The sequence below is a fragment of the Populus alba genome, chromosome 7 (genome assembly GCF_005239225.2).
Source record: "Populus alba chromosome 7, ASM523922v2, whole genome shotgun sequence".
Taxonomy (NCBI): Eukaryota; Viridiplantae; Streptophyta; class Magnoliopsida; order Malpighiales; family Salicaceae; genus Populus; species Populus alba.
The window spans coordinates 11566013-11682526 of record NC_133290.1 but is presented as its reverse complement, the minus strand read 5'-3'; the positions used below and the strand labels follow the sequence as shown (position 1 = coordinate 11682526).

Genomic DNA, 116514 nt, shown 5'->3' with positions numbered 1-116514 from the left:
TTTTACTTATAATTTTTCAACTTTGAAAACTTGTTGAAAAAACTTATGTATATAATATTTTCGTTGAAAAAAAAAAAGTACAACGCCGCGCGAGAATCACGGGTAAATTATCTGGACTATATATAAAAGGTGTCCCCGCAAAGCTACCTTCCTAGTTAGTGCCTAGTCTTTCCTCTCAATTCTCTGAATAGTTTTTGTAAATTATAGGTGTTGACGCGCCTAACAACAGGGGTGAGACCAACTCTTTGCATAATTGATTAAAATTCAAGCCCATTGTCCTCCTTCATATTTTTCTTAACAAATGTGCCATTAATGGACAGACTCCAGGACCTTCAATATGAAAGGCGATACCATTAATATCATTGTTGTCAACAATTCGATAATGGAAAATGCTGCTATCCATTTGGGCATGGAATCCGGCAGGTAGCTAAAGTCTCAAAAAAAAATAAAATCAATTTATGATGATTATATTTATAGTTGTTTTTTACTTTTTCAAGTCATGATAAATAAACTAGTTCGTCGAGTTGCATCAAAGCTAATGCCTGAAATAGAATTTAACAATTTTAGAGTTAAAAATCTATGTTTTTTTTTTTTTATATATAAACTTTGAATGTCTTACATGAAAATAATATAGAATTTGCTAGATTATATTCTGGAGAGGAAGATGAAGAAGTTGCTAACTTGTGTCTAATGGCAAGATGGAATGATAAAGGAGTGTTAGAAATTTGTTAAAACATAGTTAATGATTAGAATTGAAGCTAAATTTATTTATTTATTTATTTGAGTTAAAACTTTATAGTAATTTAATGTTTAATATAAACTCTGAGTTAAAACTTTATAGAAATTTAATTTTTGATATAAACTCTTTAATATAAAAATATTAATATGATTTAAATAAATTATGAGTGATTGAAAAATTAATCTAAAAAAATACTAGTTTGACATGTTTTAATTAAACTCAAAACCCTATAAAAAGAATTATATCCCACATAATATGTTTTTCAATGTTTAGCTAATATACAGATAAAGCTAATAATAGTAATGTATGCGTAGTTTTTTTTTTTAATAAAATATATTAAAGTTCTAATAATTTTAATTTCTTTTGGTTATAATACACGAGTGAGAGCTACCTCTCATTTTATAACTTAATACATTTTAGATCTTGGGATGAAAAACAACACTGAATTTGCTAGCTTGACGACATGACAGAGAGCGTATTATCAATTCATATTTAATATAAACTTTTTATATGAAAAAATGTAGCAGGAAAGATTTTTCTTGTAACTTAATTTTCTTATTAACCATTGATGCCATCCATGTAAGCAATTGTGCTCATTCTGAATTATATCATAAATAAATGGAATTTTAACATTTTATGTCATATATGTTTATAGAAGTATACGAAAAAGGTTTTATGTAATCATTCTAAGGACGAAATTGTTATCATGACAAGATTTAAGGACAGAAACTATATACTATTTAAGAAAGGGACTTGCATTGCAAATTTGTAATTTGAAAGAGCCGCCAGCTTAGATTAGAAACTTTGGGAGGAACATGTCTTCGTCATTGCTTTGATTCTGTTTAGCAAAATATTGTAGTTTCATTGTATTTTTTTTTTAAAATTTAAATTTTGAATTAATTTTTTTTTATTTCTTAATATTTTTAATAATGGGATAATATAAAAAATAAATATAAAAATAAAAAATATATTATTTTAATATATTTTAAATAAAAAAACATTTTAAAAATTTTGTAATTCCAAGTAGGCCCTTGATGGAACAAAGGACAGGATCTCTTTGAGGACAAAATGAAGAGAAGTTGCAAGGTAATTTCCGTCAACTTTAATTAAAGAAATCAACTTTCACGTCCCCATCAATGTTCTGCATCTTTGATTTGACTAAAAGATAATTAAGCATGTGATAGTTGACCAAAAAAGATTTGACTAAAATCAAAGAAAACGAAATAGCAATTGCAATTTGCAGGGATGCTTCCTTCGAGCTTCTATGGAAAGCTACGCGGCTTGCTTCTGCCTTCAGATTGAAAATATATTGAAAGTCCAGCATAATAAAATATTATATATATAGCGACCTAGTAAACTATTTATATATATAGCGACCTAGTAATGTTTTTAAAAAATATTTTAAAAGCATGGATATACTGTAGTGACAAAATAAGACCTAATTCATAACTTAATTAATTAAAGCATCATTTCTTGTTAAATGGAGCAAAAGAATATTATATATAACGATAACCCATCAAATGACCTAGTAAACTAGAATCAGTAAACATTTTCATCACAATTCTTTGACGTGGTAGTGGATGGATATGAACACACGAGCCTGAGATCGATGAGAAATTATTGAATATTCAAATTCAATTGCTTTTGTAGCACCTCAATAACTACACCAAGCAATCATCTATCAAGTTGCTTAAGTCTTGGTAATTGATTAATCTTCGTCAACTTTCTCGTGTTTTAATTGTTTTTTCTTCAAATTGAGCCATAAATTCCCCAGATTCAAGCTTGAAGAAACCAAAGATAATAGGGAAAACAATCAGAAGAAAATGTCCCTGTCTATAAAGGCAACGAATGAAAACAAAGGAAATTACTTAGAAGCACTTGAGGTCTTGGCCCAGCGGTTGAAGAGACTTGTTCTCTTCCTCTGCATCCTGGGTTCAAACCTCACCATGCACGCCTGTCACTCCCGCGGTACCTTACATGTTCGCTGGGTTTGCAGGATGTTCAGTGAGCCGTGGGATTAATCGTGGTGCGCGCAAGCTGGCTCGGACATTCACGTAAATCAAAAAAAGGAAATTACTTAGAAAACACGGGGCAGTTGCCCGTCACGACAAGCCAATTAATTCATAATCCCGATAAATTAGTAAAAAGAAAATCACACATTATAAAAAAATTGTTAATTTCTTATGACGTGGATGAAATTTTTAGCCTTCACTGTAAGAGATCTATAATAGATCTTAAACACACAATCATTTTTTAATTGATGCATTTAAAAAACTATTTTGCTTGCTTTTTTTTTCTTCTAAAACAATCTCTAATGTTACCAAATGTTTTAGGCTGTTTCAATAGTTATTTTTAAAGTATTTTTTATTTGAAAATTTATTAAAATAATATATTTTTAATTTTTAATTTTTTTAATATTAATAGAATGTGAAATTATAAAAAAAATCAATTTTTTTTTCTTAAAAATATTCCACTGAAAAACAAACACATCGTTATAATCTCTTATTAATTTCTTAAATAAACTTTTGAACCGTAAAGTTCTCGAAACTTAAATATGTATGTTTGGCGAAACTTGAATATATATGTTTGGCAGTGTGATAGTGGTTGTTTTTTAAATAATTTTTTGTGTTGAAATGCATGCCAATAATTTTTTTTATTTTTAAAAAATTATTTTTAACATCAGCGTATTAAAACAATCCAAAACATATAAACTATATTAAATTTTAATAAATAAAAAATTAAATTTTTTGAGAACGCGGTGCAAACCGCGTTCCCAAACAGTCTGTGATCAAAGCCCAGATAAAGATGTAAATTTTCCTTTATAAAAGACACTTTAATAGATGATACTCGTAACTGCTACGCGTTTTTCTGATTAGGTCTTTGTGAAATCCAGCTATAAAAGACAAGAACATGAACTTGCTATTCCCAGATTTATTATTTTGACTCGGACTTTTCATGCTCATCATAGAAAAAGAGAAGCCCATCTACACACACAACTATAAAAGAGTGCTTGGAGATTCCAAAGTACGACAATCACATATTCATTTCCTTCAGCTCCAAAGAGAGGGGTAACCTGCCTCAGGAACACATTTTGAATACATGAGTGGTTACCAGCTTTCAGAATCCAAAAGCATTGCCATGATGAAATTATTGGCTCTGTGTTTTTTCGCTATATCTCTGATAAGCATACCAATTGCCGAGGCTAGAATTCGTCACTACAAATGGGAGCTCAAGTATGAGTACAAATCCCCTGATTGCTATAAGAAGCTGGTCATTACAATCAATGGAAGAACTCCTGGACCCACAATCCTTGCACAGCAGAATGACACAGTTATTGTCGAGGTCAAGAACAGTTTGTTAACTGAGAACACAGCAATTCATTGGCACGGAATTCGCCAGATCGGAACACCTTGGTTTGATGGAACAGAAGGAGTCACTCAGTGTCCAATTCTGCCCGGAGACACTTTCGTATACAAGTTTGTTGTTGACAGGGTAAGTCCTCAAGTCTTGACACTCTGTAATGCTCTGCTTTTTCACATTACCTGTATGATAATAACCTCTTGCATCTTCTACACAGCCTGGGACATACTTATATCATGCCCATTATGGAATGCAAAGAGAATCGGGGCTATACGGATCGATTCGCGTAGCGCTTCCCGATGGAGAATCCGAACCCTTCGCTTATGATTATGATCGGAGCATCATCCTTAATGATTGGTTTCACAAGAGCACGTATGAACAAGCTGCGGGATTGTCTTCAATCCCCTTTCAGTGGGTTGGGGAGCCTCAGGTGCTTAATTATCTTACATATCCCTTGTTTGATATCCTTAATGTACTTTTACTGTGGTAGCTATCGGTTTCAAACGACTAAACTTGTTCCCTGCAACAAAATTGCAGTCACTTCTGATACAAGGAAAGGGAAGATTTGACTGCTCCGCTGCCAATCCTCCCATGAAAGCTGATGTCTGCAATAATACAAATCCTGAATGCTCTCTTTATTCTACGACTGTCGTCCCCGGAAAAACATATCGGCTAAGGATTAGTAGCTTGACTGCTTTATCAGCTCTTAGTTTCCAGATAGAGGTATTTTCAATCTCCTAACAATTTATATTCCACAGCTTATTAGAAAAATAAAATGATGAGGTAGTTATTAATTAACATCTTAATAATTCTTATGCAGGGTCACAACATGACTGTTGTTGAAGCTGATGGTCACTATGTTGAGCCATTTGTGGTGAAGAATTTATTCATATACTCCGGCGAGACATACTCTGTTCTAGTGAAAACTGACCAAGACCCTTCAAGAAATTATTGGGCGACTACAAATGTTGTTAGCAGAAATGCCACTACTCCACCAGGCCTAGCCATTTTCAACTACTATCCAAACCATCCCAGGAGATCCCCTCCGACGATCCCTCCGTCCGGGCCAATGTGGAACGATATTGAGCCGCGGTTTAATCAAAGCGTCGCCATTAAGGCTCGCAGAGGCCACATATACCCCCCTCCTGCAACCTCTGACAGGGTCATAGTGTTGTTGAACACACAAAATCGGGTAAATGGTAATGTCCGATGGTCAGTTAATAATGTCTCTCTGAATATTCCCCATACACCTTACTTAATTGCGCTCAAGGAGAATTTGCTTCGTACCTTCAGCCAAACCCCACCTCCTGAAGGCTATGATTTCAAAAATTATGACATTTTTCCTGTACAAAATAACACCAATGGTACTACTAGTGATGCCATCTACAGGCTTCAGCTCAATTCAACAGTGGATATTATTTTGCAAAATGCAAACACTATGAATCCCAACAATAGTGAAACACATCCATGGCATCTTCATGGACATGACTTTTGGATCCTGGGCTATGGAAAGGGCAAGTTTGATCCTATTAATGATCCAAAGAAGTACAATTTGGTCGATCCGATTATGAAGAATACGGTGCCGGTTCATCCTTTCGGCTGGACAGCTTTGAGGTTTAAGGCTGACAATCCTGGAGTTTGGGCATTCCATTGCCACATTGAGTCACATTTTTTTCTGGGCATGGGAGTGGTATTTGAAGAAGGTATAGAGAGGGTTGGAAAATTGCCCTCATCTATCATGGGCTGTGGTCAAACCAAACACTTACTCAAGCCATAGTAGATAAAAATTACATTATTTTTTGGTTGTACAAGATTTTCTGGTCATTTCTTTGTAGATAAAAAACTTTGTCATTTTCTTGTTAATTTTTTTTTATGTAATGGTTGCCTTCAATAATAAGATATATTTGACTCTTCTCTTGACATTTTATAATTTATAGATTTATTACTTAATTAATGGCTTTCATGGGTTTTAAGCCCAATAAAGAACAATCTTGTTCCCTAGAGACCTTTCTTTTTATCAGCCCATCCGATTAAATTTTTGTTTTCTAATCCACATTGAATTAAACCTAACATCAATCTTGAATTTTTGCTAAGAAGATATATTTTTTAATATTAAAACAAAAATATATTATATTTGTTAAATAATATTTATATAGTTTTATTTATTAAGGGTAGAATAGTATTTTCAGTTTAACCTGTATATATTTTATTTGCATTTAGGTTAAGACTATGCATTCATAATATACAGATTATTCAGAATTTTAACCGTCTTTTTGTGTTTAATCTTAATTCTTTTATCATGGTATCAGAGTTGGTTTTATGAAACGAAGCTTAATCTTGAACACAGCTTCGCGGATCTAGCTTCTATATTTGATATTTGCGTTCAGTTTCTGCAATTATTTTGATATTTCATCTTCCCTTTAATTTCTGCAATTTGGTAATTGCGTTTAGTTTTTGTAATTATTTTGGTATTTCTTCTTCCTTTTAGTTTCTACAATTTGGTATTTGCATTCAGTTTCTGCAATTATTTTGGTATTTTATCAAGAAGATATTTGTTTAGTTTATGCAATCTTTGTTCAGTTTCTGCAATTTGGTATTTTATTTTCTATTGTTTTTGCATTATGGTTCTCTGTGACTGTTGATTATGGCTACTAAAAGAAATGATTCGCTTCAATCTATGAGTGTGAGGTTGGATGGGAAGAACTATTCGTATTGAAGTTATGTAATGAGAAATTTTCTTAAGGGTAAGAAAATGTAGGGGTATGTTAGTGGAACTTATATAATACCTAAAAATAATGAGGGGGATGTTGTTTTGATAGATATATGAGAAACAAATAATGCAAAGATCTACTTGGATCAACAATTATGTTGAGCATTCGATAGGTACGCAGTTGGCGAAGTATGAGACATCAAAAGAGGTTTAGGATCATTTGCAAAGGTTATTCACACAATCAAATTTTACAAAACAGTATCAATTAGAGAATGACATACGAGCTATTCATCATAAGAATATGCGTATTCATGAGTTTTATTCTACTATGACAAATCTTTGGGATCAATTGGCTCTTATAGAATTGGTAGAATTAAAGGCATGTGGTGCCTATATTGAGCGTAGAGAGTAGTAACAATTGGTACAATTTTTAACAGCACTTTGTAGTGATTTCAAAGGACTTAGAGGTTCAATTCTGCATCATTCTCCATTGCCTTATGTTGACTCTATTGTTAATAAGTTATTGGCTGAAGCAATACGTCGTTAGTCTTATTCTGAAAAGGAAATTTTTTCTACTTTAAATCCTTCTATACTAGCAGTACCTTTTAAACCATTCTCTAATCATCAGAATAAGCCTTACATAAGGGTTGACTTCGATAAGTGCAGTTTTTGTAAGCAAAAAGGTCACTAGAAGGCTTAATGTCCTAAGTTGAGACAGTAGAATCAAGTTTGGAAGTCTGGCAGTCAGTCACAATCTAATACTTATATACCACCTTCGAGTTATAAACATCCACACCACAATACTGCATCAGTAGCTTCCCCAGGCTCAATTACCGATCCTAATACTTTAGCTAAGAAATTTTAGAAGTTTCTCTCCTTGTAGCCATAAGCAATGTCCGTTTTTTCTTCCATAGGTCAATTGCCTCATAGTTCCTCAAGTATGTCCCACTCTGAATGGGTCTTGTATTATGGTGCTTCCCATCATAAATCTCTAGATTCCTTATCTTTTACCTCTGTGTCCCATTTGTCCTTTATTCATGTTATGACTGCTAATGACACTTCATGCCCTTAGCAGGTGTTGGTTATGTTGTCACACTCACTTGTCTCTCTCTAATGTTTATCTTATTCCAAAACTCAAATTGAATCTTGTGTCTGTTGGTTAAATATGTGATTCTAGTGATTATTTAGTCATGGTTTTTGGTTCTTTTTATTGTATACAAGATCTGCAGTCTCAGAAGCTGATTGGGACAAGCTGTAGGGAGAATGAACTATATATTTTGGATGATTTAAAAGTGACAAATGCTACTACTGCCGCTGATTTGTCTTCCTTTCGTTTGAGTATTTCATCTTCTAATTTTTATTTATAACATTCCCATTTAGGTCATATTCGTCTTCTCGTTTGAGATTTTTGACATCCACAGGAGCTTTAGAAAATTTGAAAACTTGTGACATTTCTAATTGTAGTGGATGTAAATTGATAAAATTTTCCGCCTTACCTTCTAATAGAATTCAAACAAAAAACAAATCCTTTTTTCTGTAGGAAAAACAACGGGTTACTGCGATGTTTAATCTCATATAAGGCCATGGCCCTAAACAAGCTTAAATTTATGAAAACTGAAATCTTAAGCATCTGGATGGCCCGAATGAAGAATTGGCTATCACCTCAAAATCAGAAGAAAATAACAAACATACTTCTTGTTTGTAGAACTTTTTTTTTTCATAATGACTATGAATTTGGTTTGCATTATAAATAAATACAATTTATTTCCTGTTCGATATCGCGGGGTTCTTTTTTATGTTCAATTAGTACTCTTTTTTTAATGATTTAAACATAGAGTGAAAATATATTTATTTACTAAAAATTATGTGTTTTTTGTTTATGTATTTTCTTTATTTGACATAAACATGACTTTTCATCATTATTATGATTTTTTAATACAAATTAAAAGAAAATAGAATAGAAATTAGTAAGAATTCAAATAATTTAAATTTACGAGAAATTTGTTTTTCCTTTAGACAAACCCGTTTTTTTGTTATTCATTCATTTCTTTTAATTTTAATTAACAATTCTTTTTTATCATAAGTTTAGTTTATATATATATATAAAGATTTTATCATGAGAATGCGTGATTGGACTGTAGTTCCACTTTAAGAAAAGATTACTGGATACTTACTGCCTAATATTTCACCACGAAAAAAATTTCCAGTTAAAAAGTTGTATATATAGGCCTTTTTGACATGTCTTTGTAGTTAAAAAAAGTATAAGTAAAAATCAAAATGTTTGTGCATATATGTAATCAAATAAATCAAGAACTATGATATTAATAAATAATAACTAAAAATAAATTTAAAAAAAATCAAGAAACAAATATAGATTAATATATTTAATCTCACAAAACAAGACATTTAACCGATTATATTTGATAATTTTTATTAAAATATTTTTTTTATTTAGTCAAACAATAATAGAAATAGACACACATATTAAATTGATTGAATAAAATAAAAGAGAAAAAAATAATATGTAAGGCTACACATATTAGAAATATTATCCAGAAATAAATAATTTTTTATTTTAAAAATAAAGTTTATCTATACAAAATATTAAAAAAATTATAGATGAATCATAAAAACTTCTTTAGAAATTAAATGCATACAAAATAACTAAAAAAATAATTGTCATTTAAAAAAGTTCTCTAAACAAAATAAAATAGAGAAGGGGTATTAATCTAAATATAAATACAAAAAATAATTTTGAAAAAAAAACATATAAAAATATTAATTTTAAAAAATAAAAAAATATTTTTTTAAAAAAAAAATGTTAGGCGTTGCTGGGTTTGGCTAGCCCGTTTGACCCATTTCATTAGGGGCTTCGCGGATGGGTTAAGCATAGATCTTATTAAGATTATATCTGTTTTTCTCGTTAATTTCAATGTAAAAAACCCCTTAATATTAGCTCTTTTTATTAAAAAAAAAAAAAACAACTTGGCACAAATTTCAAATATTTTAGTGGCTGAAATTCATGCCAACATAAATTTTTTCTTTTTAAAACAGGATTCTAATGAATGCCTCACATCTCATATCTCTCCTACTAGGGTAAAAAAATAAAAAAAATAAAATTTGAGACCGAAATTGATTTTATTTTTTTAATTTGAAAACTAAAAAAACCCAATATCTATTATTTGTAAAGCCATCCATTCGCTACATGGTTTTACTTTGGTATCTTGTTTTTTAATAACACTATCTCCCAACAAATTGACAAATATATATATATATATATATAAAAAGGGTATTACAAACAGCCTGTCCGCATTGCGATGTGATGTGAGGAGATCCATAATGCATTTTGCACATTAAATCCTCAACGCATTTGAGTTTTTTTAGTTCATTAAAGACGTTAAGAGCTATACATGGCTTTGTGATTAGTGAGTGATTCAACTTAGTAAAGGTTTGGAGACCTCACATTCAATTGATATACGAATGGCATAGAGAAAGCAAATTAGAAATTTTCAACCAAAAAAAATTATAATGTCTCAATTATTCTTAATAAAACAATAATAATTCAAGTTAAATATATAATTATTTATAAAGTATTTGATAATATTAACATTAAAAATTCTTAGGTTATTCAAAAACTATGCATGATTGGATATATTTTTAAATATTATTTCAAGGCATGCATGGACCTAAAAGGATAAGCATGCATTTTTGGCTAAAATAAAAACGCCGAGACGTGCGAGCCTAAGAGGCTAGGCTCATGTTTACCCTCACACTCTGGTTTTATTTTTTTTTTTAAGTATGTGAATACATTGTCCATCTTATATAATTTTTTTAAAAAATAAAATGGACAACAAGTCATCTGATAAGGTTAATGACTTTTGTCAACTAGTTCAGTTTTTAATAACTTATTATAATTGAAAAGGTAGGATTCAACTGTTTAGACCTCTAAAATTTATTTTTATCTAAAAATATCTTAAAAATATTATGAAAACCTTAATAACATCATTTTCATCCTTAAAATACTATATGATTACCCTAAAAAATAAAATTGAATAAAAAACTTATGAATCCCGATTTATTTTTATTTTTACTTGTTTAAAGCACTAAACAACAACCATTGTCTCTAACTGTAATGAAACAATAAATTACCAAGCTTTTTAAGTATATTTTATAATTATATAAAAGGAAAATTATGATAATCATCTTATAGTTTAGTTGTTTTTATATTTATTATCATTATTTTAAAAAATTATAGTTTAAATGATTGATAAATATAAAATAAACTAAATTATAAAATAATTTAAGATGTAAACTGGAGCGTACAACAAAGTTCATAATGTAAATTATAATTTTTTTTAAATATAAAAAATAAGTATAAAAAAAACTAAACTATAAAAAAATTATAGTGATTTTCCCTTATATAAATCCAAAATAAATATCTAACAAGTTAATTGAAGACCCGACTAAGAACGGAGGAAGGAGGAAATAGCAAACAAGATTCTTTAACATTGTAGGTGATGAGATTTATATCATGATTTTATAAATTCTTATCTCACTTTCTTAATCAATGAATCTTACTTACAGGTTTTAATTCATAAAAAAAATCAATAATTGTAATTGTTGGCACTAAGATATCCAAACAAATTATTTTCAAGATACAAAATTTATCTTCTAATTTAAGAATATTAGCATAATATTCATATAGAATTCAAATATCATACAAATTTTTATTTATATGACGTGATTTGAAGTTCAAGTTGAGGGTAACCAAACCAAAAACAAAATTTATAAACCCTTGCCTCAAATTTTTTATTTTATTTTTTTTAATTTATGTAAGGTATCCAAACCAACTTATATGCATCTTAATTAATTTTTATGAGTTTTGATATTAACAAGCCGGTAAACCTCCGATAATTATCAATATTAACAACCACAAAACTTAAATTTAAAATCATAAAACTTTTACTACTAGTTAATGGTTAATGGTATTGGATTTTAATTAGACAAGTAAGGCTAGGATTTTCATTCTGATATACCTAAGATTACAACTTCAATCGCCAGGAACATGTATAGCTGATGTGAATTCGTACTTTCCATAACGTAATCCTTCTCCATCAACACGACACGATCTGTTGCGTAAGTAATGACTTAATCATGGCGATCCTTTCTTTTTATTTACGAGTGAAACAATATTATATATTAATAACCCATCAATTGACTTAGAAAACGAGAATCAGTAAACAATTTTATCATAATGTTTTTATGTGGTGGTAGACGGACATGTGTGTGTGTGTGCATGGACATATGAGACCTTGAGATCGATGAAATTAGAAGAAAAGGTCTTTGTTTATCAAGTCAATTAATAATAAGAAAGGAAATAACTATACTTCTTTTCTGATTAGACCAGAGTGACATCCATCCAAGAAGGACTAGCATATGAACTTGTTGAAACATGTATAATGATTTTATAATTTTAAAGATAAAAAATCCATAACAAATAGTTTGGTATACTTGCTGAAGCACATGGATTGTAAAAAACGATGCAGATTAAGTTATCGTAAAGGATTATATCAATTTTATTTAGATTTTAGTACTTGTCACTTGATATAAATAAATTGCTTGCAATTAATTAATTTTTTAGTATCCCAATAACATCATCTAAATTAATCACACTATTAATCAAGGTCTATGAGCCAAATAAACAAATTCAAGCCTACGCTCAAGATCTTTCCAGGGCTCAAACTGAGCTAGCATGCGTATATATTTTAAGTACAAAACCCCCTTTTCCTAGGTCCTCCTCCCTATCAAAAGCTTTAGTGTTCTATGAGCTTATTTTCAAGTGTTTAACTTCCCACTAAATAAGTTACAGGAAAATCTTATATTCTTTTAACATGGAATAAAAAATTTTGGGTTTCATAAAAATATGTCAATTAAATTATTATTTTTTTATATCATTTTATCATTTACTCATAATTTATTTTAATTATATTCATGTTTTATGTTAAAGAACTTTTCTCATAGTATAAATTTTTTTAACTTTGAACCTTTACTAGTACCAAATTTAACATAATATCTTTAACTAAATAATACTCACATAATTTTTTTCCTAAATATTTTTCTTTGGCTTTCACTATTAAATTAATTTTGATCTTAAGCAATTCCTATAAATTGCTTTAGAGAATTCAACATTTTATAAATTCTTAATGAAACAATCACATTTCTCACTCATATAAATGATCATATGTTAGAAGTATTTTGCTATACCATACTTGGTATCTAAATAAATAAAAACCACTAAGAGCACAACTCATCATTTACCAAGCTACAACTATCACCTTTTCCATCATATAAATATATATGAAATGATAATTTCTTAGTGCTATTTAGAATATTACATAACTATTTTTTTTCTTTTGAATCTAGATCTTGAGATCTCTAGTCAACTAATTAAGATTATTATCATTATATTCTTTCATTTTTAAAGGCTTTCGGCCTATTTCCCTTAATAAATTATATACAAGTTCTCTCAACAAACCTTCAGTTAGCAGATTTATAATATTTTTCTTTGACTTTATATAATCAATGGAAATAATAATATTCAATAAGAAGTGTTTAATAATATTATTTCTATAACATATATATATATATATATATATATATATATATATATATATCTAGACTTACATTGATTGAATATTACAACTTATACAAATTGCAAGCATTGATCTTGAGATCTCCAGTCTTAAAGCAACTTTAATGTTCATTTTCTAACAAGTATGTTAAAAAATCAGTATCAAACTTTTTTTTTTTTTCCTTCTACTCCTTCTTGGGTGAACTTAATTATCTTTCAATTTATGATGACTACTTAAGCTAGTTTCAATTTATTTTGTTCCCCTCTTGCTCCCAAAAGCTCTTGAAAATCATTTTAGTCCTTACATTTTAGATAACTTTTTCATATATATTGTTGCGAGATCTTGGCAAGCTAATTAGAATTGATAGAGATAAAACTAGAAAAAGAAGTTACCACCTAACTCTATATAACTAGAAAGAAAATCCTAACTAGTTTTTAGAGGTTCTAGGTAACAGACTGATTATATAATAGAAAAAGATAATAATTACCATAAAATATTCTTTCTAAAGCAAGCTGCTTTGCATTTGTTTTTAATGAAAAAATGCATCTATTATGCTTATATGCTTATAATTTATCTAAACTATGTGTGTGTTTATGGTAGAAGACTACTAAAACCTAATATAATGATTTAAGACATGAACCTAGCAATAAAACTTAACCTTAATTGTTGAAATACGAGCAATGGATCTAAGAGGATAGTAATGTTAATTATGCTTTGGTCTATTTTATTTAATGATATTAAAAAAAAAAAACTTGAAGGCCGCCACACACACATACTCACTTTGATTGTGTTGTTCCAGCCTAAATTCACTCATAAAAAAAGAGGTTTATGATCTAAACTAGAAAAACAACTAAACAAATATCCACACAAATTAAACATTAAGATTTAATAAACAATAAATATAGCCATATAAATTATACTTACAAACCAAAGTCCAAAATAATATATACGAAACTTGTATTACACATTTCAACCCACATATCCATATTCACACACACACACATATAATAAAATAATAATAATAATAATAAAAAGAATTAACAATTTTGTCTTTGAATCTACAATGAAATTTTCGCAAAAAAATGGATTGCCTCTCATCTGTATGCGACGCAAATCCCATCACAGTATCTAGTTATGGAAATTCCATGGCCAATTAGGTCCTATCCCAGAAGCTACAAGGAATATTCAAGATCTACTCTGCTGGGCAATTTGAAGATTTCTTGGCACTCGGTCTCGTAACAAAAACAACATTTTAATCAAGAGTTGCACCTCAAATTCATCAACGTCAAAATCCAAAGTAATTTATCTCTCTGTAGTGGCTTGTGCTGCAAATTGAAACGCTTTGCTCTGTTCTTGACTGCCAAGAAAACTGCTTGTCGTGAACGTTAGTCAATTCATCTTGATAAAAATTAAGTCCATATTGTTGACTTTTGAGATTTTATAATTTTCTATCTTGAACAAATTAATGGTCTTTTTCTCCGATGACAAGATATGCAAACAAAAATAATAACTAACAAAGACAGAGTAAAGTAATCTAGATGGGAACAAGTAAAATGGAATTAATCTTAAGACACCTTTTTTTTATATAATGAAACAATCAGCTTTGAAATCTGAAACTCTTAATTTAAAATAAAATCTTAATTTATTTTTTACTTGAAACACCTAAAAAATATCCTTAGATAATGTTAAATCAATTTATAACCTCTGAAAACACAAAAAACCATCCAAAAATCCATAATCAACCTGAAACAAAAAAACTTCTTAAACGAATATATGTTTTTTTAGACGCTTTTAATATATATAAAAAAACATTAATTTTTAACTCCTATTATTATATAAAAATATTTAACACAAAGATTGTTATTTTAATAATAGTAATCATTTCTAATAAAAACCCTCTCTACATTGGAATTCAACAATCCTCTCTCTCTCCACCACCAAAAAAGATTGAAAAAAAAACTTTTGGTATCAAATTGAATTTTTAAATATTAGAGGGACCGGTTACCGAAACGTTAAAAAAATAGAGGATTAAAATGAACTTTTTTTAAAAAATTCAAAGCCACCCCTTATTTTACCTTCATTTTCACTTAAGTTTTTTATCTTTCAGTTTAACCCTTCCTCTCAAAAAAATATATAATTGGATATTAATTTGGGTTCAAAGTGACTTAATTTTACAAGATATAAATTCAAGGAGCAAATTAAGAGCTTTTTTAAAATTCACTATTAAATTCCACATTGATATACGAGAGTATAAGCAATAAAATAACTACGGTAAAACCAATATCTCTTTTATATAATAATAACATAACTTGATAACTCTCTGCCAAGATTGAGGACGTCATACAATACGTTGTACATAAAACAAACAAGCTAGCTAGCGATGAATTCAACCCATTTTGTCTTTGCTTTTGTCAAAAATAAAATAAAATAGACGATGTATTCTTCTATCTACAAGGAAAAAAAAAGCATCCACAATTAGTCAGTCAATTTGCTAGCCTAAGTATAAACACGCGACCTCTGAGTCCATTCCACTGCTAAACTCATCACTTCATTTTTTTCAGTATGGAAAGCTGGTTCCTTATCCTTGTCTCCATTTCCATCTCTCTCTTCTTGAAAATTATCTTCAACAACTTCTTAACCACGAAGAAACTACCTCCAGGTCCCCTATCCTTTCCTTTCATCGGCCACTTACTATGGCTCCGCATGTCCGCCTTCAAGATAGAGCCAATCCTTCGATCCCTCCATGCCAAGTTTGGCCCCATGGTTACCCTCCGTATTGGCACTCGCCCTGCTATCTTCATTGCAGATCGCACCCTTGCTCATGAGGCTTTAATACATGGCGGCGCAGTTTTTGCGGATCGCCCACCAGCTGTTGCTACGAGAAAAATTTTAAGTAGTAATCAGCATAATATTAGTTCTTCCTTTTACGGTCCAACATGGCGACTTCTGCGGCGTAACCTCACAGCGGAAATCCTCCACCTATCGCGTGTGAAATCTTACACTCATGCACGCAACTGGGTTCTGCAAATCCTGCAGAATCGCTTCGAATCGCAAGCGAAAGCCGGTCGTCCTATTTGTGTAATGGAACATTTTCAATATGCCATGTTTTGTCTACTAGTCCTGATGTGTTTTGGAGACAAGCTTGATGAAAATCAGATAAAAAAAATTATGGAAGTTCAGCGACAAATGATAGTGAATGTTAGTAAGTTCAACATACTCAATTTCTGGCCAGGAGTGACAAAGATCGTGTTGCGCAACCGTTGGAGGGAGTTGTTTTCCCATCGAAAATGCCAAGAAGACGTCTTGATTCCATTGATAAGAGCAAGAAAGAAGGTCAAGGAAGAGAGGGTAAAAAAAAGTAAAGAGGACAAGAAAGACTATGAAGATGAGTATGTTTTGTGCTATGTTGACACCATACTGGCTTTGGAGCTTCCGGAAGAGAAAAGAAAGCTCACCGAAGAGGAAATGGTCAGTCTGTGCTCAGAGTTTCTCAACGCAGGAACAGATAGTACTTCGACAGCGTTGCAATGGATCATGGCAAATCTAGTTAAGCACCCGCAAATCCAAGAGAAGCTATTGATGGAGATTAAAGGGGTTGTGCAAGATGGTGAAGAGAATATAAAAGAAGAGGACTTGCAAAAGATGCCATATCTAAAAGCAACAATTCTAGAAGGGTTAAGGAGGCACCCGCCAGCCCATTTCGTGCTGCCACATGCGGTGACTGAAGATGCAGTGCTGGGTAAATATGTGGTACCAAAAGATGGAACTATAAATTTTATGGTGGCTGAGATGGGGTGGGATCCGGAGGTGTGGGAGGATCCTATGGCATTCAAGCCTGAAAGGTTTCTGAATAGCGGAGGGGAAACATTTGATATAACAGGAAGTAGAGAGATAAAGATGATGCCATTCGGGGCTGGGAGGAGAATATGTCCTGCTTATGGTCTAGCAATACTCCATCTGGAGTACTTTGTAGCTAATTTGATTTGGAGATTTGAGTGGAAAGCTGTGGATGGAGATGATGTTGATTTGACTGAGAAAGAAGAATTCACAGTAGTGATGAAAAATCCATTGCAGGCTCAAATATGCCCACGGTTGAAATAAATGATCAGGTTTATTATTATTATTATTATTATTATAAAAGATGAGCTTGATTTTGTTTAGTTGGACGATAGCTCTTCATGTAAGATGTAACTCTACTGGTTTATCAAGTCGGATGCTCCTATGTTTGTGTGATATTTCTCCTCTTGTTTAAATCTGATTCCATTATATCAATATTCTATAGGATGCTAATTTCCACCATAATTATTTCTGTTTATGTTATTCTTTGCTTGTAAATGTTTATTCGTTTTTCATCAGGGTTGCAGAAGCTAGGAAATTAATGGATCCCTAGTTTCTGGCAAACTTGAAGCAGTATTCTTCCTTTAAAAGTAGAATTAGTGGCCGCTTTTCTAGGCTTGTCTGGATGACTCGTCCAAGTATAGGTAGCGCTTTGAAATGTCAATGATGCAAGTCCGCAAATTACAAAGACATTAAGCTGTGAATGACAAGACGGTGGGCCCATGGATGCCACGAGGGCCAACAGCTGTGGCTGTCTGTGCTAAATTCCTAATGGAATGCGACAAGTTATAGAAAAAAATATAAAGATTGATATGATGTCGGTGCGACAATATTAACAAACAAAAAAATTTATTAAAAACAACCAAAGAAAAAAGAAAGGAAAAAAAAAGCCTAAAGACATAAAAAAACAGATAAAAAAATAAAAAAAATATATGAATTTTTTTATGTGAATTGCACTGTGCAGACCATGATAAAAGATAAATTTTTTTAGTTTTAGTTTAATTTAACTTTTTAGATTTAAATTTTATAAATTTAGAACATTAAAAATTTATATAATTATTAATTTTAAAATTTATAAAATTAATTAAAGTAATTTATATATTCATATTAATAATAATAAAAAAAATAGATGGAAGTTGTACCTAACATTTTAAAGGGCAAATGAAAATGAATGGAATGGAGACTCCTGAGTTGAGGAGAAAGAGAAAGTGAAAGTGATCTGTAAAGCCCAGCTAAGAGAGAAATTAAATATCTCTATAAAACAATTGAGCAGAAAAAACTATTATGCATCAAGCAAAATATCTCCTTTTTAATAATAAATGGCATTTTTTCTAGAGAAAATAATTTTTTTCCTAATATAGATTAATATTATATTTGTTAGTTCTATATGAATAAGTTAAATAAATAGCTGGACATTAATTTATATTAGTTACTGAACATTTTATTTCTAATAAACAGTTATTTCATCTTTGTGTAGCATGTACGCTAAAATTCAATAGATATGACTCGATAATGTTATTGAAAACATTAAACATTTTATGATGTGGTCCCTATTTACAGTACCTAGTATACCCTCTCATGTTCCTTGTCCTCTCTTTATCTCACCACGTTCTAAAGCCTTCTATCTCTTTCTCATTTTATTATTATTATTTTATTCTTCAATCTTTTTCTTTTTTCCTTAGTTATCTGGGTAAGGGGTTAGAAAACATCCTTGTAATATTTGTTAATAAAATGTTAGGCAAAATATCTTTTTTGATATCTCCTATGTAAATATCTTTACATTCAGGTATTTACACACATTATAATTGAATAAATATCAAATTTGACCGTTGAACTTGATATTCAACTAAAGCATGCTTGAGAGTGTGTTTGTGGTTGTTTTTTCAAAATACTTTTTACTTAAAAAAGTATGACAATAATTTTTTATTATTATTATTTTTTAAAAATTATTTTTGAGATCAATACATTAAAATGATTTGAAAACATCAAAAACATATTAATTTAAAGTAAAAAAAATTTAATTTTTTTTAAAGCACTTTTCAAACACAGTGTCGAACACCAAATGTGTAATGTGCCACCATTTAACTATATTAACTAAATTAGTTTTATTATTGAATATTTGTCCAACCTCCAAATTAGAACCCCTGGAAAACATCTATGACTAAGTGCCTAATTATAAAAAATAACAAATATAGACCCATAAGAATTTTCGAATTCAGGAACATGAGGTATTAGTTTATCATTAACATCATCATCAATATTTACTATCACATTCGGGACTAACATCTCATCATTTTCATTGTCACTATGATTAGAATAGTGAAATCCATGTTGATCAGTTAATGGGTTGTCAAACATAGTATCATTTATTCTTTATAGCAAATCACCTGACAATAAACTATTTTTCTCTTTGTTAATTGACTTTGAAGGATCGGTAAATTCTGATGCACTTATACATATTCGATCAAAAGTTAGGACAAACAAAGATATTGATTGACTACTCACATATAATATCATTATGTTAATCCATTTTAGATGAAAGAATCAATTATTGTCTTAAGACTTCCATCATATATAATCGGTATATGATAATATTGATGTTTACCAATTTAACACCTCAAAGTTATTTCAACATTAATATCATTATAATTTTACCCAAGTCCATGACAAATAGTTTTTTTTTTTTTTTTTTACATATGACATGCCTAAATTACTATTTAACAGTATGTGATATTATTGTTCACATCAAGAACAATAATGCCATTGTAATGACATGATATATATATATATATATATATAAGACATTATGTAAAAAAAAAAAAAAATCAAATTCCGGTAAATTGAACATAACTTTAACTAAATTGCATTACTTCATTTCTAATTTCTAAAATTCATAGCAAGTTAAAACAAATTTCCAAAATTTAATGTAACATATACTTCACCAAAATTAAACATAATTCATGATATCAATTCTAATTAATATTTTCATGCTCGATTGCATAAAATCAAATCTAAATTCATAATAAATTCAAACAATTCAAAGAAAATATTAAATTTGACAACTTATCCAGAATTCAATGCAATGTGTAATTCATCAAAACTCTACTTCATTCATACTCTATTGCATGAAACCATCAAGTGTAATTGATAGTTAATTGATTCCAACCAATTTACACAAAATTTTTAATTCAACAACTTATTCAAAATTCAATGCAACACATAATTGAAATAATTAATTTCTAATTAATTGATGTTATTTTCATGTTCAACGATTACAAATCCAACATAATTGATGGGATTCATGGCTAATTTATAATTAATTCAACAAACTCTAAATTCAACTTAAACCCTAAATAATAATTTCATTTGAACTAAACCAAACACAAATTAAATATAAAACCTATATATTTAATAAAAACGCAGTATATATGTTCTTAATTCAGTCATATTTCCATGATCAGAACACTACTCTACCTTATCTCCTGGATCAGGGAACAAGGACTTGAAAAATGCAACATTATGTGTGCGTGAAGTTCGATATCGTTCTTTGCATTAATATGGGATATAAACAAATTTGACTTGATGAAATGTGAGCAGGATATCAAGCTGGATGCTGACCGTTTTCAATTTGATGGCGTATTTCTGGTACAGTGCCACGATAATCGAGCATGTTGCTGAATTAACTGAGTGCCTTGAGGTGAAGCAACGAAGGCAGTGCCTCTGAAACTATTCCAGAATTGTGCTGTCTCATTCCGAAAAGATAGTCTTTTCAGGACTAAGCCTTTGGATTTCTTGTATTGCATTTCAAAAAATTCTCTGAATAAATGAATGCATTGCTGAGATTCAGATTTCTTATTACTTCCATGAATATGGTGATATTTTTTTCTGTTTTCAGAATCATGGTCAAATTATGTGGAAACTCACCAAAAAATAAAAAACATGGTAGGCAGAATAGTCATGGCCTGAGATCGATAGGAGAAAGACTTTATCTTGGCGAAGGGATGAGGCCCAATTGAAACACACAGACCCTCTTCTTTCACTTCAAGCAGATTTATACGAATGATCTCGATCTGTAACAAGACTGTAATTTGGAGAAAATCCTTGTTTCTAGCTTCTTTATCGAACAAATTCATTTCTCATAATATACATAAATCCTGCAATGTTCTCTTGCTGGCAAGAGAAGTTTATATGTTCTTGTTATTAAATAGCCACTAGACTACATGGTGCTTAAATATCACATAGTATTTCAACGATGCCCAAAAGGGGAGAAACCTTTACAGCAGAGAATGAGGTTGGAGGCATGAAGGCAGAGAGGAGCTCGGTTGATGACAATGACGAGAAAGCTTGGTACCAAGATGGGAAGACCTCACTGTTTGAGTTGTTGACATTGCTTCCTTCCATGTTGTTGCAATGATTTGCATTTACGTTATTAGTCGCATGAGACAATGCATCAAAGAGTGTCATGGAGGATTGGTTGCTGAAAACAAATGCCCAAAAAAAGAAAGAACAAGAAAATGTTCCATCAGGAGCATAAATCATACAAATTTCCCATTTTCCTTGTACAAGAATTTCAGGCTTTATTTACCTCACAGGAACACAAGACGATTGATCAGATCCTACGCGAACAGAGCTGGGGTTGTTTCCATTTTCAAGCAACCAACTTACAATGTCATTTTCGAAGTCTGGCATCCTCCCGTTTGTATCTAATCTAGAAAAACAACTAAACAAACATCAACACAAATTCAACATTAAGATTTAATAAACAATAAATATAGCCATATAAATTATACTTACAAACCAAAGTCCAAAATAATATATACAAAACTTCTATTACACATTTCAACCCACATATCCATACTCAAACACACACATACAATAAAAAAGAAAAAGAAAAGGAAAAAAAAGAAGTAATAATTTTTTCTTGGCACTCGGTCTCATAACAAAAACAACATTTTAATCGAGAGTTGCACCTCAAATTCATCAATGTCAAAATACAAAATAACTTATCTCTTTGTAGTGGCTTGTGCTGCAAATTGAAATGCGTTGTTTTATTTGTTTGTTTATTATTATTATTATTATTATTATTTAGATGAGGTATTGGGGCAGATTCGATTATTGTACATAACTCAACTAATATTCACAAGTTTTAAAGTTAAGAACCATATTTAACATCAATATTTAAGACTCAAACCTAGAAGCACAAGAAAACAAACCCTTTGACGTTAAACTTTTACCAACGGACTACTCGCTTGATGGTTGTGTTGTTCTGTTCTGTTCTCTTTTTTTTTTACTTATGTGGGTGTCCGGGCCAGCTTGCACGCACCATAATTAATCTCACGGCTCACTGAACATCCTGCAAATCCAGTGAGCAAGTAAGACACTGCGGGGGTGACAGGCGTGCACAATGAGGTTTGAACCCAAGATGCAGAGAAAGGGAACAAGTCCCTTCAACCGCTGGGTCAAGACCTCCAGTGAGCATGTAAGGCACCGCGGGGGTAACAGGCGTGCACGGTGAGGTTTGAACCCAGAATGCAGAGAAAGGGAACAAGTTCCTTCAACAGCTCGTGTTGTTCTGTTCTTGATTGCGGAGAAAATTGCTTGTCGTGAACGTCACGCTCCTGTTAGAATCTACTAGTCAATTCATCTTGATAAAAAATAAGTCCATACTGTTGACTTTTGAGATTTTATAATTTTATGTCTTGAACAGCTGTGTGGTCTTTTTCTCCGATGACAACATATGCAAAGAAATATAATAACTAACAAAGACACAGTAAAGTAACCTAGATTGGAACAAGTAAAATGGAATTAATCTTAAGACAATTTTTTTTTAATGAAACGATCAGCTTTGAAATCTGAAACTCTTAATTGAAAATTTCATGTGCAAATTAAAAAATGGGTGGACGGCACGTGGGTGAAGATTACTATAGCTTAGTTTGATTTAAAAAAGGATTTAAGATGAAATTCCAAAACTCATTTTTCACCTCGTATACCTAGAAAACATCCTTGTAATATTGTTAAATTAATTCATAGCTTCTAAAAACACAAAAAACCATCCTAAAATTCATAATCAACCCCAAAATAAAAAATATTTTCGAACTTAGATGTGTTTTAGGCACTTTCAGAATAAAAAAAAAAAAAACACTAATTTTTAGCTCCCTCATCTATAGAACCATTTAACATAAAAATTAATTATTTTAGTGGTCAAAATCATTCCCAACAGAAATTCTCTTTACACTAGAATTCGGCAATTACCTATCTCTCCACCACAGAAAAAAAAAAACTAAAAAAATAAGAAAAATAAAATTTAATATCAAAATTGAATTTTGAAAAATTGAAGGGACCGGTTAATTTAAAAGCTAAAAAAATAGAGGATTAGAATGAACTTTTCAAAAAAATTTAATACAACCATCTATTTTACTATTATTTTTACGCCATGTTTGTTTGCTAGAAAGTAGTTTTTTTTTTAAGTGAATTCCAGGAAAGTAAATTATTTTTTGATATTTGGTAGTGTAATGGAAAATAAGTTGGAAAACATTTTTCAGTGCTTAATTATGTTATGGAAATGAGCTGGAAAATAACTTATTAATGTTTTATTTTTTCAAGTTTATTAAAATAATGAGAAATAAATCTTATAAATTAAAAAGTTGAATGAGAATGAAATTGAAAAAAAAAATATAATTTCATAAATTATCTAAAAAATAAATAATAATTAAAATAATAGAGATCAAATCTAAAAATAAAAATAAAAATTAAAAGATCAAGAAATTAAAATAATAATAATTAACATTTCATAAATTATTTCAAATAAAATAAGTAACAATCAAAAGAATGAGGAACAAATTAGATAGATAAAACATTTCAATTAAAAAATAATAAGGAAAAAGAAAATAACAATTATAAAAATAAAAAAAAATTAATATAAAAATTAAATTCTAAGAGATGAATTTAAGCTAAAATTCAGTATATATGACTCGATAATGTTGTTGAAAACATTAGACATTTTATGATGTGGTCCCTATTTACACTACCTAATATACCCTCTCATGTTCCTTGTCTCTTTATCTCACCACATTCTAAAACCTTCTTTCTCTTTCTCATTTTATTATTATTTTATTATTCTTCAATCTCTTTCTTTTTTTCCCTTAGTTATCTGGGTAAGGGGTTAGAAAACATCCTTGTAATATTTGGTAACAAAATTTTAGGCACAATATCTTTTTTGATATCTCCTATCTAAATGTCTTTACATTAAGGTATTTGCACATATTATAATTGATTAAAAGTAAAATTTGACCGTTGAACTTAATATTCAACTAGAACGTGCTTGGAAGTGTGATTATTGTTGCTTTTCAAAGTGTTTTTCACTTAGAAAAGTATGCAATAATATTTTTTTATTAAAAAAAATATTTTTAAGATCAGCACATCAAAATAATTTGAAAACATAAAAAACATATTAATTTAAAGCAAAAAAAAATTAAATTTTTTCGAAAATGATTTTCAAACGCAGTGCCAAACGCCAAATGTGTAATGTCCAACCTCCAAATCAGAGCCCCTAGAAAACATCTATGACTAAGTGCCTAATCATGAAAAATAGCAAATATAGACTCATAAAAATTTCCAAATTCAGGAACATGAGGTGTTAGTTTATCATTAACATCATCATCAATATTTACTATCATATTCGAGACTAACATCTCATCATCTTCATTGTCACTAGAATTAGAATAGTGAATGGTTTGTCAAACATAATATCATCTATCCTTTATAACAAATCACCCGACAATAAATTATTATTTTCTCTATTAACTGACTTTGAAGGATCGGCAAATTGTGATGCACTTATACATATTCGACCAAAAGTTAGGACAAACAAAGAAATTGATTGGCTATTCACATACAATATCATTATGTTAATCCATTTTAGATGAAAGAATCAATCATTGTCTTAAGACTTCCTTCACATATAATCGATACATGATAATATTGATGTTTTTCAATTAAACACCTCCAAGTTATTTCAACATTAATATCATTATAATATTACCCAAGTCCATGACAAATAGTTTTTTTTTTTTTTTTTCACATATGACATGCCTAAATTACTATTTAACAGTATGTGATATTATTGTTCACATCAAGAACAATAATGCCACTGTAATGACATGATATAAATATATTATAAGATATTATGTAAAAAAAAAAAAATCAAATTCTGGTCAATTGAACATAACTTTAACTAAATTACATTACTTCATCTCTAATTTCTAAAATTCATAACAAGTTTTATACGAATGATCTCGATCTGTAACAAGACTGTAATTTGGAGAAAATCCTTGTTTCTAGCTTCTTTATCGAACAAATTCATTTCTCATAATATACATAAATCCTGCAATGTTCTCTTGCTGGCAAGAGAAGTTTATATGTTCTTGTTATTAAATAGCCACTAGACTACATGGTGCTTAAATATCACATAGTATTTCAACGATGCCCTAAAGGGGAGAAACCTTTACAGCAGAGAATGAGGTTGGAGGCATGAAGGCAGAGAGGAGCTCGGTTGATGACAATGACGAGAAAGCTTGGTACCAAGATGGGAAGACCTCACTGTTTCAGTTGTTGACATTGCTTCCTTCCATGTTGTTGCAATGATTTGCATTTACGTTATTAGTCGCATGAGACAATGCATCAAAACGTGTCATGGAGGATTGGTTGCTGAAAACAAATGCCCAAAAAAAGAAAGAACAAGAAATTGTTCCATCAAGAACATAAATCATACAAATTTCCCATCTTCCTTGTACAAGAATTTCAGGCTTTATTTACCTCACAGGAACACAAGACGATTGATCAGATCCTACGCGAACAGAGCTGGGGTTGCTTCCATTTTCAGGCAACCAACTTACAATGTCATTTTCGAAGTCTGGCATCCCCCCGTTTGTATCTAAGAACATCTTCAAATTCAAAGATGAAATGGAACAAGTTTCATTTCCTTAATTAGTCCTAAAATTAGTCATAAATTATTTCAAATAAAATAAGTAACAATTAAAACAATGAGAAATAAATTAGATAGATAAAACATTTCAATTAAAAAATAATAAGGGAAAAGCAAATAATAATTATAAAAATAAGAAAAAAAGTTAATATAAAAATTAAATTCTAAGGGATGAAATTGAAAAATAAATATTCAAAACAAAATATATATAGCAATCAAAAGTTTAAGGACTAAATTTAATATAATCAACAAATAATATGATATTTTTAAAATTTTTATAATTTTCAGAAAGTGTTACTTCTCTCAAAATAAAAGAAAAAAACTTTTATAGAAACCAAACTAAATTTTTCTTTGATTTAAAAGTATTTTTTGTTAACTATTTATTTTAATGATGAACAAACACAAGAAAATTTAGAAAATAATTTTTCAAAAACTATTTTCCAGAAAATAAACCAACCCTTAATTAAGTCCTTTTTATCTTTAACCATTCCTTTTTAAAAAATATATATAATTAAAGAATAAAATAGCTACGGTATATCTCTTTTATATAATAATAATAATATAATTAACATTTGATAAGTCTCTGCCACGATTGAGGACGAAATACAATACGCCGTACATGCAAACAAACAAACTAGCTAGCGATGAATTCCACCTATTTTGAGTCTTTGCTTTTTTAAAAAAAACAAAGACGATTTATTCTTCTATCTACAAGAAAAGAAAAAAGCATCCACAATTAAGGTGAAGAAATTGACACTAAAATTTCAAAGGTATAACTTAAATTAAATTTTAGATTTATTTTATAAAAATTATTAATTTAAATACCACAAATCTTAAAACCATTAAAAGGTCATTAAAAAAAATGAAAGACACAAGAAAAGAGAGTGCATCGTAACACCAAAACCGAAAAGTCAGTCAATTTGCTAGCCTATGTATAGACACGCGCACTTGAGACCATTCCACTGCTAAACTCATCACTTCATTATTTTCAGTATGGAAAGTTGGTTCCTTATCCTTGTCTCCATTTCCATCTCTCTCTTCTTGAAAATTATCTTCAAAAAATATATAATTGGATACTAATTTGGGTTCAAAATGACTTAATTTTACAAGATATAAATTCAAGGATCAAATTAAGAGCTTTTTAAAAATTCACTATTAAATTCCACATTGATATACGAGAGTATAAACAATAAAATAACTACGGTAAAACCAATATCTCTTTTATATAATAATAATATAACTTGATAACTCTCTGCCACGATTGAGGACGTCATACAATACGTTGTACATAAAACAAACAAGCTAGCTAGCGATGAATTCCACCCGTTTTGAGTCTTTGCTTTTGTCAAAAAAGAATAAAATAAAATAGACGATGTACTCTTCTATCTACAAGAAAAAAAAAATATATATTAGTCAGTCAATTTGCTAGCCTATGTATATACACGCGCCCTCTGAGTCCAGTCCACTTCTAAGCTCATCACTTCATTATTTTCAGTATGGAAAGCTGGTTCCTTATCCTTGTCTCCATTTCCATCTCTCTCTTCTTGAAAATTATCTTCAACAATTTCTTAACCACTAAAAACCTACCTCCAGGTCCCCTATCCTTTCCTTTCATCGGCCACTTACTATGGCTTCGCATGTCCGCCTTCAAGATAGAGCCAATCCTTCGATCCCTCCATGCCAAGTTTGGCCCCATGGTTACCCTCCGTATTGGCACTCGCCCTGCTATCTTCGTTGCAGATCGCACCCTTGCTCATGAGGCTTTAATACATGGCGGTGCAGTTTTTGCGGACCGCCCACCGGCTGTTGCTACGAGAAAATTTTTAACTAGTAATCAGCATAATATTAGTTCTTCCTTTTACGGTCCAACATGGCGACTTCTGCGGCGTAACCTCACAGCGGAAATCCTCCACCTATCGCGTGTGAAATCTTACAGTCATGCACGCAACTGGGTTCTGAAAATCCTCCAGAATCGCTTCGAATCGCAAGCGAAAGCCGGTCGTCCTATTTGTGTAATGGAACATTTTCAATATGCCATGTTTTGTCTACTCGTCCTGATGTGTTTTGGAGACAAGCTTGATGAAAATCAGATTAAAAAAATTATGGAAGTTCAGCGACAAATGATAGTGAATTTTAGTAAGTTCAACATACTCAATTTCTGGCCAGGAGTGACAAAGATCGTGTTGCGCAACCGTTGGAGGGAGTTGTTTTCCCATCGAAAACGCCAAGAAGATGTCTTGATTCCATTGATAAGAGCAAGAAAGAAGGTCAAGGAAGAGAGGGTGAAAAAAGGTAAAGAGGATAAGAAAGACTGTGAAGATGAGTATGTTTTGTGCTATGTTGACACCATACTGGCTTTGGAGCTTCCGGAAGAGAAAAGAAAGCTCACCGAAGGGGAAATGGTCAGTCTGTGCTCAGAGTTTCTCAACGCAGGAACAGATACTACTTCGACAGCGTTGCAATGGATCATGGCAAATCTAGTTAAGCACCCGCAAATCCAAGAGAAGCTATTGATGGAGATTAAAGGGGTTGTGCAAGATGGTGAAGAGAATATAAAAGAAGAGGACTTGCAAAAGATGCCATATCTAAAAGCAACAATTCTAGAAGGGTTAAGGAGGCACCCGCCGGCCCATTTCGTGCTGCCACATGCGGTGACTGAGGATGTAGTGCTGGGTAAATATGTGGTACCAAAAGATGGAACTATAAATTTTATGGTGGCTGAGATGGGGTGGGATCCGGAGGTGTGGGAGGATCCTATGGCATTCAAGCCTGAAAGGTTTCTGAATAGCGGAGGGGAAACATTTGATATAACAGGAAGTAGAGAGATAAAGATGATGCCATTCGGGGCTGGGAGGAGAATATGTCCTGCTTATGGTCTAGCAATACTCCATCTGGAGTACTTTGTAGCTAATTTGATTTGGAGATTTGAGTGGAAAGCTGTGGATGGAGATGATGTTGATTTGTCTGAGAAAGAAGAATTCACAGTAGTGATGAAAAATCCATTACAGGCTCAAATATGCCCACGGTTGAAATAAATGATCAGATTTATTATTATTATTATTATTGTTATTATAATAAAAGATAAGGTTGATTTTGTTGAGTTGGACGATAGCTCTTCATGTAAGATGTAACTCTACTGGTTTATCAAGCCGGATGCTCCTATGTTTGTGTGATATTTCTCCTCTTGTTTAAATCTGATTCCATTATATCAATATTCTATATGATGCTAATTTCCACCATAATTATTTCTGTTTATGTTATTCTTTGCTTGTAAATGTTTATTCGTTTTTCCTCAGGGTTGCAGAAGCTAGGAAATTAATGGATCCCTAGTTTCTGGCAAACTTGAAGCAGTATTCTTCCTTTAAAAGTAGAATTAGTGGCTGCTATTCCAGGCTTGTCTGGATGACTCGTCCAAGTATAGATAGCGCGTTGAAGTCAACGATGCAACTCCACAAATTACAAGGACATTAAGCTATGAACGACAAGACGGTGGGCCCACTGATGCCACGAGGGTCAGCAGTTGTGGCTGTCTGTGCTAAATTCCTAATGCACTATCATATAATATAAAAGGAATGCGAAAAGCTGTTAGGTTTTAAATTTATTTTTAAAAAATTAATAATTTAAATTTTATAAATTTATAACATTAAAAATTTATAAGATTAACTTATACACCTATATTAATAAATAAATAAATAAAATAGATGGAATGTGTACCTAACATTTTAAAGGGCTAAGAGGCGTAGCGTGGTGGTAAAGGACTTGAGATCTGCATAGTAGGTCTCGAGTTCGAGTCAGGACGTGCATCTTTTATAAGAACCTGAAACAGCTGGGGTTTTACTCACTCACCTGGACCTACAAAATACGCTTTTCAAGAGATGGAGTTTTCTCAAAATCCAAAAAAAAAAAATGAATGGAATGGAGACTCCTGAGTTGAGGAGAAAGTGAAAGGAAACAACATTCTTTAATGGAAATTCACTCTCAATTTTTCTATGATATGTAAAGCCCATGCTAAGAGAAAATTAAATATCTCTATAAAACAATTGAGCAGAAAAAACTATTATGCATCGAGCAAAATATCTCCTTTTTAATAATAAATGGCATTTTTTCCTAATATAGATTAATATTATATTTGTTAGTTCTATATGAATAAGTTAAATAAATAGCTGGAAATTAATTTATACTAGTTACTGAACATTTTATTTTTAATAAACGGTTATTTCTTCTTTGTATAGCATGTAAGCTAAAATTCAATAGATATGACTCGATAATGTTGTTGAAAACATTAAACATTTTATTATGTGGTCCCTATTTACAGTACCTAATATACCCTCTCATGTTCCTTGTCCTCTCTTTATCTCACCACATCCTAAAGCCTTCTATATCTTTCTTATTTTATTATTATTTTTTTATTCTTCAATCTTTTTCTTTTTTCCCTTAGTTATCTGGGTAAGGGGTTGGAAAACATCCTTGTAATATTTGTGAACAAAATGTTAGGCATAATTTCTTTTATGATATCTTCTATAACTTTACATTCAGTTATTTGCATACATTGTAATTAAATAAAAATCAAGTTTAACTGTTGAATTTGGTATTCAAATAAATATACAATGTATCACCATTTAACTTTATTAACTAAATTAGTTTTATTATTGAATATTTGTCAATCCTTCAAATCAGAGCCTCTAGAAAACATCTATGACTAAGTGTCTAATAATGAAAAATAATAAATATAGACCCATAAGAATTTCCAAATTCAAGAACATGAGGTATTAGTTTATCATTAATATCATCATCAACATTTACTATTACATTAGAGACTAACATCTCATCATCTTCATTATCACTAAGATCAGAATAGTGAAATCTATGTTGATCAGTGAATGAGTTGTCAAACATAGTATCATCTATTCTATATAGCAAATCACCTGAAAATAAATTATTTTTCTCTATGTTAACTAACTTTGAAGGACCGGCAGATTATGATGTATTTATATATATTCGACCAAAAGTTAGGACAAACAAAGAAATTGATTGACTATTCACATACAATATCATTATTTTAATCCATTTTAGATGAAAGAATCGATCATTGTCTTAAGACTTCAATCACATATAATCAATACATGATAATATTGATGTTCATCAATTTAACACTTTTAAGTTATTTCAACATTAACATCATTATAATTTTACCAAGTACATTTCTGGTTCAATGTCTGATAAGCATGAATGATGAACTTGAAGTGCAGTGCCACGATAATCGAGTATGTTGCTGAATTAACTGAGTGCCTTGAGGTGAAGCAACAAAGGCAGTGCCTCTGAAACTATTCTAGAATTTTGCTGTCTTGTTCCGAAAAAATAATCTTTTCGGGACTAAAGCCTTTGGATTTCTTGTATTGCATTTCAAAAAATTCTCTGAATAAATGAATGCATTGCTGAGATTCAGATTTCTTATTACTTTGATGAATATGGTGGTATTTTTTTTTCTGTTTTCAGAATCATGGTCAAATTATATGTGGAACTCACCAAAAAATAAAAAAACATAGTAGGCTGAATAGTACTCATGGCCTGAGATCGATAGGAGAAAGACTATATCTTGGCGAAGGGATGAGACCCAATTGAAACACACAGACCCTCTTCTTTCACTTCAAGCAGGTTTCTACGAATGATCTCGATCTGTAACAAGACTGTAATTTGGAGAAAATCCTTGTTTCTAGCTTCTTTATCGTACAAATTCATTTCTCATAATATACATAAATCCTTTCCTACATGAAGAAACAGGAAGAAAAAGAAAAAATGTATGCCCCCTCAATATTTGCACTCTTAGAAGAGACCATCATGAACCATGACCAACCTCCTATTCGATCAGCCAAGTTTCTGGTTTGCACGCTGCTATGTATCCACCAGAAGAAGTTTTTGGAGTGAAACATTATTCTACTTTAGATTGTTTTATCTGATTCTCATAATCTGAACATTGATCAGCAGTGCTAGAAGGCATTTGCAGGCAGCTTGATGTGGTCTCTGCCTGTGGCTGTTGCAACATTGATGTAAAGCTTGGACCTGCAATATTCTCTTGCTGGCAAGAGAAGTTTATATGTTCTTGTTATTAAATAGCCACTAGACTACATGGTGCTTGAATATCACATAGTATTTCAACGATGCCCAAAAGGGGAGAAACCTTTACAGCAGAGAATGAGGTTGGAGGCATGAAGGCAGAGAGGAGCTCAGTTGATGACAATGACGAGAAAGCTTGGTACCAAGATGGGAAGACCTCACTGTTTGAGTTGTTGACATTGCTTCCTTCCATGTTGTTGCAATGATTTGCATTTATGTTGTTAGTCGCATGAGACAATGCATCAAAGAGTGTCATGGAGGATTGGTTGCTGAAAAAAAATGCCCAAAAAAAGAAAGAACAAGAAATTGTTCCATCAAGAACATAAATCATACAAATTTCCCATCTTCCTTGTACAAGAATTTCAGGCTTTATTTACCTCACAGGAACACAAGACGATTGATCAGATCCTACGCGAACAGAGCTGGGGTTGCTTCCATTTTCAGGCAACCAACTTACAATATCATTTTCGAAGTCTGGCATCCCCCCGTTTGTATCTAAGAACATCTTCAAATTCAAAGATGAAATGGAACAAGTTTCATTTCCTTAATAGTCCTAAAATTAATCAGTCAACTAAAATTCAAGATTGATGCCAATTACAAATCAAAGCACAGTCGATTACCTGCATACTCGAAGGGTCATAAGTAGATACAGCCGGGTTACTCAAGATGCATTTCTGCAGCAAAGATTATAATTAAAATGGATATTATAGCTGGTGCTAGTGCATGGCATTTTGGAACATAACACTTAATCATGTAATTACAAGAGAGAAAAAGCAAGTAACCTTTCTCTCTTCAAGACGTGCCATGGTATCCAAAAGAGTCTTCTCACATGATTCAAGCTCCATCATTGATGTGATTTTTAGAGGATCAGGCTCGTATAACCTTCCAATCAGTTATCCAACCAAAAAGAAATAATTAGAGTTCTATATGACAACAAAAGTGAAAAGGTTTTGTTGTTGCAATTTTCTAACCTTAACTGCTCCTCGGCCATATAAAGTTGATGTTGCAGATTACGAGCTTCTAGCTGGATTTCCTTAATTTTCACAAAAAAAGAAAATCCATGAGTGCGCTCCATGTGTGGAAAAGGAAAAGAAAATCCCAAATCCATGACAAGATTAAGGGAAACAATAAACACGAGTAGCTGTTCTATCTACCTCCATATTAAAATTCATAGCATGATCAGGACTGCAAGACAAAACGAAATAATTAGAGAAATTTTGTATCAATTGGAACACTTTGAATTAATTAAAATTAAATTGAGAAAGAGAATCCTGCTTTGCAGCTTGAAGAGCCATATCATTCTCAGTCTTGAGCTTCCTCAGGATATTGAGCAAATACTGCAATTAGGTATGGGGATAAACAAAAGTGTAGGCTATAAGAATTTATATGCCCTATTCAACCAAGACATAAAAAAAATATTATTATAGTTTACCTCTCGATTTTGAATGCCGCAGCTGCAAATACATGGAAAAAACTGTTCATATAATGTTGCAACACAAAAAAGAAGAAAAATAAGACATACCCAAGAACAAAAACATATAATTTGGTAACAACATACCTAAAATCTCGATCATGTTCTGACATATTTATGTAACGTGCAATCACATCTTCGAGTCTATATATAAAAGAAAATTTACAAACATCAGATTCCATGTGTCCACAAAAGAAAATATGTCCATATCAAGAAATGAAAAATATGTATCATCAAGGGCAATGAAGATCACCTTCTCTTGCCAGAAAAATGACTGAGACGACCAGATGGAGAGAACATAATGAGAGCAATATCGATGTCGCAAAGAATTGCAAGCTCATAAGCTTTCTTGATGAGTCCATTTCTACGTTTGGAGAATGTAACCTGCCGGTTCGTATTGTTCTCTATTCTCTTTATCTGGAGTTTGACACGGCCCATTTTTAATTTACATAAAATATGAAAAACAAGCAAGTCCCCGATCAGCTACGTATAAAGAAGAAGGCAAGGTATATATTAACAGAAATCTGCTGATAATGCCTGTTCTCTTTTCTTCTACAGAAATGAGAATCCCACCAAGTTAGAGAGAGAGAGAGAGAGAGAGAGAGATGGAGAGGGTGTTTTCTTCTGTTAATGCATGGGCCTTGTTTGCTGGTTAAGGATGATTTTGAGCATTTGTGGTTAAAAGGGAGTGCCCGAAAATTAAGTATTGATGTGGAAGAAGGGGTCGTAGTTTATTCACCTTGAAGAGTGGAATGGTTTGTTTTCGGAATCAAAACTAAGATTTATTGTTTTCTTAGAGCAGGTTCTCTGAATGCTTCTCCAGACATAAACATAGGCAAATTGCCTTTCAATTAATACCTTTACCATCTTGTATAAATCTTTTTTTCCATATTATTATTATTCGGCATTCAAATTGTAAGAAAGATTATAAAAAAAATTATTTTTTTATTTATGCATGCATTAGTTTAATTTTCAGTGATCTTCTTAAAATTCATTTAAGAAAAAAAATTAGTTTCAGTGTATGAAAATTACCTGAATATTATATATTAAACAATAAAAGTGTTTGCAAAAAAACATATGCACAGTAGTTTTTCTTTTATATTTATGTATGTATGTGTGTAAAAGTTGGATAGCAGCTATAAGAATACTACAAATATCACATATAGGAATAGTCATTTTTATATTTTTCTCACAAGAGCAAATTGCCCCCACACACTTGTGTTAAACCAAGTCTAAATATGTGCGATTTATCACTCTGATCCAAAATTTAAAAAATTAAAAAGTAAAATGAAAAATAATAGTCATTTACTTGGTAATTAAAAAGATTAAGAATTCTAAAATAGAAATTAGTCTCACATATTCGAGTACTATGTTAATTATGCCTAAAAAAATCGATGTCACTCTCATCGCATCATTTCTAACAAAAGGTTATCTATGATATGTGTTTTTTTCTAATTTTTTTGTACATATCTTATTAATTATCTAAATTATTTCTGAACTTTTATATATATATATATAGAACATTTTTTTGTAATTTTTACAAAACTTGAACATTAATCCCTTAAAATAGAAGATTTTGTCGATTTAGAAAAATTTTGACGTTAATATCTAAAATAGAAGATTTCATCAATTTTAAAAATTTTTATGCTAATCCTTAAGAATAAGAGATTTTATTGATTTAAAAAAAAATGTTTAAAATCTAAAAATAAGAGATTTTATTGATTTATGAGAATTTTGACTTTAATCCATAAAAATATGATATTTCATCGATTTTAAGATTTAAAGAAAAATCTCTAAAAAATAGGAGATTTCATTTATTTAAAAAAAATAACTTTAATCACTAAAAATTGGAGATTATATTGATTTTAACAAAAACTTTGACATTAATCCCAAAAATTAGGAGATTTTGTTGCTTTTAAGAAATTTTGATGTTAATCCTTAAAAATAGAAGATTTTATTGATTTAGAAGAATTTTGATGTTATACCTAAAAATAGGATATTTACTTTGATATAATCCCTAAACATAGAAATTTTCATCGATTTAGAAAAATCTTGACATTGATCCCTAAACATAGGGAAATTCATTGATTTAGGAAAGTCTCGATGTCAATCCCTAAAAATAAAATATTTCATCCATATAGAAAAACTTTGAGATCTTAAGAATAAGAGAGTTCATCGGTTTTCATTCAAGTTCTGTTTATTTATATGTTAAGTATAAAACTAAACAGTGTGGTGTTTTCACTACACAAGAATTTACTATTCACCCTCATATATTTTATTATAAATTTCAATAATGCTATTTTTCAAAATTTTCAATTTGATCCTCAAACTATTTTTAGCATAATTTAGCCCTTTTCAATCCAAATTAGAAGCTAATTGCATTTTTTTTTTTGGAGGGGTGACAGTTGGATTGAAAGACAAGAGATTGAAGTGCAAAACATGAGTAACGTAGATGGCGTGTGCAAATTTATTTGTGAAGTATATTTTTATTCCCGATGTTTTTTTGCAATAAGGTGATTGGTCTTTTGAAGTTTGCAAAATTTTATTTTGGTATTAAACTTTATTTTCATTATTTTTCAGTCCTTGGTGGATGAGAGGAGAGAGAGGAAATTGTTAAAATCTAGCTTAGAAAGAAAGATGTCATTTCAACGATTCTAGCCACCAAAACATTAGTTTTTTGTTCCAAGTGATTCCATATTATGAAGGAAGTTTGACTTGGGTGTTTTTTTTTTCTTAAAAGTGCCTAAAAATTCCAGATTTAAAATCAGGAGAAATTTGGTTTTTGGGTTAACTCTTGGTTTTAGACCGGTATTTTGCGCTTTTGGAGCTTAAAGACTGGTTTCACAGGTTATTAAGTTTTTTTTCTAAATGTTTTGAGTTGAAAATGGGTGGAAAACAAGTTTTTAGAGCAAAAAAACCATGTACCCTGATTTTTTACTAGACGACGCATCATTTGTTACTAAAAATATGCCAAAAGTCCCCTCTCAAATTAGCCAGAAACCAAGAAACTTAGGTTGATGAAGGTACTAAATGACACATCATTTCTTCCCTTTATTTAATTAGTATTTGCGATTAAATTAAACGATGTTGTTTTAGACTTTTTACTTTTGACCGGCGATCGGAGTTGGTTGCAGGTCACGAAGGGAAAAAGGTACAGAGGAGAGAGAAATGTCGGAAAGAGAAGAAAGAGAGGGTTGTGGTAGCTGCTTGGTGGTTGTGCTGGCTTCTTATGGTGGAGCTGGTGTTCGTGGTGGTGTATAAGCTAGGTTTGTTAGCATTGTAGCCGGAGAAGGCAGCTGTGGAAGGGGTGGAGAGAGTTGCAAAAGGCTGACGAGGAAATAAGGAAAATGGAAACAGGGGGGAAGGCTGGTTTTTTTGCGATATTTGGACCAAATTTCATCCTCCTCCAGACCATCAAATCCGCCTCTATTTATAGGTGGTGGAAGAGGGCAATCTTGTCTACACTAGGGGGAAAATTCAGCCCTTGATTCGGTTTGGAAGGATCCCAACCGTTGGCTCAAAGTTTGAATCATGAGTTGTTCAATTTGTAGAAAAAGGCTGAGCGAGTTAGCCTGTTTAGACCGGCGCTGGCGCCGTCTCATTGCTGTTTAGACTAAAATTTTCAGTTGGGGTTGTAAAGCAACTGCAGAGGATCATTTTCGTGCAACTTTGGTTAACTTTTATGGACGTTAGGTGAATTAAATACACCTACAAAGTAGGTGACCGGACCAGCTTTAACAAGGTAAAACAAGAAGACAATGAGCAATGACCAGACAACACGTTGTTTGATCCTTTTATATATATATATATATGCAAAACGACGTCGTTTTGAGTTTGAATTAGGGATTTAAATTGATTTTCAATTCAGTCCTCCAGCTTTTAATTTCTTGCAATTGAACCCCTAATGACCATAAACTTTTGATTAATGCAATTAAGCTCCTGATGAACTTCAATTGGAAAACCAAAGTTACACGCCTTTTACAATATAGTCATTGGTCTCGGAATTATGCAATTTAACCCCTAAGTGACCATTAAACTTTTAATTTCTTTAATTTTGCCCCCTATTTTTTGTCAATTAAGCCCTTATAATTTGGCGCCTTTTGCAGATTGGTCCTTGGCTGTGAATTTTGTCAATTTAACCCCTAATTGACCCTAAAACTTTAATTTTCTTGCAATTTAGCCCCTAATTTCAATCAATTACCTTGGTAAAAAATAAATTTGGTCTCTTAAAATTCCAATATTCTCAATTAAGTCCAAATTAGGCTTCCAAACTTAATTTTTCACCAATTAAGCCCCAAATAAAATTAATTTGACCCATTTAAAGTATAATTAAGTCCTTGCACTTAATTAAATCCTTTAATTGGACCCAAATTAATTCTTAAACATAATTAAAATTGAATTTGACTCATAATTAAATCAAATTGGCATATTAAAAATTTAATTATGTCATTGGACTTAATGTTTATGCAAATCCGTCCAATAATCATTTAATTTGACCTTGAATTTTAATTTTGTTTCTCCATTTTTGGGAACAATGGGTTATAATTAGGCCTTGAATTTCTTCTAAAAATTATAGCTTGTTTTCTCTATGTTGCCAGCCTTTATTTTAATTTATTGATTTTTATTTTGAAAAAAAAAAATTGATTTTTAGTGAATAACCCAGAATTGGATTATGACGGCATCAACAACCTTTTCTTTTATTTTCTTGTTTTCTCTCTCCTCCTTGATTTTCATATCAAACTCTCTAATTTTTCAAAGAAGCACTTCAATTTGTTTTTTCTTTGAATTTGGTCCTTATTCTTTTGATTATTATTTGTTTGTTTTTTTTATCATTTTCTTGATTCATTTTGTATTTTAATTTTATCCCTTATTGTTTTATTTCAAATGATTTTTATACTAGATTTTGTCCTTATTTTTTTTTATGCTTTTTATTTTATGGATGATTGAGAATTTTACTTCGTGATTTTGTTGGGTTTACCTTCACTGGGGTATGTAACAGCCTCAAAGGTTAAATTAGTTTATCCATTTAACTTCCACGTAAAGGATAAATAAAGCATAATTTTTATTTTTATTCTACATTGAGTTCAGCAAAATTTCTAACAAAATTTCGGGAGAGTCTCCCCTATACTGGGAGGTCCCAAGTTATCAATAATTTACCCTGCATGCATTTATAATCATCCCATCATAAACACATCCACAATGGGTCCAATTCAATCATTTAATTCATTCAAGAATATACTCGGGACAAAACTTTATACTCAATCTCCATCTCATATCACATGCATAAATTAGTAATTAAGAGAACCATCTAAACGTTGAAATTCCATATATAAACACAACATAGTTTAGCTTTCTAAACATAAACTAGTACATTATAATATCTACAAGCATATGTTGATACATTTAATATTTCAAACACAAAATTAATACAAGGATTGTACTATTATATTCAGGTTACATGTTTACTACATAATAAAATTATGTGGATAATCCCTAAGTTCCTAACTTATACAAAAAAGGATCAAAGAACCTAAATTCCACTTCTAACATGAATGGGAAGGACCTTCAACATCAAAATAAGAGAATAATTATATTAAATAAATAAAATACAACCAAATAATGGAGTGTCACTACTACATGTATCTACGCATACAAGTACCCATTCAATAGGGCATAATCATAGTTGATCTGCAAAAGAAGAACCTTTGCTACATCTAACGCCTATCCTTCCATAACCTCCTTATGGTTTTCTTTTTTATTATCACACATTATTTTTTGTTTGATTTACCTTTTTTCTTATCCACCCTAAATTCTGAGGTGGTCACTTCAAACACTAATAACTCCTATTAGTTTCATTATTCACCCTTATCTGGATCGACTAATTAATTCCTTGACAGTGCTTATACCAACTTAACTAGTCGATGCCATTGAGCTATTTCCAACCCGAAATAGTCAATCAATTGCTCTTCATCATACTTGGAGATGTTTCTGGTAATGCCGATGCCAAGTTCTCGTGACATCATTAACTTCCTCCGTAGGAAGCTAATAAAGTTATTGTGGGCCTGTCGATACTAACATTATTAATTAGTATCATTAACTATTCTTGATGTGAATAGTTAATCAAGTTCAATATTCATTATATTTCCATCAAGGTCATACCGATGTTAACAATATTTGTTAACATCATTAGTTGTCCCTATTCAAGGTCAGCTAATCAAGTCTATAGGCGATTGTTTTCTTTCTTCTTTTCTTTTTTTTTTATACACAATATAGACCCATATCCAAACTCCAAATTCTGGAGTCTACGACCAAAATTCAGATTTCAAATCCTTGTCTGTTTCACCATATCTTTCCTTTCTTTAGTCATATTCATGAATATGATTTCTAGCATGAATTTGAGTACGAAGTTTATTATCAACCAAGGAGAATATAGGCATGGGACACCTATCTACCACCGATGCTTGATTTGTTTTCTCTTGTTGTTGTTGTACTCCTTTTGTGGTTTCTCCTGAATTCACAAATACACTACATTAGTTCATGGTCGATTTTTATTTCGCAAATAGCAAGACAACAACAATAACATTTACTCTTTACATTTCTTTGTTTTAAATCATTATGCAAATCATCAACTTCACTTTTCAAATGTAATTTATCCCCTACTAGTATTAAGGTTCAATGTTACAAGAATTTTGGTGGGAAGAAACAGTTGTCTGCCCCTATCATAACTAAATCCCATGTTTTGTTAATTCCCATCAGATCTACCAACAGGAGTGGTAGTTTGACCTTTCCTTATATTTTTACCTATATCTAGAGCTCTAGAGCTCTAAATTGAGCGATGTTGGATTCGTTGGAAAGCTAACATCTTATGCTACAATTTCTATAAGAGATGATTCCTAAATTTTATCTTTTGAGGCCAGAAATCCCTTAAAATAAAGGTGATGAATCTGTCCAGAATTCATCAGTGATTCCTAAGTGAGCTTTTTACTATATTTGGTTCCTGTATAAACACACATAATACACCAAAATTCTTTTTTTTCTTTATTTGGCTCTTAACCAATCTTAGTCTAAGGGAACTAAAGATCCCCCTCTTTCTTTTCTTTTCTTTTTTTCTAGCTGATTTTTCTTACCACACACACTCATTGTCCACATACTACACACGCTATAAGTGCTCATCAACCCCAAATTTCATAATCCCTTTCTTCCCCCTTTCCATTACATAGCTAACCACTCTAGTTTGGAATCAATTATTTCTTTGTTTAACATTTTTTTTGTGTTTCTTTCAAGTTCAGCGCATCTTATTTAGCTTAACTAACCTCATTTCAATCAATTTCTTCATTTCCCTCAATCTTCCTTCAAGAACCCTAATTTATAAAATCTAAAATTTATGTATAATTCCTACTTAATTGTTAACTTGTTTTATACAATCAAGTCTAGTGTCCATACCTTTAGAAATTTCAGAATTTCAGCTCATGTAAATTGAATATTTTGGTCCTCTTCTCAAGCATGCAGCCAGCCCCTTCTTCCTCTTTTTCTTCAATTTTGCACTTGTTTTATCCTTGTTATTGGTTGTCCTCTCTATTTGGAGTTTCTAGGTTTGTATTCCTAAGTGATTTAGTGTTTTCCCTTCTCTTTTGAAGAATAAAATTTGCACTCTTCCCCCCTTGTTTTCTTTTGTTTCCAATCGGCCATGAAAGAGGGATGAATGGGGTATTTATAGCCCACATTCTTTCTAATTATACATTGGCCCCTATTCTTTCCTTTTCTTTACAATTTGAATCACATTCTTTATGTCTTTATATTTTCCTATTTAATTTCTTAATTATTACTTTTATTTATCATGTATATAACAAAAAAAAAAATTCTCGGGATTTTACAAGGTAACCCAGTCTCATGATCCAAGTCATGGGTTTTAAAAATTAGCTCATATCGACTTTAGTCTTTGTTTTAGGTTTTTTTTTAAATTGATTTTTTTTTTCAATTTTATCTTTCAACATTAGATTATTGGATCTTCAGCCTTGTGATTTTCTTCACTTTCCTTCCTATATAGTTATCCTGATCTCATTCCTGAGTGATGGGTTAGTTGAGATAACTTGAGTTGACTAAGCTTTTTTGTTTTTTTTAATTGTTGTCTCTTTAGTTTTGACTTTCATCATTCAGTTTTCTTGAGAGTTAGCCTTCATTGTTTTATTCAATTTTTTTTGTACAAAGTTATCTCGACCTCACAACCGGGCCACAAGTTTGGTATGTTGAGTGGAGTCAGGTTTTTGTCCTTTTTTAAATTTGAAGTTTTTTTTAATTCATCCTTCATCGTGTAAATTGTTATTGATTGTTCTTTAATTTCTTTTATTTTTCTCTTTATGATGTTATCTTGTTTTCATTTAATCTTTTTTTTTTGGTGTTATCAAATAAGATTATTGAGATATTTTAATAATATTTAATGATTTTTTTTATAATGTTGGCAAACATTTATTTTTCTCAATTAGTTATTGTCTTTTTCTTGTTTTTATTGTTGTTGGTTTTTTTATAATATTATTATTAAATTAATTGAGTTTATTAAATCTATTTGAATCAATGACCAGGTTTCCAAGTTTTTTTTTTCTCTTTTAAAAGCGTTATCATTGTCTAAGAATAATTTTTTTATGTTAGAAAGAAATTAACCTGATATGTGACGTAATGCGGACCACCTATCTAATTAACTCTAAATGTCAATTTTTTTATTCAATTAAACCCTTGATTGAATTAATAAAACCTTCAAATTGTACCATTTCTTTTTAGTCTTTGATCTTCTAATTCATGCAAATTCATCCAATTTTAACCATTTTCTTCAATGTTTTTAATCAAACCCCTAATTGTCCCTCAAATTATTCTTGACCTTTTGTTTCTGCTTTGGCTCCATCCTAGCTTTTTTAAAATTTATTATTTGTTTGATTATTATCCTAATTGTTTTTTTTTAATTGTTTTTAACGGCTTTCTTTTTTTCAAAAAGATGTCCAATTTCATCCGCAAAAATGTTTTGATGCGGAATTTTTGTTTTTAAAATGGATAAGAATTAGGGTATAACAATTAAAATAAAACCAAGCACAAAACTTGAGAGGAAAATAGTAGATATGATATAAAAAATTGATGAGAATAGAAAAAAGTTATTAAATTGAGGTTGATCAAAGATTATTTAATTGTGTTAATATTACAGATATCAATTAATTAGTTTTGCTAAACAGATAATTAAGTTATAATTAACTCAAAAAATCATATAGGCAAGAACATTTCTGAAAACAAACATGAATTTTTAAGTCCAGGCCTTCCAATCTCTAGCCCGTCAATAACAGAATCAGTGAGGGCTCCTATCCATATCCAACGATCAAAATTCCTCCCCTCCAAAAAGATTTCTACCCTCCTAACTTTAACCACTTTTTGAAAAACCATAACAGACTACATTACACACTGACCAAAGCATGGCAGCACTCTCTGCTATAACATTCTTGTCTTTCTTGTTTGTCACATGATATGATGCGGACCTCTGGTCCTCATCACGATAAAGAAACAAATCTGTCTTTGAAGTCAGTTTCTAAGACAAAGAAGTGCATTCTTGATGTGGGTTTGGGGCTTTTAGCTGCTTCTGTTCTTGCTTTCCCACCATTGGATGCTGAAGCAACCAGAATTGAGTATTATGCTACTGTAGCAGACCCACCATATGAACTTAACTTTGTTCCCTCTGCCCTTGGTTATTGTGATGTTCTGTAGGGTCAGGTGTGGTGGATGCCCAATATAATGAGCTCATCAATGTAAGTTTAACGATTCAGGAATTCTGCCAATTTCCTATCTTGGTTTTTTGTTTCCCTGAATTTTGCTTTATTGAAGTAAATATACCAAGCTTTAATTTCAAATGGACTAATTAATGATAGTTATTCAATATTTGTCTAGATCTGAGTAAGTTTTTATCTGTTCTTGATTGGTTCTTTTATGTTTTTCTGGGCAATGATGATTGGAGAATTGGTTTTTTTTTTTTGTAATTTTGAGTCTTTCATATTGAAGAAACTGTGAATTAAGTTAGATAAAGGACTAGACTTTATTGGAGTAATGAATTAACTTTATCCTCTAAAGTGCAAGTTTGTTTGATTCATGATCTTCTTCAATTTCTCAAAAAAAAAAAATTATGTTAGTCAGAAACAGCTATTTTTAAATGTGTCTGACAAAGGTTTCTGAGATCAGGAATCTTTGTCAGTCTCTTAACTTCTAACTTGTCATTATGATTAATGCTTGTTCTGTTGTAATGGATCTCTATTATGTGTATTCTGGTCATGAAATGTTCCTTAAAAATTCAACTTGTTTTAGTACAAAATTGGAATATCTTTTTTTCTGTTAGCAAGGAGCTATCAATGATCTCACCGGAAAAACAACTTTTAATAGATAGATGCCAAATACCATGAAGCGTCACAATCTTTGTTTTTCTTCCTCCCCCTCGATGCAGGTCCGTGACACTGCAAGAGTTGCTGATGGGATAGTCTTTGACAGAAAGGGCGGCAGACCTCTCGCCATGTGCATTGGTGTTGGAAAGGTGTGAAACTATTAGGTAGAATTATTAGTTTGGTTCAGTTTTCTTCTTAAACATACAGGTGGGAAGATTTTCTGTTGAACTCCTGATTTACAGCCTGTCATGTTAGACGCTTCTAAGACTAGGATCTAAACTACTTGCTACCATGTATTATTTGAGTCACAACTCAAAGTGCTCTGTAGAGATTTTGTATTACTTTTACTGCTCTTGTGTCTTCGTTAACAGGTTACACTATCTGCTTTCTATGTTTGTTACTTATTATTCTTTGATTGGATTGGTGATGATTTATTCCTTCTCAATCTAATCACGATTGTGGGCAGATCACCATTTTCCATAACGTCCTCATGTAAGGATAGATTAGAGTTTTCATGTGCACTGCTTAACAAAATATTTGATACTTCTCTGTCCTGGCATTTTCTGTGAATCCTTCTGTTGTAAATTGTAATGATTAAGGATATTGAAGAGCTAAATTGACTCTTCCATTAGGAGATCAATAATTATAAGAAATCTACAGCACCACCAATTGAAACTTGTGACTCTTGTGATTTGTGATCTTTCCTTCATGAAGCAGTTCTACCATTCTTCACAGAAACAATAAAGAGCATATGGCATAGTAATTGATGCTGTGTATAATTTCCTCACATATATCTACACTGGTCAACTTTATTTTACATGGTTATTTATTTGTTCAGGTCATTGGGGGATTGGATCAGGGAATTCTAGGTGGTGAAGTGGTGCTCTCAATGCAAGAAGGTAAGATTTTGAAAACAACAGAAGTTCTATTGGTTTTTGTGTTGTGTATTCGTTCTTGTTTGACTGAAAGATTTGTCAAGCTGCTGATTTTTCCCAGGTGGAAAACATAAGCTTCATATTCCTCCCCTGTTAGCATATGGACCAGAACCTGCAGGATGCTTCTCAGGTGATGTTCCCATTTGAACAAAAAGAAACAACTTACAGTTTTTCTGAGGCCTGACTATCTGAAGTAAAACCTGTAGCGTGCATCAAATAGCTTGGAGTAGTTTAAATGTTCAAAGATATGGAATGCATCCTCTTGCCTTTGAGCTCATGTGTGTATTGAATTTGCAGTGTCGTTGTATGGATTCTTTGTTTTATTATTTTCGATCCAATGACTGATACTGTTGGTCATTATTGCCAACATCTTTTCTCACTTAGACTTTATTAAGCCCATTAATCCTGTACTGCATGTGTGATCTTGCTCGTTATGCATCGTCGTCGTGATTTTATATGCTAACTACAATGACTGTTTCTGTATAGCTAAATTTTTCAAATCAAAGCACTAGTGCCTTCAGTCAATCTTTGCACATGTTACTTGGATACTAACAGCCGTGATATTGTGTACGCAGATGATTGCAATATCCCTGGCAATTCAACTCTTCTATATGATATCAATTTTGTTCGAGTCTAGTGTGGGAATAGGAGGAACAAATAGATGAAAGTCAAGTGTAGTTCATCAAGTGAGTCTCCTCTTGTTATCTTGGAAATGATATCATTACACATTGTTGGATCAATGCTGGGATTGGAATCCTGTAACTACTTGGACTTCCAGAAGCAGCTCTTTCTGTGTACAGACTCACGATTATGAGATCAAGAGCCTCATAGACTGGCCATGGCTGCTCATGTACGGAAATTTACTTTTTGAAAGTGCATAGTAGAGCATATTCTTCCCAGCTCCACCTCGGCATATCATGATCTCTCCAATCTTGATAAACCCTTCTTTTTGGGATTTAGCAAAAACATGAAAAAGAGGATTATTCCCTGTTTGAGTGCCACAAAGTACTCAAATGTGGGGGACAATGGTTTGTGCACATAAAGTGATCAATTTTAAGAAATTAATGGTGCTCATTTACTCTTCCATTTTTCATTAAGAAGTTAAAGCTCTCTTTGAAATCTTAGAAGACTGGTGGGGATGAGGTCACTTATGCTTCTGAAATACTATTTTCTGCTAGACAAAGCATGCTTAAGTTGCAGGGGAAGATAACAAGATTGAATTCACTTGCTAGTTGCAGATGTTGGCTGCATAAGATATATACTAATGATGGCTCAAAAGTCTAATCAGAACTTGCTGCAAAACCATTAAGATCACTAGGAAGTAAATAGCTCAAGTGAATTTCAGCTCTACTCCTGTTGTAATGATATCCTTTCTTTCCAATGAATTTACCAGAAGGAGTGGTTAGAGAGATGAAGAGCGAACTTCTGAGTACAAGTTATTGACATTACTTATATTCACCTTTACTCAAAACATAAGCAGTGTTTTCTTCTAACTTACTCAACCGCGCTTGCTCTTGAAGGTGGGAATTATTCTGTTACTCACAGGGTGGAATTGAGCATCCTGATTGTTATGTAGCAACAAAAAACATAAATTTAATAAGTTATTTTGGTTGTTATCTTTTGATTTTGAATTGTCTACGGTTGGTCTGTCAAGTTTCTGTGTCTTGTTTCTTACTATTAGCTACAAGTATTTCATTCCTGTTAGGTTTTTCTCTCATCACTTCATAATCTGCTGCATTTCGGCAGCCATAATCTGCTATAGATACTAATTTGTTCAATCAAGTTAGCCTCATCTGAAAAACCACATCAATTTACCAGCATGCATGCTTTTATATGTGCTTTGACTTGGTCTGCTTTCAAAATCCCAAGGCAAAAATAATGGAGGAGTGGACTAAACATAAAATATATGTATGAAATGGGTGGAAGTTGCTTCTTTTTGCTTTTTCCTTCTGTTGCGAAGTGCTTTATCTTGAAATGGAATTGAGCGTGAGGGTGGTTTTCTGAAGCTGTGTGGGAAACTGTATTGCACATGAATCTCTATTTATATGACTGATTTATGTCTTTACGCTTCTTTGAAACAGAGAAAGGTTGAAAGTAGAAAAGAGGGATTCTTTTTCTCAAATTTGGGTTTGAGTGGAAGTGCTTTTTTCTGGGAACTTCTTTTCTTGCCTTTTACCGGAACCAAATGGATTCGAAATCCTCGTGTTTTTAAATATTAGCGCCAATGTCTTTTTCCCAAACCTTGGAGTTGGAGTTCTTGCTAGTTCAGCCAAATGGTGTCCTGGCCTAGACTAAATATGATTCTAGCTGAATGCCTAAAACTCACAAATTTAGCATTTATATAAACCACTTTAGGCATGGGATTGCTCAGTAGGCAAATGACAGCTACTTCAACTTGAGCTCTAGTCACCTAAGATCTCCAAGCATCCTTACTATGTCATGTGTATTGTAACTTTCTCAGATTCATCGCCATGCACCCTCATAGGAACAGCAACATCCTTGCATCATCTGCATCTTCACCCAGCATGCTGACTGCAGCTGTTATTATTTCAGTCACAAAATGGAAAAAACCATAACATCACGAGCAAGAAAGTGAAATAAAGTGAGCTATTACTGCTCAGAGGTGCCTCACAACTACCCAAAGTCTAGGCCCATCGAAAGAACTCACTGCAAAACTACAAAACATTGTTTGGGACCATTCAAAAGGTCCAAAAAGGGTGATACTCAGCCACTCATTCTTATTACTGCATAATATGAAAATCCCCCAAGAACAGATGAAAATTGAGATAAAACTCTACATGGGAATTTTGCAGTGGTGTTTAAACCCCTGAGAAGGAGAAGCGGGTCGATGGGACATTTGGTAGACGTCTTAATTTCGGTTACATTACATGATAGAGCAAGCATTTGGGTTGTCGTCGCTGAAGATGGAGGTGTAGGGGTCCTCATATCTAGTCACAGTGCCTATGGCGGCAGTGTTCTCTACTTTCCTGACATAACCAGGAGGTGCTCTCTTGTCATAAGCCTGGGTAGCGAAAGGTTGAGCCACTAAACTGTAAGGAACATATGGCCAAATCTCTGCCCTTTTCCCCGTTGACTTTGCCTTCTTCAAGACCTTATTTGAATCAACATATCCTGAAACAGTCACCCTTTGTTGTTTTCTGTTTATCTCCACCTTTTTTACTCCTGCATAAATGACAAGGTAGCAATTAATATAGTCTGAAATGTACGTATATCAGTTTCTTTTCAACAGCAAATTGTTAAAAAAATAATAATAATAATAAGAACGCAGCGGAGAAGAAACTGAGAGAGGTGGAAAGGCAGGCAGGCACATACCACTCATTGAAGAAAGGGCATTCTTGACCTTAAGTTCACAGCCATCACAGTCCATCCTGACCTTGAGCTCTACAGTCTGCAACTGCTTCCTTTTGTGTTTATGGCCACCACTTCCCACCAAGTCAGATAAAAACTCCAAAGTGCCACTAACTCCCATCTTTTCAAGATATCTATGGTTTATTAATGGTTCTAAAAAAGAACTTCTCAAGAAGTACAAAAGTCCAGAAGTCCAAAAGCAAGTTCTTGAGAGCTTGACAAAACGCAACAAATCCCCAGAAAGCTGAATATTTCTATAAGAAACAAAGGTGAGGATGGAAATTAGAAAAGAAAAAAGAGTTGTGTTTCTTGAAAGAAAGAAGTGATGTTTATTTAAACTAGCACCAAAAGCATTTGAAGCGAGAGCTACACAAGAAGTTACAAGGAACTTCCTCGCAAACAATGGATTCTTTTCTTGCCTTCTAGCAAGCAAAGAAAAGGGGTTTTAAGGCTGTTCTCCTTCTTTACTTCCCTTGAGATTACACAGGCCTCCTTCTTATATAGGCCTTTTCCTGATCTGATTCGAACAGAGGAAAAAAGGTCGTGGCCCCTCGTACAATAGTAAACAAATGTAAATAGAATCAATTTAATTTAAAATTTAAAATTTTTAGATAAATTTTAAAAAATTAATTTATATTATTTTCTAATTCACTTATTTATGTGAAAGCTTTTAAATTTAAAACTTAAATAAATTCATATTATATTAATTTTTATTAAATAAATAAAAATTATAAAATTCAACTTCATGATGATCTAGTTATCAAAATTCTAAAATTATATCAACACACTAATTCAATATAAAATCTTAAACTTTTAAATAAAATTCTAAAATATAATTTATATATTTTATATCAACATACACTTTAACAAGTTCTCTTAGGCCTTGTTTGTCTGCTGGAAAGTAGTTTTTTTTTTTTAAAGTGAATTCCGAGAAAGTATTTTTCTATATTTGGTAGTGTAATGGAAAATAAGTTGGAAAACATTTTCCAGTGTTTGGTTATGTCATGAAAAATAAGCTGGAAAATAATTTATTAATATTTTATTTTTCTAAAGTTTATTAAAATAATGAGGAATAAATCTTACAAATTAAATAAGAATGAAATTGAAAAAAAAATATAATTTCATAAATTATCTCAAATAAAATAAATAATAATCAAAATAATAGCGATCAAATCTAAAAAAATTAAAAAAAAATGAAAGATGAAGAAATTAAAATAATAATAATCAACATTTCATAAATTATTTCAAATAAAATAAGTAACAATCAAAAGAATGAGGACCAAATTTGATAGATAAAACATTTCAATAAAAAAATGATAAGGAAAAAGCAAATAACAATTATAAAAATAAGGACCAAAGTTAATATAAAAATAAAATTTTAAGAGATGAAATTGAAAAATAAATATTCAAAACAAAATATATATAGCAATTAAAAGTTTGAGGATCAAATTTGATATAATCAGCAAATAATGACATTTCTAAATTTTTCACAACTTCCGGAAAGTGTTTTCCGCCCAAATTTTCCAGGAAAACACTTTCCTGAAAACCAAGCCAAATTTTTCTTTTATTGAAAAGTGTTTTCCATTCACCAACTTTTCTAATGGCAAATAAATACAAGAAAGTTTGGAAAGTTATTTCTCAAAAATCATTTTCCGGAAAACAAACACAACTTAAGGAAAACACTTTCTTGAAAACCAAGTCAAATTTTTCTTTGACTGAAATATTTTTCGTTGATCAGAAAGTGTTTTCCGATTGACAAGAAAGTATTTTTTTGTTGATCAAAAAGTGTTTTTCATTAATCAACTTTGTTAATAGTAAACAAACACAAAAAAATTTTAAAAATAATTTTTCAAAAACTAATTGTCAGGAAATAAACATGGCTTAATGACATTATATCCTTCAAGAGACCGCAAGAAAGAAAATGACAAGATTTTGCGGCTTTGCCCTTGCATTTGTCAGTTATATCTATATATTTGCTGTAAAGTGTCTACTGCCTGCCTTGTAAATTACTGTTACTTGCTACTTCTACTGTTACTTGCTCCTTCTCTCTTCCAATCTTGGAATTTGTATATAAAAACATTTATTCTGACTAAATATATGATGAAAGAATGCACCTTTAAAATTGTTCAAAAATAAAAGCAAGTTCTGGTTGGTTAAGTAAGCAATTTTTTGAAAATATATCAAAATTATATATTTTTTAAATTTTTTAAATTTATATTTTACATCAACTTACCAAAATGATCCAAAAAAACAAAAAGAAAAATAATTTACAGGAAAAAAAAAAATTAAAATTTGACAAAACGGTGGGCACAGACATACACTAAAACTAAACCAAATATATACATATATATATATATATACACACACACAAGAATAGGGATGGCAGTGAAAGAATCAAGATGTCATAGGGACTTGAATGCAAGAACTCCTAAGAGCAATAAAGATGGTGTAAACTACACATGGGGTTGTGACCTAGTAGTTGAAGAGACTTGTTTTCTTTTTTCACACCAGGATTTAAGCTCCACTTGTGTACGCCTGTCACCCCCGCAGTGCTTTACATGTTCATTAGGCTTGTAGGATGTTCAGTGAGCCCGGGGATTAGTTGTGGTGCGCGCAAGCTGGCCCGAACACCCCAGGTTGCCAAAAAAAAAGAAAAAAGAAAGATGGTGTAAACAGCAGGGCTTGAAAGCTATATGTTGTGAAAAGTAACCTTCTAAAAAAATCCCTAACACGACCCACTGCTTGCAGATTATATTCTTGACAAAAAAAAAATCACTGATTCGTTAAGGCAGTGCCTGTAATAGTGATAAAGTTTGCTGTTTTAATATATTTTTTATTTAGAAATATATTAAAATTATATTTTTTTATTTTTAACATTTATATGTATTAAAAAAATTCAAAAACACTAAAAATAAAAATAATTTAAAACAAAAAAAATAATTTTAAAAAAAAAAATCACTACGGAGCGCCAAAAACCATCGATAAATGGCGTATAAAAAACAATAATAAATTAATAATAATAACATATATATATCTAATCAAAATGAAAGTGAAAGCAGCTGGCACGTAGAATGGGGACAGCACCACACGTTTGAAAAGCAGACCAGAGGGTCCGTGTGGTCTACACGTGGACGGTCGAGATGTAAAGGAAGGAGCGGGCTCCCTCTAAAGTAAAGTGCGGGGCTTGCTGTCTCTTCGTTTGTTGCCTCTTTAGTGAGTTTTTTTTTTTTTTTTTTTTTGTTAATTTGGATTGGTTGGCTGGTTTTGATTGGTCAGAAGGCGCGTTAGAACAAACTTTTTTTTAAATAATAATAAAACTAAGTTTAAAAAAAAAAATGGACGATGATGTTGATATTTGACATGCGTAGGATCAATGGAAAAATGCTCCAAAGAAAAAGGCGTAGAGAAGACAAACCATTCAAGAATATCAAATTCCAGGAGGCAGGCAGTCGTTGAATTGCTTTGGCTTAAATGGGCACGATTATTGTTATTCACGGTCAATCAAAAGTTGCAGAACCACCGACCTCTTTGGTGGCTGCGCCTACAGCTGGAAAAACATGCCTAACCTAAAGCATCTCAACGGTATCAAATTTCAAAAATGTTACGAAGCTTCTTGCCATGCTCCAGCAGTGCCTTAGCTTTTAAGTTTTAGAGAGAGAGAGAGAGAGAGAGAGAGAGAGCTTCGTTTAGCATATACATAGAGGTCGGAAGGTGGGATGCTACTGTACATAGCTTCCTGCGAATGTGTGTTGTCTCCCAACAACCGGGATTTTGGTGGCCTTGGATTCGTAAAGAGTCCTTGTGTGAAGAATATTTGTGAGCAGTTCTAAATTTTTTATTATTATTATTAATAATGTATATATTCAGCAATTACTAATACCTCAATTAATTTTATAAATTTTAAGATTAATAATCATATAAATCTGCAATAATATGATGTTTATGAGATTCAAACTAGTAATTTGTATAAAACAATTCTAAAACTTAATTAGTTGAGACCTCATGAAATTCTAAATTCTATACACAGGAAAATTGTTCATATACTTTGCTATAATTATATTCAAACCAATCTGTTCATCAAATTCTACCTGCCTTTTTCTACACCATTTAGTGTTTTCCATAAAGAAGAGAACCTGAGACGTTAAAAATGGAACAAAATTGTGTTACTTCCGAAATACGTACTGATGTTCAAAGAAAGAAAAAAAGGCCTTGAGTAACTGTGTAGGGCAAACAGGGCGCCAGGATACCTGCTCCTGGGCGACCAAGCGTTGGTTCCTGGGCTTGGTCCAACGACCAGTACAAATTTTTTTCTTTTTTTTCCTTTTTCTCTTACGTTTATCTTTATTGGTAGTAACAATTTAATGTGCAGCACACAAAAAATTACTTGTAAAATTAACCTTGGTCCATTTTTTTATTTTGGATTTTTTTCTATAAAAAACAAATATTCTATGCATTCTTAATTATCAAGAAATGTCTAAGATTTTTATGCAATCACTTGTTCCAAAAGTTAATGTTAAGCACATTATTGTTCGATACCTGAACAATGTAATCTAGAGAACCTTTCAAATATTATTGCTCGATAATAATGAAAACACAGCTGATAGGATGAACCATATACAAAGATGGATTATATCTCTTTCACAATAATTAAACAACGAAGCAGAAACATGGCTAAAAAGACGATTAATATCTGAAACCAGAACCATGATTATTATTTTCCTCAGGTTGGCAAGCACAATAATATGGGTACAAGGAGAAAACTTGAAGAAACTAGGGTTGCAAAAGAATACATTTGAACAAATTGCTATCTTACGGCTTTTGGCAAACAGCTACAAAAATCAAATTCTTCTGGCAAACTATTTACAACTGAAAAGAGGAGGATGATAAATAAACCAGACTGGAGAAGAAACAAGGAAGAGAAAGAATTATGTGTTGATGGGAGGCATGTTATCTCCCTAAAATCTCAATTTGGGCCGAATGGTTGCTACGTCAATAACATTTGTTACTTACTTGTTTGACCACTGAAATTCAATCTCCAAATTCCTTGAGGGTCCACTCTTGCTTTGTGGCAACAGAGTGTATTCCCCAGCTACTGCTCCAAGCATTACAACCCGATCAATCTGGATTGTTACTTTGCCGAAAGAACTCTGTTGTTTGATCAAAAGAGATAGGTTACGTGACAATATGAAGGGGGGAAGATATCTCTGATAAAACGTGGAAGCATCTAAATTACTTTTTTGGGTTTTTTTCTCACAAAAACAAAATCGAAAATCATTGCATTTACCTTCCCCATTTTACTCTTATTTTTGCAAGAGATGTGAAGCTTCTGGCCTTTTGGAGGACTCTCGAAGGACCATGAAAAGCTCTCCTCAAACTCCGGATTGGGACCAGTTGATACGACCTGAAAAACTCACAAATATTTTTCATTTTGAGAAGTTGATATGGCAATTTCTAGAGAAAAAAAATAGGGAGAGAATTTTTTTTTACATGAAAAATAGTGAGTTGGGAGCGCCAAAAGATGGCCAGAATCAGTGGTGAGCAAACAGTTTGTTCGGTCGGTTTTTGCTTTATTTGGTTCAGCTTTCGAAAAAACAGAACCGAACCGAACCAAACTGGATTTATGAAATACGAATTGAACTGAAAACTTTCAGTCCAATTTTTTTGTTTTACAATTATTTTTTAAATAGAATTTTCTAGTTTGAAATTTGAATTTTTTTTATTTCAAGGTTTGAAAGAAAGAAAAATAAATTCAGTTTGTTCGGTTTTCAAACTGACCCAAAATGAAAAACGAGTTATCAAACCAAACAAACCAAATTATGACGATTCAGCTCGGTTTTTCAGTTTGAACTGAACAGAGCACACCCCTAGTCCGAATAAATGAATTGGATAATCCAATTATGTAAACTACCTGTTATTTTATTTTATTTTCATTGAAAAAAACTGAAAATTGGAGAAATAAACATGTCAAAACAATAAACAAGATGTTTGATTCATCTTACCTTTGTTTGCCTTGGTGGTGTACTTCCAAGTGTAATCTTGCAATAAACACTAGGGTTCCCAACGGACTGCTTCATGTTGTTTCCACGCTTGATAATAACCACGAGTGTCCCTGGCAAACACTGCAGCAGAAATTCAGCCTTCTCCTGAAATCGAGGTGGGCCAGACTGGATCAAGTATTGCAACAAGGGGATTGCATCGGCAGCAGCAATAGATTGAGCTCTTGAAACTTCAGCTGGGCATGCTGACCAAGCTTGCCTAAGAAGAAAAAGAGCATCCAAGGCAGCTTCTTGAGTTGCTTCTGATCCTGTCTTGAGAGATGTAACCAGATGGGGTATGCTGAGTGTTGCAGGCTCGGTGGCTCTCAACCTTGGGAAGTTGCTAAAAAGGGCATTTAGAGCTTTGAGATACTCCTCATTCACGGTCCCAGTGGCCCACAAATCCTTTTCAATAGCAGCTGCAAGACCGAACAGAAAGTTGTTTAGGTAAAAGTAAAAATAAAATAACATCCCTGCAGGAAAATTCACCCCAGTAGCAATTGACAGGAAAAGGATGATACACCCAATCCTAAAGCCAATAGGTAAAGCTAATTTCCGAATACTGATGAACCTAGCCGCTGGCCAGGATTGCTCCACCACTCAACTGCTTATCACATCTTTCAAGAAAAGAACAATAAATGGCCATGTTGCTTGAATAAAGAAATGGTTACTACATAAGGAAATATTTTCACTAACGTGCAGAAGTTAATGTTCATCTCCTCTGGTTCAACATGGCTTTAGGTAACAATCAGAATGTTTCTATTATTGCTGAATAAATTATAAATTAGTCTCTCTAGTTCTGCAAAATGAATTACATAGTCTCTAGTTTCGGAAACTAATTAATTAGCCCCTTGACCAATGTACACCATACTAAATTTAATATTACTTTGTTTCAAAAAATATTTTCTATTCTCATCAATCTTTCCCTATTATCTACTTCCTTTTTTTTCTTTTTCTAAAAAAAAAAAGGAAAAGAAAATGAAATGGACAAAAAAGATTAAGTTACAAATAGATATAAAACATACTGATTGATTACTTTTTGAAACTAGAGGGACTAATTTATAATTTACGCTTATTTTGCTTAATGATATAGAGAATAGTAAGCAGCTACACAATCTGATTCAACATTACATGTGATCTATCAACTGTTACTGTGAGAGTTTGATAAGTTAGCTCACATTTAGATGTCTGCTCTGTTTCACCAGTCAAAATATGAACTAGAAAGTAAATTCATTTGACCCAATTAGATCCTATACCGCTTCTATTCAAATTCTGCATCTGCTTTTACTTTACTGAGAAGATCTATTCGATTTTTGTTTACTTAAATTAAGCTCCAAACTTGGCCTGAAGGAAGTCATATAAGAGCTTTATCAGAGAATATGGTACCTGATTGTTAGAATAAAATTCCAAACTATAAACCACAGAGTAATACTAGAAAGAAAAATTGTCATTACAAAATCAATAGATATGTTCCCCTCGTATCTGCCAAAACTAGACAAACTGCACAGGGAGAAGAGAAACTTACCAGTTATGGCTCTGACTGTTTCACTGGACGCATACTCTTGAATGGTGTGATTGGAGAAGAGGAGCTTAACAAACATTGCAGCCTGGACAGATGTATCGGGATCACTTGAACCAATTACATCCAATACAACTTGAACACCGCCAGCCTCTGCAACAGCTCTTTTATTGGATCGGCTATACATGACCAGGTTTTGCAAAGCACATATTGCTACTACTTTCATTTCTTCTGTAGGTTGCTCTTCAAGCACATTGACTAGAGCACGACAAGCTGACACAGCATCAGTACTTCGAGCCAGGCCCTCATTCTGGAATAGATCACCAAGTGCCAAAGTTGCCAATAATCTTGCCTGTTGTGCTTGAGTTTGGGGATCCAAGAGGTATTGTGATAATGGCAAGATTGCAGATTTAGTAACTTTTGATTCTCTGATTTTCACATTGTTAAGTAGTACTTCAAGCAACCTTGCAGCTGTTTCCTCACACTGATGGCTTCTGAGAAGTTCCAAAAGAGCCTCTATGGCACCGCTTTCAGCCATAGCTTCAGCACTAGTTCCATCATCACTTTCTAACACCAAAAGAGCATTCAATGCGCCAACCACAGTGCTTTCTAAGCCAGAACGGAGCAACCTTACCAAGACAGCTACAGGAACTTCCAAATAAAATTCAGAACTAAACTGTAAAATGCTAGCCAATACAGAAGCAGCAGATTCCCACAAGGCATGGGGAAGAGAAGGATCAGCTTGCAATATAACTTTGGACAACTCACTCACACCACCCTCTTTTGCAATTTCATTTGGCCATATTAGTGCAATGCTAACAAGAGCCTTTACAGCTCTCTGCTGCAAGATGTGTATGCCAGAACCAAGTACCCGTATAAGGGGACCAATTACTTGCTGTGTCACTGGATCCTTCTGAAGATGTTCTTCCATGAGCAGATGAGAGAGGAGCTCAGCAGCCAGCTGTTGCACTGCCGGAGCTGGAGAATCAAGCAAGGGGATAAGTGGCTCGATAGTTTGGCGAGAGGTGAGGGTATAATCTGCACGGCACTGTGGATGTTCCAGAATATTAACTAGAACCTGTAAAGCACTATGTTGTCCATCAGGCCCAAATTCTGGTCTCGTCAGCTGCAGGAAAAGGGGCTCAACCACTTTTGCAGCAGAAGGCCCCTTGGCAATGCTAGCATTGTTGGTCAATATTCTGAGCAATTCTGCAAATGCTGCACCGAGAAAATCTGGTGCTTCATGGAGGATATCAAGTATGCTTTCAATTACTCCAGCTTTCACCATTTCCATTTTACAAGCGGGCCTGTCTTTCCCCAACTTCACAAGTGCTCTGGAGATAGCCTCATGAAGCATGTAGTTCCTACCATAGAGAAGGCCAACAAGAGGAATAACAGCTCCATGTGCAGCAACTAGTTCTGCCAGTTGTTCATCATCAACGAGTTTATCCAATGCACAGACAACTGAATGCTGAGCAGGACTGAACTCAGTTACAAGGAGAGAGACCAAAGGCTCAACACAGCGAGCTGCAGCCATTGTAGACCTGATTCTTGTATTTCCAAACAAAACACCGCACAACTCCGCAGCATCCCCCTTCAGCTCCATTGAGCAATTTGACGAGAGGATCCTGCAAAGTACATCCACTGCATTCATTTCAACATCAGCAACTGCAAGGGCTCTTGATGGGTTTTCACTCAATAGCCTAACCAATGCAGCTATAGCAGCATGCTGCTCTTTCTCTAGACCAGTATTAAGAATTTCCACCAAGGGTTGGACAGCTTGTCGGGCAGTGTCTGCATTCCTGATGTGATCAGCAGAAAACAAGCTTTCCAATGCTTTAGCAGCACTATACCTTGCAGCTCTTCCACCCAGGCGCAGGACAGCAACAAGTTGACTGACAGCACCAAAAGCAGCTTCATGTCTCCGAATCTCAGCACTATTAAATAGGATCCCTAACAGATCAGTTGCAGCTTCCTCGGTTGCATCTTGTGGACCAAGTGAAAGATACTTAGTCAGGGCCTCCAAAACCCCTGATTCAACCATAACAGTCTTATTTGGTGGACAGTCTTTTGCAAGCTGATTTAGAAGCCCTAATGCTAGAAAAGGTGCCCCAGGACGATCTGGAATTGGTTTGAGTAGATCAACAAGAGCAGGTATTGCTTTGCGAGATGTAGCACCAACTCTAATGTCTTCAACTCTGAATAACCTCTCTAGGGCAACTTGGTCCGGATAACGCACCAAAGCAAACACCTCAGACAATTCCAGAAGATCAGATATATCACCATCAGCACAGCCAAGTAAGGAGATAAGACCACCTGCTGCCCCAGAATTTGCAACAGACAGAAGAGTTCCCCTACTGCCATTACACACTAGGCTGGCTATTGCCTGTGCAGCAAAATATCTGTTTGCAGATTCCTCTGACTTCAACAAATTTGCAAGTACTGGTATAGATTTCATGGTTGCATGTGCACGTATGATGTCTCTATCTTGAAACAGAATAGCTAGCAGTAGAGCACAAATCCATATGCTGCTGTCTTCACTAAAATCACTCTGCACAGGTGAACATAGAGAAGCAACAAAGGTTAACAACAATCAAGATGCACAACAGATTTCTCTGCTGCGTGACATGTGAAATATGATAAGTTTTTTCTTTCTTTTATGTAAACCTCATAATTCTTCTATGTCCAAAGTCCAGACTAGGGATGCAAATGAGCAAAGCCTCTTGAAGCTTAGCTTGTTATAGGCTCGTTCAAGCTCATTTGTTAAAATTAACAAGTCAAGCTCGAGGTTATTTTGAAACTCATGTTAATACAGCCACATTTGATTTAGATCAAGCTCAGCTTGTTCAAGATCATGATATAAAGCTTATGGGGCCACATCATCCAAAGGCTTGCATGCAGATTCATTAAAATTCATAAACAAGCATGTATTTAATAAGCAAATCTTAGTTCAGCTAAATAATTAACGTATATAAAATATGAATTATTATATTATCAAATCTAATCAAACTTATTTCTGACATGAGATACACGAGTTTGGGTTTCTTTAAAAAAAAAAACATGTTCACTTCTTTATTGAATGATTTTTCATGGTGAATCCAAGGTCAAGGTAAGTTTGTTTACTTGCTTATTTATCAATCTACTATGTCAAGCTCATACCAACCCAAGGAGAGAAGCTTGAGCTTCAAGTCTTAGGCTCACCACAAGCACAAGCCAAGCCTGAACTTTGCTAAAATTAGATGAACTCTAAATATATCAAAGTTTGGCTAGGCTCATTTGCAGCGTTACTCTTAAGACAAATCAAAATTTTCATTGATATTGAGAACTTATGGCACAAGACACTGGAATACCTTCAGTTTACGGTGGGCAAAAAGTTTTACCTGACTGTAGTGTGAAAAACAACTGGAGATTCTGTTGGTGAGGACTTCAACTGCTCCGGCCTCCATTATAACAATTTTACTTTTCTCATCATGGCAGGCAAGAACCGAAAGTAGCCAAACAGCCAAGTTATAACCATAAATTACTGCTGTTCCTTTATGAGATTCACCATTCTCACCTTCTTTAGCATATCTGTGGATGCTAATGACCTCCTTGTCATCATCAACCAGGTCTTCTGAAGGAGAAGCATCTGCAGAACAAAGCATTGTGACAAGTGATTGAATAAGATGACCACATGAATTTGATTGGTTAAGATCTTCCACCAGTCTTTGATGACTAACTTTCGCAGCACAAATAAGAAGTGCAGCTCCTCCAATTTTGACCTTTGGGTTTGTGGAATTGATCACCCTTCTAGCCACTGAAGGTATACATCCAGAGGCACAAGCAACCGCCTCTCCTAAAACAAAAGGCTGATCTCGGCAAAGTCTTGATAATATTTCAATAGCCTTGTCCTGCAACAAGGGTGTTGCATCTGCAATCGACAAAACTATTGGGGTTATGTGTTTTGGAAATTCAGCTAAAACTGCCCACGCTGGTTTGATGTGTCCGCTAGTCCCTTCTGACCTTGACAGAATAGCAAGTGCAGCTAGGGCCTCTGATGTGGGAACAGATCCACCACTTGCAGATTCTAGAAAAGAAACTAATGCAAGTACTGTTCCTGCACGATTGACACAATCAGTTATGGAATTATCAATTCTACGAGAATGAAGGAGACGAGCAATTGCTGCTGCTGCATGGGTCTTCCCAGAAATTGTTCCTTCACGCAAAACCCTAGTCGCCGGCACAATAATTTCATCTGGAATTGCTTTTTCTGAAACTTCACCATCCAAAATAAGATTTGCAAGAGCACACGTTGCCTGTTCAGCTACTTCCAAAGTCAATGAGTTAGCAAGTGCAATTAAAGGAGACAATGCATCACGACCAACAGCAGCCACTTCCCGGTTCTCTTTAATTGAAAGAAATACTGAAGCAAGACAATGAGATGACTCTGCTAAGATGTTTTCCGATTCAACATTTAGCAACTTCATCACTGACCAAAGTGTTTTAACAGCAATGCTGCTTTCACGTAAATCCTTTCTGGTTTCAAAAATTCCAGCCAAAGCAGAGGCAGACTTGGCCTGAGTCTCCTCTTTAGTAGAGCTCAATATCTTAATCATTGTCTCAATCGCGTCATTTGCAGCACTGCCCTCCCGTAGTACATCACTCAAGGGAACCTCAGAAAGCATACTTCTTAGAGCATCCAGGACATACACTTTTGATTCAGGTAGATCACTGGTTAACAATGCAGTGAGCTGACTAATAGTTGCTGTATCAGATTTATGGATCAAATGATTTAAAGTCTTTGCTGCAATTTCTTTCCCATTGGGACTCCCATTCTTCAGTAGCCATAATAATGCAGGAACAGCATCAGCACTTTCAACACATGCACGAATATCTTCACTGTGATTGCATAAGTTCCTAAGGATTGTAGCAGAATCTTCCTTGGCTTTTGCAGATCCTGTCTCTAGAATTTGGACAAGGGGAGGTATACCACCAGCAGCAGTGATGGCCCACTTGCTTTCATCGTTTTCATTAGATAGAAGGCAAAGCAATGCCACTGCACATTCCTGCTGCTGTTCCGATGAAAGGCCAAGAAGAGATATCAATAGCTGGACCCCTTCACGTCCTTGAAGTGCACGCCATAGACTGCCTTCATTATTGCAAAGCGTGAGAAGAGCTCTTACAAGCTCATCCTGAACTTCGTTGATAGCCATCGTAATCAAACCAACAAGCAATCGTTTTGCTTCAGAATTCACAAGGTTAACTGAGAGGATGGCATTCCCATACAAACTAGCTAATGCTTCTATGGTACGTTCTTGCACAAGAAAGGGTAAACGAGGCTTGAACTGATTAACTAAAGTCTGTTCAATAGCCATAGGATCGGATGCCCTAGTGGATTCAGCTTTACTATCATATATCATCAGAGCTGAAGCCAAAGCTCCTAAAGTGTCAGCAGCCTGGGCAGGTGAAGAGCATGATTCAAGGCTTTGACCAAGGCTTGAGATGACAAATGACAAGCCACCAGAAATATTTGCAAGAGCACACATTGCATTTTCCTGTAGTGCTTGGGCATACTCCCCCTGCATGAATTCTTTTGAAGGAGCTATTGTAGCATTTATCAGAGCAGGAATGCCGTTAGATTTAGCTATCTCTTGTCTTGCATCTTTGCACTGTGCAGAAAGAGACTTAAGGGCACCTGCAGCTTCTGCTCTAACAGAGGCTTCATTGCCAGGTCCTAACAGCTTGAGCAGCTGTTTAGTAGCCTCTGCAGCCAATACCTTGAAACAAATAGATGCATCTTGCATCATCATGCATGCAAGAAGAAAGCAAACATTTGCTTGTGTGTCTGACTGTCCTGTTGTAAGCAACTTCACTAGTATATCCACTCCTCCAGCTTGTATTGTTGCAGACCAAAATCCCTCAGTGCTGCTGGAGAGATTTTTTAAAGCTCCAGTCAACAAGTTATCAACTAAGTTGCCCGTCTTGAGCCCATTTCGAAGCAACTCCCAGAGTGCAGGCACGACTCCTTCAGTTGAAAAAATTTTTGAGCCAACATGATCCTTAGCACCACCCTGGGAAACAGCATATATTGTCTTTGCCGCTGCAATTTGCCCTTCTGCAGAGCTGGACTTGAGGAGACCAAGCAATGGTGGGATGCATCCTCCAAGTAAGACTTTTACCCTTAGTTCATTCTCCTTGCAGAGAGAACCTAGGACAGTAGCAGCCTGTATCTTCACTCCCAGTGATCCTGACCGGAGAAGAGAAACAAGCACTGGAACTGCTTGAGAGTGAGATCCCACAGCACTGAATGCATTTTCACGTGTCTCAACAAGTTCTCGCAACTGTCTCAATGCATACTCTTTCTCTTGTACAGACGAGGAACTCTGACGTAGCAGCTCAATGCATTGTGCAACACTTGCTAGTGTGCCATCTGGATCCTCCATGCTACTAGTACGGTCTCTGAAAATAATTTAGGAAAGAAAAGTGAGCGACAATTTTCATTGCTATTAGGCTTTGTGAGAAACTTCCTCCTTGTTGACCTCATTTTCAGGGAAACAGAAATAACTTGCGGAAACTTATAAGAAAAAAACAGTTGTTAATATATCCAGAAGAGAGAACCGGCACAATCAAACTGAAAAAGGATATTTCAAGTTGAAAGTGCTAGAAAAGTCAAACATGGAGGAAAATAGAAATCTGGAATAAGATGACATGAAATAAAACATGTTGAACAACAATTTAAGCAAAGATAGAGCATCGGTTAGAGAAGTCATTCTTATAGAAGGAGCACAAAGCTCTATTCCTGTTCATTACATCCAGTAATTGCAAAAGAAGAACTTCCCTTTGCTTCTGAATTAGAAAAGAGCATCTGGAAACCAGAATTATTAACAGCATCCATCTTAAAAAATAAAAATAAAAATCTACCCACATTATATATGCCATTTTTTCCAGTTTAAAGGAAGTATGTCCAAAATCAATCTAGGAACAGTGGAAACAGGTCTAGAATTGTATAGTTCACCTAAGTGGAAATCAATTCAGAAATTAAGTGCTAGAAGGTTATTGATTATTAAAACTCAAAGCAAAGCATGTGTATTCAACAAGCAGGTCCTCAGTTCCTTTTAAGACATTTTGGGAAAACATACCCTCAAATCTCTGATCTACACAAAAGTATTAGCATCAGTACAAAGCTTAAGAAAGAGGCGCCTATAGTGGTACTCAATACAGCACAAAAACTATTCACCAAAGGATAGCATATGTCCACGGTAGATATTAAAAGCATTAGAAAAAGAAACTGCCCTTCGAAGAACTATACAGGTAATCACAAGAGGATATCAACCTTGTCAGCTGTATGAATAAATCCTGAACTCACCTTACACCCATCTTCATAACTGAATGGGGAGTTGGTGGCTCTGAATCTTGAATTTTTAGATCGCCATTTTTTTCCTGCAATTGTGAAATGAGAGTGTTAATTAATATTTAACCAAACACACACATATAAACTAAAAATATAGCCAGTATATTTTGAGATTCGAAACCAGAGGCGGGAAGGGGGCACTCGTCAAAGAAATATTAACAGTTCATATCTTAGAGGAGCAAGTGTACTTGCAGATAATAGTATAGCAATACACATAAAAAAAATTAAAAATCGTTAAAGTAACTGGCATTTCTAAAACGAAAACCGAAAACACCATAGCATACATTTAAACCTCAATTAACAGAACCAAACACAAAACATACGTATCATGTGGAGTATGAATGAGATCCAGAGGCTCGCGCACTACATTCGATAAAAATTTACATGAAATATCTCATAATTTTAATATAATGAATCAATCGATTACCAGATCAGCAGTGGCAAGGCTGCTGCCATTGGTAGCAGATAACCTCCAAGCAAGTGTAGCCGCCATCTTTTTCTTCTTTTTTTTCCTTATTCCACTTGAAAAAATTAGCGAAAGAATGAATCTCTCTCCAGATCTTGCTTGTTTACACAATCAATGCATCAAACTCCCCTGCAAAATATCAATCAATCAGAACAGTCAGTAAGCCAGTCAGCGTAATTAATGCTGCTGCTAATTACACAAAATCAAACTGATTTTTAATTTTAATTAAACTTGACTGACTTAAGTTGCTTCATTAACTTGAATTCAATTCTAACAGTAGATCAATTTTAACTCCGCTTTCAACTGAAAACGCCGTTGTAAACGACACAAAACAAAATTATGAATTTGACTGATTTTCTTCCATCAGTAACCAAAAAGAATGGATTTTCAGTGAAAATGAAATGGAAGTAAGGATAGATCAAGCAGCAGCACCTCTAGTATCTAAGAGATTTTTTCAAAGGAACGAAAATGCGGTGACAAATAAAGAATTCAATCGCTCACTCGTGAGTCATGACCCACCCACCTCTAGAGAGCAAGAGAGAGAGAGAGAGCGAGGAAAAGGAAGAGGAGCATCTAAAGATATCGTAGAAGAGAAGGGAAGATAATAAAAAGGCATTTCATTTCATTGCATTGCATTTTGATTGCCAGAGAGAGAAAATAAAGTATTTTCAGTTAAATTTTTTAAGAGAAAAAATAAATGATTTTTAGTTTTTTACAGAGAGAGAGAGAGAGAGAGAGAGAGGTTTCCAGTTGTTGGCTTCTGTCTCTGTGTGTGTGTGTGTGAGAGAGAGAGAGAGAGAGAGAGAGAGAGAGAGAGAGAGAGAGAGAGAGAGATTTCAGTTAGGTTGAGAGGGAGTGACCACCGACAGGCTCAAGCCTACCTGGATTGATTTTTACTATTTGCTTTGCGGCTTGGCTCAGCTTATATTTCGGATTTTCTTCTTCTTATTATTATTTTTTATTTAATTTTTTAATTTTTTTTTTTTTTTGGGGTGGGGTGGGGGGGGGGGGGGGGCTAGCGTTCATTAGGTTGTCTGGTGTGGAACAGTTTTTTCTTTTACCTTGTGCTATAAGACAAGGGAACAAGGTGCTACGAAATAATGAGTCAATCTGTTAGGAGGTGATTTGGGTTATTTATTATTGTTTTCATTTTCTATTTTTGTTGTTTTCATTTTATGGAAAAAGAAAAAATATTTTTTTTTAATTTTTCTTTTAATTTAAAATCTGTGAAGTCATATTTAGAAGACATGTTATTAGTGAAATTAAAGGCTCTAGTTTTGAAAACAAAATTAAAATATTTATTAGTTTTTGAATTTCATTACTGGCATCAATGCAGTGCTGAATTAAGAATTTTTTCTTTTATGTAATAAGAACTTGAATCAATTTATTTGAATTGATTAAATTGAATTATTATTTATTAATTAATGTTGATTATGTTTGTCATAACTTAATTTTGAACCCTCCATATTTGTTTTTGTAAAATGTTTATATTTTTTTATTAAAAATTCAAAATATTTTCGGGACACGAAATGATAAGTTTTTAAGCTATAAGAATAGCTAGATCATGATATTTTGACAAGATGGGATAAAGGAAGAAAAACAAATTGAGGTTGAAATCCAAACTTGATCAAAATTAGAAAAATTAATTAAATCTAAAGACTCAATTAAATTTCTAAGAGGTTTAATCGACTTATTTAAAGATTTAATTGAAAAAAAAATAAGTTTGAAAGTCAATCGGGCAAAAAATAAAAGAATTAATTAAGTTCAAGGACTTAATTAAACTTATAATGGGTTGGGAGGATTCAATCAATGACTTAATTGAAGATAAATTAATTTTAGAAGTCTAATTTGGGTTTAATTGAGAAGTTTGAAATTGTGAAGGACTAAATATATTTTTTACAAGCTTAATTGAATGTAATCAGGAGTTTAATTGCAAGAAATATATGAAGTTTGAAGGCTAATTAAAGACTAAATTTAAAAAATTCAAGACCAATTACCTATATGCAAAAAGTGCGCAACAGCAAGGACTATGCCAAACCTTTCCAAGAACTAGATTGAATAAAATCAAAATTTAAAACTCAATTTAAAACTAAATTAAGTAAATTATAAACCAAAAACTATCGTATAAAGAGTGCCAGATTATTGAATTTTAAAAGAGGTCCATTGTATTAAATTAATCTGTTTTGTCTCAATTAAATATACATGAACTCAAATTAAAACAACAAGGTTATTTATAAAATAATTTATATCCTCGTATGCATGAAAGGAATACGATAACAAATCTAGACTAAATTTTTTATATATGAGAACAAAAACACGAGGTTGAGAAAAATAGCTAGTGTCTATTTAGAAGTGTTGTAAATATTATTTTTTAAAGTATTTGTTTTTTTGAAATGCATCAAAATAATATATTATTTTAATTTTTTAAAATTTATTTTTGATAGTAGTATATCAAAACTATTAAAAATAATAATTTAAAAGCTAAAAAAAATTAAAAACATGGTGGGACTGCACTAGTAATGCCCTGTTTGTTTTTGCATTTCGAAAATATTTTTAAAAAAATTTATAATTTTATAAATTTTTTTCTTTGTTTAAATCAATAAAAAAAAATTATATTTTCAGATCATTTTAATAAGCTGATATTAAAAATAATTTTTTAAAAATTATTATTTTAATATATTTTAAAATAAAAAATATTTTAAACAATCATAATTATACTCTCAATCTAATATAAATATAAAGATAAAAATTTCCTGCTTACACCTGTATTTCAGTGTTCAATGATGAATCCATCATGGTCATTTCCATAACACGAAAATGATTGCCAGCAATTGCAGGTCTTCAATTCTTCCATTTAAATGTTCTTGACTTTTATTAAATTGAAAAAAAAATAAAGGGTAAAAGAAAATGACAAGAAAAGCAACCTTAGCCTAGCCTAGCATAGCCAAGCCAAGCCAAAACTGGAAAACAATCAAAATCAGACTACCTCCTTCTCTCTCTTTCTCTCTCTTAGTTGGCATAAAATAATGTTGAATATTAAAAAAAAAATGGGTGGAAGGCAATGAAACATCCCGGACAGAAGGATACTCCTAATGAGGATGATTTTGTAATTTAACAATTCCTGTTAGCTCTAAGCCTCTAACTATAAAACCATCAGTTGTTTCTAGTCCTTGTAAAATGACCTTAGTGCCCTCTGCAAACGTTAGAACTCTTGCTAACCAACTTGATTTTTCTTTCTTTCTTTCTTTATATATTTTTAGTTTTCTGTAGGGAAATTTGAATATAAATAACTCTTCAATTCACCATTGCCAATCATGACTTTAAGAAAATTAAATTATTTTTTCAGTAAACCAATATCTCGTTAGCAAAATATATTTAATTGGTTGGTCCATAATCCTCAATGATAAACCAAATTCACTTAATAATCTTTTTTATTCAATATTATTTTTTGTTTTATATTTTTTTTTTAACAAAAAATTGATGTATTTGAATAATTAATATTTAGGATTGATTAATACGATTTGTCTAAAAAGGAAAAGATAAAGCTAATTCATTTTATTTAAAGATAAAATTGATGCAATATTTAGTTTTTTTTTTTTTTTTTCATTTCATGTGAAGGAAATGATTTGGACTCAACACCAGCCACCAAAGACTTTGATTTTTAAATTGTTTCAACATGAAAATAGCTGCAATTTGTTGTTTTGTAGACCAGCCACCAGAACCATGTAGTGTTTATCTTTGTGTTTAAAAAAATAATTTAAATTTTTTTTATCTTTTTAATTAAATTATTTGTTTATACTCTTAAATTTTTTTGATGTATTGATATTAAAAATAAATTTTAAAAAATAAAAATATATATATTTTAATATATTTACGCTGAAAATAAAAATCATTTCATTATAATGTGGAAGCTGATTTCTCACCAGTTATGATGGGGACTAACAGCCCTCAGGAAAATAAAAGGGACCAAGATCGGAACAACAACATGATAATAATTATAATTATAATTATAATCATAATTATTATCATGACGACGACGACGACTTAGCTGTATTTGTGACTGATTAAAGGGTCCTGTTAGTTAGCAGGGCATGTTTCTTCATGTGCAATCCTCATAAAATGTGAGGAGGCGAGCATTCAAGCTGTCGCCCTATTTTTAGAAAATAAAAAAATGAAATGATAAACAACAAAGACAGATCTACTTCCACGTTCCAAATTTAGAACAGCCCATTAGAATCATTTGCAAGCTGTGACTTCCCTTGCCGGATATTTTATCAGGCAATACAAGCTGGCCTTTTTCTTTATTTTACTATTTTTCATTTCTGTTCTTGTCACCACGGTGCCATACTTTTACATAGGTGTTTAGAAATATAATAGTAATTATTTATTAAATTATTTTTTATTTAAAAATATATTAAAATAATATTTTTTTTATTTTTTTAAAATTTATTTTTAACATTAACACATTAAATTAAAATAATTTAAAATTATCTATAAAAAATAAAAAAAAATATATATTTTAAACGTAGACTACAAAAAGGATGATAACATACTCAAAATTATATAATTTGAGTTCAACAATAAGTCATTGAAACATATGGTTTCGATGATAGCATACTCAAAAATTATATAATTTGAGTTCAACAATAAGTCATTGAAACATATGGTTTTGATGATGAGAAAAAGATTTAAGTGGATTTAATTGTTTTAATTTTTTTTATTATTATTATAGGTTTTTGGGTTAATTTATGGGTATCTTAACTAATTTCATGGATTTTAAAGTTAATTATCATATAAAACTCTAACAGAATTAAAATTTATAAAACTTAAATTAATAATTTTTAAAAAACAAATCTTAAACCTGACCGTAAATTTCAAGATTAGATTTTTTTTATTTATTTGTACAAGGAGGATAGCAATGGCTCAACTACTTCAAATCAGGAACCGTTTCTAAACCCATTCACAAGAGTCCGAAATGTGTCCGCATAGTGATGCCGACAGATCAATTCCCACGATATAATACAGATAAATGTTGACGGGGGTTGATTTTTAAGGTATTTTTATTTAAAAATATATTAAATAAGTATTTTTAATACAAGCATCTCATACTAAAAAAATTAAAAAAATATAAGAATTGCATTACCTTAAACTACCACTGAAGAATGAAATCTAACCTAACCTGACGGATTACACGCCGTAAAACAAAGAAACGATAGAGAAAACTGCAATAACAGAAAATTTGAGACATCAGATTTTAGTTTCTTTGGAAACACATGTCAGAATCTTTCAAGCACACGGACAAGGAGGAGAATAATACATTAAAAAAACATGTCGTAATTCAAAAGAAGAAGAAGAAAGTCCCCTCGCCATCAAACAACTAACAAAATGTTACTGTATTTTACTATTTTATACTCAAGAATGAAAAGGAGTAAAATGCACTTTTGTTTTGTACTTCGGGAGCACATTTTTCGAAGAATCAGCTAAAACTATAATCAAGCGCAACAGCCACATGGGTAAAACATCCAGCTCTTGTCGGTTTTTTTTTTTTTTTTTTTTTGAGTTTGTAATAAATTTTTAATTTTTAAAATTTATTTTTAATATTAACATATGAAAATAATAAAAAAAAACATAAAAAATTAATTTTAAACAAACAAATAAATAAATTTTAGCCATCCATCCCAGACAGAGGCTGACGGAGGCTTAGTCGGGTTCTTATATCCCTTACAAACTGTTTATTACTGCTACATAGTAGCAGTAAACACACCATGTTAGAAAACCAACAGTGTTCAAGCGGGAAAGAAACAAAATTTTAATCATGTGGGGATATGGATCTACACATTTTTGGGTCTCGCTCGCAACCCTTGTAAGGCTCTTCTAAATTTAAGCTGCTGAAGAGGACAATCATTCTCTCTTCTCTTTTGTGCGTAAAGATTGGAAAAGACAAAAACATCATTGAGTAAGGCCGATGCATGTAGCATACGACTGGAGTACAGTTAGGGCTTGCTCTGTGATAGCTCTGTTCCTTGCTCGCCTCACCCAATCACCAGCTATCTCTTCTGCCTGGCTGCCTTGGACACCTTTTTGGAGAGCATCTGCTGCTTCAGCAAGCTTTCCCTCAGCAAGGAAACCCTCAACTCTACTAATAAGAGATTCAATACCGTCACCAGAGGGTTCGACTTCTTTGAACTGTACCAAAGACAAATCAGGATAGTTTAGTTCCAAGGTAGTTGGATTAAAAGAGACAGTTCACGAACAGTAGTAGCAAGTGGCGAATACAAAAAGTTTCTCAGATAGATCTCGTATTTGCCTACCCTCAACCAGGATGCAACATGTGCCAAAGCGTGAGCCAAGATGCCACCACCACCAGGTGGGATCAAAATATAATGTCTCAGATTCCCTTTCATGACATTGAACTGTAAGAAAATGAAGATCGATAAATGATCTTGTAAAAAAAAACAGAAACACTTCAGATTTTGTTAGTTGCCAGATTCAGTGACATTAGGGCTTTCTATAGAATAATAGCAAAGACATTCAAGCATTATCATTATACCAGTGGAAGTTAGAATTCATATTGGACTCCATATTAACACTTCAATAAAAATGAATTTATTATAAGCAGAATGGCATGCAATTTGTAATCTGCCAAAGATAATACTCGTAAACCTAAGTTCAATAAGAGATCATGAAATGACATCGTTCAATCTGCACAACTGGATTACACCATTTACTAGCACATGCGAACAAATGGACCCAACATGTGACTTGCCTTCTGATTCAATTCCAATAGAGTATCAGGACCATGGTGCTTTGTTTCTTCAGGAAGGTTTGATAGAACCAGAAGTAAAAGTGAGTCCTTATCAATGGCCTCAAGATAGGTGTTTAAAGCATCTAGCTCTTGCTGAATCGGTAGTCCTCTGTAAAGTGCATCTTCTAATGCAAGCGCTCCCTGTAACATGCGGATGTAGTACATCAGTTTGCTGACTAGGTAAACATTGATATCAGAAATGCACAAGTATAACACAAGCACCCACACACAAGAGAGAGTGAACGTTAGTATCCTGAAAAAAAAAATAGAAAGGAAGAGAAGAACAAGAAATCCTTACAAGAGCAAGCTTGTGAACAGAGTGAATTTGACGAGCCTCTTCAGATCGTGCATAGAATGCCATGCACAAGGCATTTATCTGTAAAAACAAGAAGAATTATCACCAAACAATTTGCATAATAGAAACTTCCATGGTGTAAAATGCCAACAAGTGAAAGATGTTAACACATGCTAATTGCTGTGAAATACTAGTGAACAAGCATACACACTCTACTTGTGGAAACATTTAGCCATAATGGTATAGGCTTAAGATTCACAATTTAACTTTTCCAAACAACTAAAGAAGTTTAAAGACTTCTGGTGGGCAAAAAATATGATTTTGTTCAGCTACTGTCTAAATTACACGAAGCCTTGAGAGGAAATACAGTTCATCTTTGTAGACATGGATTTTACAAGTGCTAAGCATAATTATCCTGAAACTCTCATGGCAGAGGAATACCCAGTTGCAGAATTGTGCCAACAACACTGGTGTTAATAATCTGTACACCATCTTAGTTAAGGGAAGTAAGGGACCATCTTAGTTAAGGGAAGTAGGGGGTAGCTTGCACTGCTTGCCATCTGCTTGTGCTGGGGGTATGGTGATGGCCACTGCCGAGACAAGGAAGTAAAATCTCAGGAAGGTCATGCCTGCTGTCATTGAGGCAGATCATGAATCCTCAGGGAGAAATGAAAGGCTTGGCAATAACCAGTCAAGTTGGAAAGTAGTGTGCTGATCTGGGGACCAGGATTGCAAGTGCAATCAATGCCATAACTTAACAGGTTTAGTTCATCTGTTCCTTTGCATTCTGAAAGGCAAGTTTTTGTCCTTATTAAATACATATTTTGGTAGGGTTTGAAGCGTGACTGAATTTTGTTTGTAGCTTTACATGTACTTATTAAACGCATGGAATTTCTTCAGGAACATGGATGATATAATTTTAGTCTTGGTGTCAAAAAGATAAACACACACATATAAAGAACAAAACATGAAAACCTAATTTTCAACCTGTGGTTACTAGAGAAAATAACTAGTTTGAATACCATCTCCAGTATAATCCTCATGGTAAATGCTTTTATCTATACCTCCTATACAAGATTTAAATGGATTTGAAGTTTTATGTGCATCAGCATCCTTGTATCAAGTATATGGCACATCCTTTTATCAACAATGTTTTTCATTCTTCATCCCACTAAATATTTCCCAATTTTAAGAAAACAATACATCAGAAATGCATACCAAATATTTTTCTTCTGAACAATTGAAATTTCCATTGAAAAGGGAGAATTTTAAACCATGAACTAGCATATGATAAGTAAGATCATCAATTTCCAGGAGTTACCATACATTGAGATTTGCTTCAGTCATCTTTTCAATCTGCGCTGCCTTCTCCCGTGCACTTGCAGCCAACAATTCTGCTTTTGCGAACTCCGACAACTTTTGCAGCTTCATTTCCGCTTCATTTTCCTGCATTTAAAATGTTTGCAACTTGAGTAAAGCGTTATCAAATCCATGCATATGGTACAGAATCTTATGGAGAAAAACATATGCAAACCTTCTTTTCAAGCTCCAACCTAAGTTTTTCCTCCATTCTTTCTTGAAGTGTCTTGATTGCAGCTGCAGCTTTGGCTCTCTCTCTTTTTATTTCCTGAAATTGTAGAAGTTGTCATCTAGTCACAGGTGGCACTATATTGGAGGAAGGGGGCTGGAGAATTTGCTTAAACAGATAGCTTATCTCCAACCATAACTATAGTCTATTAACTCTCTTGCTACAATGCTACAGACATGAAAAGAAGACCATAATCTGTACAACCTTATCCAATATTGCTGCCTTTTCAACATGCATAAGTTCCCTAGCCCTTAAATCCCTCAGTTCTTTTTCATACTTCTCCTGAAAGAGAGCGAAGGATAAGTGCAAATAGATAATGAAAGAAAAGGACATGTAGTAGTCATTAATCAAGAAATACCCATGCTACAAGGTATGCAACAGCGATACCTTCAGTGCTTTTTTTTCTTCAGCAAAAGCAAGGGCATCCAAATCAGCTTGCCTCTTTTCAGCTGCATGAATTGCTTCGAGAAAATCCATAACTAACTTTCCATCTTTAGTTAGGTAACCCTCATTCAGTTCTTCTATGGCACTACCAATAGCCTGTAGTTCCAAAGAATCTCAGTTAAGCAAGTACATGCCTCAATCACAGAAATATGCACATGATAGAAATGTAGCAACCTGTTCTCCAAGGCCCTCTGTTGCAGTGTTCTTTTCAGCTTCGTCATCGAGATGGTATGAATCAAGTAGACTTGATGTTCCTCCACCTTCACCAAAGGCATCCTGCTGCAAAGAGATACCAAAACAGATTTTAAAGCTGTGCAGAACAGCACAACAAACATAGAGAACAAAGTACATTTTTAAAATTCATTTCTATGGTACATAAAACAAGTATAACAGCTAGCAACACCAGCATCACCATCATATGCATAGTGAATGCCTTTCCAATATATTACCGAGGATAAAAATAGAAATCTAACATTGGTTTTTAGCTGTCTCCCTATTGAAAGAGCCTACCTATGAAGGCTTCATAGGCTAGACAAGAAAGAAATAAAATGATTATAGCTTAACATAAAGAGCATAATATATAGACATGCATACAGTAGAAATCCTATTCTTGTTATCTTGCTCTCCTGTTTTGTATTTTAGCCTCTCTTTTTTTCCTAGAAATTGAACACAAGAGACTGCCCAAACTTAAGGTAATTAATACAGAGAGTACTAGTAAACTATCTACAGCTAAGAACTTCTACAGTATGCTTCCAGCATAGTTTACACTCCAAAGCAACATGAATTACAAATTATTAGTAGCAATTACTATCAAGAGTACCTCAGATCTGTCTTCTGAAGTAACATTCTGAGTTTGTACTGCTTTTATTTCCCTCTCTACAGGAACAGTTGCATCCTGAGGTTGTACTTCTGTAACTTGAGTTCCCTCATTTGATTCTTCAGTAGTTTTCAACTCTGGGCTTTCCACGCCAAGACTGCCTTCAGAACCTATACATTGAGAAGATTTTGGTTCATGCCTCTCCTCAACAGAGATTGTCCCATGGTCTACCTGGAACTGATTATCAGATTCTGTTTTACTTATAGTGTCAGCCTTCTGCTCGGTTTCAACATGAGGAAGATCCGAAGGAGTTTCAACCTTCTGCTCAGTTTCAACATGGGGAACATCTATACGAGTTTCAACCTTGTCCTTCTTGGTTTCAACATTAGGAAGATCTGTCTGAGTTTGAACCTTTTGCGCAGCCTCCTCTATAAAATGGCTTAATTTATTAGCCTCTTCACTCATGGCTGACACATCTTCATGATCAATGCCATCCCCACCCGAGTTAACATAACCTTGCTTCTTTTTACCAATAAATTCAATAAATGGGTCTAACCAACCTGCATAATAACATGTCCCAACAACAAGAGCTGCACCTAAGCCTTTTGCTAAAAGTGAACCCGTCCTCTCTGATTTATCATTCTGATCACCGTTTGGGGATGCATTCTTCTGGAAAGTGGTTGAGAATTCCTTCCTTGAAGAAAGGAAGGGGGGCACACGCTGAAATTACACCACAGAAAAGAACCCAATAACAGCAAACTACACATTATCTTCAGCAACAATCATTTACCAAAAATCAAGATGTTAGATGAAAATGGAAGTATATATTTACAAAATAACACTAGCTCAATAATAAAAAGAGGAAATTAAGAGGTCTGGCACAGACAAGCAAGTGAGATATTGACAAAAGAAAAATCAACATTCGAGACTTGTGGTGCCATGTCATAAGCTTAATAAATTGAATTTGTATGATATCAATAAAATTCGGAAAATAAATTCTGGGTTCAAGATAAACTCCACTCTCAAGTATTTGCTCGAATTTTGAATGAATTATCTCAAATCTAAAAACACGACTATCTAATATATAATTGCAAAATTTACAATTTGTTAGCAAAGAAACATGCCTGAGAAGTAATCTGCCTCGGTATCCTGCTTAATGATTGACGACGACTTGACAACTCCAAAAGGGACCTGCGAGACAACGCAAAAGAGAGAGAGGAGAGAAGAGAAAACAGCATTTAAGCTCGGTCACCAAATCAAAGTTTTCCAGTTATTATACAGCAAGAAGAAACCCAAAAGTGATCACAGAAATGATTTTTACAAGTAAATAGTGTAAGGTGAGTGACTAAAGCATAAAATGTGAAGGCCATACCTTCGAAGCATTGTTCTTGAGACTTATATTCTATTAGAGTGTAAGTGCTTGATAAAATGACTGTGAAAAAGATCTCAGTGGTAAAGAAAGCTTAGATTTTCAGTTGGGGCTTTGGGGTTTTAATTCATGTTAGCATTGGATTTGAAAGGAAGAAATCGTTTTGGATTGGATTGAAGGTGAAATGATCGCCTTCTTCCAATTGATGTCTCCACGAGAAAGAGCTATACTGTCTGCGACTCTGCCGGTTTTTTTTTTAAAAAAAAAAAAACCCCTACATGAGTATAATGTTTAGTGAATTAGAGGCTGTGGTACTGTATTACTATGTTTATGGTTGTAATTTAAAAAAAATTATTTTATAAAAATTATTTTTAATTGAGATTGGTTTGAAAAAATAAGTGTTTGATTAAAACTGTAATTAAAATTGAGGTTGAATAAAAAGTATTTTAATGTGTTTAATTAAGAATGCTTTTGAAATTGAGGTTATAAAATAATTTTAAAAAATATATATTAATATTGATGGTTTTAAATTTAAATATTATAAAATTAATTACTCCTATTACATCATAAAATAAATAATATTTTATATAAAATATTTTTTATTATTTTATTAAACTATTTATAATTCCATTGCGTACAAAATTCATCCGATAAGAACTACAGTTTTCATAATTTTTTGAGCGTGTAATAAAATTTGATAAAATATTATCAGATATAGAATTGATATTATTGTGCAAGTGAATTTAATTCACTCTATATTAGTTTTTCAAGAAAAAAATATTATTCACATCACAATACAAATGAATTTAATTCACTCTAAACTATTTTTTTTTTAAATGTTAATAAAATTAACAAACTGGAAAAAAAAAAAAACTATGTGAACAATGCAGTGAATTATTTTTTAAGGTGTGCATTGCGTAAAAAGCAGGATTTCATAGCTTTTCATTTACAGCGTTTTGGATGCAAAAATCACGTGGGCTCCATGCACAATAAATCAATTGTTTTCATTACCAAACGGCTGCAAACTGTGTTTTAATTAAAACGTAGCCACAACCACGTAGACAAACAGAGTCTTGCTCGATAGGGGCTGCAATGTTCCCAGCCCGCACAAATTTTTTTCAACGAGAAAAAAAAAGGCTACGAAAATGCAAGTGTTTCTATAATAAAGCTAAAACAATTTTAGATTTATCTAATTTATTTAAAAAAATTTATTAATTTAAATAATACAAATAAATAAATATAATGAAAATAAAAAACTAATAAAAAATAACAATATAAAAAAGTAAAAAAAAAAATCGACTCGGTTGTTTGAGCTAACACGTCAAATATAATAGGTAGTTATGATATTAGGGTAACCTGATAAAACACATATTGAATAAAATTATAAAGTTAAATTATCAAACAATTTAAAATTGAAAAATAAATTTAAAAAAAAATTAAGAAAAGCAACAAAGAAAAAATATGAGTCAACCCCCTAACTTTGCGATTATGGGCACATGATTGGGATGAACCTATAGAAAGAAAATTAAGAGAAAACACATGAAAATTAATTCATAATAAATCAAATATTAAATATTAAAGGATAGAATTAAAAAATAATATATATATATATATAAACAAAGTCAACTTATATTAATCTTCAAAACTAACAACCTTGATCATGAGTTTATGACTCACGCCATAGAAGATAAACCCTAGGAAATAACAAAGTAAAATTCCAAATCATGAAACATAAAGGATAAAATTAAAAAAAAATACAATTAACAAAGGATCCAAAACAAAAAAAAAATAAAAAAACAAAGATTAAATATGATATAAATATATTTAAAATTAAATATTAAGAGATTAAATAAAAAAATTAATTATAAAAATAAAATAAAGATAAGTTTAAAAAATAAAAATGAAATTGAAAAAAAATAATTAAATTACACTTACATATTTTGTCAAGAAAAAAGAGAGAGAAAAGATAGAGTATATATATAAAAAAAAATTACTGAGCTTAGCTGCCATGTATATGGACGACACCAATAAAAAAAGTACAACGAGACATTTTTAATGTTGCCTCATAAAGAGATGTTTAGACATTCGATAACGTTGTATACGCTGCCTGAAGGTGTGAATTTTTAACATTTGTCAATATATATTTATAATTTATGAAATTTTACATGCATTGATATTTTCTTTGAATTGTGAAATTTATATGTTGATGTTATTTTTAATTGAGAATTTTAATGTGTTGACATGGTTTTTAAAATCTTAGTTTTCACGTGTTATACATTTTTAAACTGTGAAATTTTTTATGTTTATGGTAAAATTGTTTTCACATATAAAAAAAATATTTGAATATAAAAAATATCATGATCTTTTTTTTATTGTCTTTATTTTTGTACTCCTATAATTTTTGTGCACTGCACTAATTTTTTTTGTTATGAGAAGATCTAGGTTGGGTTAATATGACCTCACATGGGCCCAGTAAACATAAGTGGCACCTTTTAGGACATGTTAGAGAGGAGGCCGAAGCTCATTTTTCTCCATCCACACAAGTCTAATGCTTGTTTCAGAATCCTTCAAAAATATTCTTTGCTTAAAATCATAGAAAAAATATTTTATTAGTCACAGATAATATTTGATATAATAAACTTATATTGAGTTCTTATTTTGAAGATTAGCAAGGATTAATGCATCCTTTTGATTTGTTTAACAATAATTCTTTTAGTATGATATTCATCGATAACAAAATTGAGAATATTAAATCTTTTAATCTAATATTCATTAATAACAAAAATCAAGAGTGTGAACATTAATATCATTGGATCTTACTTCCAAATAAATCGATACAAAATGAGCACTGCGTGGATATTTTAGGATTGGGATTCGAAAATCTCATTCAACAAATATTGTAAGGGGAATTTAAGTATTATAGGACAAGTAAATCTCATTAAGTCTCTATTTATGGAACTTTCCAGTTATTTAAGTTGGGCTCATCGAGTCATTAACTAATATGACTTAGGTTGTGATTTGAAGGGACTTACTCTAGATTTGTTAATTTATCAAGCAATTAGGAGTGATAAAATTGACTAAACCTTAAAATTGTTAGACTTTAAATAACAATTATGATTTAACTAATTGCAGGAGAACCATTATCATCTTGTAAATAAATCATTAGTAAATTAGGCATAACAAACTATTAAGACTTTTAAAAAGGACTAGCAATTCAACTTATCTTGGGTATTATCCTTTAAGGTAATTGTATATTTTATTTATCATAACTAGTCTCTTACCACAAATCTTTAAAGACCAATTACAATTTCTAATAACTATAATATTAGGTAATAAATATCATTTTTACAAGTTTAGATATTTTCCCAGAAGAATCATATACCCTATTTTTTTTTTCTAAAATCACTGTAATATCCACGACAAAATTAGTAAAGAATATTTAATTAAAAAGAAAAAAAAAGACATTCAAGTGAACTCAAGTTAACATGCTACATCTGCAATCTAGGTCATGCACCCCTTTAGATTTAATAAGTTTTAATGAATGGAATTATTTTTCAATTAATTAAACCACAATCATTAGTGCACAACCTTTTTTTATCAAAAATAAAAATAAAAATAAAAAAGATAGAATATGCATTTAGGATTAAAAAAACAAAAACAGACTTATTTTTTAAAAGTTAAAAAAGAAGATTCATTTTTTAAAAGTTAAATGAGAAAAAAATACCTTTAAATAACAAAGGATGAATTTTTGAAAAAAAGTTTAATAAACTAAAAATGCATTAAAAAAACAAACAAACATAGCAAGGCGCATCGGACTCGAATAACAAAAGTAGGTTGATTTTTTAAAAAGTTAAATAACAAAAAGATTTGTTTTTAAAGTTAAATAAGAAAAATAGACCTTTAAATAACAAATTATGAAATGTTTAATTTTTTTAGTTTAAAGGATAAAAAAAACATTAAATAAGAAAAAGAAAAGACAGGCTAGATGCTTGGGCCTATTAGCCAAGGCTCACACATTTAAGACTCAACAAAAAAATGTCCAATCTTATGCATAGCATGCAAATTCTGACCCTATAATATCTGTTTATGCTACCACAGGAGGTGAAATAAGTGAAAATGAAGGCACTTCTGATGATTCCCAAGAAATATGAATCATTTGAACTTTTAGGAAAGTGAGGATGAAAGCGAGTAGAGTAGAAAGAGCCATACTTACAAATCAACGAGACAACAACAATATGAACTTGAACCATGGTGGCGAAAATGGAGCAATATACAAGAAGGCCTGTGGTGTCTCGAAATTGCAGTTTCAAGATGGTCTCGTGTTTGGCTGATGGTATCCACTCTCAACATGTATCTATATTCTGTAGGATTATAAGATGACCTTTTCCCTTTTAGTGTCCTCTTTTCTGTCTTTGAGATGTAATGGTGAGCTATAGAAGAGAACTAATGGATAGGTTTTTGATCGTGGGAACTCATGTTTCATGACGAAGACACCGTTTGACATTGCGTTTGTACCCGTGTTTCATCAAATTTTGATTTTTTTTTTTTACTAAAATTGAGTGCGGTTTGTACTTTTTGGATCGTTTTGATGTGCTAATGTCAAAAATGATTTTTAAAAAATGAAAAAATATCATTTGCATGTATTTCGGTATAAAAAGCTATTTGAAAAGCAACCGCTACCACACTGCCAAACACACTCGAAATGCAACTATTTTAATTGTTACCAAGTGCTAATGGCATGCAACTGTGTTCCCAAGTATGCGGAGCAGCTCCAATTATAATGTTCTCTGTCTCTTTATATACTCACGCCGCATCTCAGAAATCGCTATCCAGGAGATGGCTTTAATATGATGGACATTCCCGGGATTCTTACTTCTGGCCAGACTCGCACAGACATAAAATGGCTTGGTTTGCTGAGTTTATTTGAATTTATTTTATTATTTTATTTTATTTATTTGAGTTATTTATGTTAGACTGTTTTGATTAATTAGTTGAGTAGATAATTGAATGTTTTAGGATTATACTATTTATATATATTTGTTTTCTATTTTGTGAGATAGTTTTTGATAAATTGAATACAAATTGTCGCATGTTTTTTTCAACCTCCATTCTTTTCTTTTCTGGTTTTTTTTTTCCATGCTTTTAATTCTTAGCTTCTTTCTCTTAAGGTTTCTTTCTTTCCTATTTTATTTTTTTTTGTTCATATGGCCATTCTCGAGTTCTCACATGTTCTTCCACCACATATACACAAAGAAACCAGAGACAGCTGTCATTGGTTGTGTTTTCTCAGGTGAGTTCGTACGGACAAGACTGAAAGAGAGTCAGAATCCAGGACCTCTAAGAAGAGGGTGGCATCATTAAATTATTATCAAGTGTTGTTTTATTCTTTGGACCCTAATATTCAAGTCATGCATCCTTCAAAATTGACTTACCAAAAACATTATTTTTCAGGATCTTGGGCTCGTGGATGATCTTCGGCTTATGCTTCTGTGGGTTTCCTACCATAACTCATTGTTGAATTTTGTGAAAAATATTAGCAAGGAAAACTGGATTGCGTATATTCGCATTATTTTACAGTTTTTGTTAATGAAAAATTATCAAGAATATCATTAACAATCCAAGTATTAATTATTATTATTAATCTTGAAGGATGTAGTCTAATTAGTCAGATTTTCGATTACTTTCTGGAGGTTATTAATTTGAGTTTTATAAATTTTAGGGCTACTGAAGACTTATTTAGTCGTAAATTTCAGGACTAATAAAATTAGTTAAGGTATGCGCAAACTGACCCGAATATCCATGTTAATAAAAGAATTATTATTATTATTATTATTATTAAAATGTATCACTTCTTGGATATACAGTAATGTTATTAAAATAATTTTTTATTTAAAAATATATTAAAATAATAATTTTATAGTTTCAGTTAATTATTGGTTGAGTGAATTTAGTAAATTTTTAGTTTCTGGCTTTGAAATTATGTTAAATTTACCGATATAATGGCCTTTTATTTTTGAAAAATTGTAGCAAAGTTGTGAGATTTTGTTCAAGTTGCCAAATGTACGTTGACTTTTGTATTTTATTCAGGATATTGAGGGCAATTCTAGTTGGAAACCTTGTCTTCACCGTATCTTGCTATAAAAAGTTATTAAAATAATATTTTTTTTATAACAGGTAAAATAATTAAAAATTAAAAAAATTATATTTAAATAAAAAATACTGGTTGAAGGCAATTCCGGTACGCAGAACTTTTCTCCCTCTTTTAATAAGGTAAATGCCAATTCGCCAGCCACATCACACACCCTCTTAGCACTTCCCGTAACTGACCACGAGCACCGCTCGTGAGACAAATAAGAATCCCCTGCTCGTTAGGGGCAAGTCCGGTATTTGACCAGCAAAATCGACGCCACTATTTCAAGTACCAAACGCTCTCTTTCTTCTCTATTATTTCTCGATAAGAAAACCAAAACCCTAAATTGCCTTCTCTCTCTCCAACGAAGAAGAAGAAAAAAAAAGAACTGTTCTTTTTCTCTGCTTTACATTTTAGAGTTCTTGTAAATTTGTTTCTTTCTCTTTTTTCATGTTTTAGTTTTCTGCCTTTTGTTTTGGTCTTTCTGTTTCAGGAGAACAAACTGAATCGCTGATAATTGCCGTCTCTTTGTTGGGTTTTGTAATCTCTAATTGTGGCTTTTGTGCTCTGAAATTTAGGGTCTTGCATATCCGTTTCTATTGCAAGTGCAGCCAAGAAATTATTTCTGTAAGGTTTCTCTCATTTTCTTCTTCTTGTTTTGGCTTTTATATTTTGTATGCACTTGTTCTTTTTATTCTATTTAGAAATTTACACATTGTGAAATTTGTAAATTTTTGTGATGCAGTGATTTTTTTTTTTTTGTGTGAGGGTTTCCTTTGTTTTGGGATTTTTTTGGAAGATGGGTTCGGGATGATGAGAGCATTTGGTTTCTGAAATGACTTTTTTAACGTGCCTTTTTTATTTTGAATTTTTTGGTTTGTGTTGTTGAATCTAGGTTTTCGGCTAATTATTGGTTGAGTGAATTTGGTAAATTTTTAGTTTCTGGCTTTGAAATTGTGTTAAATTTACTGATATGATGGCCTTTTATTTTTGAAAAATTGTAGTAAAGTTGTGAGATTTTGTTCACGTTGCAAAACGTATGTTGACTTTTGTATTTTATTCAGGATTTTGAGGGCAATTCTAGTTGGAAATCATGTCTTCACCATATCCAGTTCTTGGAACAAAACCCATAGACCAGTGGAAGGTTACTGAGTTAAAAGAAGAGCTTAAAAGGAGGAGATTGAAAACCAATGGTTTGAAGGATGACTTGATTAGACGGTTGGATGACGCACTTCGTGTTGAGATGGAAAATGATGAAGCACTTCGCACTGAGAGGGAAAGTGTGAAAGCACTACGCAGCGAGCAGAAAAATGCTGCGAAGGCTGTGGTGGATGTGGATAATGGTGTTCATTTAGAGAACCCACCTATATTAGGGGTGAAAATGGAAGAGGCAGTACCAGTTGTTGCTGAGATGGTTAAAGATGTTGTGGATGATGCCGCTAATAGAGATGAGAAGGTGGATAATGTTATGATTCAGGTTGGCACCACTGAGATTGTGAAAGCCATGGGTACAGGAGAACTTCAAGAAGAGGTCCAAATGGGTGGTATTGATTCTTCTAGTACAGATGAGGATCTCAATGTTCATGCAAGTACTGTGGAGACCAGTATTACTGTTACCGAGAGTGTGGTTTCAGAAGTAGCATTGAGTGTGAAAGCCACGGGTACAGGAGAACTTCAAGAAGAGGTACAAATGGGTGGTATTGATTCTTCTAGGAAAGAAGAGGATCTCAATGTTCATGCCACTACTGTGGAAACCAGTATTACTGTTGCCAAGAGTGTGGTGCCAGAAGTAGCATTGAGTGGGCAAGATGTGCAGAATTCTGGAACACAGGAGGCAAATGAGAACTCAAATATCCAGCTGGAGAATGAGGGTTTAAAGCCCCAGCTGGAGAATGAGAGTTTAAAGCCTCCAGATGAGGATGCCACGCTTGACTCTTCTGCTCCAGACAACCAGGTATCTGAGGTCAGCCCTAGTTTAGGGTTTCAAGTAAAATCTGATTCTATTTCTACTGATTCTGTATCAATTAATGAAAAGATTGAACTAAAGGATAATATAATTGCTGATCATGTCAAATTAGAACTAGATAATGTTAAGCCAGAGATGGTGGAACCATCATTCAGTAATGTTGTCCCAGTTGGTGGTGAATCACATCCGATGGATGTTGAAGAGCCACAAGAGAAGAGGGAATCTGTTGAAGAGAAAGATGACAGCAGTGGTGCAAATGCATATATGAGCAAGAATAATGATAGTGTTGATGTGGGGTACTCGGAAAAGTTGAATTTAGACAGGAGTTCTGGTGATGACTCCATGGAGGAAGATGTTTTAGAATGTAAGCAAATTGATTCAAAGTATAATTCTGATGAAGTGGGTGATGGGAGTGAAAAGAAAAATGAAGGGCCTGTTGTGAAGGAGGAAAATCTTGTTGGTGTTGCTGGGAAGGACTTATCTACTGATCAAAAGGAGGTCCATGTTGAGAATAAGATTCATCCAGTTGTGCCTGTGGAGAAAAGAAAATTTAACGGTAAGATTTGTTCTTTATAAAATTTTTGTTTTGACTGTCATATGTTCTGGACTTGACTGATGCTCCTTTGCATGGTATTGCCACCTGTTTTGTGATTATGATGTGTTTATGCCTTTCAATTTCAATAGTTATTAATGACCAGATGTGATTCAGAGGTCTGGTTATTTTACTTGCATATAGGATGCTTCCATGTATTAGTGTCTTTACCAATAGTTTCCTTTAAAAGACCATGTAGTTTGATAAATATTTGCATGAGTGATCTAATTTTGGAAGTAGGAAATAATTGAGATTTTATGCTTTCAATGTTATGTAATATTGCTCATTGCAATTAAGTAGATAATTTGAAATTTTCCTTACTTGGTGAAATGGATTAGGCATGCTGTCTCCAGAGTGTATGTGGAGATAAGGAAAATGTGGTTCCCTGAGATCCTTGTCACCACATAATTTTTTTGATTATGTCCAAGACATGTGAAACTGTAAATGATTTGGGTTTGCCTGTAAGACAATCCCAAATGAATTTGTGAATTCATGTCTGTAATTTCATGACTATCTATTATTTTTCAGCTCACAGCCACAAACAAATTCTCTTCCTTAAAACTATTGTGAGAAGTTATACAACTCTTTTTTTTCTTTTTTTAGTTCAATTTTTTTATTTGATCTTTTTGTATCATTTTAGATCTTCAAAAATCTTTAGTCTCTACATCTGAAGTTGCTTCCGAATTGAAAAATAAACAGAAAAAAAGGAAATTGTGAACGGATAAAAACAGCCTGCAGTTTCTCTGCTTTTCTTTACCAGTTATGTAAGTCTGGAGGAACTGGTTTTACAAGACCTTTTGGAAGCATTAACATCTGGTTTCACTAGTGTTTCTTTGAACTTATCCCCAGGCCTTGTGAAAGTTATATGTTGAGGAAGCCCTCAGATAAGTGTAGGATTTGTAAGTTCTAGTTTACACTTTCAATTTAGTATTGTTTAAGCAATGTGGAAAAAATGATACAAGTTTGGATGCTCTTCTAGGTCTCTGCTTTAGCTGAAGTACCTTGGCTTTTTTAAATATATGAGAATTGAATATGGTGTGCGGGTGCCTTTTAGTTTTGGTTTTCATATTTGCATGCAATGTCTTTGGTGAGCTTGAAGGTCCAATGATAATATTATATACCTAAAGTTTGTTTTAGGATCGAGTTTGTCACAGTTGAAGGCATATTTGTATGAGTTAAATATTTCAGCTGATGGTTATTGGAAAATGTCTTTTAATAGGAATCTAAATTAGCGTCTCTGCCTCAAATTCTTTTTGCTGGCTGTATGTCCTCCTGTTTCTAGTTTTGAAGTTTAGGTTATTTAGGTATCAATGTAACCTTGTGTTTTTATATGGTTTTATACTTTTCCTGAAGTAACTTTGTGGACAAAGGCCAGGTGTATCAATAGGAACCTGCTTAAATTACAAGGAAGTGCAACTCTCACAGAGATGGCAATTGTCTTTCTTCATGAAGCTTCTGCTTTTGTTGGCCATTGGCATGTCTACTTGATTTATTACATCACATTGCCTTGACTGCCTTGATTTTATATTTGCTGAGTGATTTTATGCATTTCATCAGATCTTCTGAAAGTTGTGTTTTGGAAATAAGTGTGGCTATTTGGCTCTGTATGATTACTGCCTCTTGAGCAGTTGTGCTTGCAAATCTGTTCTCGACTCATCATCACTTTCTGCTGTTAAGTTAATAGTTCATGAGTAAGCATGATAGCTCAGTTTCTCAATATACTTCATTTGAGGTTTTTATAGATCAAGAAATTGTTGGAAACTCGGAACCTTTGAAGCGGCAACGCAGATGGAATTCTGAGAACATCAAGGTTCCTGAACAGCAAAGCTCAAATTTGACACCCACCACCACACCTAAGGATGGGTTTCAGCCTGCTCCTTTGAGGCGCAACTTCTCCCGTTCTGAATCCTCTGTTAGTGAGGAGGCACCCAAGGAACGTGTTGGTGAGTTAATTTTCTCTTAGTTGGAATATAAGTGTTTCCAGGGACAATTCGTTTAACATCTGACACATTTCATTCTATCATTGTTATCTGGCAGTTCCACCATCACAAAAACCTGTGACCAATTCTCTCAGAATTGATCGTTTTCTACGTCCTTTTACTCTGAAAGCTGTCCAAGAACTCCTGGGCAAAACTGGGTCTGTCACAAGTTTTTGGATGGATCATATCAAAACCCATTGCTATGTTACGGTAAGATATGTCTCTGTGTCTCTCTCTCTCCTTATCTGGACTGGAAATGTTTAAATGTGGAAAACTCTTCTTTTGGACAACAGAATACATGTATTGTCTTTTTATTTTTTTAGTAGGTCTCAGCACTACTTTGAATCTACCAGGTATCTGAACACTTTTGTTTGTGCAGTATTCATCTGTGGAAGAAGCCACGGAGACACGGAATGCTGTTTATAACCTACAATGGCCACCAAATGGTGGACGCCTTTTAGTGGCTGAGTTTGTTGATCCTCAGGAAGTGAAAATGCGGGTGGATGCTCCTCCCCAGTCTCCATCTACACCTGTCACTCCTAGTGCTGCTGCACCTGCTCCTCCCACCCTGCAGCCACAACCCTCTCCTCGTCAACAGGTTTCTAGGCAGCAACTTCCACCCCCACCTTCCCTTCCACCTCCTCCACCACTAACTAACCCGCCCCATACCAGGGAACGAGTTGATCTTCCTCCACCACCTCCACTTCCTGAGAAGCATGACCCACCCATTGTCACTCTGGATGACCTCTTCCGGAAAACCAAAACAGCCCCTCGAATCTACTACTTACCATTATTGGAAGAGCAAGTTGCAGCAAAACTTGCAGAACGTGGAAAAAACACCAAGCAATAGGGACTGGGCTATTATTTACATCCCTGGCTGCTCGTAGGATCATGTTAGATAATGGTAAGATAGTATCACATAATTGCCTCTTTGCAGGTCTGCAGGTGTTGCTTGTAGGAAGGAATTGTCCAGCCAAGCAGAGGGTTGTGGTTCGGTGCTGGATTTGGTTTTCTGGAAGGCTGCTTGATGTTGAAGCTTAAGCTTTTTTTTTTTTTTTTTTTTTTTTTAGCATTAGAAACTTTTGAATTGAGAGCGCTCTGTATGAGTGGAATGATCTTCATGTGGACATATCTTGTTTTTCTTCTGAACAAGAAACTTTCCCTATCGTAAATTGGTTGGATCTACAATCCTTGCATCGATACTCTCTATCCGGTTCGTTGTGTAGGAATCTGAAGTTTTTTCTGTGTAAATGGCCTGCATGTTTGGAGAGTTGTATTTTGTAATACCATGCCAGTTGGTTAGGGTAGCAGGTTGGTTCCCAGAAATGTCTTGTGGATGCATATAAAATGAGGGAGATCAATAGGGTATGGTATGTCTTAGTATTTGTTTCCAATTGCAAGCTTGAATGTCTCAAGTGATTACCCATTTGCAAATAATGAGTCTATAATCTGTGTTAGTTTCATCATTCATGGTCTTCTTCTAGGCATGCTTCAGTGCGCAATATAGCAGTTACAAGCACAACACATTGCAGCAATGTTTCAGCGCTGGATGCTTTCCATCTGGTAACGCCTTGACCCTGGAGCGCTGACATACGGCTAGTTAACAAAAACTTCTCATCGCAAAAACCACGTAGCAATCATTGTTCACGCACTTGTTGCTACAGAGGCCTATGAGTTGAGTTGGGGGTGCGTAAACAAGTCAGAAAAACTAATTAAACTAAGGAAGATATATATAAAAAAAAATTAACTGATTAGAAAACTTAATTTTGTCGATCTAGTTTGGTTTCGATTCTAAAGCTTGAAATTGATTAAATTAAATTAGATCAGTTTCAATACCAAATCAAATCTAGGTATGAAAGTTTTTTTTTTCCTCTTCTTTGTGAAACTCTATTCTTTTTGGAGATTTAAGAGTAATATAGATTATTTTTTAAAGTGTTTTTTACTTGGAAATACATTAAAATAATTTTTTATTTTTAAAAATTTATTTTTAATATCAGCATATTAAAATAATTCAAAATATTAAAAAAATTTATATATAAAAAAAATATTAATTTTTAACAAAAAAAACAAGTTTAATCACAATACCAACTTAATTTCTTTTCCTTCCCCAATCACCCTCTCTCTTTTTCTCTTTATAGTCTACACACTTTTCTCTCAAACTCTGTGGTAGCCCTCTTCCACTTCTCTCTTCCCTCTTCTCTCTCTAGTCTTTTAGATATTGTTTGAGAATATAGTTAAAATTATGTTTTTTTTTTAAATTTAATTTTTTTTTGTTTAAAGTTAGTTTTTTTTATATTTTCAAATCGTTTTGATATATTAATAAAAAAAAATATTTTTTAAAAATAAAAAAAATTGTATTTTAATATATTTTCAAACAAAAACATTTTAAACTATAACAACTCTTACATTGCTAAACATCCTCTTAGTTTGGTGTTGTTGGAGATGGGAAAACATTTTTAATACTCTTGCTTTTCAGAATGCCATGAATTTTTTTTGTTTGATTGATATGGCAGTTCGGACCAGTTTACACGCACATCGACTTATCCTATAGGCCATGAAATTAACGACCATGTAAGTCTCCAGTAGCTTTAAGGTTTGTGAGATTCGAACTAGTGATTTATAAAAAGCAAATCTAGAATTTAACCAGTTGAGTTACACCCTCATAGTTAATATATAATAAATTTATACAAGAAATTAGAGAAGACATTCAAATTATCTTTCATGTTCTCTCCTCATGCATTGTGTACGTTATTCTATTACCTTGATTATTATTATATTTTATTTAGAGGATACAACTTAATCCAAAATTAATAAGTATCAACCCAACTTGAATGTGTAAAAATTTATTAAATTTAATAAATAATAAGTAGAATATAAATATTATTAAACTCGATTTAAAACCCATTTGAACCTAACTAAATCTAACATAACACACACACACATATATATATTTGAAGTGTGTATTTGTATAACAAGTATTTTAATATATATTTGATTTATGATAATATTAAGGTATGTATATATCATATCACACACACACACACTTATATATACTATTTAATTTTTTATTTATTAATAAAAAATATTAGATAATGGATATTCATTGGATACCCGAAAAAAACAGGGTAATTTCTCTTTATTGTTGAAATTAATAACAAATAATTAATTGAAAATCTTGATATAGTGATTAATCTAAAAATAAATAAATTAAAGAATCATCTAAAAATAAATAAATAACATGTTAGTTTCACCTTAAAGATACCTTTACACCTTACAAACATATTTTTCATTTGAATAACCATATTATTGATATTATACATCATGATGATTGGGACCCAATTTTTGCTATAGCCTCTTGTTTTTCTTAAACATAACTTCCCCCAACTGGTAAAGCTATAGGGATGTAATTGAACTAAATTTCTCTTTGAGGACTAAATAGATTGAAGCAATAATCAACACACGTGAGCTGCACATGGGTAAGCAAGCCGTTTATAAACTAAAAAACACACAAACCCTAATTCCTTCTCTCTATAACTGCCGCCAAGCTTCTAGTGTTTCTTTCTGCTTCAGATTCTCAATCGCAATAAACCCTAACCACTGTAAGCCCATTTTTACACTTTCTTAGCATTTCAAAAATTCGACCATTTTAACCAAATTTTCTATTCCAGGAAAACTAGCCAAACAACATCGAAATGGTGACGGCAAAGAAAACTGTAAATCCCTTACTCTTTTTTTTTTTTTAATTCCTTTTATTTCACGTGTTTCATTGAAAATCTTGAATATTTGTATTAATTTTTTGTTATCTGTTTTCTGCGTTTTGTTTTGTTGGTATGAATATTATAGAAGAAGACCCATGAGAGCATCAACAACAGATTGGCTTTGGTGATGAAGAGTGGAAAGTACACTCTTGGTTACAAAACTGTGCTTAAAACTCTGAGGAGCTCTAAAGGTGTTTTCTTTTTTCCTTATTACAAGTTTTTATTTCTATGTTTAAGATCTTAATGTGGATTTTTGATTTCTTTTCTGTTTAATTTGAGGTTATTTGGTGATTGGTCATGATGCAGGAAAATTGATTTTATTATCAAACAATTGCCCACCTTTGAGGAAATCTGAGATTGAGTATTATGCTATGCTTGCAAAGGTTGGGGTTCATCATTATAATGGAAGTAAGTGTTTCCTTCGATGAGTTTTATGTGTTTTAGATTCAGCATCTTCTCTAGTATCGGTCGGGTTTTGATAGAAAAGGGTTTTGGTCTAGTACTGGTAGCCATGTATGCCTTTTGTGTCTGTGTATTCCTGCAATATTTTTTTTTCCTTTAAAAAGGTTTTGCAACCTTGACCATGTTTAAAACCTTGACCACACTTTCAGCCAGTGCAGCCGTTGTAGTCTCATTGTTAGACACTTAAGAGTTCTAAGTTCTTATTGGTACATGGAACATATTGTCTTAAACTTACTACAATCTGAAGTTACATGCCTAGACAATCTATGTTAGTAACTTGCACAGATAGCTTTGAGATGACATGTTGACCAATGTAATCATCTGTAGAACTCGTTATGGGCAGTTTGCCTTTAATTTTTTGGTTTTGTTGCACAACCATGCAGTAGCTAGTTCATGCATATAGTTACCTAGGTTTTGCATATTTTTGGGAAGAACTCTAGGAGCACCCAACACTTGGTGCAGGATCCATTTAAAGTCAAGTCCATGGTCAAATTGATATGTGACACATTATAGTTTATACTGTTTTCATTTCCATTTTTCATATGTTGTTTCCATTTTGTTAAAACACTTAAATCATAATGTGATTGTCAATTTGTCTATATGGCTTCATTTAAGAGGGTTTTGTACTGAACTGTGCTTGCACCAAGAATACTGGAGTTTTCCTACATAGTTCTTGCATGGCACCTGAACTAATGATTTTGAAACTGAACTGTCTTCACCTGGCTTAATTCTTGTACTTTTTTCTTTTTACAGATAATGTCGACTTGGGAACTGCTTGCGGCAAGTATTTCCGTGTATCTTGCCTGAGCATTATTGATGCAGGTAATACATGAAAGAAATTATTATGTTTTGAACTTAATATTTTCTATTGGTTGATGCCATTGACATTTGCCTGAATGTCACTCTTTTCTTTGTGGAATAGGTGATTCTGATATTATCAAGACTGTCCCTGGTGATCATTGAGCAGACTTTTCTTCTGGTTCCGTTATTTTACAGCAGAAATATGTTTTATTTCTTTAGATTTTCCCCATCTTTTTTAGAATATTTTGGAGTCTGTAACACTCATCTTTCATCCCATCCTTCAGTTTTGGATTTTATTCCCATCTGTTGTGAACTGCTGTGTACTGAAGTGGCAAATTTTGATTCAGTTATTGATACAGCAAGCTTTTTATTATGAAGTATTAGTTTTCTGAAACTACCCATCTAGATATACCTCTTATCAAACACGATTTTAGTGCAACAGTTAAAAAACGAAAAACTTCGTTGATTCTCATTTCCATTCTATTAACAGCTCTGTGGGTTCAATTTAGTATCGCATTTCTTCGGTAGCTTTTGGTTAGACATGTGCATGGTGAACTAGCAATGGTCAACCCAATGGCTGCAGTCTTTATGTGTTGGCTTTCCTGGTAAAGCAATCTGGTACATGAGAAAGTTTGACCAGCATTATCAAGGCTCTTGCGCTTCTAGAGAGGGGTTTGTACGAGTAGAATTATTTTCCGGCGCATAATCATCTGTTGACGATCTTCCCCCATTATTATGATATTTGGCGATTCCATCTGTGATGCATGTTGCCTCATTTCGGTTTTTGGATGAATGTGTTAATTTTACAGAAATCACATTTTAGTCGAAAAGTAGGCGATGATAGGATTAACAAACACTAATTGTTTATTATGATATTCCTGATTTTTATATCCTATCCCATAATGATGTACGTGAATGTAATGTCATGCTAAAATTACCCTGCATTTTACTCCATTTTAACCCCGACTTCTCCGACAAAGATTAGGGTTTTTTTATGGTAGTTATGGCTGTCCTTCAAATATGTCATCAATTGCATGATTCTAGAAGCTCATTTACCCATAGTTTTGAAACCCGACCCGGTTATTGACCCGGTCAAGTGATCGGGTCACGGGTCAGGTGGGTTGACCCGGGTTAACCCGGGTCAACCCAAAAAAACTATATAATAAAAAAAAACAATTAGTATTTGCTTAAAAAACATTATCTTCATAAGAATGAATCCATTTCCCAACATCAACAGAACCCGAACGAGCACAAATAGGCAGAACAGAAACTACGGTTGCCTCATCCGGCTTAAATCCCCAATCCCGCATATCATGAAAAAGTCCTAAAGCTTCACTATCCCGCAGACTTTGTGCTAGGCAAGAAATCATGATATTCCACGAAACAACACTCCACTTTCTCATCTGTGTAAACAAACACAACCCCATGTCATCATCCCCTCTCTTACAAAACCCACGAATCATCAAATTCCAAACAATCACATCTCTTTGATACATTTCATCAAACACTTTCTCAGCATCTTCCATTACCCCACAAGAACTATACAACTCTATAACCCCAATTCTTATTGAGCTAAAACCCTCGAACCCAACAACAAGAACCTCCTTGTGTATACATTTCCCAAGTTGAAGCACACCAAGACTTGAACACGCCTTAAGCAAAGGCGCGAGCGTGTACTCATCCGGCCAAATACCTCAATTTTTCATTGAAGAAAACAAACGGAAAGACTCTTCAAAGGGTCCATTTAAAGAATACCCTTTAATCATTGCATTGAATAGGATTATAGTGGGGTTCTGGGTTTGCTTAAAAATTCAATTCGCATAGGCCATTTTGTGCGGAATCTTCTCCTGGCATCACCAATCTAAGCTCGATGATTGCACTATATGCCAATGATGTTCTTTGTCGGGTTGCGCTGGGAAGGGATTTCTCTGGAGGAGGAGAGTATGATCGGCACGGGTTCCAAAAGATGCTTGACAATTTTCAAGCATTGCTTGGAGGATTCAGTCTTGGAGACTATTTTCCTTCGATGGAGTTTGTGCACAGTCTAACTGGAATGAAATTGAAACTCCAGTACATAATAAATTGACCGGGTCTCACCCGGGTTTGGCCGGGTTGACCGGGTCCCGGGTTGACCCACCGGGTCAACCGGGTTTGACCGGGCCAATTCCCAAGCGGGTTTTGGCCTCCACCCGGACCGGTCCCGTGCCCGGGTCGGCCGGGTCCCGGGTCGACCCGCCGGACCGGTCCGGGTTTTAAAACTATGCATTTACCGTTACACTAACTAGTTGTTAGCCTTGGAAGATAGTGGAGTCAAATGTACCGTTACACTGACAATTGTGTTTTTTATTTTTTATGCAAATGGTCTAGTTGAAGTGAGTTTGTAACATGTCCTTATAGTTTATTTTCTATCTTATGGCCTCTTCCTTTTTCTTTGGTGACTTCGAGATTGTTTATTTTTGTGTTTTAAAAATATTTTTGAAAATTTTGATTTTTTTTTTTAAAATTAATATTATTTTTTATATTTTTATATTATTTTAATGTACTATCGTTAAAAATAAATTTTAAAAAATAAAAAAATATTATTTTGATTTATTTTTAAATAAAAAACATTTTAAAAAATAATTGTTATTACAATATCAAATAACCTCTTAATCTTCTTAATCTTTCATCCAGGTTGTAATTTTTTTTTCATAACATTGAGTCTCATGCACAATTGATTTTGTTAATTTAAATGGAAAAAAAAATATTAAAATAAGGATAAATAGAAATTCAATTATTTTATAATGATAAAATGGATATGATAAATTGAAAACCCATCATATTAGGAATTTAAACCAATTGGCATCAACTTACCAACTAAACTTTTTGTTTTTTATGAAATTCATTTGTTATTATTATATTATTGGTGATGAATCAGTTTTTTCACATTTTAAATAAACAATGTAATGACTTGTATGCCCTTAAGAGTAAAAAGAATTAAAACTAGGGTTAAGAGCTTTTTGCTAATTGAATACACAATAAAATAACCACATTACCTATAAAAATATAAATAAAACTTACGGTTAGGGGCACTTAGATCTTTTCTATATGGTTTTTTTGTAATTATCTATTTTGAATACGGAGTGATTTAATATTTAAATAAATATAAAAATAATTAAAAAAAATATTGAATGGTGTGTTTGTAACACGTCACAAAGTGAAGAACCCATGCTTTTTAGGCGACACATAACCATACCCAAACACTGCTATCCACAATGCGTTGGAAGCAGAGCATCGTTATTTTCATGGTAGTGAGATGCATGTTCATGATGGAAGCGCAGTTTATGATTTTTTTTTTTTAATTTTGCTCTCTTTTTGCCCAAAAATTCTTGCTAGCCCTTTCAAAAATTAATTGTTTTTCAATTTATATTTATATTAAATTTAGTCTTCGGACTTATTTGATATTGTGGTCAAAACACTATTTGCCTAAAATTTGAATTTTTTTTAATTAAGATTATATTTTTTAGTATTTTTGAATTATTTTAATATACCAATATCAAAAATAAATTTTACAAAATAAAAAATTATTTTAAATATATTTTTAGCAAAAAAACATTTTAAAACAGAACTTCTAACACACTCCAAACATATACTTCATTCTTTTAATTACTTTTTTTTTCTTCATTTTTGTTCCTAGCATTTTATTTGATTACTGAGTTTGGGAAAGTGCTTCCTGCGGAGCTAAAAACTGTAGTTGAGAAGGTGATGACTGTTGGCAAGATTGCAGTCTCTAGATTGGTAAGATGTTAGTTGAGCATTGACAGAGGTATAAGATGCCATTGATATGCTTAATGGTGTTGTGTCTTTTAAGAAAGTTGGATCGATGATTAGGATTATTAAACTCGTGTTTGCACAATAACCAGGTGAATTATACAAGAAGAAAGGAAAGTATTTGGGTCACGTTCCCGGAGCTTCAAAGAGGTAATTCTTGGAGAAGATGCTCCTCCACCCTGGGATTTCAGCAAAAAACGTTCACGCTCCGTCAAAATTACAAAACGAGATTCACGATCCACTAGAGCGGTCAGACCAAGGAACTAGAGGACGAAGAGAATCTTTCGAAACAAAGCATTGGGAAACTTAGATCACTTGAAGTAGAGTGGTGCTTTTGTCTCTGTTTAAAGAAGCTCTACACGAACAGGTATCTGATTGTATCATCACCTTAAGTAGCTGTGTAATGTGAATTATCAACTTATGCATAATTTGCCATCATATGGAGTGTTTGGGTAGAGAGGAACTCTAGAGAATCTGTGATAAAATTGTTATTTGGCCATTTTATAGAGCAAAGTTGCAGGGGCTTCTAATGGAGTTTCTCCGGCAGATGTTCAGCGTGATTGAAATGCTCTTCTAGTATTCTTCTATGGATTTTTCCAGCGTGTTTGTGAATGAACGAAAGCACATGTTTATGCAATTCTATTCGCTTAAATCTTGACTTATTTATGTTAGCCGTTTTGAATGCTATGTGCCTTTGCAGTGATCTGATTATACATGCTTGACTGCTGACATCTCTTGACCCTGAACATGCTATTACTAATCTCTTGGCATGCCTATAAGAGAATGCATATCCTCGCTTGTAATGCTCAAGGAAATGACCATTCTTTCTTGGCATATCCATGACCAATATTTCTTGGATTTAATTTTAAGAAAGGACTCAGTTTTCATGGGTTTAATCACATTTAACGTCTTGGATTCTAATCTCTCTACACCTTTTAGATGTATAAAAATCCTCCAAAGAACCCACTATATTCGTATCAAATATTAATATAGATGTAAGAGATATTTATCCCTCATTAAATGCAATTAGGGTAAGATTACATCTTTTAAGTGTATAAAAGTTTTTTAAGGATCCATCATATTCTCATCAAACATTAATATAGATATAAGAGATTGCTATCAGGATAAAATTACACATTAGACCCTTCTTTTCACAAAAAAAAAAAAAAAAACTCATAAGCTATGAATACATCATGAGACCTCAAAACAAAGATTCATAATTTTCATTCTCTATTAAATATATATTTTCAGAGCATTTTTCTTTAGAATATTATTGCATTTTTTCTCTCTAAAAAGATATTTATTTCAGTATCAGAGAGTCTCCATCTCCACGAAAGAAGGCTTTTTGCATGTATTAGTTAGATGCCGTCTTTGCCTGCCAAGAACAACGCATATGCTAAAAAACACCTTGATTAAGGATAATAAATAAAATTATTAGAATCAATTGATTAACAAATTATCCAACTTGAGAATTATATTTCTAAACTACTTGGATATTCTGGGACTTCATCACTGGTGAAACTGTTTACTTGATTCCTTCCTTGGCAGTCTTATGATTTTCTGGAAATAATAATGTATGAGACTGATCAATCTATATCATAAATACTAGCCTATGAGCTTGTGGAGTTACGCTGAACTTTCATCAACAATAGCTGAAAGGCGTCTATAACTCTTAGTCAAAAGTTCGTATCTTCTGACAATAAGTATTCTGGAGTCCGAGTGGATCTAATAATTCTGGATCCATTGTACTCTGATTAATTTGGGATGCATCTGATAAAATGTCAGAATATGAAATTGTAAAAAGACTCTTTGCCTGTTGCCAATGGCCCTTGATTCAAACAATAACAACATCAGTATTCGCGTTCTCTTTTGACACCTTGTTCTGGAAGCTCAGCTAATATCCCTTTGGCATTACTGACAGAGAAAAACAGAGGCCTGCACATTCTCATAACACTGAAATTCAATGGTTTTCACAATTTTGAATGCTTACAAGGCCAGTAAGTATGCTCTTAAACTACTTTGCAATGTGGGCCGTCCAGATGTAATCAGTTCAATAAGCTCTGATTAATTTGCCAAGCATTGCTACTCAGAAACCCTAATCCCAGGCCTGTTTTGCCATCTAGACTCGTGTTTGTCCCCATCAGGGTTACACATCTTCATGTTATGATGATGATTTTGAACCATTTGTTTTATTCAATTATTTTTTTTTGGTCAATATCTGGCTGCACATGCACAAGTAGAGGAAGCCGGCACATGTGAAGCCGGCTTAACGATGAAGACCTGTTTGGTATTGTCACCATCTTTAAAAAAAAAAATATTTTTTTATATTTTAGATTTTTTTAATGATTTTAGATCTTTTGAGGTGTTGATATAAAAATTTATTAAAAAAATTATTTTGATTTGTTTCTATATAAAAAATATTTTGAAAAAATAACTATTATTAACTACCGTAATACCAAATACCAATAAAAAAAATATGTATCAAAAGTATTTACCACAATAACAATGCCGAACAAATCAGTATACAAAAGCAGGACAAACACCTATAAATAGTTTAAGGTTTTCAATTTCATTTTGTTCCAGCTACAGCTAGAATGACTGATATGCCTTGTATTATTTTAAAAGATAGAACTGGAATAAATTTTATCTTACTCAACATCTCGGGTCATTTTAGATTTCTTTTCTAAATTCCAGTTGAGATGTTACAAGATTATTTCATTCGTTACATTACATACAAAAGTTTGACAATTTATTGCACCCATTATTTGTAAAAAAGAAAGAAAAAAGCAAAACGTGAAGTTTTAATGAACTAAAAGGTGCACCTAAGTAAAGGTTGTGCTTAAAATGAATTTAAATGTCTGTTTCAACTTATACATAGTAAACGTGATTTCAGAATCTCTGACATGTATAACTAAAATTTTATGTTTGAGAGTGTGATTATTATTATTTTTTAAAGTGTCTTTTATTCAGAAAAACATGTTAATAATATTTTTTTTATTTTTTAAAAATTATTTTTAAGATCAGCACATTAAAATAATTTAAAAATATTTAAAACACATTAATTAAATTTTTTTTAAAAAAAATACTTTTAAAACACACTACCAAACACGCACTAGCAAATTTGTTCTTAATAAATCAGCAGGGTTTCTACATTTCTATCCCTTTTCTCCATGGCCTTGTATTCCAAATAGAACTGCTCTTGTCTTGTATCCTACTCAACATGCTATGAAAATAAACCGACCACCTATATAACCAATTGCTTTCTCTTCTTCTTGAGCTCTTGCTGTCTCTCTGGTGTGCCTTCAGCAAGATGGGAGAATGTCATCTGTCATATGAGAGCAGCAAGCATCATAATTGGATGGGTAAAAGAAGAAGCTACAGACAATTGGAAGTAGTGATTGAAAATACAAATGGAATTCCTGATAATGATGCGTAACACTCAGAAACTTGTTTGGAAAAGTTTTTCTTGTTTTTTTTTCCTCGAATGTTGGGATAGTTTCAATGTCAGCAAATATAGAATGACAGAGCAACCTTGGATACTTCTGTTTTCCGTTTTCGTGATGATTAATTTTAATGGCGATGTCCAAATCTGTATAAGTTTTTTGAAACTTTTGCTGTCGTATTTGACATCATGGAATTATAATCTTTATACCGTCTTTCAACAAAATGAAACTGGATGGAAGTGGGGCTTACTGTAGCTCTCAAAGAACAGGGAGGAACTCTTAAGCTGTCCCTTTTGGACTGTGGATGTCATGTGAAAGAGATTACCATCCAATTAAATGGTAAGAAATCGTCCTCTGATCTGTAATCCAAGATTTCCTTGAAGAGAAGTTGTTTGTCTTTGTTTCAGTATGAGAATTGCACATATCATTTCGCGGTGAGTGGATTTTTTTTCAACAGTTGCATTTGATAGAAGAACACTAATGTTTGAGAAATTGTTCCCATACGTAGTGGATTTTAGTGTTTATTGGAAAGCTTACTTGAATGAAATGAAGATTTCTTAAATGTCCATAAAATGACCAGCAGCAGCTGTGATTTCATTGACGCTGCCATGTTTTTGCTTTCAGTCCCCTTTTCATGAATTTACATTTGCTCCATTTCTTGATTTTTTTTCCTGCTGCGATCAGCTTGCTGACATTTCAAAATGCTTTTCGCTCTTGTTTTTTACGTTCTCTTACGTTTACGACCGCTGCTAACAATTCTGTTTTGTTGCATGCCAGCTACCTTTCAGGTGCCCGGGTTGCTCTTCTGCACGGTGTCGATCTCACTGGCGGCCTCCTTGTGCGCTTCTCTCCTATCAAAACTGCCGCCCCCTATGGCAACAATTCCGGCAGCTTTTCCCAGCCAGACCCCCTTGGCATCTCAAGTTTCGCTTGCAAACCACGTATTTTTTGGCCTCGCCAAGGCATTTTTTTTAATGTTTTTATCACCGTTGATGTTTAGGCAAATGTTGATGCTCTTAATTTGATCTCCAAGCTCATGCTCTCCATTAGTTTGCTGCTTTCAACATTTTTTTCCCCAACGGTACTTATTCACTCCGTCCACGGTCAGGGAGCCATCTCGCTGCAGCGCGCGAGCAACACAACTAATGAATTAACTGTATTTGAATAAATTTTTTATAAAAACAAAAATAATTTATTATTAGCACTGATAATTAATGAATGAAAATAATTAAAATAAAAAAAGAAATTTAATATAAGATACACACACACATGCATTTATATTTTATTTCTCCTATAAAAATTAGCTTTGTGTATTAATATTTAATCAAGTTAACAACTCATTTTGGATTTATTATTTTATATTTTTTTCATTTATAATATAAGTAGACACAACATTTTTTTTTATACTCAATTAAAAAAATTATAATACATTAAAAAATATCCACAACATAATTATTAATATATTCTTTTTAAGTTGGGAATTAATTTAAAATTATACCTGTAGCGTAGTACAAATAAATTTAATTAATATTGCTCCTGTATATTTTTAATTAATATTTATAAGTTTATCATTTTATATATATTTTTAATTTATTTCATTTAATGTTAATATTAATTATTTTTCATTTAAAAAAATCATAATACAATAAAATTGCACTTTACAATTTAACTTGAAATTCTACCGGTACATATCACACGGCTTCTAAATCTAGTTTTCACTAGCCAATTCATTTCCTTTTATTTTGTAAGGTTTTTTTTTATATACAAAGTACCAGAAAAAACAAATCTATAACTACCATCCCCTTTCTTTTATTTCCTGCAATGTCGTCGTTTCACCCTTCTCTCTTTATTTTAGAACTTTAGGGTTTGTTATTTACTATCTTCGATCTGTTGTTTCCATCTCTCTCTTTGTCTAATTCATATCCCTCCCTTCTTCTCTCTATTTGCTCAAATTTGGTATACTCTAGGAAATTCTTTTGGGCAATTGAAACAACCCTTTTCTTCCCTGCTAAGATTTAGGGCTTAAAGATTGGAATTTTCACCAGTTTGGATAGTTGTAGCTGTGTTTTTATGATTGTAACTTCTTGTTTTCAATTGGATTTATAAAGGGTCTTGCTTAGTTTCAGCAATTGAAGTGTTTTCTTTTAGGGTTTGGTGGTGCCGTGGTGGGGTTTAGCGAAAGTCACTGTTTAGGGTGATATGGATAGTGTATTTAGTGAAGAGATACTTGCAGATAAGCTTTCTAAGCTCAATGGCACCCAGCAGTGTATTGAAAGTATCCTTCCTTTTCTTGTTTATTGAATTAATGAATTCCTGCAGCTTTATTTCAGTTCTTTGTATATGCCTAACAAATTGGTAACTTTTTGCGATTTAAATTGTATTTTATTCTGCTTCTGGACATCCCATTATTTGTAAGCAAGAAATTGGTCACTACATTAAAATAGTGTTTACCTCGCGGGGAAAATTCTGCCTGCCTTCAATACTGTCCGCTGTGATAGAACTGATTCTGATTTTAATAGTTTTATCCTATGTTTGTTTTGAGTTTCTGGATCTATTTCAAAGTCATTGCTTGATGTATTTGAGGTCTGACTTTGATTCCTTTTCATTTGGCATTTCTACTTCAATGTTCATCAAGTTAGAGAAATGGTTCTGGCAAGTCCATCTCTGACTATCCCTGTTTCTTACAGAGAATTTTGATTATCTATTGACTTGGAATGGATGTTACCTTAACTTTATTGTATAGCTTTGTCCCATTGGTGCATCTTTCACCGAAGCAAAGCAGAATCAGTTGTAGAGACATGGGATAAACAGTTCCACAACTCAGATATGCTCCAGAAAGTTCCTCTATTGTATCTTGCAAATGACATCCTACAGAACAGTAAGCGGAAAGGAAACGAATTTGTTAAGGAGTTTTGGAAAGTTCTTCCTGCTGCGCTAAAAAATGTAGTTGAGAAAGGTGATGACCGTGGGAAGAAGGCAGTCTCTAGATTGGTAAGATGTTAGTTGAGCCTTGACAGAAGTTTAAGATGCCATTGATGTGCTTAATGGTGTAGTGTCTTTCAACAAAGTTGGAGCATTAGGATAATTAAACTTTTGTTTGCATAATCACCAGGTAAATATATGGGAAGAAAGGAAAGTATTTGGGTCACGTGCCCGGAGCCTCAAAGAGGTAATTCTTGGAGAAGATGCACCTCCACCCTTGGAGCTCAACAAAAAACGTTCACGCTCCGTCAAAATTACAAAACGAGATTCACGATCCACTAGAACGGTTAGACCAAGGACCTTTCATTGTTTCCTTTTCTCCTCCATTTGTTTTTATGGAGGCATGCACTAGTTCTATATTGTCAACCTCTTTTTTTTCTTGATAATGTGTGCCACTGTTTTGTCGTTGCTCTGGAAACTAGAAATTGTCCATCGGAGGTGATGCTGAAAAAATAGTATCGGCATTTCATTTGGTGGTTAGTGAGCAACCCAATGAAGAGACAGAGATGAGTAATTGCAAATCTTCAGTTCGTCGTGTGAGGAAGATGGAGAAAGATGTTGATGTTGCCTGTACTGGTAATGGTAAGAGAGATGAACTTGAAGTTAATATAGAAACAGATTAAAGTGGTTTCTTGGAAATGCTTTCACAGCTTGAGTTTTGACTTTGAAAATTTGTGGGTCTCTGAAGCTCAACTTTTTTTGCTCAGATAAGGATCCAAAACGAAAGACTTTGGCCAAGGAACTAGAGGATGAAGAGAATCTTTTGAAACAAAGCATTGAGAAACTTAGATCAATTGAAGCAAGTAGAGTAGCACTTGTGTCTCTGTTAAAGGAAGCTCTACACGAACAGGTATCTGATTTTATCATCACCTTCAGTAGTTGTTGAAATGTAAATTATTAACTTATGCATAAATTGTCATCATATGGAGTGTTTGGGCTGAGAGGAACTCTAGAGAATCTGTGATAAAATTGTTATTTGGCCTCTCTATAGAGCATATCTGCAGGGGCTTTTGAATGGAGTTTCTCCAGCAGATGTTCTGCAATTGAAATGCTCTTCTCTATTAGTTTTCTTTTCCTGTAGAGGAGGATGTCTTACCCTGCTTGTATTCTTCTCTGGATTTTTCCAGTGTGTTTTTGAATGAATGAGATGCGCAAGTTTGTGGAATTCTATGTGATTAAATTGTGACTTATTTATTTGTTGTTTTTCCAAGGAATCGGAATTGGAGGGAGTTCAAACTCAGATGCAGGTACGTATGTTGTTCATTCTGGACCTTGAATAATTATTCTTTTTTCAATTATTTTATGGTGGGTTCTGATAAACACTGGGCATATGCATAGAATGTGCATGTATGCTGCTCAGTCAATCGTGATCATCTTTGCTGATAAAATAGAGATAATAAATTATGCCATAATACACAATTTAGTTCATTGTCAGCCTTTATGAATGCTATATGCTTTTGCAGTTATCTGATTATACATTCTTGGCTGCTAACATCAGTTGAGACTGTTTTCATGTTTAGTTGGCAGCCGTAAATTTCTGGAAATATAGATGTATGAGATTAATATCTGTATTATAAATATTAGCCTATAAACTTGTTGAGTTAGGGTGAACTTTTATCAACAATATCTGAATGGATTTTTATTAATGTTTAGATAAAAGTTCATACCTTGTGTCATTAAGAGTTTGAGCGGACTTACTAATGGTATATCCTTGATATCCTTTTGTACTCTGAAATTCCAACATATAAAATGTGAAAAAAGATTTTTTACTGTTGCCTATAGCTCTTGATTCAACCAATAAACCTTTGATTTTGTATTGTTCTAAAAGAACATCAGTCTTTGCATTCTCTTTTGACACCTTGTTTTGGAAGCTCAGTTAATACACCTTTTGTATTTCTGTCAAAGAAATACATTGGCCTGTGCATCCCCGTAACATTGACATATTGAACGAGTTTTCACAATTTTGGATGTTTTCAAGGCCAGTATGCTTTGAAGCCACTTTGTAACGTGGGCCCTATAGATGCAATCAGTTCAATGAGTTCTGATTAATTTACTGAGCATTGCTGCTCTGAAATCTTAATTCCAAGTCCTTGGCCATCTAGACTCATGTCTGCCCCCATCAGGGCTATCTATATCTGATGATTATTGAAGCATTTGTATTATTCAATTAAAATTTTTGGTCAATTTCAGGTTGCTCAGACACAGGTAGAGGAAGCCAGCAACATGCGAAGGCGGCTTAATGGTGAAGAATATGTGTCAAAAGCATCTACTGCAACAACAGTATCAGTTGATTCAAATGCAAAAGGAGGACAAACACCTAGGAGGACAGCTGCTGATATTGCTGCTGAGGTTGCAGAAAAGCTTGCAGCTTCCTCATCTTCTCAAATGATTATGCACTCTGTTCTCTCTTCGTTTGCTGCTGAAGAAGCAAAGAATGCTCAATTAACAAAGGCCTACGATTCATTATCAAAACCGGAAAACTCGTTGCCTGTTTCAGATCCAAATGTTTTTATGCCAGCCCAACCGCTTGCTGCTCCAACAACACACTCGTATCAGTCAGTTTTGATGCCCCAACCTTCAATGCAGAATCAGACTCCAAGTGCTCAAGCTCAATTTCACATGCTTCCCAACCAATCCTCTCAGCAATATTTACAGCCAGCAGGAGGGATTATGACCCCATATGCTTATGGTAACATTTCTCCCTTGCCTCCAGGACCACCTCCACCACCACCCCCACCCCCACCCTATATGGTAAGTCCAATGGTGTCCATGGCGCAACAACCATCACAAATACCTCAGCAGCAACAGCTACCATTGGCACAACAGCAGGCCACAATAAACCAGCAACAACCAATGTCTGTAACCCAACAACCCCAGGGTCCTAATTTCAGGCCTCTGCGACCACATGGAATGGTGTACTATGGCCACCCTTCTCATTCTTAGTGAAAAATCATACTAATGGTGTTTTTGTTAATTTTAGCCGGAGGCCAGTTTAATTGATCTTTACGTAGGTACGCTGCTTGTAATTAGCGACCTTCCTCCTTTTCACATGAGTAGGACTTCGAGTAATGAGAAAGTAATCTTTGACATAAGCTCTAGTTGATTTCTATTATGACACATCACATCATACACTATCTAATCGCTATTTATGCATCTTGCCGAGGTTCCAGCACCCAGAAATATGACAAAAGCTACAGATATCTCGACCGGTAAGCACAGATTCTTAGTTAGAGCAAGATTGTTTAACCCTTCAAGTTTTTGTTGTGCACTCATGCGAAGAGGACGGATGGAAAATCTCAAGACTCGTCAACAGCCATTATGCACACACTGGAAACCATAAAATACTCGTTGAAACAAAGGAGACCACGCAGTATCTAGACAGCAAATACAGCTCATTTTATTCAGCTGCAATGCTGATCAAACATTCGTTTGAAAAACAAAATCACCCTGGCAACTGCACCTTTTATCAGCGTCAGCTAGACCTGGCCACCATCTTAGCAAGTATCATCTGTATTTAGAACTACCCTGAACATCTTGCAAAGATGGCCACCTTACGCATTTTAACACTCCAGGGATGGTTGATTGGGGTATAGTCAACATCTGAGCGCACCATTTTATCTTCCACAAAGGCCCTGTCTCTTTCAAAGACAGTCAATACAGCGCTGCTCATTCTCACTACGACACCTGCCCATCAATGAACTAGTAGAGCTCATACGTTTTTTTTTTTTTAAATTATTATTATTTTTTTATTCTTCACATTTGATTTATTAGAATTTTTTTTTTCTAATATCCTTTCTACAAGGGTATCTCAATTTTGTATCTATAATCATAAAATTAACAAATTAAATCGGATTGACTTAGATTTTTTTTCATTGTTTTTTTTTTTAATTAATCTTTTTGTTTTGTCCTTTAACATTAAGTTGTTTAATAATTAATTTTTATATTTTTATTTATATTTTTTAATTGAGTTACTTGATATTATGATCAAGTCATAAATTTAATATGCTAACCTGAATGAGATTGAATCAAAATTTTTTAGCCTTTTTTATGTTGTTATTTTTTTTCCTCATTGCATTTTTTTTATTCATACTTCTCAAACAAAATAAAGTCAATGACTCTTTTGTTTAGGAATGCATGCTTTGTCTTATCATCTTTTTTTACGTTGGAAAAAATTTGGGTCAACCTGTGGCGTCACAGTGCAAGCCCCTATATTATTCAACTATCTATTGAATATTGTTCAATAATATGTACAAGATGTTTCTTGAATTTTAATAAAAAAGAAAATTTTCAAATTTTCAATGAATTATATATAGTTATATAACATAATTATAATTTTTTAAAAATAAAACTTTGAATTGTCATTCAATATATAATTGTTAATATTGTCTTTTCAATAAAATCTAAAATTTTAATTTAATTTATATGAATATAATCAATTCATAGGATAAAAATTGTATAAATTATTTTGTTTAAAGATTTTTTTTTTAATGCTATCAGAACTTGCAAAAAGGAGTCATAAAACTTTTATGAATCCTTTCACTTATACCAAGGATCTCCTACAAAAGAAATACTACGAATATTTAATAATTTAATACAATTCTATTATTTTTTTTGTTTTTATTTGCAACTTTCAAATAGAGTTTTATTAGACAAAGTAAAATACTAATAAAATACTATATTAGTCTTGGAAAGAAGCTTATTATGTGTTATTTAAGATTTTAGGTAGTGTTTAAATAGTCATATATAGTTTTTAAATAAAGATTAACCTATTTTCAGGAATTAATATAATGGTATATTTTAAGAATTTTTCTATGTTATGCTGTTTTATTATTTAGAAGGTAGGGTAGGATTATATATTATTGAGATGAATTACAATGATAATATTGTTTTAATGGTATAATAAGTTAATTAAAAATACTAAAGAATTCATGTTTCTATATACAGTAATGGGTGATCTTCAAAGGTTTAGGCTGATAATTAAAAAACTTTATTCCATTTAACTTTTTAAAATGTTTTTTATTTATAAATATATTAAAATAATATATATTTTTATTTTTAATATTAAAACATTAAAATGATTCAAAAAAAATTAAAAATTAATTTTTTTTTTTAATTTTAATAAATAAACAGATTCAACTTCAATATCAGAAGTAGAAAAAAATTAAATATATACAGCAGCTGGATGTGAAAATACACTTTTAAAATCATCTATTGGGAGACGTAATCTTGCTTGACATTCATGTTGTTTGCCCAAAAATACTTTTATCTTCTAACAAAATCAAAATATTTTAATGGATAATAATTTATAAAAGCACACTCATAGTCAAGTCATAAGAACATATACACACATTTATTCCAACTCAGAGGAGACATTATATCAAATATCCAAAGTAAGAATAAGCAGGGACGACGAGGAAGATGCTTACAAGAATCATGGCGGGGAAATGTGCAATTACGAGGCTTTGTAGACATGCAAAGCTGACCAACTCACTTACATTATGCAGAACTCAGCAATTAAATTTTCGCCTTAGGATAAAATCTTTAACAGAAAGTGGCAAATGGTACATGATTGACATCACAGTGGAGAACTGGCCAATGGAGAACCATGCCGGAGGGTTTTCCTTTAGCACGGCAGCGACCGTCTTCTTCGCAAACTCTTCCGTGGGAGTGGCCTTAAGTCCTTGTGAAAGATGCGCTCTCTCCCGTATTGCTTCTTCAAATGGCCTGTATAACTTCCACTCAGGCATCTGGTTGTAGCTGGCTACGGCAGAATTTCCTATGTTTGATTTAATAGCTCCAGGAACAACATTGATCACACCAATCCCTAAAGGCCTGAGTTCCAGCCTGCATTTAAAATGGGCAATTTCTTACTATTAGCATCGCCGGCATAAAAAATAGAAAAGTTTCCCATGTTGTATAAATATTCAGAACCATCAATGTCTTTTCCTCTTATTCGACTAGAAGAAACATAGCTTTGGATTAATTTCTGGATCATAAATGAATCATAGTCTAATTTGTTCAAATAATTACTATGTATCAAATAACAAAAGAACTAAGATTCTAGTTCTAAAAATGTCCATTTATCTTAATCTGAAGGTGGCAGAAATAAATATTCGTTTACATTGTTGATAAATCAGAAGTTATGCTGAACTGAAGTTTAAGAGAATGGATTATAGATTTGATTCATCTGAATAATCACACTAAGTGCACCAAAAGGCTGTCTCGCAGTAGTAATTTATGAAACTATGCTATCCAGTTCTCTTCATGCACATTAATTGATTATTAGAAGACTTAAGCCAAAGAGTCCTGCACGTTTCATCAGATACGTGTCTAAATGCTTGTGTGCTTAAAAGTGTGCATGTAGGCTTCAGGTTCTGGAAGGGTGGTCCGTACTCTTTGAAACACTTTTGCATTATTCATTTTATGCAGATATGAACCAGACATTTAATAGGAGAAGGTAGGTAACATAGGTATCTCAAAAGATACAAACCTCAAGGTATCAGTTAGTGAATGAAGAGCCGCTTTGGTTGCAGTATAGACTCCAGCCCACGGAACAGGAGCCATAACAGTGACACTTCCAACATTTACGATTTTTCCCTTCTTGCTAGATGCCATGTGAGGAACAACAGCTTGTACCAGCCTCATTGTCCCTACATTATATGCTTGATGTTAAAAAGAACAGGAAAAACAATATCTTTGTATTTCATCAATAGCATGCTAGGTGCTAGCAGGATCAGTTAGGCTGGGAGAGGCTTGAAATTCATACAAACACATCATAGATAACTCAGATGCAAGACACGGATTAATCCATGATTTACAACAATAAACTTGTCTTCGCTGTATTTTCAGGAAGCTCTGTTTATGAATCATGAAGGCTGCACCATGTGTTAAGAGTGTACCAGACAGAATACTGGAGCTTCTGAACAACAAGAATGCAAGGCAGCACATTGTCATCAATACAGTCGTCCCAAGAAATTTCCGTATTGATAGACCGTCTTCAGATATTTTAATATGTGCTGTTTTAGAAGTTTATTAACTAACACGTTTACAAGGTACTGGAGGCTCCTCCTTGTGCAGTTGCAGAAAAGAAAATTCTTTGCCGGCTTAATAGAAAACAAAAGTACAAAATCATTTGAACTCTAGTGCTCTGTGAGGAAAGAAGATGGTAAATAAACTCTTTCTTTATAACACCAAAAGGTGGAGAATAAGGTTTAAATGACTGATGCTGTTATGCTCTTATAGTAACTCCAGTATTAAATGAAATGAAATTGTAGGATGTCTGCAAATCCAACTGAATGTGCCAAAAGGTGCAGTTATGGAATAGCTCGCTTCACACAAACCTCTACAAATGCAAAAAATAAGCTGTACCACAGAGATAAAATAGTTATAAGACCAATTTGAGCCCCGTTCAAGACTCAAGTAGATAGCATAGACCTTCACAATATATTACTGCTCAAGGCAGCCCCTCATACCATGGAGAACAAAAGGTTATCCATACGTTTCATGGATGTCAAGAATAATGAGATATCAATTTATGACGTCTACTTATCGCCAGTATTTGACTTTAGGCTTCATAATTCTCCCCTGAAAATTTACTGCCAGCATCAAATCACATATTACACTTCAATTAATCTTATGATGAATTACTTTCCAACAAAGACCTTTCACTGAAGAATCTAACTTAACTCATGAGGTAGCAGAACCTCAGAAGTTTCCAAAATATCTCAGGTGTTTTTTTTGGGATAAGTGTACCCAAGTTCAAACCTAATGGTAAGACTACCAGGAAAGTTTTATTTTTAATGTATAATCAAAATAGTTGACTACAGAAAACAGCAAGCATTGCAGTTCAGTGTAAAAGAAATAGGTGCCTGTGCATCCTAAATTTACATCATTCATAGCTGTGAGTCATGGTTATTAAAATGGAATAAAGAATTACTGCTAAGAACATGCATGCTTTAACAGAAACAGATCTAAGTGGTGAATCACAGACAGTGACATATACAATAGTGAATCTGTCTGGATTGGAGGTGATGCTGCATCAAGATATTTGGCTTGAGCATCATAATTGTTCTCCCTGGAAATGTTCATAGACAAAAAAGGGAATGGGGAGTGTATGTGCCAAGGTTGTTCCTGATCACTCAAAATTCATGTACATACGCAAAATACATATCAGAGGAATTGTTTGTGTGTCAATGTCCAGAGTGTGCCATGAATATCATGCATCATGAAGAGGGATAAGCAGCTCCAGATGTTCAAACAAACAATTAAATGGTCAAAATTAGGAAAAACAGTTACCAGCAGCAGCAACAGAATCCTGCTAATTTGGTGATGCAAGTGGTTCTAATCAATCAATTAGGAATCGGTCATAATTGGGCTGAGTAGATAGCCTTGCATGAATATTTGTTAACTAATATAACAGAGTTAAGACCAAGAAAAGGCCTGAGATGCACATATAACTTTCTATTCAACTGTTGAATTGCACTCAAATTTAGCTTAGAAAGTCATTTGGGTAAGAATTTGTTAGTAGAACAACTTGATGACATGATGGGGAGGCAAGTGATTCTATTTATGATGATTCATATGACAATGAGAAGGTTTTGCAAGATGATGGCAGTGATATCTTAGTCATCCAAATGAGCTTGCCTACTCCTAATGGTGGTTCAAGCGAGGATTGACTGTGCACTAGCCTCTTCCATTCAATTTGTAAGGTGTGTCACCTGATCATAAACAATAGTAATTATGAGAATGTAGTGTCAATTAGGGTTATAGAGAGTTGTGACTCGAGATAGAAAAACACCTCAAGCCCTACAAACTAAACAGGATGAATCGAGACAACAGGGTAATCATGGACAAACATTATCTTGTTTCATTTTCTATTGTTTTGTTTTCTATAAACAAGATATTTTGATATTGTACGGTATGATACGGTATCTATTGATGCATGTCATTTATCGTTAGGCAAACCATGATAATATAACAGGAATGTTGTACATGACAAACAACATAACATATATACTCTCAGTATAAAGGGGAAGCATTGGCACATAGGAGAGAGATGGTGGCTATTAAGAGCAAAGGTAAAAATATATTGTTTTTATCCCAATTTATGGAATACAAAAAGGATAGCGTAGAGAATCAAAATGATTTGAGAAAGGGTATAATTAACAAGTCATTGACTTCGGTTTACTTTATCTAAGTCGACTACTTGTACAGTGCCAACACACCATTGGTCAATGGAGCACAAGAATGCCAACATTGCTTTTAATGGTTGGCAACAATGACAACGTTGTTGGATGGATGAAAAAAACTCGAGAATGAGTTCTTTCCAACTTGAGAAAATTGATATAGGGCATTCTAATCATTCAGTTCTGGATCTGCAACGATTGGATTACACGGATAGCCTTACAAGGATATTTATGGACCAATGAGATAGGACTAAGCCCAATAAAAGACTTTGGTTACGCAAAGTGATTAGTCTAGTAAAAAAGACCTATCACTTTCAACCCGAGACCATGCTCAAATTTGACTAAGAGGGTCCAAATGCCCAACCTCATAGGAGAGTTGGATAGTTATAACCACCTAAGGCTCGGAACACCTATAAATTAGACCAAAAACATGTTGTTTGGCCCGATTTTTTTTTTTTATTATTTCTCAGTGTTTAGGATTTTTATTATTTTTTCCTTTGGACTTTTAGTTTCCAATCTTATTTAGGTAGGTTTTTGGGTTTATTTAGGAATTGTAAACCTTTTAGAGCATAGTTTTTAAACTCGACCTGGTGATCGACCTGGACCAAGGCCCGAGTCATGAGTTTCCTGTGTCACTGGGTTTTGATTGGGCCACCCGGGTCAACCCTAATTTTTTTTATAGATCAAAACGATGTCGTTTTGGTTATAAAAAAAAAAATAGTCAACGAGTTGCAACCGACTTTTTGACTATGTCTTACCGGGTCAACTGGGTCACCAAATCAACCTGTCAGGTCACCCGGGTTTTTGACTTCCCTTTTTTTTTTTCTTAAACCTGGCTCGGTTCTAGTCCCGGATCAGCCAGGTCTCAGGTTGACCCACCGAGTCAGGCCGGGTTTTAAAACTATATTTTGGAAAGATAGACTTCTTGAAGAGAAAATATATAGCAATAAAAATTCAAATTAGAATTTGTGTGCAGAGACCCTTTTTAACATGATTTTGTGTTTTTGTGCTTGTTGTCTTTCTTTTGTTATTTCAGAATACTGCAGTCCCATAGTTTATAAGTTAAATCATGTGAGGCAACACTGCCACGGTCCAAATGCATAACTTTACTTGAGTCCAAGACTATCACGGTTAGACAAAAAAACCAAGGCACCAGAAACCACATTTGCTCGCTCACACACAAACAGGATTTAGCATCAGAATCAATAACAAGATCCAAACAAAAAGAGTCCTAGGATGCAATTTAAAAGAGTAAACTGTATACTGACATTGTTTGATTTGCGAGATTATAGAAGTAAATATAATCATTAGTGCATCGTGTACCTCATATTACAATGAAAAAAATGAGAACCTAGGAAATTGAAAACCAGTTACATTTCAAGTCTGCTATTGAAATCCTTCAAAATGTGGTTAGGACAAATGTTCTTAGATGGAGGAAGAAATTTCCAGTCATTAGCTGAATATTTCAGAATTATTACGGGAAACAGAGAAGAATCACCAATATGAACAACAATATAGAATTTCAAGGCCCATTAGGCCAACCTAGCAAGAAATCAGTTGAATAGGTTAAGTGATCTTGTTGCTTGACTTTGAATAAATTTTCAGCTTGCTTTCTTTTCCATTTAGCTTGTACTCTGTTTACTTTTTCCATTTCCTTCCTGGTTTTCTTTCAATTTGATATCAATATATATATAAAAGAATAAATCAGTTGCTGATACTGATCTTCATAATTGAAAATCCCCCGTCGGCCATTTTTAGACTACTTTAAGAGAACAGAATAGCAGTTACCAATTCCATAGTTTTAAGGTTATCAGATTCTAATTGATTGGGTTTTTGGCAAAAGCAGAAAGAATCAGCAGAAAAAGATCTGGATATTTACTCAGCACCTAGGGGATAAGATCATAAAATCAACCACCAATTCCAGATCTCACATATTCAAGTTGAAATTCAACCTAATTATGCTGTTCATGTACAAATCACAAACCAAATATTCAAAACCATCTTAGCTATCATGACTCCTATCAATCTGCACCATAAGAATTAGAGAGAGAGGGGACCTCTATTAAGATACATTTCTAGAGGAAACACCCAAGATTCCTTGCTTCTCATGATTAACTATATATGTTAAGAGTATTTATGTTTTGCACAGTCTGGAACCTAACAAGAACTCCAAAGTCCCATTTACAAAATGGCGTATAAACAAATCAAGACAGAGAAACCCAGCAATTTAGACAAAGGGGGTGACGAAAACAGTAAACGAAATCCAGATGCACACATCAATTCAAAAAAGAGCAAAACAGTGAAAAGGGCAAAAAGGCATAAGAAGAAAACATCAAAAGAAACACAGATTAATGAAACAAACAAGAGGAGAACTAGATGAGAAGAAGAAGATTACCATAGACATTGGTATTGAAAGTGTTTTGCATAGCAGATAAAGGAACCTCAGCAAGAGGGCCAACACATTGAATTCCAGCATTGTTAACCAAGATATCCACTCTACCATATCTTTCAACAACGTTTGACACAACATGCTGCACACTTTCATCTGACAAAACATCCAATTCTTGGAGATAAAATCTCTTATCTTGATCAAGGTCTCTCATGGAAATCAAAGACCTGGCTGTGGCCACAACAAGGCAGTTGTTGTTAGCAAATTCACGAGCCAAGGCATGGCCTATACCTCCTTGAGTGCAACCAGTGATCAGAATCACTTGTTGGCCATAAGATTCCATTGAATTACTACTCACTTGGGTGGTTTTTCTGATAGGTAGCAGGCTTTGGCAGTTGAAAAATTTAGATTGAAAAGGAAAGATTTTGAGGGCATTTATAGGAAGTGAATGAGAAGTAAAAGGTGCGTCTTCGTTGTTTGCACAATGTGAAGTGAACAAGGCTGCCATTTTTAAGCTGTTTTTATTTTTACATATATTATTAATTTTTTCGAAGTGAGTCCGTGTGTCACTTCTGACAGTTGATACGGCACTGCAATAATGGAGAAGTAGCTACTTTTCTTCTGTGTATCAAGAGATATCGTTCCGTCTATCTTTATATTTTAATGCTTTGATAGAAATTGTTTTTAAAATATTTTTATTTTAAAAATAATTTATTTTAAAAAATTATTTTTTATATTAGTATATGAAAATAATCTAAAAATATAAAAAAATTAATTTAAAATTAAAAAAAAATCAATAAATCTCAAAACTATGATTACATTATAATATCAAACACTATTATTATTCTAGACCGTACCATGAGCCCATATTTTTTTCTGAAAAAAATAAAAATATGTACTAATTTTTCAAATTTATGATACATATTATTAAATTAGAAGTATCATTTATAAATAATAATAATAATAATAAAGAAGCATAATCCCAAATAAATTAAATACTAAAGAATAGAACGAGAAAAAAAAATAACAACACAAAATGATCTTTAAAATATTAATTAAAAAAATAAAAGTGAAAATAAAATAAAAGGAAACTAACAAATTATAAAGAAACATAATGCCATAAAAAAAATAAGAATCAAATTGAAAACACTAACATACCATAAACTTAGATTGAAAAATATATTGAAAACTAATACAATTTTTATAAAAATTTCAAGAAAAAAAATTAAAAAATCAAAATAATAAGGATCAAATTGAAAAAAATAAATAAATGACAAATCGGAATTGAAAGACTAAATTTAAAAGAAATAAAATTTTTACAAAATGATCAAGAATAAAATTAAAAAATAAAAGAAAAAGGACATAAAATTTTAATTAGAGGGTTAAATTGACAAGAAAAATAACTCCATAAAAAAAAAATAATTTAAAAGAGTGAGGACCAAATTAAAAACAGCAACACACTATAAACTTGGATTGAGTGACATAATTGAACACCAATAAAATTTTTATAAAAGGGTTAGGAAAAAGACAAGAAATCAAAAGAATAAAAACTAAATTTATATATATATATATATATATATATAGACTAATTTGAAAAGAGATAAAACTTTTACAAAAAACTCAAGAATAAAATTTAGAAACTAAAAGAAACAGGGTAAAAGTAGAAATGTCAAGAACAAAGAAAGAAGACCAATATATAGTGAGGAGGGAGAGAAAAAAGAAGAAGAAAAAACCCCATTGATGACAAATCTTTCCCTTGATATTGACATACGTCACACCAGAAAAAAGATGACATAATAATGCATCCAACAACACAACAGAAGGGCAAGTTTCACCATAAGAAAGAGTCGCATGCACTGATTGAACTATACGGACACCTTCCACATGCTAACACTTACAATGCACGTGCCATTAACTTTTTTAAATTTAATATTATTTCATTTGCATTAAAAAACCATAATACCCTTAATAAATCAGTAAATAACAAAAAAAATCAACTTGAAAATGCAAAAAAAACCCTCAACCAAAGGGTTTTTTTTATATATATATACTTAAATGCATTTAAGTAATTTAATTGTGCATCAAAAATTGAAAAACAAAAACTTTGACATATATTTTTACTGTTCGTAAAAAAACAAAAAAAAGACCATTTTACCCCTATCAACCAGGATATATTTTATTTGATTCAAGGGAAAAATAATAATTTTACTGTTGGAATCTATAGTAAAATTTGTCTTATGCTACAATAAAAACATTGTTTAGACTCCCCCTCTTTTAGTTTATTCTCTTATAATGAGTCTGATGCTTTATTTATCTTTTATATTTTTAATTGAGCTAATTGTATTATTATAAAATAAATGATTTTTCAATCTGTTTTAAATTTTAAAAAATCATTTAATTATATAATATGTATATAATTAATATTATATAAAAAATAATATGGGGTAAAAAAGATAATTAACTAAATGTGTGTTTGGAAGTGTGGTGATGTGAGTTTGAAATTTTTTTTTTTAATGAGGTCCAAAAAAAACAGACCAAAAGGCATGTATTTATAGCTTTTAGTAAGATGTGAGTTGTGTTTAAATAAGTTGTACCTCTAAAAAAATCAAAATTCACCTCATCTTACCTCATTCTCAAGCACACGTTAAACTTATTTATATATTAGACATGGTATCCAATTCATCTTTAAAAAAATTAAATGTTTTAATTTATCTATGAATATAATGTTATTTTTTTTTATCTATCCTTTTATTATTAATTCTTGTTCAAATTGATAAAAATATACTTAGGTGAGAATCTCAATGAACAATTTTTTTTATCTTAAAATTTTGCCAAACTTTTTTTTATCCTTTTAGTTTAAAAATTATTCGTTTTAGTCCAAAACTTTATTCATTTTACATATTAGTTCTTAAGTTTGAGAGCAAATAGAGAAAAAATATCAAAAAATAGTGGATGAGGAAAAAAAAACATTTAGTTAACCATATTTCAGTAACTAAAATAGCATATTTTGATGTTAATGAGTTCCATTAAATAGAAAGAGTTCAATAATAATGGTTTTTTTTCCTCTAAGGTAAAGTTACATAAAACATCATGTTCTTTGATACAAATTACCATTTACAAAGGCTTTTCAATCAAAAAATAGAAAATAATTAAAGTTTGATAGTAAAGTTGTTATATTAATATTGTAAGGGCTCTATAGTATATGAATAAAAAGTATTGACAATCTTGTAAATAATTAAATACTTTTTTGTTGACTTCTTTTTGGAAGAATGTTAAGTATTAGCTTGTATATAAAGTTTAAGATGTAAATGGTAATTTTTTAAACTATAATAGGTAATTGTAATTTAAACCAAACTACAAGATGTTGTGTAATTTTTTCTTCTTATAAATATGTTTGAAAAATTAGATTGGAGTTCATTTAATTTTTTTTTGTTTCAGTTGATTTTTGGTTTTTAAAGTGTTTTGGGGTTAATAAATTGTTGAAGATTTTTTTATAACATTTTGAGGTTTTTTTTTTGGTAAAAACAACTTAAAAATTGATTTCTTAAATTCTAAAAACTTGAACTTTGATTTTTTATTCATAAAAAACATAACAATAAGTGACATGTTATTTGCTGCTATAGATAACCTGTTGCCCATTTAAAAAAAATAGAGAAAAAAAAAAGGCACGGGCCTAGCCTTTTTAATAAAGGCCAGACATATGGGCTTAGTAAGTAAGCCCACACACCTAAGC

General features: G+C 32.7%; 11 protein-coding genes, 1 long non-coding RNA gene and 1 pseudogene across 14 annotated transcripts; 8 read left to right on the top strand and 5 right to left on the bottom strand.

Annotated features, from left to right (window-relative positions):
• The first annotated feature begins 3711 nt into the window (after nt 1-3711).
• LOC118043551 (L-ascorbate oxidase) lies at nt 3712-6011 on the top strand. The gene is made up of 4 exons (XM_035051566.2): nt 3712-4231; nt 4317-4529; nt 4637-4822; nt 4920-6011. Exons 1-4 carry the CDS (start codon nt 3839-3841, stop codon nt 5874-5876), a joined length of 1749 nt encoding a protein of 582 aa, XP_034907457.1. The 5' UTR covers nt 3712-3838; the 3' UTR covers nt 5877-6011.
• A 9889-nt stretch (nt 6012-15900) lies between these two features.
• LOC118043550 (cytochrome P450 89A2) lies at nt 15901-17676 on the top strand. Its single transcript, XM_035051565.2, has one exon. The coding sequence runs from the start codon at nt 16004-16006 to the stop codon at nt 17540-17542; it is 1539 nt and encodes a 512-aa protein (XP_034907456.1). The 5' UTR covers nt 15901-16003; the 3' UTR covers nt 17543-17676.
• A 9914-nt stretch (nt 17677-27590) lies between these two features.
• LOC118043549 (cytochrome P450 89A2) lies at nt 27591-29482 on the top strand. The gene has a single exon (XM_035051564.2). The coding sequence runs from the start codon at nt 27758-27760 to the stop codon at nt 29294-29296; it is 1539 nt and encodes a 512-aa protein (XP_034907455.1). The 5' UTR covers nt 27591-27757; the 3' UTR covers nt 29297-29482.
• Nucleotides 29483-32190: 2708 nt separating this feature from the next.
• LOC118043516 (agamous-like MADS-box protein AGL104) lies at nt 32191-34284 on the bottom strand. Its single transcript, XM_073410339.1, has 11 exons — nt 34100-34284; nt 33934-33990; nt 33808-33829; nt 33651-33712; nt 33530-33560; nt 33347-33408; nt 33158-33257; nt 32996-33049; nt 32753-32880; nt 32440-32644; nt 32191-32337 (listed from the first exon to the last, which is right to left on the bottom strand). The coding sequence occupies exons 1-11, from the start codon at nt 34282-34284 to the stop codon at nt 32191-32193; spliced, it is 1053 nt and encodes a 350-aa protein (XP_073266440.1).
• Nucleotides 34285-43163: 8879 nt separating this feature from the next.
• Nucleotides 43164-46997, top strand: LOC118043548 (photosynthetic NDH subunit of lumenal location 4, chloroplastic-like; annotated as a pseudogene).
• Nucleotides 46998-47780: 783 nt separating this feature from the next.
• Nucleotides 47781-49012, bottom strand: LOC118043547 (heavy metal-associated isoprenylated plant protein 23). Its single transcript, XM_035051563.2, has 2 exons — nt 48521-49012; nt 47781-48370 (listed from the first exon to the last, which is right to left on the bottom strand). The coding sequence occupies exons 1-2, from the start codon at nt 48675-48677 to the stop codon at nt 48072-48074; spliced, it is 456 nt and encodes a 151-aa protein (XP_034907454.1). The 5' UTR covers nt 48678-49012; the 3' UTR covers nt 47781-48071.
• A 4227-nt stretch (nt 49013-53239) lies between these two features.
• Nucleotides 53240-64721, bottom strand: LOC118043546 (protein CELLULOSE SYNTHASE INTERACTIVE 1). Of its 2 annotated transcripts, none has more exons than XM_035051561.2 (8): nt 64399-64721; nt 63928-64095; nt 63456-63529; nt 59491-62548; nt 56117-58661; nt 54556-55010; nt 53841-53957; nt 53240-53703 (listed from the first exon to the last, which is right to left on the bottom strand). In XM_035051561.2, the coding sequence occupies exons 2-8, from the start codon at nt 63991-63993 to the stop codon at nt 53563-53565; spliced, it is 6456 nt and encodes a 2151-aa protein (XP_034907452.1). In that variant the 5' UTR covers nt 63994-64095; nt 64399-64721; the 3' UTR covers nt 53240-53562. The 2 variants fall into 2 exon arrangements, with proteins under 2 accessions (XP_034907452.1, XP_034907453.1); XM_035051562.2 differs by having other exon boundaries at nt 64490-64721.
• A 4881-nt stretch (nt 64722-69602) lies between these two features.
• LOC118043545 (MICOS complex subunit MIC60, mitochondrial) lies at nt 69603-75547 on the bottom strand. 2 transcript variants are annotated; one of them, XM_035051559.2, is made up of 12 exons: nt 75288-75547; nt 75040-75106; nt 73919-74635; nt 73273-73374; nt 73042-73194; nt 72859-72936; nt 72601-72693; nt 72393-72512; nt 71070-71147; nt 70733-70912; nt 70278-70379; nt 69603-70152 (listed from the first exon to the last, which is right to left on the bottom strand). In XM_035051559.2, the coding sequence occupies exons 1-12, from the start codon at nt 75296-75298 to the stop codon at nt 69916-69918; spliced, it is 1938 nt and encodes a 645-aa protein (XP_034907450.1). In that variant the 5' UTR covers nt 75299-75547; the 3' UTR covers nt 69603-69915. The 2 variants fall into 2 exon arrangements, with proteins under 2 accessions (XP_034907450.1, XP_034907449.1); XM_035051558.2 differs by having other exon boundaries at nt 73273-73377; nt 75288-75546.
• Nucleotides 75548-81721: 6174 nt separating this feature from the next.
• Nucleotides 81722-87149, top strand: LOC118043544 (uncharacterized). The gene is made up of 5 exons (XM_035051557.2): nt 81722-82041; nt 82479-83936; nt 85715-85915; nt 86010-86161; nt 86331-87149. Exons 2-5 carry the CDS (start codon nt 82508-82510, stop codon nt 86799-86801), a joined length of 2253 nt encoding a protein of 750 aa, XP_034907448.1. The 5' UTR covers nt 81722-82041; nt 82479-82507; the 3' UTR covers nt 86802-87149.
• Nucleotides 87150-89441: 2292 nt separating this feature from the next.
• Nucleotides 89442-91349, top strand: LOC118043543 (large ribosomal subunit protein eL30). The gene is made up of 6 exons (XM_035051556.2): nt 89442-89550; nt 89620-89664; nt 89795-89900; nt 90016-90117; nt 90925-90993; nt 91094-91349. The coding sequence occupies exons 2-6, from the start codon at nt 89644-89646 to the stop codon at nt 91132-91134; spliced, it is 339 nt and encodes a 112-aa protein (XP_034907447.1). The 5' UTR covers nt 89442-89550; nt 89620-89643; the 3' UTR covers nt 91135-91349.
• Nucleotides 91350-94620: 3271 nt separating this feature from the next.
• On the top strand, nt 94621-95434 carry LOC118043541 (uncharacterized). The gene is made up of 2 exons (XR_004686654.2): nt 94621-94749; nt 94875-95434. It is a non-coding gene; the product is annotated as an uncharacterized lncRNA (long non-coding RNA).
• Nucleotides 95435-100008: 4574 nt separating this feature from the next.
• Nucleotides 100009-104299, top strand: LOC118043539 (uncharacterized). The gene is made up of 7 exons (XM_035051553.2): nt 100009-100500; nt 100969-101216; nt 101338-101493; nt 101630-101789; nt 101915-102057; nt 102419-102454; nt 103398-104299. Exons 1-7 carry the CDS (start codon nt 100425-100427, stop codon nt 104148-104150), a joined length of 1572 nt encoding a protein of 523 aa, XP_034907444.1. The 5' UTR covers nt 100009-100424; the 3' UTR covers nt 104151-104299.
• Nucleotides 104300-106533: 2234 nt separating this feature from the next.
• Nucleotides 106534-113393, bottom strand: LOC118043540 (short-chain dehydrogenase RED1). Its single transcript, XM_035051555.2, has 3 exons — nt 112788-113393; nt 107698-107857; nt 106534-107051 (listed from the first exon to the last, which is right to left on the bottom strand). Exons 1-3 carry the CDS (start codon nt 113287-113289, stop codon nt 106715-106717), a joined length of 999 nt encoding a protein of 332 aa, XP_034907446.1. The 5' UTR covers nt 113290-113393; the 3' UTR covers nt 106534-106714.
• Between the last annotated feature and the right edge of the window lie 3121 nt (nt 113394-116514).

What these genes read in the sequence shown, in the direction of transcription:
- LOC118043545 (XM_035051558.2), bottom strand. An exon ending in CAGAGGGCCTTGGAGAACAG is followed by an intron (nt 73,195 to 73,272) that starts GTTGCTACATTT and finishes TTGGAACTACAG; the next exon opens with GCTATTGGTAGTGCCATAGA. An exon ending in TGACTGAAGCAAATCTCAAT is followed by an intron (nt 71,148 to 72,392) that starts GTATGGTAACTC and finishes TTGTTTTTACAG; the next exon opens with ATAAATGCCTTGTGCATGGC.
- LOC118043543 (XM_035051556.2), top strand. Translation starts at nt 89,644, where the DNA reads ATGGTGACGGCAAAGAAAACT. An exon ending in AACTCTGAGGAGCTCTAAAG is followed by an intron (nt 89,901 to 90,015) that starts GTGTTTTCTTTT and finishes GTCATGATGCAG; the next exon opens with GAAAATTGATTTTATTATCA. An exon ending in GGTTCATCATTATAATGGAA is followed by an intron (nt 90,118 to 90,924) that starts GTAAGTGTTTCC and finishes TTCTTTTTACAG; the next exon opens with ATAATGTCGACTTGGGAACT.
- LOC118043540 (XM_035051555.2), bottom strand. Translation starts at nt 113,289, where the DNA reads ATGGCAGCCTTGTTCACTTCACATTGTGCAAACAACGAAGACGCACCT. An exon ending in TTTCAATACCAATGTCTATG is followed by an intron (nt 107,858 to 112,787) that starts GTAATCTTCTTC and finishes CATATAATGTAG; the next exon opens with GGACAATGAGGCTGGTACAA. An exon ending in TCACTAACTGATACCTTGAG is followed by an intron (nt 107,052 to 107,697) that starts GTTTGTATCTTT and finishes TTTTAAATGCAG; the next exon opens with GCTGGAACTCAGGCCTTTAG.
- LOC118043547 (XM_035051563.2), bottom strand. Translation starts at nt 48,677, where the DNA reads ATGGGAGTTAGTGGCACTTTGGAGTTTTTATCTGACTTGGTGGGAAGT. An exon ending in TGCCCTTTCTTCAATGAGTG is followed by an intron (nt 48,371 to 48,520) that starts GTATGTGCCTGC and finishes TCATTTATGCAG; the next exon opens with GAGTAAAAAAGGTGGAGATA.
- LOC118043551 (XM_035051566.2), top strand. Translation starts at nt 3,839, where the DNA reads ATGAGTGGTTACCAGCTTTCAGAATCCAAAAGCATTGCCATGATGAAA. An exon ending in ACAAGTTTGTTGTTGACAGG is followed by an intron (nt 4,232 to 4,316) that starts GTAAGTCCTCAA and finishes TCTTCTACACAG; the next exon opens with CCTGGGACATACTTATATCA. An exon ending in AGTGGGTTGGGGAGCCTCAG is followed by an intron (nt 4,530 to 4,636) that starts GTGCTTAATTAT and finishes ACAAAATTGCAG; the next exon opens with TCACTTCTGATACAAGGAAA.
- LOC118043516 (XM_073410339.1), bottom strand. Translation starts at nt 34,284, where the DNA reads ATGGGCCGTGTCAAACTCCAGATAAAGAGAATAGAGAACAATACGAAC. An exon ending in ATGGCTCTTCAAGCTGCAAA is followed by an intron (nt 33,561 to 33,650) that starts GCAGGATTCTCT and finishes TTTGTCTTGCAG; the next exon opens with TCCTGATCATGCTATGAATT. An exon ending in ATGGCCGAGGAGCAGTTAAG is followed by an intron (nt 33,258 to 33,346) that starts GTTAGAAAATTG and finishes ACTGATTGGAAG; the next exon opens with GTTATACGAGCCTGATCCTC.
- LOC118043549 (XM_035051564.2), top strand. Translation starts at nt 27,758, where the DNA reads ATGGAAAGCTGGTTCCTTATCCTTGTCTCCATTTCCATCTCTCTCTTC.
- LOC118043550 (XM_035051565.2), top strand. Translation starts at nt 16,004, where the DNA reads ATGGAAAGCTGGTTCCTTATCCTTGTCTCCATTTCCATCTCTCTCTTC.
- LOC118043544 (XM_035051557.2), top strand. Translation starts at nt 82,508, where the DNA reads ATGTCTTCACCATATCCAGTTCTTGGAACAAAACCCATAGACCAGTGG. An exon ending in GGCACCCAAGGAACGTGTTG is followed by an intron (nt 85,916 to 86,009) that starts GTGAGTTAATTT and finishes GTTATCTGGCAG; the next exon opens with TTCCACCATCACAAAAACCT. An exon ending in AAACCCATTGCTATGTTACG is followed by an intron (nt 86,162 to 86,330) that starts GTAAGATATGTC and finishes TTGTTTGTGCAG; the next exon opens with TATTCATCTGTGGAAGAAGC.
- LOC118043539 (XM_035051553.2), top strand. Translation starts at nt 100,425, where the DNA reads ATGGATAGTGTATTTAGTGAAGAGATACTTGCAGATAAGCTTTCTAAG. An exon ending in CACCCAGCAGTGTATTGAAA is followed by an intron (nt 100,501 to 100,968) that starts GTATCCTTCCTT and finishes TTTATTGTATAG; the next exon opens with CTTTGTCCCATTGGTGCATC. An exon ending in TGTTGCCTGTACTGGTAATG is followed by an intron (nt 101,790 to 101,914) that starts GTAAGAGAGATG and finishes TTTTTTGCTCAG; the next exon opens with ATAAGGATCCAAAACGAAAG.
- LOC118043546 (XM_035051561.2), bottom strand. Translation starts at nt 63,993, where the DNA reads ATGGCGGCTACACTTGCTTGGAGGTTATCTGCTACCAATGGCAGCAGC. An exon ending in AACAGTCAGAGCCATAACTG is followed by an intron (nt 55,011 to 56,116) that starts GTAAGTTTCTCT and finishes TCGGTCTTGCAG; the next exon opens with CTGCTATTGAAAAGGATTTG. An exon ending in ATAAGAGTAAAATGGGGAAG is followed by an intron (nt 53,704 to 53,840) that starts GTAAATGCAATG and finishes ATCAAACAACAG; the next exon opens with AGTTCTTTCGGCAAAGTAAC.